This window comes from Neofelis nebulosa, chromosome X, assembly GCF_028018385.1.
Source record: "Neofelis nebulosa isolate mNeoNeb1 chromosome X, mNeoNeb1.pri, whole genome shotgun sequence".
In the NCBI taxonomy this organism is placed as follows: Eukaryota; Metazoa; Chordata; class Mammalia; order Carnivora; family Felidae; genus Neofelis; species Neofelis nebulosa.
In genome coordinates this window covers 12,426,553-12,570,731 of record NC_080800.1, presented here as the reverse complement: position 1 = coordinate 12,570,731, position 144,179 = coordinate 12,426,553, and the positions used below count along the sequence as shown (strand labels likewise).

General features: G+C 41.0%; 2 protein-coding genes across 8 annotated transcripts; one reads left to right on the top strand and one right to left on the bottom strand.

The window, feature by feature from the left end:
- Positions 1–82,136: 82,136 nt before the first annotated feature.
- Positions 82,137–110,673, top strand: AP1S2 (adaptor related protein complex 1 subunit sigma 2). Of its 6 annotated transcripts, XR_009257232.1 has the most exons (7): positions 82,139–82,321; positions 84,488–84,666; positions 91,798–91,906; positions 92,521–92,658; positions 96,864–96,958; positions 108,819–108,876; positions 109,399–109,533. XR_009257232.1 is itself a non-coding variant. In XM_058714048.1 (6 exons), the coding sequence occupies exons 2-6, from the start codon at positions 84,488–84,490 to the stop codon at positions 109,404–109,406; spliced, it is 492 nt and encodes a 163-aa protein (XP_058570031.1). In that variant the 5' UTR covers positions 82,137–82,321; the 3' UTR covers positions 109,407–110,673. The 6 variants fall into 6 exon arrangements, 4 of the variants coding, with proteins under 4 accessions (XP_058570031.1, XP_058570032.1, XP_058570034.1 ...); XM_058714048.1 differs by lacking the exon at positions 96,864–96,958 and having other exon boundaries at positions 82,137–82,321; positions 109,399–110,673; XM_058714049.1 differs by lacking the exons at positions 96,864–96,958; positions 108,819–108,876; positions 109,399–109,533 and adding exons at positions 103,460–103,549; positions 105,027–106,441 and having other exon boundaries at positions 82,138–82,321.
- A 2,927-nt stretch (positions 110,674–113,600) lies between these two features.
- ZRSR2 (zinc finger CCCH-type, RNA binding motif and serine/arginine rich 2) lies at positions 113,601–140,814 on the bottom strand. 2 transcript variants are annotated; one of them, XM_058714046.1, is made up of 12 exons: positions 140,691–140,733; positions 140,150–140,229; positions 139,852–139,897; positions 136,306–136,384; positions 131,446–131,554; positions 131,158–131,244; positions 128,027–128,065; positions 127,296–127,414; positions 122,199–122,412; positions 117,206–117,261; positions 116,334–116,443; positions 113,601–114,079 (listed from the first exon to the last, which is right to left on the bottom strand). In XM_058714046.1, the coding sequence occupies exons 4-12, from the start codon at positions 136,323–136,325 to the stop codon at positions 113,619–113,621; spliced, it is 1,215 nt and encodes a 404-aa protein (XP_058570029.1). In that variant the 5' UTR covers positions 136,326–136,384; positions 139,852–139,897; positions 140,150–140,229; positions 140,691–140,733; the 3' UTR covers positions 113,601–113,618. The 2 variants fall into 2 exon arrangements, with proteins under 2 accessions (XP_058570029.1, XP_058570028.1); XM_058714045.1 differs by lacking the exon at positions 139,852–139,897 and having other exon boundaries at positions 140,691–140,814.
- Positions 140,815–144,179: the final 3,365 nt, after the last annotated feature.

Genomic DNA, 144,179 nt, shown 5'->3' with positions numbered 1-144,179 from the left:
GGCAAGCTGTAAAGACTTGGCAGAATAACCCTGCGCTCCAGTTGTCCCTTTTGTATCTTTTATTTAATTACCTCTTGGAAATGGAATCTCCCAAGCCTGACCACAAAGAGAGGAAATTGGGCTAGAAGGGAATTTCCCAAACTGTGGTCCTTGGGGAAACCAGTGTTCTTCAAATGTTGATAGGTGTTTACAGAAAGGATTCTATGGGGAAACAAGTTTGAGAAACTCTGCATTCTAGAGTAAATCCCCTCTTATAGCTCTAGTCCTAGCTCTGTAAGCTAATTTGAGAGACTTTTATTTATTTTTTTAAATATAATTTATTGTCAAATTGATTTCCATACAACACCCAATGCTCATCCCAACAGGTGCCCTCCTCAATGCCCATCACCCACTTTTCCCCCTCCCCCACCCCCCATCAACCCTCAGTTTGTTCTCAGTATTTAAGAGTCTCTTACAGTTTGCCTCCCTCCCAAATTGAGAGACTTTTAAACCTCTCTTTACTTAAATCTCAGTTCCTTATCTGCAAAATAATTCTTAGAATATGCCCTGCCCATTCCCCAGTGTTGGGGAGCAAATGAAAAATGTGACAGACAAGTATTTCAAAAACAGGAGAGTGTTCTGTTCAGGTGAGACATGGAGGCAGCAATGAGATCCTTAAGGGCAAAAGCCTAATCCAGAAATCAGGCCAAGAAAATGCGTGTGTGAACCAGAGCTAGCATACCGAGGAAGGAGAGGCTGAGTATTCCAGGGCTATGGCTGAGTGACAAACCACTTGAAAACTTGCATAAAACGGCCATTTACTATGTTCAAAGATTTTGTAGGTCATAAATTTGAACAGGACATCACGAGGGCAGCTTGTCTCTGCTCTAAAATGCCTGGGACCTCAGCTGGGGAAGTTTCAAATCTGGGAGTGACCCAAGGACTGGGAACTCCATTTATTTATCTTGAAGACTTTCTCACGTCTATGTCTGGTAGTTGAGGCTGGCTATTAGCTGACACACTTACACACAGCCTCTTCATGTGGTTTCGCCATGTGGACAAATCTGAGCTTCTTCGAAGCATGGTAGCTGGGCTCTAAGAACAAGAGCAAAGCAGATGGCACATTTATGACCTATCCCAGAAGTCACATAGGGGCACTTCTTCCATACTTTAATGGTTAAGGTTAGTCACAGAGGTTCACCCAGTGCAAGGGGAAGGGACATAGACCACACCACCCAATAGGAGGTGTGTCGAGGTCACACTGTAAGAAGAACATGTAGGACGGGAAACACTGCTGTGGCCATCTTCAGAAAATACAGCCTCTTACTCTGGGGCAGATGCAAAGTCAATGAGGGAATATGGATTCCCAGAGCCTGGCTGGAGAAAGAACAACAAGAAGAAAACAGGAATTTTCCCAGATTTCAAGTCGAGGTGGAAAAAAAGAATAACCACAAATAGGAAGGTTTGAGTCAGAGCAGATCTGAGCATGTTTATTGGCAGAGCCAAGAGGAAGAGTAAAGATAGAAAATAGATGAGGGAGGGGCGCCTGGGTAACTCAGTTGGTTGGGTGTCCAACTCCGGCTCAGGTCATGGTCTTGCGGTTGGCAGGTTCGAGCCCTGCATCAGGCTCTGTCCTGACAGTTTAGAGCCTGCAGCCTGCTTCGGATTCTGCGTGTCCCTCCCTCTCTGCCCCTCCCCTCCCTCAAAAATAAATAAAAATTAAAAAAAAAAAAGAAAATAGATGAGGGAAAATCAATAGGACAAGATTCTGGATGAGATAGATATGACCAAAATATTCAGGTAGAGGTTTAATTTCTTGAGAAGAAACACTATTTCTCTGCAACAAGAAGAAATAAAAAGGGGGCGCCTGGGTGGCTCGGTCAGTTAAGCATCCTACTTCAGCTCAGGTCATGATCTCACAACTCATGAGTTCAAGCCCTGCGTCGGGCTCTGTGCTGACAGCTCAGAGCCTGGAGCTGGCTTGGGATTCTGTGTTTCCCTCTCTCTCTGCCTCTCCCCTACTCATGCTCTGTCTCTCTCTCTCTCTCCTTCAAAAATTAAAAAAAGAAATAAAAGAAAAATATGGGAGAAATAGAGCAGAATTCTGACACAGACAAGACATTTTGAAGTGGAGAGAAAGAAACATGGTAGAATGGCCTATCTTCTCAGGGAAGGAAGAGGTAAGAAAATCTATTGAAATTAAGAAGTCTTAAGGTTCATAAGAAGTTGAAAGAGTAGATAAGACACTGAATAGGGCCTCTATAAGATAAGACTCAAGTATTTCTTACTTTTGAAAGAAGTTGGAAGACTGGAAAATCTATGCCTGTTGTTTATGCTAGATGATGGATATGTGGGAATTTATTATACTGTTCTCACTAATTATGGGTGTACTTGAAAATCTCCTAATAAAATGTTTAAAAATATTTCTACAGTTATGGAATAAAATACTTATCTATTTTTTTAAAGAAACTAATAAAATTGCATTCTTACTTGGTTGTCAATAAAAATGCTTCCCTTAGGCCAGTAGCTCTCAATGGAGAAAGGACTTTCTATTTGTCTTATACATATTGCCATCCCACACAAAAGTTCAATCAACTCAAATGCACTCATGAAATCCTCTGTCTGATGCTTTTCAAAATGCCAATAACGTACCTTAGTCAAGTTCTGAAATAATTTTGCTTATTTCCCCTAAGAGCACATTATTTATTACTTCTTGCTAAAGTAAAAAAAAGAAATTCTTCTTCTTCTTCTTCTTATTATTACATATTATTATTTCTTCTTATTATTATTACTTAAGACAGGTTGGTCGCATGTTGGATTCTATTCTATCGTCTCTACAGTCATACCCACGTGAAGAACATCACAGGGTTCCTGCTCTTGCTAGATTTCTTCCTGGCATTGGAGAAACACTGAGCTGGCAAAATCAATAGCTCAAATCTCAGAAACAGAGTGATATGGAATCCTGTATGCTTCAGAGCTCTAATCATCAATTCATTTATATTCTTGGGGATTGAAGGAAACATATTAAGAAAGGATATTCTTGCCCTGTACAAAACTGTCACAGTCAGCTAGCAAGAAAGATTGAAGACTGAACAAATATCCATGAAGCAGCCACTTGGTTTCCTGAAGCATGTCAGTGACACCCAGAATTCATCAAGTTCATGGTTCCACATCTTGGATTGTGAAAAGTGACTAGGCAATGTGCATGATTTTGACCTTTAGTCAATATCTCTCTTTTGCATTATATTAGGAATAATGAATTGTCATAAACAGCACATGGTCCAAGCCAATATTCTGAGAAAATCACTGGTGGGTTTTTGAAATTCGATGGCAAGCAACTCAAAAGGTTCAGATGGTTTTGTTTTGTTTTGTTTTTCGACATACTGCAAGTGTCTTGAAAGTAGCGTAGCCTAGGGGTGCCTGGCTGGCTCAGTCCATAGAGTTTGAGACTCTTGATCTTGCATTTGTGAGTTTGAGCCCCAGGTTGGGTGTGGAGATGACTTAAAAATAAAATCTTAAAAAAAAAAAAAACAACATAGAGTTAGCATAGCTTTCTAACTTTAGCTCTCACCAAACTATCCATATGATGACCAGGATCCTGCTCAAGCAAGAATTGCTACAATGAAGAACATAAGTAATATAGAGGATGAAAAAAAAAAATCTGAACAGCATAGAGGGAGAGGGAGAGAAAGCCAGGGAGATTAATGAAAGGGGAGACTCAAAGGCATGAATTCAAAGTATGAGGAGTGGAAGACATCATGCACCCCTTGCTGAGGGACTGAATTATTTCTTTCATATCGAGACTGCAATGCAAAGACAGAAAACAGGAAATGTTTCAGTCAGATACATTTTGCTGGGCAAAATCATGCCTAACTTCACTCCCAATGGCCTCTGACAGTAATTTGAAGAACGCAAAAGAAAAATTACTGATATCAAATGACAGCACCTTCTGATACTATTCCTCCCTTGATTGACATTAATCATGAGTTACTGTCCACAAAGAAATTTTTATTTAATGGAGAAGGAAAGCCCATGCCACCCTATCTTAGCATTTTACTCAACGGTACTTCTGCAATTCGTTTGCATGCACTGCAGACTCTGTCTGGAGCCCTGAGCCTGATTTTGATATCTTGTGTAAAGAGGAACAACACATGACAAATTAAGGAAAAGAGAATGATTGAGAGTGAGGCTGGGGTGCGACTCATGGCGATTTCTTCTTTAAGTCCCCTTGCTTCCTTAGTGGCTATAAATTATCAGCCGAACATACGTATACACCCTTAGTGGCGAGAGAAGAGTCATCTCATCCTTTCCTTTTGGGCTTTAGTGAGTTCCCAAAAGAGCCGGTCGGATAGCTGGTGGTGGACAGACCATATGGAGATGTCACTCATGGTTCTGCCCTTGTCAAATTGTCCCAGGACAAAGTCTGTCCGTGTCTAGGCACACCAGCACCACACAGCCCTGTATACTCTGGGCCTGTGTGACACAGATCCCATGGCCCGAGTATTGGAGGCAGAACCTACTGTGATCCAGCTCCAAGCCCTCACAGAGACTAGCTCTTGCACTGAGAGGGTGAGGAGTAGGTGCAGACATTATTAACTCAGCAAAATTGATTATTGGCCTTGAACGTGAAGCAAAGGTTGAAAGGCAAATATAACTTTTGTGTCCAGGCCTCCCCTGTGCAGTAGGCTGAATAACGGCCCTCCCTAAAGATGTCCACGACTTAATACAGGGTACCTATGAATATGTTACTTTACATAATGAAAGAGGTTTTGTAGATGTTACTAAATTCAGAATCTTGAGATGGGAAGATTATCCTGGATTACGTGGGTGTGCCCTTTCAATTCACAAGGGTCTTTATAAAAGGGACACAAGAGGAGTCAGAGTCAGGGAGAAAGAGATGTGAGGCAGAAGCAGAGGAACAGAGAGACATTGGAAGATGCTATGCCGCTGGCTTTGAAGGAAAAAAAAAAAAAAAAAAAAAAAAAAAGGAGCCACGAGCCAAAGAATGCAGGTAGCCTCTAGAAGCTGGAAAAGGAAAGGAAACAGATTTGCCCCCAGAGCATCCAGAAGGAACACAGTCCCGCAAACCCATGTGGGACTTCTGACCTCCAGAAGTGTAACATAACAAATTTGTGTTGTTCTAAGTTACTAAATTTGTGGTAATTTGTTACAACAGACACAGGAAACTAATATGCCAACAGCCTATGCAGACAAGATGAGATCATTTTACTCCTGGTCCCTAAATTACAACTCAAGTCCCATCTCACTTGTCACTAGAAGACCAGGCTTTGACTTCCCTCCAGAAGTAAAAGGGAAGGGCTTACTTTTTTCTCTGAGTTTGCCCTGGTTGTCCCCTGCTGACTTAGTACCTTCCTGGTTCAAAGCCACTCCTGTCCAGCCTTGGGGCCACTGATGACCCTGCTGCTGGTCACTGTCCTCTCCCAGGATCCACTTGCCCTGTGTTCCTGCATCACTCCCATGTGCTGCTCTGCCCAAAGCATGGTCCTGATCACCTTCCTTAATCTCCAAAGTGAAATGCAAGGCTGCAGCTTATAGTAATCAGAACATGCTAATAAGTAATAATAAAACTGCAAGTTGAGGAAGGTACAAAACAGAGTAACCATCTTAGGCTGGGTTCCCTAGAAGCAGAACCTAAGATAAGAATTCTCTGGCATGTGATTTCTTGGGAGGAGAGAGAAGAGGGGTGAAGGAAGCAGGATGGGGCAAAGGAAGGAAGGAGTGGGAATTCAGCTTCAACCTGGTCCCACAGAGAACCCTGGAGAACAGCTGTCCCCTGGGGCAAAGGAGCCAGCCTGTTGTACCTTTGTGTCAGTCAGTCATCAGCCATTGCTACTCAGGGGATAGGGTAACATAACTTCCCAGACAAGGAGAGTCCCATTCTGCTGAGGACAATTCTCCAGAGAAAGAGGCAGCTATGAACTGTTAACAGGCAACACTCACAACGGCTAAGGGATGGGGCACAGGCCCTTAAACAGACAGAGATCTGGGTGGGTACCAACAGCATCTATTACAATGACCAAAACAGAGCTCACAACTAGTCCCTGAAGAGCACCTCTGCCAATCTCCCTGGCCTCATCAGTGTTTAAAAGACTTAACCTTATTCATCATTTTTCCACCTCCTTTCCATTCCACCAACAAAAATGTCTTTGAGCTGGCTCCTGTCCGTGGAGTCCGAGGTCCCAGAGACATTTCTTTCTCCCTTAAAGACATCACTCAATCCTGTTTCAATTCCAGGATTTTCCAAGATGACTGACAGCCCTATTCCCTAATCTTGGTCTTAGGACTCCAAGAAGACATTGGAACACAAAAGCCTGACATTAGTACATTCAACCAAGTCTGACTTACATAAAACTGAGTAACATGCATGCATGGCACCTACAGTCTGATCTGTGTTGAGCCAAGGTGATTAGCTGGGGTCATTTCCCTTTTACAGCCTTTAACTCCCCCGTGGGGAGGTGAAGATTAGTCCTCCACTTTATTCCTGCTATACACAAACATCTCCATGAGAATAAGTAATAACATGCAGGCAGTGAAATCTATAAACCCTTTCTTAGGGAAGAATGAATCACCGAGAAGTATTATTCGTACTGTAAGTGGCCACCCATTAGTAGTCCTGAGAAAAAAATTAATCAAAAAGGGTAGACTAGAAAAGATAAAAATTCATTTCAAATAATAAATGTACATACTGTTTCATGGAGCAAGTCCTTGTTTCAGTTATATCTATTCGTATATGTATATTCAAACGTTTGGATGTTCAGGGTTATGACGTATTTCGTACTATGAGCAAGAATCAAAAAAAAATTGGGGAAAAAAAAACCCCTCACCAGTATAAATACTCATTTTCATCCAGAACAGCTAGGTTTCTTGATGCTACTGGAGGTTTGGAAATCTCCATCTACTGTTGTGGATCTTTGCTTCATGTCTATGAAAGAGAAAGATCCATTTAGGTATTAATTTTCTTCAAAACGACAGAACTCTCAACTCCATTCCACATCCTAAAAATGAATTGAACTCTACTTTCCTGAGAAACTTAACAGGAACCCATGGGGGAGGGGAAGGAAAAAAAAAGAGAGAGAGGTTAGAGTGGGAGAGAGCCAAAGCATAAGAGACTCTTAAAAAATGAGAACAAACTGATGGCTGATGGGGGGTGGGAGGGAGGAGAGGGTGGGTGATGGGTATTGAAGAGGGCACCTTTTGGGGTGAGCACTGGGTGTTGTATGGAAACCAATTTGACAATAAATTTCATATATTGTCAAAAAAAAAAAAAGAACTCTACTTTCCTACAAAGGCTACTTAAAGCTTTGAAATTATAACATTGAAGGGGTACCTGGGTGGCTTAGTTGGTTAAGTGTTGGCCTTCAGCTCAGGTCATGATCTCACAGTTTGTAAGTTCAAGCCCCGTGTTGTGCTCTGTGTTGACAGCTCAGAGCCTAGAGCCTGTTTCAGATTCTGTGTCTCCCTCTCTCTCTCTGTCCCTCCCCTGCTCACACTCTGTCTCTCTCTCTCAAAAATAAACATTTTTTAAAAATTAAAAGAAAAAGAAATTATAACATTATGGGTTAAAGTGGGTAGAATTATGTCCCTAAAAAGAAATGTTCAAGTCCTCATTCTCAGTACCCGTGAATGTGACTTTATTTGGAAATACACTCTTTGCAGATGTAATCAAGTTAAAATGGGATCATAATGGATTAGAGTGGGCCTCAATCCAGTGACTGGTGATCTTATAAGAGGGAAATTTGGACACAGAGCCACCTAGGGAGAACACCAGGAAACGACAGAGGCAGATATTGGAGTAAGGTGTCTACGAGGCAAGGAATGCCCAGAAGAGCTGGCAACCACCAGAAGCTAGGAAGTGGCAGAGAAAGATTCTTCCCTGGAGCCTTGAGAGAAAGCATGGCCCTGCCGACACCTTGATTTTGGACTTCTAGCCTCCAGGATTGCAACAGAATAAGTCTCCGTTGTCTTCAGCCACTCAGTTTCTGGTAATTTTTTATGGCAGCCGTAGGTGATTAATACGTGGATTTTCCTACTTCTACCCTGAGCACTGAATTTTCAAAGATCTCAGGAAATATTTACATGTACCTGTTTGAATATTCATAAAACATCTCTGCAAAGATAACCAAGAAACTGACAACACTGGTTGCCTTTGAGAAATGGAACTAGATACCTGCAGGATCAGGGGATAAAGACTTTTTTGTACTGTAATACCCTTTTGAATTTTAAACCATGTGATGTATTATCTATTTTAAGAATAAAAAATTTAGAAAATTTGTGACTCGAACTTGACCTACCTAGCAATCTTCCTCTTCCCCAGAGATCACTGCTGATGGAAACCCATCCCATTTTTTTAAACAAAGGGGTAAAGTCTTTTTTTTTTTTAATGTTTATTTTTGAGAGAGAGAGAGAGAGAGAGAGAGAGAGAGAGCACGTGAGCGGTGGAGGGGCAGAGAGAGACAGACAGACAGACAGACAGAACCCGAAGCAGGCTCGAGGCTCTGAGCTGTCAGCACAGAGCCCGACACGGGCCCAAACTCATGAACCGTGAGATCATGACCTGGGCTAAAGTCGGATGCTTAACCGACTGAGCCACCCAGGCACCCCAGGGGTAAAGTCTTAAGAAGATGGATCTGCCTCTTTCACAGAGAACCCATGGCTCATGCCATTTCTCTTTTGTACCAGAAACACGGCAGGCTACCTGTCTGGTCTTATCCAGAAAGATCTTTAGTCATCTGCCTCTCTCTTTCAAGCTATTTGCTTGAGGATAAAAAGGTACAATGCTGGCAGCTGAGATAATGTTCCTATCTATGATATTCCTTAATTACTGACTTAAATGAAGAGTCATTGTTTCATTGCCTCGTTAAAAGACATATCTTATGAGCAGATAATTCACATGGATGAATTAAGAAGAACAAACTCATTAGACAGATTAGACAGTTTGAGACTGAATCCAACAAGGTATGGGTAGTTAATTATATAATTTGAAGTTTTGGGCAAAATGGGCCCAAGGGTCTTTCAACATCAAAGCCTCCAGTGGAGAGGGATGCAATGTAACTCAGGCCCTTCAGCAAAACACTCCTGTAAGACAACTCTACACAATATTGGTGATCAGTGCATCTTTTATGAATTGAATCAAATTAAAAGGCTAAAATGAAGAGCTAGAAGACACTTTAGAATTGTCCAGCATGTTTCCCCTGTAATGCTCTAAAAATGAGCACCCGGCTCTCCGGGTTGGAATATGGACTTGACTTTAGCCATGCTTCTTCTAAGCCTCAATTTCCTCACCTAAAAAATAGAGTAATCATATATCTGCCTCTTCGGGTTGTTGAGGAGATCAATGGAGGGCAGAGCACCTCCCCCCAGCTGCCCATCTTCTCTGCAGAACTTCCCTGGATGGATACCAGCCATCTCTTCCTTGAAGTCACCCCACCCCACGACCCACGGCCAATGACCAGCTGCTATGGGGTGCAAAAGAGACCCCCTTCCCCTCAAGGCAGGGATAACTCCAACGTATGCCTTGCATTTCAGAGCCTCTCTTTAAGAAAATGAGACCACTTCCTTGCTGAGCTTTCCTTTCCTTTCTTGTTTTCCTCCCTCCTCACAGGTTATTCCTGAAGAATGCTCCTGCAACGCGTCCCATCCACCTGACTTCCTGCCTCAGGCTCTGCTTCTAAGGAACCCAAGCTCAGAGAGGAGGTGAAGAGCTTCAAAGTTAAGTGTATAAAGAGTCGATCATTTTCACTGTTATTACTTAATCACTCAAATTTAGGGCAAGCAGAAATAAAAGGACCTCTGACACACTCTAATCTGACCCAAAGGCATACATAGCAAAGTGGTGATATAAATTCCGAAAAGAAAAATTATTTGAGTGAGTCTACTCACAAAGTAACACTGAGGAGATAAAACAGGAGGCAGAAACAACTAGACTAGCTCCGCTTAGATTTTTTTTTTTTTTTGAAGAATAGAGACCCTGTGGTATAAGGCCTAAAATTAATATTACGTGTTGCCTTGACATCTGGTAAAATCAGGAAGGCCTCCATGGCCGACATACAAGTTCCTCTCCCCACTCTGCTGTGGAGGGTAATGTCCTCTAGCCAAACGATTCTCCTGAAGAGGGACTGAGCACGGCTCCTGCTTATCCCTGAGTAGTGGGTTGCAGTTCCCTGCCAGCCTTCAGAACTATCCAGACAAGCCGATCACATCCTCCCACAGGATCCAGGGGTCACCTCACCCTCTTGATACCATCAAGCTTGCCTCTCACAGCCCCTGGGTGTTCACTCCGTTCCTGAATGCAATCCCCATGTAGCCTTATGTATGGCATGTGGTATTCTCCTCCCCCCAGACTGTGAGTACATAAGACCAATAAACTGTCATCCATCTCATCTATCCAGTGGGGGGTGCTGTGTGTTCAGCCATCCCTAGAACTGTAGGGTGGAAATTCCTCCATCACCAGTGGGGGCAATTAAAACAGACCCTTATTACTAGGGCTTATAAGAATTCCTATACTTTTGGGGGCGACTGGGTGACTCAATCAGTTAAGCGTCGGACTCTTGATTTCAGCTCAGGTCATGACCTCACGGTTCGTGAATTTGAGCCCCGCATCAGGCTCTTTGCTGACAGTGCAGAGTCGGCTTGGGATTCCCTCTCTCTTTGCCCTACCCCTGCTTGCTCTCTCTCCCTCTCTCTCAAAATAAATAAACTAAAAAAAAAAAAAAAATTCTTATAGTTTTTTAAACTTCTCCATTGTTTTGTTAAACAAATGTAAAATTTTATATTTTCATATATGAAATTAAAAAGGTGCGTGTGTGTGTGTGTGTGTCCAAGAAAGAAGATTACAGTAGGAGAAGTTGGAAGACCGTCTTCCTCTGCAGCAAACACCGCTAAGAGCTGTATATGTGTATGAGAGGTAAAGGTGGGTAAGGCAGGGCTCAGCTCAGGCCAGAGGGAGGAAGGAAGAAATGAACAAGCTGTTGCTGAGACAAAGTTGTGGTCCAGGTAGAAGCATCACTGCTTCTTGTTACACCAGGGTGCTTCTTATTGGAACACAAACCAAAAATCAGTGGGAAGAGACCAGTGCTCAAAGGTGAAGGAAGTAAAGGCACTTGGGAAGAAAAGAAAAGTCATTGAGGAGCTGGTGAAATACCCATTATTTGTCAAGAAATCCTGACACTGATTCTCATTAATGCAGAATGTGAGGGGTGAGATACGGTTTCTCTCACCACTTTTAGCTAAAGTCATCAAAAATTTTGGCTGCCTCTTAATCATGCAATATCTCAACCTTGGTACCCAGCTTGGTTATGAGATCACCAGCGAGAAGTTGAAGGAGGTTCCCAGTTTTAAAGCCTTATAGGAGAAAGCTTTCTGATAATCCCAAAAGCAAATCCCTCCTGGACTTCTAATTCAGTTCAACTCATGAGTTATGCACTGAGTGCCTATAATATATAATACCTAATGTACAGTGTTTCTCCATGTGTGCACCTATGATATATGAGAGAATCTGCCTTTTTAACAAGTCCACAGGTGATTGTTATGTGTGAGAGGTAATACTTGAAAAGACACAAAGGAGAAAAAGATACAGGTGAAGCCCTGACATTAAAACACAAGAGCATTCTTTAAAAAAAAAAAAAAAGGTTAGAGGCAGGGGGTAGTTCTTAAAAAAAAAAGAAATAAGTAAAATACAAGATCATGTAGACTCAGTCACAGTATTAATGGACCAACAGGAAGAGCAGAAGCAGTCAAAAAGGGGATGAAGGTACGTGTTCAGTCTCCTGAAAGGTAGGGAGGTTAACCTGGGCTTCGAGGATGAGTAGGATTTAAAGAGACATAGAAAGCATTCCGCGCATCCACAGAGTGATGGAAATGGGCACGCAATTCAGCAAATATTCACTAATTACTAAAAAAAAAGAGAAACATCACATCAAGTACAATGACTGCCATTTTAATTTGGTTGACTCCCTATGTGAGCGAGACATTTTTGGTTACACGTGACAAAAAATCCAATTTAAACTCACTCAAGTCATAAAAACTACAACTAAGTAGTTGCACATTACCGCTTAATTCAGGTGAGACTTGACCCCATGGCTCATGAAGTGCCGCCAAGGGCCTGGCTTCTCGCTAGTCTCTTCTCAGCCTTCTGTGGCATTGGCACCATCCTCAGGCCTTGTATGCTGAGGCTTTGGCCTGCCCCCCATTGTAGCAAAAGGGCAGCTCAAGTCCGAACCTCGTATCTTCACCAACTCACTAGGATGACAGATGTTCTCCTCCGCTAGCCTCTGCCTATCTTTCAGCCCCACCCTGAACCAGGCTCTCACTCGGTCTCTGCAATCTACTTCCATTGGTCTACTTCAAGCTCATCAAATATGCTACCTTACTTCTATCAGAGCACATGGATCTCCACGGTGTATTCTTCCTCCTCTTTGCCTGGTTAAGGCACACTCAGACTTCAGCTCCCAGCTTAAATTTCAGGACCTAAAGTCAGACTTCCTTGCCATCCCCACCTACCAGAAAAGGTCAGCCCCTGTTATATGCTCTCAATACACAGTGTAGTTCTCTTTTGTGGCAATATATTATTATAACCATTTGAATAGTGTTTGTTTCTTTCACGAGAACAGAAACCATGTCTGATTTTGTTCACCATCGTATCCTCAGCATCAGGCATGTGTCTGGACAGCGGGAACTCAATAAATATTAGTCGGATGGATAGGTGGATGGATGGATGGACAAACTTGGCTTCTAAACCCGGCCATGTAACTAATTAGCTGCATAACCTTCAGCTTTTTTGAGATTCAGTTCTCTCAAGTGTGAAATGAAAAGGTTGGACTAGTTGACCTTTAAGATCTTTTCTGAATTTAAAGCACTGCATTCATAAAGTGTTACTGGCAAGAGAATTTCTTTAACTGCTGGTATCATGAAACCAAACTAAAAAGTGATGCTTTTGGTTACTCTGCTATCCTTTCACGAACGTTATTTTTAATCTAATTCTGACTTTGTGTGGTCTCGTGTGGTAGTCAGCAATCTGGAGAAATTCGTATCCTGCAACTGTTATCAAGCAGCCGGAATTGCCAAATAGCTAACACAAGTTAGAAAAAGATATGCTGACAGTCTAGGCAAATGTTAAATGAAATGTTACTGAGAGCATTTTACACATGTTCCTTTCCCCACCCCACCCCAAAATTGGCAGTATTCAAAGTAAAGGTTGATTTGGTTTAATGCACTGTTAAAAATAAAATTTCCATCTTTGAGTGATGGTTCATATGGAACATTGTGATATTGAACTAGTTTTATTTTTAATGTATAAATAGCCTTAGTGTATTCAAATTCATAGAAATTTGATTAGATCCTAAATATATTTTCATTCAGGGTCCAATTCATAGCCATCTATTTGTGCATTTAAAAAGAAAATACAATTCATCTTTTCACTTGACATGCCTATGAAGTGCAAGATAAAATTTCTTACCTGCTCCCCCATTCAACATCTGGATCTGAACGATAATCTGCCTATAAATAAGAAATGAGAATTTTGATCAGGCAGCTTTGCAATCTGTTCAAAGCAGTCTGGGAATACTTGATTGCATAACAAATCTCCAAGTAAATTAAGTGGTGTTAAGACAGTTTAACTACCATAAAATATTTTATTATATTCTATATCCCTTAAAAATTTATACTTTCTAATGAAGTGATGCAGCCAGAGTACTGATAAAGAGAAAGCACGATATGGAAATGTCCCTGTAAAAAGAAACTCCCCTCTCTGAGGAAACCAAGGCCCCATTGTTCCTTATACTTCCTCTTCTAAGTGACTGGGGTAGGAACTGGCCAATTGTTCCTCAAACCCATTTCCATTTCTTCCTTGGCTCCCCTGTAGACTACATTTCCCAGCCTCCCATGTGACAGATTCCTGACCAATGGAATATAGGCAGGAAGTTATACACCCCATTTCCAGGCCTGACCTCAAAAATGCTCCCATGTAATCCTCTACCCTCCTTCCTCCCACATGTTGAAGGTAGCAGACAGAGGTAGGTCTGCCTGGTTTCCTGAACACTGTGTGGGGCAGAGTCTCTCTCCCCTTTTTCGTATTTTCAACCAAATTAGAGGTAGCAAAAGACGGACAACATTATTTCATCCTTCATTCTTCATATCTCAAGCTTCAGAGCACAGCACACAACCAAACCTAGAGTGGTTGTTTTTTTTTAAAGGTGACACGAGTTTATCCGTCTTATCTGTATACCATTTTGTTTTAATAGATTTTAGCCACTATGAAAACATAAAGGGTCAGGACCAGAGCAAACTAGTCTCAGTGATGGGTCTTGTTATCAATTTTGTTTTTTATCAGTTTTCATCAGTTGATCACATAGTGCTCCCCCCTTGAACAGAGGCTCCTTAACCACGTTAGGATCTACATTCGGCTGCTAGTTATGGAGACCTGAGACACAAATGGTTCAACTAAGACAGACATTAATCCACCCCATCCCCACCATGTAAAAGAAGTCTGTAGCTAAGCAGTAGAGCTCCATGGCATCATCCTAGACCCAGTCACCTACTATATTTCTAGTCCTTCGTTCTTTTTTTTTTTTAAGTTTATTTATTTAGAGAGAGAGAGAGAGTACATACAAGCAGGGGAGGGGCAGAGAGAGAGGGAGAGAGAAAATCCCAAACAGGCTCTGCACTGTCAGCGCAGAGCCCAAAGTGGGGCTTGATCCCACTAACCGCGAGATCATGACCTGAGCCAAAATCAAGAGTCAGACGCTTAACCAACTGAGCCACCCAGGCGCCCCTCTATTCCTTCATTCTTAGAGTGTGACTACCATCCCCTCAAGGTCACCTCATTGTTCCACAATGGGCGCTGGGAATCTAGTCATCATGCCTGCGTTCCAGTCGGGATGAAGGGAAAGGAGTGAAAAGTATAAAGCATGTATGCTAGCTATGTACCCTTTTCTTAAAAAAAAAAAAGGGGGGGGGGAGCTAAACAACAACAACAAAAACACACTTTTTCTGGGAAGTCCCACTGCGTGCAGACAATTTCAGCATACAGCTCTTTGGCAACACCTTGCCCCAACTGTTTTAATAGAAGAAGGGGATAAATCCTTCCTCTAGAAGCAGGTATTCTTTGTTACAGCCATTTCTCAGGCTTGGTTCTGAAAAGAAAGTTTTAATTAAAAAAGACTGATGAGATTTTTTCCTGTGCTACCAGATGAATGCATTATATTTATGAGAGCTATCGATCCAATTCAATTGCCTTCCATAAATTTGCACATATTGTTTATTGATTGTCTATATAACCTATTCATTTTGTACTTTCTTTCCTCTCTGGGCAAAAGTAAATTATTATTATTTTTTTCATTGTATTACAGGCCTTCTAGGTTATCTGCCTAACCCACCAACTCCCCTCTCTGAGAACTGCTCTCCCAGACAAGAGTGGTCCCTGAGTCATATTTATAACTACCTAACCTACCCCTTGGCCCTTGAATATTGCGTCAGGGATGAAAACTTACCCAAGCTAAGCAGACCTGTTTCTCTCTTCTGAGACTTTGGATCTGTGATCAAAAGCACAAGTCAGTCTCCACTAGTCATTTAAACAAAGGATATATAAGTTCAGAAACAATGGGGCAGATATCTTCTGCCAAGTTTATGCCAAGAGAAGTACTTTGCAAATAGAGGAGAGGGAAGCAGAGATGGTGCAGCCTTTGTTTTGCAGATCAATGTTTTCTGTGGATATTTCCCCCAAAAGTTACATCCAAGTAGATGAAAGGGAAGGACTATAAAGAGCTGGTGTAGCTCATGTCAAGGGCTTACCTTTACTACTATGACCTAACCAATATGATCCCAAACCTTTCCATCTGTGATCTTCCCATGTGGTACACCGGAACCAGCATGAAATTTGCTGGCTTTTTTATGTGTTCCCCGATCCCCATCCCTAGTGTATAGTTCATTGAGTAGGTATCTGTTACTTCCTGCCAGGAGAGTCATCTTGCCTGCCATATGTCATCACAGGTTATTAAGGGAAAAAGATAGTGAAAAGGGGTTGGTCTATTGGTTTGGCTTGTTGGATTCAATTTGAGAAACTGAGTTCAACTGAGGTTCTACACTGTGCTAGGTCTTGGGACTGCACATATGATTAAGACATGGACCCTGTCCAGGAATTTATAATTTGCTATCGTAAATGACTCTCAACCAACTCCAGTATTGTATATGCACATCAAGTCATATCTAGCAAGAAGGAGTTCAGATCTCTTAGTTGGAAGATGACTTAATAGCCTAGAGGCAGAAAGGGGAGATGATTCCATTGATTTTTTAGAAGAAGGAAACCCTTTCAAAGTTTTTTTTTTTTCCTCTCTGACCTGATTTTTACCTACTCCCCTGTTTTTCTACACTCTGTATAGATAACTCCATGGAGGAGGGCATCAAAAAGAATGCCAAAGCAAAGTAAACAAAAAAATATCTACACATGACTATTTTTAGGTAGTTTTCAAGTCAAAAAGCTCAGAATTATGCCAGGTTATGAAAGTCTATAAAACTTTTAATGCAGGCAGAAGAAAAGAGCAATATTTTTTCTTAGTCTTCCCTTTTCACTCTGATCTGTTTTGACCTTAAAAAAAAAAAAATTAAGTTCCCTGCCTTCTGGAACTTTTTACCAGCAGGAGGTGAGAAATCACATAAATTGCTGGAAACAAATGGTAACAGTCAGTCATTTCTTTTATAATGGACCATTAGGTTGGTGTATTTGCATGTATCATTAAGATTTATTGCAAATTCTCTAATGGAATGACAATGCTAGAGATATAGTCTGTCTAATACAATTAGAATGTAGGCTTCTGGGGTAAAATTGCTACACATTTTCCTTGGAGGACAAAAAATGTGTATCTTCTGCCATGAAAATACCAGTGAGAATAAAGAAGCTATTCTGAATGCTTTTGTCCATTTTTACCATTTTTTATTGTAACAAAATTCTTATGAATTTCACATTAGCTGGTGAATCTTCTGAAAAAATTTTTTAATGCGGAACACAGGATAATCAAGATCGGGAGGATTATCTTTTATTTGTTGATGGAGAAGTCAAATGCTTTATGGGTACAATTATCAGGAAGGCCAATGTTATGTCCCCACAAAAAACTGTAGGAGCACTCACCTGAGCGATGCTTCCTTGGGGCAGATGAGAGATGGAACTAGATACAAACTCTCAGAGGGGTCAGAACAAAAAGCCAGGCCTTATTCAGATATGCACATAGGTCCATTGCAACCTACAGGTTGGTTTTCAAGAGTTTCTGGTACCAGATCTAATTTGCATACCTCCTTTTCTCATCAGTACTTGGAACTATTGGTCAAACAACCCCTTGCTTCATGGAAGGCGTCCCTGGTGAATACTGCTCCCTTCTACTCCTTGAAATGACAGAACTTTCCCATCATCCCTTGCACTGTTGCCACAGCTCCCTTAGCACCTCACTCCAGGGAAACCATAAAGCCATATGAAAGTCAAATCCAATGTAATTCCACATCTGGAAGAGTTTGGGGGAATGTCTTCCCAAGCCTGTAGTCTTACACTGATTTTTTAAAAGTGAATCTAAGCATTTTGGAGACTTTATTTTTTAGTCACAACATTAATTTAACATATTAAATATTATGCTTATATTCTATAGAAAGGTAGGAATAGTAAAAAGAGTGGAGAGAACTGGATTCAAAAACCAGGGACTTTAACATGTATTTTTTAAAGAAATGAATAATTTAAATCTGTCTTTTGGCATCAGAAGAACATTATAGAATATTTTACAGAGGCAAATTTTGGTTATTTGAAATTGAGTGATATGGTAGGTTTTAGCTATGGATCATTATAAGTGGAGTAGGGCTAACTCAGGGGATGCCAGAACCCCAAAGGAAAGAAAATATTAAATAAAAATATCTGGTTTATTATACATTCAGAAGCTCTGAAAATTTCTAAGTATACTTGAAATGTCTATGGTGTACTTTATTACAAATGAGGAAATAGAGTGTGAAATTAAGTGAATTGCTGAGTGGTCAATCAATTTAAGTACATAAAGTGGAATATTCACTGAAGTGATTACATAGTGTTACTGTAGGGAGAGCCATCATGGAATGCACATATGTACTTTGAAAACAATCCTGAAGTGTGTAAAACCCTGTTGATCAATGCTTTCTCCAGATACTCTCCCAAATGTTTCATCCAAGTAAGTGACCTACAAGGACCACCGACAGCTGGTGGATCTGGTATCAGTTGCTTTCAAAACTACTGTTTTATTATTATGACCTAACCAATACAATCTCAAACCTTTCTCTCTCTGGTCCTTTCGCATGGCACATTGAAATCAGCGTGCAATTTGGTAAATTTTTTTATCTCCCTCATCCCCACCCCCATTCCTATGTCCAGTACATATTCCCAAGTATTTGTTTACTTATTCATTTATGCATTAATTTATCAATCTGTAAGCAACCAGAGGGCAGAGACTGTATGTAGTTCATCTCAGTATCCTTAGTGCCTGAGACATAATGGGTATCCAGCAAATGTTTGATGACAGCCTAATTATGAATCTCAGTCATTTATTAGCGTTGTGGTCTTGGGCAATAAATGGAGATCTCTGAGGCTCAAGTCTTCTCATCTATAAAGTGGGGATTAACAATAATACCTGCTTACATCATAGAGTTATTTTTAGAACCAAATAACACTGTCAGAATATTTGGTTTTTCTTATATCGTCATCATCATTATTGCCATTATTATTCTCATCATGAATTTTCAACTATTACCCAAGAAGAGTGATTAAGTCAGGCCTCTCAAATGTATATGGCTGAATTTAAACTTGAAAGACAAAGCCTGACTCACGAGAAGAGGATAATAATGGGCGATATGTTTACCCTGGAAAATTCGTGTTAGCGGCAAGAGCCCTGTTTGTTAAAATTCAGATATGGATACACAATGAGTATGGCTCAGGAATAATTGCAGCGTATCCATGGTTACAAAAAATCTTGTCAACACCCATTGTTCTATTTATACCTTGGGAGACATGTCACCACATTTCTATAAATAGAGTAGAAATTAATTCATTTCAACACTGATCATGTGCAAGCCTGTAATCTTCTGAGGAATAAAGGAACTGGACTTGAGTGTAATGGAGAAATATGTAATTTCAAGGGTGTAATGGGCCAGATGTCTGAGAAAGAGTCAACACAGCAAAGAAGCAAGAAAGTTTATAAAGGCAAATGAGGCTTCCTAAGATCTTCAGCAAGAGACTACTTAGGGGGGAGTGATCCTGGGAAGCTGAACAACCTTAAGCTATAGTTTCTTCTGACCACTCATTCAGTTTAGATACAAAACAACAAGAGGATTGAAAGATTTCAGATTAAACATGGCAGGGAAAATGATTTTTTAGAAAGGCTATGAGGTCAGAAAGAATGAGAGAGCACAAGACAGCAAATGAGAAGTGGCCATAAAATTTTGAAAGCTGAAAAGCAGGTGGCTAGGTGGTAACTGACTTAGCATAAAGCTAAAACTTAAGTATCCACAAGGATTCAGGGTCAGGTAGCAGTGGCAAGAAAAAACGAATCTGAGTCGCAGAATTCCTGGGATGCTCAGAAATTGGCAGGACCAGGTGCTTCTGAAGGTTTACTGGCAGAAGGCTAAAACATAGCCATAAGTGAGGGCAGGCAGGGGTACTGTACTAAAACCAGAGGAATTAATTCAGAGTTATTATATTCCAAATAGTGATATGCTCCCAATCCCTTCTCCTACTTGGCTCTGAGAATATCAGCAACCACTCACTTACTTCCCAGATAAGATAATAATCCCTGAGAAAGCACTCACAGACACTAACTACCATGTGGGGGTCTCCAATGAAACATCCAAGCCCCCTCTTAATCAACCTATGGTAAGGTCCATCAACTGTCAAGCTCTACCAGTATACACAGTTTCCACTACACGAAGCTTTTTATTTTTATTTATTTTTATTTTTTAATGTTTATTTATTTTTGAGAGAGAGAGAGAGAGACAAAGAGACAAAGAGACAGAGCATGAGTGGGAGAGGGGCAGAGAGAGACACACACACAGAATCCAAAGCAGGCTCCAGGCTCTGAGCTGTCAGCACAGAGCCCAATGCAGGGCTTGAACTCATGAATTGTGAGATCATGACCTGAGTGAGCTGAAGTTGGATGGTTAACTGACCGAGCCACCCAAGTGCCCCAAAACTAAGTTTTGTAGTGTTTCACTCCTAGACTACCAAGAATTTTCACTTAAAGAAAGATTCTAACATGAAAGACAAAGAAGAAAAATGGAAAAAAGGAACCCAGAGAAAACAGAAACAATGCAGAGAGCAGAGGAAAACTAAGCCTCACTATAAATTATATCCTGAAATGATAAAAGAGATTGCATCATCCAAGGAGCAAGAGCAGCATGCTATAGAAAAAAGGAAGCAATAAAGAGTTCTCTAAAATTAAAATATAACAGAAAATAAATCAATAGAGAAGTTATAAAATAAAGCTGAAGAAATTTTATAGAGAATTGAATAGATAGAAAAAGAAAAGAAATGGAAAAGACAAGAAAAAAATAAGAAAATCAGAGGATCAATCTATAAGGTCCAAGACTGTATCATAAGAGTTCTGGAAGGAAAGACATAAAAATGGTGAGGAGAAAACAATAAAAAACAAATAATTAAAAGTTCCAGAACAGAATAAGGAGCCAACCTCCTGCCCAGCACTTTACTCTTGCTAAGGTATTACTATAAAATTTCAGAATACCGGGTATACGGGGAAGATTCTAAAATCTTCCAGAGAGGGGAGTCTGGGTGGGTCAGTTGGTTAAGCATCCATCCAACTCTTGATTTCAGCTCAGGTCATGATCTCATGGTTCCTGGGATAGACCTTTGTGTCAGGCTCTGTGCTGCTGGCATGGAGCCTGCTTGGGATTCTCTCTCTCCCACTCTCTGCCACCCCCCCCCCCAAATAAATAAACACTTAAAAAATAAAATAAAATAAAATAAAATCTTCCAGAGAAAAAATATAGCTCACAAAGAAAAGCTAAAGAAGCAAGCTGGCTAGAAGACAGTGGAACAACGCTATCACAAGTCTAAAAAAATAATTTTGACATAGAATTCTACACATAGCCATCTCATCAATCTGTTTTGATGGTGGTTTAAAAATATTTTCAGGCATGTAATGTCTCAAAAACATATAAGGCCTCAAAAGCCTCAGGAAACTACTGGGATGTTGTGATATTGTGATTTATATTTATTTCTTATTAGAAATATAGATTTGGTCTTTGTCTCAGTTTACCTTTGGAATTTCCTGTGATGAGAAGGATAAAGGTGTCATTTGTTATGTTAATGAAGTGATTTTTAGAAACCACTGGTTTGCCTGTGGAGCCAATCATGTGATTAAAAAGGTGAAACTTTCAGTCCCACCCACCCCCAATCTCTGGGGAGGGAAGTGGGGCTGGAGATTGGAGTTCAGTCACCAATGGCCAATGATCTCATCAATCATACTTATGTAATAAAGCCTCCACAGAACCCCAAAAGGACGATTTTGAGAGTTTCCAGCTGGTGAACACATGGAGATGTGGGAAGAGTGACGGGCTCAGAGAGTATGGAAGCTCTGGGCCCCTCTCCCCATACCTTGTCCTATGCATCTCTTCCATCTGGCTGTTCCTGAGTTACATTATTTTATAACAAACCAGCAATCTAGGAAGTAAAATGTTTCTCTGAGTTCGGTGAGCCACTCTAGCAAATTAGTCAAATCCAAGGAGGGGGCAGGTATAACCTCCAATCTATAGTCAGTAGTAGTCAGGTTAGAAGTACAGGTGACAACCTGGACTTTCGATTGGTATCCAGTCTGACTCTGACGTACTGGGTCGGGGCAGCCTTGTAGGACTGAGCCCTTAATCTATGGAATCCAATGCTATCTCCAGGTAGATAATGTCAGAATTGAGTTGAATTGTAGGACAACCAGCTGGTTTTGGAGAGTTGCTTGGTGGGGTAGAACCTCTATCCCCCCCTGTTGGAATTGACATCAGTATCAGTAGACGTGCCCACCAAACTGAGGGAGTCAACTAAGACAGAAGATAAAGATAAAAGGATCAAGAAAAGGAATCAAACAGAGGAGAGAGAAGATAATTGTCTTCCACCAGGATGAAGGTGAAGAAAATCCCGGGACCACACAGCTAAGAAGTGGACCCAGAGAACCACTGATTCAGACTGAAGAAAGAGGATGAGGGCTCCAATTATGGTAACACCAAACACAAAATGAAGCTGTAGATTACCACACACGTGTGATGCACTCAAAGGGAATTGATGCTTCTGGCCGAGTGTTTGAGGATGAGTTAGGGAAAGATATGCAGAAAACCAGTCCAAGAATTATGCAATCATCAGCTCCCAAGAACACAAAGCTTTTCCAAGAAAAGAAATGTAATGATTATATACTACATAATTCATTTATACATTATAGTTACAAAGTCATATGAGAAACAGTGAGTTCTGATCTTTTTTCAAATTTGGTATAACAGAACTGGAAGGTAGGATGGAGTAAATAGGTGAGTTTTGGAGCTCAGTGTGAGATTGGAAGGGAAGGGGAGGGGAAGAGTTAAATCCTCAGCCTCTGTACTAATAAATTCACAAATAGTACCAAATTAGAAAAAAATTAGAACTCTCCGTGTTGATTTTAAATAAAGAGATAAATCCCAGAAAAAAAATAGCTAATAGAATCAATAGTGATTGACTCTTAGAAGTGGGTGACAGACATGGAGAAAGGTGGGGAAAGAGATTATTCATTTTCATTGACAACCTCGTAGAATAGAACCTTATGAATTTGTAGAATTGTGTGATTAAAAATTAATTTTTTTAAAAAAATATTGCTGTATATCTTCCATTTCCCCCTCAGATCTACCCTTTGCCCTGCTCCTCCCCATTGAGTGTCCTGGGAAGTTGACTCACATGGACCCCACCAACAGTCTTAGCTGAATCAGCTAAACAGTAGAGACTGGAGTGAGAGAGAAGAATTAGACCAGGGCATTAATGTCACAGCTCCCTCTGTATGCTGGCACCACAGGCCGTCTACATCCCTCCAGCGAAGGTCACAACTCCAGTTGGGTGGTCTACAAGGCTCTCTCTCCACTTGCACTCCAGACCTAATAATGGTAACAGCTCCACTATCAATATTCAAGTACCACACTTTCCCTTGGGATTTCTCTTTATCTAAACCTTTAAGAACAGTTTCTTCTTTTTTTTTTTTTTTTAAGTTTATTTCTTGAGAGAGTGAGTGCTTGTGTGAGTGCGGGGAAGGGCAGAGAGAGAGGAAGAGAGACAGAATCCCAAGCAGGCTCTGCAGTTTCAGTGTGGAGCCCGACGTGGGGCTCGAACTCACGAACCTTAAGATCATGACCAGAGCCAAAATCAAGAGTTGGATGCTTAACTGACTGAGCTACCGAGGCGCCCCTAAAAACAACTTCTTCATTAAAATTCTCTTCAAACTACAGAATTTAAATGTGTCATGTTCCTGCCAGGACCATGACTAATCCAGAGCTTAAGGTACATATGCCTCTAGATTGACTAGAAAGTAATGATAATTATATTTTCTTAACTAATAACACAAGCACATCTCTCTTCATCACAAATCTCTGGAATCATGAGCTTTTCTCAAGACTTACTGACTTGGAGTAGTTATGAGTTTGCAGCAGATCTGAGATTTCCCATATCCCCCTGCCTCCCATATATGCATAGCCTCCTCCATTATCAACATCCCCACCAGAGTGGTACATTCATTACAACTGATATACTTACACTGACATGTGATAATCACCCCCAAATCCACAGTTGACATTGTGACTCACTCTTGATGTTCATTCTAAATTCATCATTATAGCATCATGCAGAGTATTTTCACTGCCCTAAAAATCCTCCGTGCTTTGCTTATTCATCCCTGCCCCCTGCACACATGACCCCTGGCAACCACTGATCTTTTTATTGTCTCCATAGTTTTGCCTTTTCCAGAATGTCACATTAGTTGAAATTATACAGTATATAGTTTGTGTTGTTTTGAGATCCTTTTTTCTAGTTACATACTTCTAGAAAAAATTGGAAAATAAGGAAATTAATCACTAGTCCTTAATTCCACAAGCCTGAGTCAACAGACACTGAACATTTTGGTGTGAAAAACTATAGCAGAATCATAATTAGGCACCACTTCAAGTACATATTCTTTAGGCAATGTTCAATGTTTATATAGAGGAGATGTATTATACAGGAATGGCAGAATATAGAAACGCTCAGTAGCCCCAGCCTCTCTTCATGCTCCCAATAATATGACTCCAACCCAAAATTCTACACTTCACTCAGCTCTACTTTGAGTTCACCATCTTTACCTCCAAATGGCTTTGCAAAGTATTCCTTCCAACCATGCACAGTGCTGTGTGAGAGAAGTTTCTCCATCTTGGCAACATTTCCAATGATGTTTAGTGCTCTTTTACCAACCCTGCTTCTTAGCCATTTGTACCCTAGGAAGATGGCCATGCCTGTTTTCCCACTTTGGCACCAAACTAAGCATGGTAAGAGGAGATCACTTCAACATTGGCAGCAGCAGGAAAGCTGAACTAAAACATGATTTGCAATTTTCCAGTTATCCTATAAAAATGTCAGCTTATCTTGTTTTACAGTCACCTCCACCAAAGTTTCTTCGTGAAGTGTTCACAAAGAGATATTAATTTTGATCCATAGCTGGTGTAAGGGGGAAAAAATCAAGTAAGTGTTATAAATAAATACTTTAACTTGGATAAATGGAATGGCCTATAGATGAATGAACTTCACCGACAGAACATACCGTTAGGGAAAAGGAAAAACTTGTGTCATCAGTGAGTCAAACTCTCACTGCTGTTTAACTTTATACTGTTATTGCTAAAAGCACAGGAGCAATGGTGACATCTTGTGTCAGGTTAAAAAGTAACAAGATCTTAATTCTTTGTGGCACCTACTGGGAATACTTCAGATGAGCAGTAGCTAACATTCATCTTTCTTTACCTGCTCCTTTTAGCTGCTGATCAAATAATACAACAGGGGAATTCCTTTCGCGGGTGCAGAGATTATATATTTTCGGGAATGATGGGGAAACTCTGGTTGGCACTTGGCTCATCTAACGGCCACCTCAAGAATAGGGCAACCAGGAGTCCCAGTCCAGTTCTTCAACTCAGCCTTTCCTCCTCACCAGCAGTTCAGACACCTGCGGTCTGGGCCCACCCACCATCAGCCTCAAGCAGCCTGGTGGGAGCTGTGCAGCTCTGTAGTAATTGCACCGGTGATCCAACTGCTTCAGGCATTGTCCTGATCTTATTTCTACAGCAGGCCTTCCAATGCCACAGGCCATGACTAAAACCTCTGGAAACATTCTGGAACCACTGTGGAACCACTGCTGCTAGCAGACTCTTGGGGAGCCGAATCTTTTGTTTCATATACTCCTCACGAGAACAGTGGTTCTTAACCCTGGCCGCGCAAAACCAACCTGGGGAGCTTATAAAAATATCAATACCTGGGCCCATCCCAGAGAAACAGAATCAGAATTTCTGGGAGTTCAGGCACACATTTTTTGTCAAGTCTCCCCAGGTGATACTTGCATGTGACTTTCACTCGGGTCTCTTGTCCGGGGAACTCAGCCACCATGCTGTGAGGAAGCCGAAGTCACATGTAAAGGCCATGTGCATCCTTGTGTTTAAAGATGTAGGCCAATCTCAGTGCATATCTCTGATTACGTTTTCTTTAAAAACAACAACAAAAAGCTTCTTAGAATTATTGAGTAAGAGTATCCTTGTAAAATAAAGGTATTAATTAAAAATTATGTCATTTTTAAATTTTAATAATTAAAAGAATTTAATTACTTATTTTAAAAAACATGTTGCCATGTAACTTCCCAGAAAGGTAAGTCTTTCCTCAAAATAGCCCTCTCTGTTCTTGCCTTCCTCAGGAATCCTTCTCCTCCCATTCTCCATGAAACTCACTTCAGTTATGCCTTTCATGTTATCACTCCACTGAAGCCACTCTCCACAGCTCCCTAATGATCTTCATATTGCTGAATCCCCGGTTGAGTCTTCTCTCACACTGACCTAGCAGCAGCAGTTTGCACAGTCCATAATCCCTCCTCCTTGATACACACTTCTTCCTTGGTTTCCGGGGTCCCACCCTCTCTTGCTTTCCTCATCTCACTGACTGCACCTTCTCAATCTCCTTTGCCGGCCTCCTCTTCTTTTCATGTAATGTTCCAGGGCTTAATACTGGCTCTCTTCTTCTCCGCCATTCTCTGTATGATCTCAACCCATCTCGAGGCTTTAAATGGTACAGAATGCCTTTAATTCCCCCTAGTTATATCTCCAGCCCATACTTCTTTCCAATTCAGGCACATACATCCAACTGCACAGTCAACAATCCCATGTGACAGACACCTCAAACTCAACATTTCCAAACTGTTTCCCCCCAAACCTTCTTCTCTACCAGCAACCTTTCCTCAAGTAGTGGCAACATCTGCCTTCTATTTGCTCAGGCAAAAACTCTTGACACATTCCCAACTCTTTTCATTTTCTGCCACCCCATATCTGATTCATCAAGAAATTATGATGGTTTTACTTTCAAAATACATCCACGATCTGATCTCCTCTTACCACCTCACTGGTACCACCCTGGTCCAAGCACCTGGCCTCTTGCCTGGGTAATTGTAACTCTGCCTGAATTGTAGGTCTCTCTGTCTGAATCTGTCCTTGCCACACATGTATTCTAGCAGCCAGGGAGGTGGCACCTTCTATAACATGTGAGATCATACTGCTGTCTCTGCTGAAACTTCTCCAATGGCTCCCCTTTTCTTCCCACATTCAGTGTCCCTTTCCCTGCTCCACATGTTTGGTTTTCTATTGCTAGTATAGGAGAAGAAAATTTTACTTCTACTCTTCTAAGTCCTTTGGCTGGCCTAATCATTAAATTGACATAAGACAGATTAACAGGAGAAAAACAAATTTAATTTTGTCCGTACGGGTGCCCCAAAGACATGAGACTCAAAGGCAGTCAGCCAATTAAGACTTATATGCCATCTTGAGCTAAGAAATGAGATAGGGGCTGGGCCTTCAAAGGGGAGGAGGACATTAGATGTTTGCCTTGACGCACAGATAGGTCTTTCTGATGAAAGTTATCTCCGGTAATAGCTCTCCTTCTGGACCAGGCTCCCTGTCTAAATTCTTTTAGGCAGTTAAGGGAGATGTAAAAGTTTTTCTTGAGTCTGCTGGGTCTTGATTGCCTTCAGCTCAAAATAATCCACATGTCAAAGTGGCACATTTTAGGATGGCAGGCATGTTCTGCTCCCTCTCGCTCGTCTCACTTTCTAGCATATTATACGGTTTGCTTACTTATTGCATCTTTCATTTATTGTCTGTCTCTCCCCAGTAGCATATAAGCTCTATGACGGCAGGGATCTCTGTCCATTTTCTTCACTCATGTACCCCAAGACCCTAGAAGAATGCTTGGAACAATGAAGGCCTTCCCTGAATATTTGTTAAATGGACTAATGAACGAATAGAAGTTATTACTCTACTGTGAGACCTCTGTTATGGCAGGATACCATAACTTCATTTATCTACCCCCTAGAAAAAGGGCATGTAGACAAGGTTTGTCTGCCTGACCTCCATTTCCCCATGCAAGGTGTATTCAGGTTGCTCTGGTAAGCTCCACTCCAGGCTTCTTTCCCTCACAGAGGTCCAGACTCCCAGATTAGGCCTTTTTCCTCTCCCGCCCCCATTCTGTCTCTTTCCTTCCAGCTATGAATATCAGCAAATTGTCAGCAGGAAAGCCTCCAGTTAAACTAATTCCAATTAGACTAATTCATAAAGGTGTTTGTGATGTCTTTGTTCCCTTCCCCAAGTCTCTTCCCTAAACCCTGAGGCTGAGGATGAGCCATAGGATTAGCTAAACTCAGTTTATCCATTAGTTCTTCAGCATGACAGTATGTTACTCCCAGGAATATTTGTATTTCAGAGATAATTGCTCCAAAGGGACGTTGCTTACATTTTGACAAACTTTCATGATATCCCAAACCTCCATTATTCAAGATTCTGAACAGGAAAAAAATATTATTGTAGCAATAGGAAAAGACAAAAAAGAAGTAGCCCTTTCACTTATTCATTCATCAAATATTTTTTGATCAACTATTATGGGTAGTCACTGTGCAAGGCACTGAGGATAGAGTAAAGATCACGAAAGACTAAGTCACACTCCCAATGCAGCTCCCATCCAACATCTGGATTTAAATGTTCTATGCAATGGCTTTAACATTAATTAACTAATTAACACTAATTCACATTTATTAATTTAAAATTTTCTCCAAGCGTAAAAGCATGATCTTAATTATTAGACACTGTGATCAGTTTTTCTTTGCCAGTCAGAATACAAAGGACTTTTATGCTGTGAATGAAAGGACTGTTAAAATAACCCACAAGATAGGCTGGGGAAGAAAAAGCTGATATCCAAAGCAAAGCCAAAACATTACATTACCATTGAAAGGAAGCAGAATATGCCACCCCAAAATGTGCCACTTTGACATGTGTATTATTTTGAGCTAAAGACAATCAAGACCCAGCAGACTCAAGAAAAACTTTTACCTCTCCCTTAACTGCTTAAAAGAATTTAGACAGCAAGCTTGCCCCAGAAGAAGAGCTATTACCAGAGATAACTTTCATCTGAAAGATCTATCTGTGCAGCAGGGCAAACATTAATAACCAAACTTCTGCTGTTATATCCTGTGAATTGCCCTCTTCCCCTTTGAAAGCCCAGGCGCCCATCCCATTCCTTGGCTCAAGATGGCATATAAGTCTTAATTGCCTGGCTGCCTTTGAGTCTCATGTCTTTGGGGCACCCACACAAAGTAAATTTGTTTTTCTCCTGTTAATCTGTCTTATGTCAATTTAATGATTAGACCAGCCAAAGAACCTAGAAAAGAAGAAGGGAACATTTTTCTACCCCTACACCATCAGGTCAGCAAAGGCCCTCGTTATTCCTCTTTTCTAAGCTAGAAAGATCTGCAGAAGGGTCAGAAATTGCACAAGCCAAAACTGATCTCTTTCTGTATTCTACCTGTGTCTTTTTTTAGGGTGAGATCATGAGTCCCATTGGACAGGCTGTGAATCCTCCTCTGTTCCATATTTTATAATGTGATGACTGGGCCTTTCACACGTCACATAATCAGTGAGCCATCTTGTGAGGAAGGCATTGCAATCTGTATCTTGCAGATGAGGAAAATGAAATTGAGAGAATAAAGTAATTTGCACAAGACTACCCCCTGCTCTAACTGCTCATGCCAGTATTTTAAAAGCCAAGTCTTGCTGCCTCTTTTGCCAGTATTGTTTTCACTGCAACACACTGCCTCCTGGATCATAGTTTTGTGAGATAAAAATTAATAACTTCCTAATTCTGGTGTGAGAATGGAAGGGGCTCCTCTTTGTTTAGAGAAGAAGAACCAAGAGGGGACGTAACTGGTTTTTGAATTTAATAATAGTGGAGTGACAACAGAGCCTGGGTAAATCATTCATTTTCTTTTCCTGCATCTAGGTTTCTTTAGGTGGTAAGTGGGAATAATGAAATAGAAAAAGCTCAAAGGGATACTAGGCAAACAAATCTAGTGTTTATGACAATTTGACAAAGGAACACTAAAAATTCTTATTAGTATATTTCTTATCTCTGTTAACAAGACTATTGTAAGAACTCCTGGAAACAATAAACAACCAAAATTGTTCACAGACAGGACAATGGATAAGTGAATTGTGGTAATGTTCACCAAATGGAATATAAGAACAGCAGTAAAAAGGAATGAACTTCAGCTATAAACAATAAGTGAATTGATGAATGTTAGAAACTTGAGTGAAAAAACACTATACACATTATGATGTCATTTTTTTATAAAGCTCCAAACAAAGCAAAAATAAACTGTTTAGGAATGCATCTATATATGGCAAAAAGTGTTTTGTTTTTAATAAAAGGGAATGCAAAGTTCAGAAGAGCAGTTATTTTGGTGGAAAAAGTAAAAATCATGGAGGAGAGGCCACATATTAATGTTTCAACCCCTGTGTATTTATATTTTAATATTTTCCACAACATACATACATACATATATGTATATGTATATATACAATACATATTACATTTACTATTTTCTTAAGTAGGTTTCACACCCAGCACGGAGCCCAACGTGGGGCTTGAACTCAAGACCCTGGGCTAAGACATCAACACCTGGGCTGAGATTAAGAGTTTGATGCTCAACCAACTCAGCCACCCAGGTGCCCCCATTCATTATTTTGTATACATAAAACATTACATAATAAAAATTTAAGAAAAAAAAATATTTTTCTGTCATAATATTGTGATGTAAATTCCTAAAAGATCTTAAGACCAACGTATTCTCCTTGAAAAGTTGAGAATTTGTATGAATTGAGAAGGAGGGACCAACTGAAGTGTCAATTCTGGTGCAAAGGACTCACAATGCATTTCTCCAGGTAGCTTTTAGAGCAGCCCTTATCGACTGATACAGCAGTTTCCTGAAACCCAGGATCATACTTCCAACCCAACTCCAAATACCTCAGAATTATTGAACTGGCTCATGCTAGCCAGCCAGCTCCCTTCCACCAGGGATAGGACCATTTGACAAATTATATAACCAATTTGAGGATTTATCTTTTTTTTTTTTAAGTAAGCTCTATGCCCAATGTGGGGCTTGAAGTCACAACCCCAAGATCGAGAGTTGCATGTTCTACTGATTGAGCCAGCAGGGTGCCCCATTCGAGTAATCATCTTTTGATTCAACACAACAAATCTTCAGTCTGGAACACTGGACAAGCATTTTTCAAAGCCCGGGAAAATAATGATCATTATCAGCAACTTCCCATCATTCTTTGTGTCCTGACGCTACAAGGAGAAAGTTCATGAAAGAACTCAGAAATACTGGAAAAGCCTTTGGGGGCCTAGATTTACAACTGGGAGTTTTCCTTTGGAGTAAGTCTCACAGTCAGAGAAAGTGGAGAGAAGAGAGGGGAAAGTGGGGAGGGAGAAGAGAGAGAAAGAAGAGGAAATGGGGAGGAAAAAGAAGGGAGAGGAGAAGTGATGAGGGAGGAAGGGAAGAGGAAAAGGGGTAAGCTGAGAGAGGGAGAGGAAAGTAAAGAAGGGAAGGAGAAAAACATGGGGGGGGGCAGGAGGGAAGAAATGGGGATAAGGGAAGAGATGTTGGGAGGAGAGCAGAGAGATGGGAAAGAAGAAGGGAGCCAAGGGAGGGAAGAGAAAGCTACACAGTCTGAGGCACCACTCTTCCACATGCTGTGCTAGATTCTTTATTATATACAGGTCATCTCATTTATTTCTCCCAACAACATTGAGAGGAAAGCCAGGAAACTTGAGACTCAGTAAAGATAGAAGACTTAAAGTGACAAAGCCAGTAAGTGACTGCATTTAACTCTAGATCTTTCTGACTCGGAAACTAAACTCCTTCTAAGTGCCCACCTCTGGCAATTGAATTCCAAAACAAGGTAATGCACCAAGGAGCAGGGCCCTGGTGCACAGCAATAAGATGGGAACCCCAAATACGTGGACATCTGAAAGTTTCATCTTACTAAAAAGAAGAGTATTTGATCATTCTTGGCTAGTCTTACAAGAAATCTTGAACAGGAGGCAGACAAAAGAAATGGGACACTTAATTCTGAACAGTCAAGAACAACTGATTAAACAGAAGTGTGAAAAACTTTTGAAGAAAGAGATAGCATTATCTAAAAATTCAAAAGGCAAGGAAGGTAAAATTGGATGTGGACTTTTAAGAAAACACATTTCTACTGATTCACAGAAAAGAGAAAACCACAGAAGAGATAGTATCAGGGGACTAATTCAAGCTAGAAGCTCTAAAAATAAAGCTCTGCCTATTTAATGAGAATACTAGGGGCGCCTGGGTGGCTCAGTCGGTTGAGCGTCCTACTTCGACTCAGGTCATGATCTCGTGCTCCTTGAGTTCGAGCCCTGCATCGGGCTCTGTGCTGACAGCTCATAACCTGGAGTCTGCTTTGGATTCTGTGTCTCCCTCTCTGCCCCTCCCCAACTCATGCTCTCTCTCTCTCTCTCTCTCTCTCTCTCTGTCAAAAATAAATAAACTTTAAAAAAAAGAATACTATAATACCACTTAAGACTAAAGTAGAGAAAGAACTAAAGAAACAAAGTTTGCTATGAGCTCAGGTGTTTATAAGGATAAGAACTGGCCACACAACCACTCCTAATTCACTGTGTCCCCAGGGAAGGCTTCTGGCACCAAAAACAAGGAAAGGGGGGTTAATATCTAAAATACATAAAGAACTTATACAAGTCAACACCAAAAAAAAAAAAAAAAACCATATAAACTGATTTAAAAATGGACAGAGGACCTGAATAGACATTTTTCCAAAGAAAACATCCAGATGGCCAACAAACACGTGAAAAGATACTGAACATCACTTATATCAGGGAAATTCAAATCAAAACCACAATGAGTTATCACCTGACACCTGTCAGAATGGCTAGAATAAAAAAAATAAAAAATAACAAGTGTTGCTGAGGATAGGGAGAAAAAAGAGCCCTGTGCAGTGTTGCAGGGAATATGAATTGGTACAGCCACTGTGAAAACAGTATGAATGTTCCTCCCAAAATTAAAAATAGAAGTACCATATTGTTCAGTAATTCCAGGACTGCATATTTACCCAAAGAAAACAAAAACATGAATTTGAAAAGATATATATGCATCCCTATGTTCATTGGAGCATTATTTACAATAGCCAAGACATGGAAGCAATCCAAGTATCCATCAATAGATGAATGGATAGAGAATATGTATACATACACACACATACACACACACACACACACACACACACACACACACAATGGAATATTACTCAGCCATAAATGAATGAGATCTTGCTATTTGCAACAACATAAATGGATGTAGAGGGCATTATGCTAAGTGAAATAAATCAGACAGAGAAAGACAAATACCATATGATTTCACTTATATGTGTAACCTAAAACACAAAACAGACTCCTAAATACAGAGAACAAATTGATGGTTGCCAAAGGGGAGGTGGGTTGGGGGATGGGTGAAGTGGACAAAGGGGATTAAGAAGTACAAATTTCTGGCTATGAAATAAGTAAGTCATAGAGATGAGAAGTACAGCATAGGGAATATAGTCAATAATATCGTAACAATGTTATATGGTGGCAGATGGTGACTTTGCTTACTGTGCTGAGCATTGAGTAATTTATAGAACTGTTGAACCAACAAGTTGTACACCTAAAGCTAATATAACATCGTATGTTATACTCCAATAAATAAATAAATTAAATATATTAATTCCAGGACTAAAAAGAAAAAAACAAGATGAAGGTGACACAGACCCTGGGCTCAAAGCTCCGGGTGCTCCTGGTTCTCTCTTGTGCCCCCACCAGAGTCCCATAGTCACTGATTGAGAGATCTCCATGGGGGTATGGAGGGGTCCAGGAGAAAGAAATGGGAGATAGCCGCTCACTAGTCACTGGTGTCCAGGTCTTAAATCAAAGGAGAAAAGGGAATTCTTGACCTTTCTGCACCATCCATCCCAGGTTCCCAATGCAGGCAAGTGGTTAGGGATGCACAATATGCCAGGAGGAGGATGCCTTAACCTCCAGGGTCCTGCCAGGAAACAAATGGCACACTCCCATGGGGGTAACGGAGAAGGGTGTAATGAAGAACTGTCTATAAGAGCAAGGGCAAGGTTAAGGGAAACCATCATGGAATGGTGTGGTACCCTGGGGTGAGCAAGTCCCTGAGAACTGAGTCCTGGGAGAGGACTGTCAAGGCACCACAGCCATCATCAATACAAGAACGCAGCTAGTGACAATCCACAAGGAGACAGCATGGAAGTCAGAATATACCACCCACCTTTCTCTACCCTCCCCCGATGTCCTGCTTGTGCTTCCCGTTGCCAGAGAGTAAATGAGCCCACTGACGCAGACCACAGAGCAAGGCAAAGAGGGATGGGGAGTAAACTCAGAGGGGCAAACAGACAGTAGCCAACACAATCATGGAAAAATTAAGGGTATATGCAAAGATTTAGCTCTAAGGATACTCATCACACATTTCTTGTAAAAGCAAAAATATGGAAATGACCTAAATGTTAGAGAAAAAAATAATGTTATACCCATATGAGGGCAGAGACGATCTTACCTATTTTTGTATATAAACTGCAGCGATTGGAATAATGCCTCGCATAGAAAATACTCCTTTAACATAAAAAATGCTAGTGTGGGGGCTTAGTTACAGACACAGAAAGATGTTCATTGATTCAGTTCAAAAAACAGGTTACGAAATAAAGTGGTAATGGTCCCATTTTGTTTGATAGCTAGCTACCTAAATACATGCAGGAGGCAGGTTTGGAAAAACGTATGTGAGATGCTTGGAATGATTAATGACGCTGTGAGGGAAGCTGTGTTGTGTTTTTGTTTTGTTTGTTTTGTCTTTATGCTTCATTTTCTGATTTTCTGCAATGAATACAAATTGCTTTTGTAATAAGAAAATACATCTTTTTTTCAGTTTCATTTATAAAACAGTGTTCACGTTCCTGGTGTTTTCCTTTCCCTTCCCTGTGTCATCTCTTGCTCCATAACCTTGAGAGTGGCAGCAGATGGCTGGGCAGGCGTGTGGATCGAGGGGAGGGGAGGGAATCCCGCCATATGGGAGTCATGACTCACAGCTTGTGGAGCACCAAGGACCAAAATACAGAAGAGTGGCAGAGGCCTAGAAAAACCTCCCGTTCCCAAGGCTTTAAATCCTAGGAAGCTGAGAATTATAGTACATGCTGACGATGACTAAAAGTATTTTTAAGCTGCGCTGGAAGCAAGATGAACAAGCAGGGAAGAGTGCTAGCGAAAGATGTCACATTACCAGATAGCGTGGAGGAGAAGCAGTTGATTTCAGCTTTGCTTTAATGTCAACCATAAATGAGGCTTTCGTCTCCCTTTCCCTTTCTTGGCCATCATCATCATCATCATCCCCACCATTATCATGGTCACCTTTTCCACAGTCACTACCATTATCGACATCTCCATTCCAGATAGTAGACTTTGCAAGAGCAATACATATGCCTTATCCTTTTATATACTAGAACATTTAACACATGATCCTACATAGGGTAAGCCTGAACCAAAATCACAAGGATAAAGGCATTCTTGTCAAATGAGCAGATAACATGACGCTGGGAGGAAGAGTTAATACACAGCAAGAAAAGTGTATAAATTTTTTGAGCCAGCATCCCAAAGGGTGGGAAGTTTTCATCATGCAGCCTCACCCCAGTATATTTATAAGCATTCATTTCTAAATCTTATACATATTCTACTACTACAGTACAATGCCATATACATTACAAGGTACATATAAAATAAAAACTTTAATGAAAAAGGCAATTTTGTTTTCTACATCCCAGTGGATTATTTTGGGGTTTATATACCTTGCATGGGAAACCACCATCCTAAACGACAGAATCAGGACCCAAAGTTTCTGAAACAAATCCAGAAAGGAGGCTGTGACCAACAACACGAGATTAAATACAGATGAAGGTCAAACGCTGCATCTGAATTTCCAAACTGAGTCCAAGTTGACGAGTTTATTATGCAGGTACACTCTTGTAATACCAACACATCACCACCAGATGACTTCTAGCTCTAGTAATTGAATACGGGTGGACTGAGTAATAAGCAGCATTTAAAGAAAAGCCAACCTTGACAATTATTCAAATGTACCAGATGGTGCCCTGTTCTTGCTACTATCACTATTCAACATTGCCGTATTAAATTAGTGTGTTTTCTTTCTAGGGATTTCTTGAAACAAAATAAGGTTTCAGAGGGCAAGAACAATATACGCCTGCTTCCATCATTTTCGAAAACTGCTTTACTACCAAGGCAACCAGAAATTCTCACTTCCCCAAGAGAGCCCTGCCTTTCCTCCCTTTGGGACCAGCAGCCTAGGCCCGGGTTATTAGTTCTGTTGGTTATTAACTGCAGCAGGAGGAAGGAGGCGTCATCCTTCCTAGTTCACCAGTGTGGTTTCCTTGTCCAATTCCACCCAAATCTGGATGTTCATGTCATAATTTCAGAATCAAATTAAGAAACTTCTGCAGAAACTGCCACCCCCAAAGGGTGGGGTTGGGGAAAACAGAGTGTGTTCTGGGTAGAATAACCTTTGGGCCACAACAGCTTTACGGAAGGTGAAGGGGAGCAGAATATGCAACCCCAAAACATGCCACTTTGGTATGTGGATTGTTTTGAGTTAAAGGCGGTCAAGACTCAGCAGAATCAAGAAAAGCTTTTACCTTTCCCTCAATTACCTAAAAGAACTTAGATAGGGGCCCGGCCCAGAAAGAGAGCTATTATCAGAGATACCTTCTCATCTGAGTGGGCCACCTCGCTTGGCAGGGCAACCCTCTCATTACCAAACATCTGCACTTCTTTTGTCCTGTCAATCACCCTTCTTCCCTTAGAAGCCCCAGGCCCTACCCGTTAGCTCAACTTGTCCTTGAGTCTCACATCTTCGAGCTGCCACACATATATAATTAAATTAGTTGTGCTCCTGTTAATCTGTCTCATGTCAATTTCATTATTAGACCAGTCAAAGAATCTAGAAGGGAAGAAGGGGAAAGTTTTTGTCCCCTACAAAGGTTAAGGTATGACGGAGTAAAGAGAACAAACGCTTTGGAGTCAGATCTGGGATGAAATCCTGCCTCTGTTCTGTACTGTGTGACACCGGGCAGGGCCCTGAACTTCTCCTTTACAAAGGGCAGGTAGTAAAATGTCATACAATTTGTTAGGCTTATTGTGGGCACTAGAAATAATATTTATAGAACACCAGGCGCAGGATCCATTTGCTCAGTCATGCCTGTGGATGTGAATACCTGAGGCACTTGTTAAAAATACAGATATTGGGCAGGGGCGGGGGGTGCCTGGGTGGCTCAGTCAGTTAAGTGTCCAACTTCATCTCAGATCACGATCTCACAGTTCATGGGTTGGAGCCTGTGTCGGGTTCTGTCCACTGACAGTGCGGAGCCTGGAGCCTGCTTCGGATTCTGTGTCTCCCTCTCTCTCTGCTCCTCCCCCTCTCGTGCTCTCTCTCAAAAAAAATAAACATTTAAAAATTTTTTTAAAAATACAGATATTGGGGAATCCGGGTGGCTCAGTCGGTTAAGCCACCGACTCTTCATCTTGGCTCAGGTAGTGATCTCACGGTTCATGACATCCAGTCCCAAGCTGGGGTCTGTGCTGACAGTGCAGAGCTTGCTTGGGATTCTCTCCCTCTCTCTCTCTCTCTGCCTCTCCCCTGCTCATGAGCACGCATGCTCTCTCTCTCTCTCTCTCTAAAATAAATAAATAAACTTTAAAAAAAATACACACATTGCTCCCCCAGAGACTCAGATGTCATAAGCCCAAGGTGAATAAACCATAAACCAGGGTGAACATTCCATAATTCCCTGCCTCTGGGGAATCTATTTTTTTAAGAAGCCCCCCTCCTCCCTGAGGTGACTCTTATTGTCAAACGAGTTTAGGCATTCCTGCACGACATAGATTTACCATTATTGTGATCACTGTCGTTGATATCTGGCTCCTTCCTGTCGCCCACCCGTGCAGCCCTACTCCAGGGTGCCAGTTATGGAGACTGCCTACTTTCTTCCACCGAAGGCGCTGCATTTTCTACTCCACTTCCTTCCTCCCACCTTCACTCCTCAGTCAACCTGCTCTCTGCCATCTGTCGAGTTGGAAAGGCCCTAGTGGATGAATTCACAGGAAGGCTTTGAACTGAAAATGACTTACTGAGTTACGCAGGCCAGGCATATTTCATAATAAGTGGCACAAACTAGAAAAATTCATCCTAAATAATAGCAGTCCTGGCCCAGTGGGAGAAGTTTTGAGAAGAGGGATCTCTCAATTCCTGCCTTTGCCTATGCGCTGATTCATTTGCATGTGTGTAGGAATCACTCAGAAGATCTTGTTAAAATGCAAATTATGCTATTATATACACTAAGATGGGGCCCTCGATTCTGTCCTTCTGCCCAGCTCTGTGGTAATCCCATGCTGGTGGTCCAAGGACATTTTGAGTGTCAATCGTTGGGTAATGGTGAAGAAAAGAGAGCTACATCCCTCAACGTTTGGAAACTTACCAACAGCTAGAGACTGATGTGATCAGGAATGTCTAGAGTCTCATAGTAAAGCAGGAAGAGATAGGCTTGTTGCCACCACACCCACACAGAACCCACAAACACCAAATCAAAACTTTTCAACAACCTCAACAACTTCACTTGATCTTCACCAAAAGGCTAAGAAGCAATCCCTCAACAACGTAATTTTTTTCCACAAGGAAACATTTCTGCAGGGAAATAACAACTAAGAGCTCCCAAATTAATTGTAAAAAGCATTTGATGCAGTTATTTTAAAAAAGTTTTTTTAATGTTTATTTATTTTTGAGGAAGAGAGAGAGACAGAGAAAGAGAGACAGAGTGTGAGCAATGAAGGGGCAGAGAGAGGGGGCGACACAGAAACTGAAGCAAGCTCCAGGCTCTGAGCTGTCAGCACAGAGCCCGATGTGGGGCTCAAACCCATGAACTATGAGATCATGACCTGAGTCAGGTTGGATGCTTAACTGACTGAGCCACCCAGGCGCCCCGTCCATTTCTTAATTGCCATCTCAAGACTGCCATCCTGCTGGGGGTGGAGGGTGTTCCCTGGGGCTCTCCTCAGTCTTTGCTTCCCTCTGATCATAAACTAATTGGAGGCTCGGGTTGGTGGGTTCGAGCCACGGGTCAGGCTCTGTGCTAACGGCTCAGAGCCTCGAGCCTGCTTCAGATTCTGTGTCTCCCTCTCTCTCTGCCGCTCCCCCGCTCAAGCGCTCTCTCTCTCTCTCTCTCTCTCTCTCTCTCAAAAATAAGTAAACATTAGAAAAATAAGTAAATAAATAAAATTACATCACAACAGTTATAAAAAGTAAGTCGAGAACACCGAGATGGTTGTCGACAGAGCCAGCACTCCTGGAACAATGAAATTTCCATTAGCCTGTGTGGCACGGTCAGCGCCACACATGTAAATGGTTTGGAAAACATTCAACTGGCTACTGCTGTTAATATTCTGTAGGGAGTTAGGGGCGCCTGGGTGGCGCAGTCGGTTAAGCGTCCGACTTCAGCCAGGTCACGATCTCGCGGTCCGTGAGTTCGAGCCCCGCATCAGGCTCTGGGCTGATGGCTCGGAGCCTGGAGCCTGTTTCCGATTCTGTGTCTCCCTCTCTCTCTGCCCCTCCCCTGTTCATGCTCTGTCTCTCTCTGTCCCAAAAATAAATAAAAAACGTTGAAAAAAAAAATTTTTAAAAAAAATATTCTGTAGGGAGTTAAAGCACAATGTGAAACAATCAAATACTGAATGTGTAAGCTGGGAACAATGGAGCAGAGTCCTGGCGTTCTACAATTTGGGCAGTAATCTTGTTTGTAACCCTGGAAGGCGTCTACAAAGCAGACGCTGGCTGGTGTAAAAGGTTACACGGAGCAAGCTCTGTAACTGCAGCTGTTTTGAGGAAGACAAGTCCCCCCTTGGGTGTGTGGGTGTGAAGCTTCTAGGGACACTGACATCCGGGGTCACAGACATATCACTTGATCCTTCGGCTCCACACATCACCTAGGAAAACCGGCTTTGGCACTTGTACAGATTCAAAGCCTCTTCCTGGGGCAGCTGGAGCTTCCTGGAACAACATGGCGGTGTTTGTTTACAACCCATTTAAAATTGCCTCTGCTGTCGAGAGGACTCCGGCTAGGCCCCTGTTCTGGAGTCCACGCTGCCTCCTATGCAGAAAGCCTTCCTCCTGTCCCTGGAAACCTGGCTTTTTAGCCTCCAGCTGCTGAGCTACCAGGCTGAGAAAAACAGCATCAAGCAATGTCAGCCAGAAATTTTCACTGTGTCTGCAGTTCTTTCTGCTTGTGCCTGTGGGAAGATAATATTATACTCAACCTTATACAAGGCTAGTCGTCTTCGTACGCTCCAACTCATTAGATTTTAACCCATGCTGCCTTTTTGAAGCAGAAAACACAAAGGAGGAGTAGCCTGTTCACTGTCTAGTTTGGGACTCAACGGGACAATTGTCTCGTTTACCTCTAGTATTAAACACATCATTCAGATTTTTCTTTTGTGTTTTAACTTCTGATTGACCTAGAACACACATAGAGTAAAGTGCACAAATTATATACTAACAGCTCACCAGATACAAACTGATCACATCCTTTGAATCAGCACCCAAATGGGAAATGGAGCGCTGCAGGATCCCAGAAGCCCCTTTTGTGCCCCCTTTCAGTCACTACCCCCACCCTGTCCCCTGGAATGACTATCCTGACTTTTATTTATTTTTATTTATGTTTCTTAATGTTTACTTATTTTTGAAAGAGAGACAGAGTGCGAGTGCAGGAGGGGCAGAGAGAGAGGGAGACACAGAATCTGAAGCAGGTTTCAGGCTCTGAGCTGTCAGCACAGAGCCCCATGCGGGGCTTGAACTTATGAACTGCAGGATCATGACCTGAGCCGAAGCTGGACCATTAACCAATTGAGCCACTCAGGCACCCCTATCCTGCCTTTTAATATTCCATAGATTGGTTTGGCATCTTTTCAAATTGTAAGTAAAACTCTGAAAATGGATTTATTTTTGAAACATGAAATTAAAAGGTAATAATATTAATACCAAAATTCTTAAGTTGTTTTTTTATGGTAATTTGAGAGTCTTATTATTAAAGTGTCTTTTTTAGGGGCGCCTGGGTGGCTTAGTCTGTTAAGCATCCAACTTTGGCTCAGATCATGATCTCACAGTTCACGAGTTTGAGCCCTTCATTGGGCTCTGTGCTGATAGCTCGAAGCTGGAGCCTGCTTTGGATTCTGTGTCTCCCTCTCTTCCCCTCCCCTGCTCATGCTCTGTCTCTCTCTCAAAACATAAATAAACACTTAAAAAAAATTTTTTAAGTGTCTTTTTTAGTCCAGTCCAATTGCTCTGTACTGGATTGTGTCCCCCCAAAATACATATGTTGAATCCCTAGCCCCCAGAGTGACTGTATTTATAGACAGGGGTTTTAGGAGGTCATCAAGGTTAAAGGAGGTCATAAGGGTGGAGCTCTGATCTGATAGGACTATGGCCTTACAAGAAGAGGAAGATATCTCCGTGCCCCCCCTCCCCCACTCCTACCTCCACCCCACCACAATCTGCCCTATGAGATCACAGCAAGAAGGCTGTACAAGCCAGGAAGAGAGCCAGGAAGAGAGCGCTCAGCAGGATCTAGCACCTTTTTGGACTTCCTCCCAGCGTCCAGAACTGTGAGAAATACATTTCTGTTGTTTAAGCTCCCCAGTGTGTGGTGTTTTGTTATGGCAGCCCGAGCTAACCAATACATCCATTTTCTTTAAGATGCGTTTCACTTTTCTGAGTTAATGAGTTTATTTCTGAAGACCAGCCTCTACACTTCAAACTAATGCATCGTTTTTTCATTATTAAGAGAAACTGGTACAAAAACTAACTGTGCCCAGTAGGACAAGCAGGTTTCTTAGATAAACATAATGAGACCTGGGCACAAAGTGCTAGGGCACTAAGGCAGACAGGCCAGATCCCTCTCTCCCATGAAATTAATTCACGCCTTTCTCGGGAAGTTTTGGTTATTTCAGGTCATTGGCCGATGTTAGTGGCGTCTTTGATGTAGGTTTAGGTGCGCTGACTTGGAAAGAATGCAGTAACCCCCCCCCCCACCCTGTCCTTGCCACTGCCTTTGAAATGAGGGTGAGAGCTGCAGTGCCTCACATTAAAAGTAGGCATCGAACACATGTTGTTGATTAAAGAGGTGGCTGGAAGATTCTGAAGTGTAGCTGGAGCAAGACAGGGGCCAAGAGGTGGCTTTCTTTAATTAACGCTCTGTTGGGAAGAATCGGGCTCCCAGTGGGATCACCCACAGCACCCGAAGGGAGTGCAGTGATTCTATTTGCAAGCCAGTGTGACGAGAAGGGTTTCCACTGAGTCAGATTTTCAAAAGCCATCGTTTTCCCCTCCTGTAAACAAATGCCAATTAATGTGTAGGATGTGACTTTCTTAGAGTCGAATAAAAATAACACGGCAACTGGGTGCTATGCAATTTGCCACTTGTGCTTTTAATTTACAGACCTACCGCGTGCCACTTGTGTCGGTCAAAGAAACAAGAGATCATCAGAAAGGTAGGCTAATGAGAGAATGAGATGTTTGTATATCTGGGTCCTCCTCATAGCTCAAAAGGCACTGTTTAGTATACTGCATCCAAATATAAAACAAATGATCTGTCTCCAACATAAACTATTTAGACTGAAAACCAGCCAAACGAAAGCAGCTGCCACTAGATTAAAAAGTCATTTTCTCAGCCAACTCAGATTAAAAAAGAAACATTTTATGAACATATTTCTTCAACTCAAGCAGATTTTTATTATTCTGTGTTTCAGCTGCACACAAAAATAAAAACAGCATCTCCTGGCGTGACCATTTGCCAGAAATTTAATTTCAGATAAACAGATGGTGCTAAACTAAAAATATTAGTAGGGTATCATCTGTGAAATTCAAATCATTTTAGTATATGTTGTCCTTAGTCTTTTTTTTTTAAACAAAGAAGTTTTTCCTTCTAAATCTATTACTCCAAAATATAGCTAATATTTATGTTCAAGGATGTTGAACAGGGGGAAATTGGCATTTCTCTTATGTCCCTTATCTCTAGGGGCTCTTGACAAGAAATAAAATTAAAACATTCTGTTCCTTCTTCACTACAGGGCCCTGAGCTAAATCTGGATCCAAATTTTAAAGACTAGAAATTAAGTTAGAACTCTCTTTCCTGGTTGGTTTACCTGCTATTCAAGGCTTGGGCACACCGTGTGCACCTGGGGACCTAAGTTCTTTATGGCCCACGCCAGGGAAATGCACAGAAGCGGATAAAGGAGAAAAGGGCAGGGACAGCAAATAGCTGAAAGACGAGTTTCCCAAGTGCCATTGGTAATGAAAACAAAAAACTAAAGCTGTCCTTCCAACCGCTCAGTGAAAGTTCTACCCCAGGACCAACAGCCACAGCAACTCTGCGGCCCAGCCAAAGCCCTACATGACTCAAAGGGTTGGGTCAGCGTGCATTTCCATCTCGTGCAGTCTTACCACACAGCATCCGTCAGGTCGAACCATGTGAAAGTGCCAACATTCAACCAGTTTTGACCATCATGTACTTCAACCTAATATTGACACTGTTTCCCGAGACCACCTCATTTCTAACCCCGCCCCAGTACAAATCAAGTATGTTATTCAATAAACATAATTAAGAGTACAAATCTTATATCACAAGCCTATTCTAATATGTGCCAAAGTACATAAGAATTTGAGTCTACTTCTGCTGCCACCAGCATCCATAATTATGAATTAACTAGTTCAGATAAATGAAAGGCTTTGGCATTATTTTTCCAGGAAATAAAAGAAGGCCAAGCCCTATTTGGAAATATATTGGTAGCCTTAAAGGGATTAAAAAACCCATAAACATATATGATTTTCCTGGATTTATACTGCCTTAGATGAGTGATTCTTTAAGGTAAGGTTTCTCAGCCTCGGTACTATTGGCATTTGGGACAAGATAATTGTTTGTTGCTGGCAGGGGAGGGCGGTCCTGTGCCCTGTAGGAAGTTTAACAGCATCCCTGGACTCTACCCACTAGATGCCAGTAGCAAGTTCCCCTCCAGTTAGGACAACCAAAAATGTCTCCACACATTGCCAAATGTTGGGAGTGGGGGGGCACGGTCACCCCCAGTTAAGACTTGAGAAGACTTCTTTAAGGTCTTTACTCAGTGGCCAACCTATCCCATGAGTTGCTTTTTATCCCATGAGGAGGAAAGCCTCACTAGAAATAATAAAATACCTTCTCAAAGGTTTTGTGTTAGGGTTGCCAGATTTAGCAAATTAAAAATAGAGGATGCCCAATTAAATTTGAATTTCAGATAAACTTGAAATCATTTTTAGTATAAACGTGTCCCAAATATTGCATAGCATTTAATCTGACAACCTTAGATCCAGTGACATACTAATATCACAAATAAATAGATACATTACTAATTCATGACAGGGAAAGACAGGGTTAAAACAGGATTAAATAGTTTGAGTGACGAAGATAACACAGCCAGTAGGTTATGGTAAAAAGCAGCACGCACTTTGGAGCCAGGCAGCTCTGAGGTGGAACCTGACGATGTCCAACCTCCATTGTGGGAGGGAACATTATAATCCTGTTCCTGAGTAGTTAGGTGAGTCGTATGATGAAGTGAGGTAGCCCCTTAAAGAAGAAATGAATAGTACATAATATTTCTAGTGCTTGGCACTCTCCAGGTGTGTTGGGCTAATGACCTAGGAGTCTAAGAGTACCACGGACAGGACACTCATCTGGTACCATCACTACCCCAATGGACTCTAACAGGCCCCAGGCAGCACCTGTCCTGTGCAAGAGGGGAAGCCCAGAAGACTGAGGTTGTCTGCCCACTCATAGCTGCCTGTCATGCCGGATCACCAATAGCCAAATGACCCACTCACGCCCCTGTGATAGGGCCACGAGCATATACTGAACAGAGAGGCATGCAAAGACTGAGAAAAAGAGCATGGCAACCTGATATTTGGAGGGCTGTGGTGTTCAACTCCTAAAAGGCTCTTCTCAAAAGAGCTTTTTGCCCCAATTTTCCACCTTGCAATTGGTCTGATGATGTGGAGAATATATTGAACTTTTTTTTTAATCTTTTTTTTTTTTTTTTTTTAAGAAAAAAAGGTACTTCCCGGAGTGCCTGGCTGCCTCAGTTGGTACAGCATGTGACTCTTGATGTCAGGGTTGTGAGTTCAAGCCCCACGCTGGGTGTAGAGATTACTTTAAAAAATAAAAAATCTTAAAAAAAATTTTTTAAAAAGGTACTTCCCTGTATCTCAATTTCTTCATCTACAAAAGGAAGGGATGGGGCAAATAAACTCTCATATTCGTTCCAGGCTTGAAAAATTATGTGATTCCTCCCTTTGAAGGCCCAACTGAAGTCTCAGCTCCTCCTGAAGGGTTCTGCTCTGGAAATCCTGCCAGCACTAATCTCTCCTGTGGCTTTTACTATCTCTACCTGCCATTAAAACAAAACTATCCACCATGAGTTACTTCATATTTTAAAAGATTATACTACCTATATAAGGTATACAGAATAATAAAAACAAGTATCTATGTATGTACCAGTCAATCTAAGAAACAATGCTACCAATGTTTCAAGATCTCTATCACATCCCTTTTGCCTCCAGTGGTAACCACTATCTTGAATTTCATTAATTTTTTTACTCCTTTGCTTTTCTTAGTAATTTTACAACATATATATTTAAACCTAAAGAATATTTGTTTAGAGTTGCTTGCTTCTGTATGCTCTGTGTGTGTGTGTGTTGTGTGTGTGTGTGTGTGTGTGTGTGTGTGTGTGTGTGTGTGTCTTTATACTCTGTATTCTATATTCTGTGGCTTCCTTTACTCATCAGTATATTTGTGAGATTCAGCCATCTTGATTGGTGAAATTCTAGTTCAGTCATGATCACTGCTCTACAGTATTCCATTATGTGAATACAATACTATTTATTCATTATCCTGTCAATGACTATTGGGTTGTTTCCAGTTTACTCCTACTTTGAATAATCTGTGGTGGACATTTTTTTATGTCTCCTGGTACACCTAGACCACAGTTTCTTTAGAGTATAGCAGTAAGGCCATGGGGTATGTGCACCTTCATTTTTCTAGATGATGCCAAATTGTTTTCGAAAGGAGTTTACCAATTCACATCCTCACCAGCAGAATATTAGTTCTCCTTCACACACGTCTTCCACACTGGGTATTGTGAGAGTAAATAAAAACTATTTCTCTGTTTACAGAGGGCAAAGAGACCATTCTCTCCCTCACTCCTTTTCTTAGAGTGTTTCCTAAGACACAGTGACATCATGAATTGGAGTCCTTACTCTAACCTCTGGAATAGAGATAAATGTTTCCAGTCTCCAATTTTGACAATGTAGTTATCTCCAAGGTCGAGGACCAAAGAGCCTCTAGATATGTAAATGTGTGTACCTCTGGAATTAGCTAAAGGGTGTCCTGAAAGAGGTACAGGAGGCCTTCAGAAAGCTAAGTCCTTCGTCTCCTCAGGACATAGGAGAAGTCATTCATTGTTTTTCCTTCTACTTTGCTCTATAAAGTATGTGAGATTTTGCCCTATTTCCACAGTTTCTTGTGTGGACTACTTGCATCCTGTGTTTTCTCTCTCTTCTATATTAGTACAGACAGGGGTCTTGCTGGCGGGACTGTTTTTCTTTCCAACATATTATTCTTCCATCTATTAATTTTTTTTCTTATTTTGGAGTAAACTTAGATTTGCAGAAGAGCTGTGAAGATGGTATGGAGAATTCCCAGGCACCCCTTATTTGTACTCTTGGACATTTTTATGTAGTTTAATACTTAGTATCATCTATTGTTTGCATATGTCTTATGTATATTATATATAAACTACATTATATTACATATATTTGCTAATATATACATTTGTCTCTGTAGAGTCTGGGGAAGGAGTTGCCCCAGGTTTCTGTACTTACTAGAAGGGCGTAGCTATGTGAAGAAAGGCCCTGGCTGAATTTGGAGGTCCAGGTGAGAGACAGCCAAATCTCTCCCCTAAGAAAATGGAAGGAATTTGTGTTTGGCTCCTGAGAGGAACAAAACAGAAGAGGAAGAAGAGAGAGAGAGCTGAACAAGGACACAAGCTGATGCAGAGTTGTAAAGGAGGCCAGGAAATTGTTTTAAAAATCTGGATATCTGATGTTAATTTTCAGTTTTGTCCATTGTAATCCAGGAGTGCACAAAATACACATTTTAAGCCAAGTGCCCAATGGCGTAAGCCAAAGCCACAACCAAATACAGTTAGTTGACCCTTGAACAACACAGCTTTGAACTGCATGGGTCCACTTATAGGTGCATTTTTTTTCTGTAAATATATTGCAAAATTTTTGGAGAGTTGCCACAATTTGAAAAAAAACTCACAGACAAAACACATGGTCTAGAAATAGCTGCCCCCCCAAAAAAGAAAAAAATATTGTAAGAGTACAGTACACAATACGTATAACATACAAAACATATGTTAATTGACTGTTTATGTTGTCAGTAAGGCTCCCTATCAAAAATAGGCTGTTCGTAGTTAAATTTGGGGGGAGTCAAAAGTTATACGTGGATTTTCAATTGCAAATGGGGTTGGGACCTTAACCCTCATTTTGTTCAGGGGTCAACTGTATTTTATCCTAGAATGATCTTCTATACATATTCTAAAATATTATAATTTTATTATTCAAAGTTACAGTAGTCATTACTTAAAATGTGACATCTTACTGTAGCTACAGAAACTTCTGAGTTCAGACAGCTGCTGGACTGCTCTCTCAACCACTGTACCACACACATGCTGGCAATTTTGTACCAGATGGACGTTTGCTTTCGAGTGAAGTCAGAGCAGGCGTGCAGTGTTTTTGGCCAGCACCTGCCAGCATGGACTTCTGCTTCTGGGGATGTTGCCACCGATTTATTAAGTTTCCTTCCTAACAGTAACTGACCAAGGTCAAAATTTACCTCCTACAGTTAAAGGTTAGGTGGATGTTGATGAGCAATTTCAGTGAAGAAGGCTCACTAACCAAGCTTTTGTGTACGGCTTAAAGAAGAGAATTTCTGAATATTTTCAGGAGCAGCCTTAAGATTGTTTTTCTTGTTCTGGCTTCTTATTTCTAATATGTGTGCAGCACTTACATTGCTTCACATGATTACAGGAGATAAATTTGTCCTCAAACCTTGGATCTGGAAATGTGGCATTGGAGCAAGTAATTGGCTTTCAAGATGACAGAACTACCTCTGAATTTCCACCTGCATCTCAGCCTTCGTTCCATTCACACCAATTTCAGCATCTTGGGTGGAGAAAAATGATGGAGGCATCTTTCCAGCAGGTCATGGAGAAAATACTTGCATCTTCAAGGCACATCACTCTGCTTAACTGCTTCAGCAGCTTCCAGCAAACAACCTATCTTCATTTGCAAGTAACCATGGTTGTTAATCCATGCTACGTTGGTAGTTGGTATCGTTATCTTCTAAGTACAGAATTAAAGTTCCTTTGTCCCAAAGTTTTTAGTTATTTACTTAAGTAATCTCCACACCAAGCATTCGGCTCAAACTCATGGCCTGGAGATTAAGGGGCACATGCCCCTTCAACTTGGCCAGCCAGGCGTCCCCAAGTAACCTTTTTTAAAAAATGTGTTACTGCTGCTTTTACAACTTGTTTGACCTGCAGTTTGGGACTGCTGGTAGCACTTTGCACACTGTTAGGGGAGGAGTTCCTGTTATTAAAAGCAATGGTGAATTAAATTAAATTAGTGCTTCCTCAACTTTAAGGATCCCCAGGGATTCTGATGTGGTAGTTTGGGGTAGGACCCAAGAATTTACATTTCTACCGAGCTCCCAGGAGACACAGCTGCTGGTGAGAAGTCCACACTTGAAATAGCTCTGAGTTAAATAATGACCTTGTCCCCACCCACTGTCTTCATCCATTTAAAGTGTACAATCCAAGGGTTTTTAGTATATCAATAAAGTTGTGCGACCATTAACATAATTTTAGAATATTTGCACCACCTCAAAAAGAAACTCCAAACACTTTCGCTATCACTCCTCTTTCCCCCAGTCCCTGGCAATCTACCACTAATCTACCTTCTATCTCTATGAATTTGCCTATTCTAGACATTTTAGAGAAATGGAACCTACAGTCACTCTCTGTTCCTGAGTGTTTTCTTGAAGGGACAGGAGTACCACAATATTTGTCATGACTGAACAAGATTAGAAAAACAACTCTGTTGGGCACCATTCTTTAAGAAATGAGGCTCCAGAGGCACCTGGGTGGCTCAGTTGGTTAAGCGTCCGACCTGCTCACAGTTCATGGGTTCGAGCCCCACGTCAGGTTCTGTGCTGATGGCTCAGAGCCTGCAGCTTGCTTCAGAATCTCTCTCTCTCTCTCTCTCTCTCTCTCTCTCTCTCTCTCTCTCTCGTCCCTCCCCCACTCACGCTCTCAGAAAAATACACATTAAAAATTAAAAAAAAAAAAAGAAGACAAATGAGGCTCCCAGGGATGATAGCTCTTCCTGAACAGGGTCATAGCATTAGTGGTGAAAGTTATTTGGATTTTGAAGGTTTATTATTTGCTGTTGTGGTGGGATCTACTTATTTTATGTGGCCACTACCCTGCCTTCTGACAAAGACCCATTCTTTCTTCTGGAGGACTGTCTTTCGTGCTCCAACTGTGTGGTTTTAATGGTACTGCTAATCCTAATACCCTCCTCCCAGCTCCCATCAGCACCCCGCAGCCCATGTTAGAGACTGAATTTTGTGTCCCCATAAAATTCACATGTTGAAATTGCAGCCCCCAATGTGAGGGTATTAGGGGCTCATTGGGAAATAATGATGTTGAGGTGGAGCCTCACAAATGGGATTAGTGCCCTCACAAGAGACATGACAGAGCTTGCCCCCTCTCCTGCACCCTGCCGTGTAAGCACACAGCAAGAAAGTGGTCATCTGGAAACCAGGAGGAGGGCTCACACCAGAAGCCAACCATGCCAGCACCCTAATTTCATACTTTCTAGCCTCCAGAACTGAGAGAAATAAATGTTGGTTGCTTCAGCCACCAAATCTATGATATTCTGTTATAGCTGCCTGAGCTAAGAAACCTGATTCACAGGAGAGGGTACGTGACCAAGATTGTTCTGGACATTTTCCAAACAGCCCAGAGAAGAGAACTGTTTCTTTTCAGGCATCTGTGCTAGAAGGATGTGAGCCCTTGAGCTGCCATCAAGCAGGTTTTCAACATCCTGGTTGAATCCTGCATCGAGAGGGAGCACCAAGGGAGGGAGGGAATCTTGAGGGGCATCATCATCTTATCCCTGAAGTTCCCAGGGGCGTCCTGGTTTTTGCTTCGCCAAGACTGCTTTGCTGGTTCTGATCTCTATTCTAGAAGTATGGAATGGACCTCAAGCAGGCCTGAAGGCTCAGAACCAGAAACTTGTGGGAAATTTACCTTTAATGTCTCCAGTCTCATGGCAAATGAGGAGTGTACAAGGGTTGTTTTGTGTACGTTTCTTTCTGGCAAGTAGGCAAGCAGGTGGCCGGGCTCTCTGGTACGATTGAAAGGGGCTAAGAGAGTAAAAAGACCCCAAAAGAAGCAGCAAGTGAAGGTTTCTCTCACCTAGTAAAATTGTCACTCTGTGCCTGCTGTCCTTAAAAGGATCTTGGAGGAATCAAGGATGCAAACTGCATCATCTCCTGCTTTGTGAGGCTGTTGCGTGAAGCTAAGTTTCTGTATCTTTTGACATCAGAGAAAACATACTCCTTTAACTCTATCGGCATCTTTCCACAAACCACATCACTGAGAAAAGAAGTACGATGAATCATCCCAAGGTCCTTCTAATAAATCCCTTTGTACCTAAAGTCCTTTTTGTTTGTTTTACCATCTGTCTTGAAAAGTTCCAACTAATACAACTAGCAATGCTAAGAAATTTAGTCATTATCCTGCTTGTCTGAAGATAATGCACTCACTATACTTTGGTGCAAAATATGACTATATATCACTGTCGAGCAGAACACCATGCACCAGCTATCAATCCCCTGCACACCGGCCACCAGAGGACCCTAAACACTTCTGCCCATTGCATGTTGGTACTGGAGTTGCTAAGGAAAACGCAACACAGTCCAGCACTAGATGGAATGATGCTTGACTTACATGGAGAAAAGACAGAGCAAGACCAGTGACAACAGGGGGGTTAGTCCGCCGTAGCCAGCAGGTTCCCCAGGAAGCCAACGCAGGGCAGTTGGCCTATGCACACCCCTCTTGTGCCACAGAAGAACTCTGACCCTCCCCATGGAGTCTGCAATACCAAAAGCTAGGTGTGTGCCTGTGGCCTGTTGACATACATGGAGTTAAGGAGACTGAAGGAACATTCATTGAGCATGAAACAGGAAAAGATCTTCCCACACAAGGCAGCATAAGCTGTGCAGGCTCTTTACCTCTTGGCAAGGTAGTGGTCAAGGTCCAAGGCCCATTCTTATGTGGCCAGGTGGGGAGCCAATGTATGTGAGCCTGCCTTTCCCAACAATAACCAGATCCACTTGGAAACTTTGGCTTGCAAGTTGCAGAAGACCTAACTGAAACAGGACTGGGTCACATAACTGACAAGCTCCAGTAGTAAGGGCCCCAGACTCCATTTATTCGTGACTCTTTGCTCTGTCTTCCAACATAATACCATAATGATTGCCAAGACTGGCATTCTTTATGGAAGTAAAATGGGTGCAGGTTTTGTCTCTCCTGACATTAGACTCTTCTCTAACTGGACAAACTCAGCATTCCCGAAACAAAAGGGGAAGGGATTAAGGCTGCCACTTGTTGGGAGAGGCAATTGCCAAGTCTGCCGCATTGACCCGAGTCTCTCTTTTGGCTCAGTTTAGTTTGATAATGGCTGCACTTCAATTTTGAATCAGGTATTGTTGATGAATGAACACAGCCCTGCCCAAAAGAAACTCACAGGCTTCTAATCAATTCAGAAATAGTTCCTTTGAATGTAATATTAAATGCTAATTTAAAAGTAACCTAAGAAACCCAGAGGAGGGGACTTAGCCTAACACAGGGTATTGTAAAGGCTCCTTAGTAAATATTTTCAAATACTTGAAGATATTTCCACTTAAGACTTCAACTCTGTACAAATGCTTCATAAGGCCTGACGCTACAGTATCCACTTATCCTTGGCAGGGACTGGCTCTCAGGCCATCCTAAGTTTATTCCAAAAGAAGCCTTTGCATAATTGTACTCTTTTCTTTAGCCCATTAGTGGTTTTGTTTCCATTTTCAACCAGTTGTTTGTTCTCTTGCTATATTCTCTCTCATTAACTTCTGACAGTGCAACAATCTTATCCTTCCCTCTTCCATTTGTTCTTATAGCTTTCCACCCTCTCCACCTACACAGGAAAGCTTAATTTTCATTTTCCAACATATAGAGACACCCTGCCACTTTTTAGAGCCAAGTCAGAGAGTAATGGAAAGGTGAAAACTGACATTTATTAAGCGCCAACTACGTACTGGAACAAGAGTAGACTTTTGTGTGTGTGCGTGCATCCATTTAACTCTCAAGTATGTGAGATAGGTATAGTGTCTCTGTTTTACAAATGAGGAAACTGAGCCCAGAAAACTCGTGTTACTCATAGAAAGTTACACAGCTGCTTAGTGAAGAGGCAGAAATCTATACCCAAGGCCATCTGATTTCAAAGTTTTTCTAAAGCTATTTTCTTTATTACCCAGTAATTTCATTTTTGGCTGCAATAAAAATCACCTGGAGAGTTAAAACACACACACACACACACACACACACACACACACACACACGACTTTGGCACCACTCCTCTTAGAGATCCTTATTTTAAATAGGTGGGGCCCAGGCATCAGCATTTTCCTGCAAAGCTCCTTGGATGAGTCTAATGAAAACTCCGGGTTAGAACAAACTGTACTAGAATGTACCTCCCCAACGCTATCAGTAAATTTCATGAAACATAGCAGAGGCTGGACAGCACTTCAATCTCAACATCTAAAAATAGCTAATAGTGGCGGCAATACAAAGTATTAAAGGAAACCCAGAGTAATCTCACCTCGGATGCTCCACTCAGGCAAAGTGTTTATGATCCGCCTGGGACCAAGGTAACAAATCAGATCCCAGACTTTGTTTCTGAGCCTGCATGTGACGGTTGACTTCTTAGCACACACCACAAATGCTCTGCCCCATATGCCCTCGGCCCACCCTGGGTTCACCCGCAGCTACTGGGGAAGACAGTCCTGTGCATGCTGACACTTCCTTGCCTCAAGCAGTGACCCATGTCTCCCTGCATCTCTGCCTGAGGGCTTTCTCTAGCACCTTTGGAGCTGGCTCAGCCTGTGCCCAGCAGTCTAGGAAGTGCCAGGGATTTATTATCCCCTGGGGGCAGCTCTTAATCAATGAGGGACAGAAGCCTATGGCTAAATACCTTGGGCTCAGAGGCTGCTCAGTTCCCCTGAGCTTCATTTGCACATGGGTATAATGACTCATAACTCACCCTTTTTGGTGACTTCCTCCCTCGCCTAACGGTCCCCACTCCCTTACCTATGCTTCCTGGGATCACCTGCCCATTTTACTCTTTGCCCCCAAATCCTAGTTTCAGGGTCTGCTTTGGGGGAACCAAATGAGAACAACATGTAAGTGTTTCATTTTAGCCTCAGATATAAATAAGTATAACCCAGCAACGATACTAACTGACACATGAATACTACTTTAGAGCTTACAAAGGGCTTTCACAAACACATCATTTTGATCACTAAAGGAGGAAAACATTTCCTAACACTGTCACAAGAGGGTTATGGGATGGATGCAATGAGCTTTTATTTCTTGAGAGAAAAGTATACCATTATCATAATAAAGACAGGCATAGATTCATTTTTCCCTGTAGGCACATACCCTGCTGATTCTATTTGACTCTATTAGTGGGTCCTTCACAAGAAAAATGATCTATTCAAGCAAATATTAGAAATAATTCTATGGTTTTACACAGGGGATGCTCAAGTAATTAGTGCAACAACATCAATGGGTATTTTTTGAAGTTTTATCATGAATAGTCATTCATGCTTCATCATGTAAAATTAGATGTTAAAAATATGTGCTATGGAAACAGTTTTATTGAGATAAAAGCAATTTGACAGGGGTCACAGACTAGGGATAACAGAGAAATTCAACATTTTTTCTCTGTCCTCCTATAAATTTAAATAAAAATGAGATAGAAAGGGGGAGATCACTAGGGTCACAACATAAAGAATAATATTCCTTGGCCCTTACTTTGCAACATACAAAAGATTCTGCTGGGTATTATAGCTTCTAGCAGTCTTGGCCATAGAGAACTTTAGATAAAATTGACTAGCTCAAGGAAAGGATATTATTATTGTGAGAATAAGAATGAGCAAAAACGCACAGCTCTCTCTGAATCGAAATCCCTAATGAAATGGATAATCCTGCAGCAGAAGAATTCGATTTAGGCTATTATTGCCCCATCTGTGCTGAGTCAGGGCTGGCCACATTGTACTTTTCTTCACAGAAAGTAGGGCTCCTTTTTCAGTAGAATTGCAATCTTTTTTCTTTCTCTACAATTTGGACCTTCATCCTGCTGGTTGGATTTCTATTATTCGTACTGTAGGAATTTTAAAGCATTTCCTTAAAAACAAGATTAAGCGTTTTAAGTTTATATAGGAGGGTACCACCATAACCATGAAGTTAGGGTTCTTTCAGTTTCATATTTGCTTTTCAAGACAATCTAGATGATTTCTCAACATGTCTAAGCTATAATATCCACAAATGAAGCCTTGAACTTCCAGTTTTTTCTCCTAATCTACTGGCCTCTGACCTTAATGAAAACACACAATTTCATTTATCTTTTGGAGTCAGGATTTGGTCTGAGTGGTCATGACAAACTGGGGTGAGAAATGGATGTTTCCTTATAGAGGCTGATAGTGTAAAGGGGCAAATTGTGTCTCAGGAAAAAAATAAAAACGAAAGAGGAAAAAGATCTGATCCCCATCGCATGACTGAGAGAGGGGGCAGGCCAGATATGGAAGCAACATCTGTCCAGGCTCCATGAACAAAAGGGCAAGCGAACTGAAGAGGTAGAAATTTGGAAACACATGAAGAAGTTTGAGGGGAAGGAAGTGGGTGGGTAGAAAAAAGACACTAGAAATCAGTGGAGCCCCCAGAGAGAAGCTGAATTCGCCAGTGACTGCATTACTTGACCACCTCGGTATAGTCAGACTTTCTAAAATACATAAACAATTCCTATTTTAGTCCTCAGTCCCTACCGGGACATTCTGGATAGGGATGAGGAGACCAGTGGGCTGGGCTTGGCCTATAGTTGAGTAATTGCCATCATGATCTGGAACACTGCTACCATTTTTTTTTTTTAAAGCAGCATTCCAGATCATAATGGCAATTACTACTGCAGGCTTAAGGATAGACTGTAAAAGTGTAAAATGTAAAAATTGCATATATTTATCCATTTTCCTCTGTTAAATTAATAAGACATTATCTTGGGGAAGTAGGAAGATGTAATGCTCTTTCCAAAATTTTTCTCTCTTTTTTTAAAGTTTATTTGTATATTTTGAGAGAGATCGAGAGAGTGTGCACACGCACACATGCATGAGCAGGGGAGGGGCAGGGAGAGAGGGAGAGAGAGAATCCCAAGCAGGCTCTGCGCTGTTAGCGCAGAGCCCGATGCAGGGCTCGATCTCATGAACTGTGAGATCATGACCTGAACCGAAATCAAGAGTCAGACGCTCAAGTGACTGGGCCACCCAGGCACCTGTTCAACATTTTTCTTTGGGACTTTTCATTTTTACCATTGGTTTTAGATTGTGGATAGAAATTAGGTTTTTTTTGAAAAATTTAAAATGCATTCACATCTTCTTTGAGGCAGATTTTTATCTAAAAGAGGTGATTATTTGTTATCAGCATTCCAAAAACACTTTTGGGGGGTTACTGCCCTCATCTGTGCTTATTTCTATAACTTAGGAAACACCAACATCTAGTCTGCAAGTAACTTTAAGGAAAAAAAAAAAGTGTTTGAAATGTATAGTGCTAAGATCAAGAGAGATGGCAATTTTGGTGCTTCCCACCTGAGAACTGAGAATCAGTTTAGTTGTTTTAGAAGCATCCAGTAGCCCCCTACTGACCTGAATTTTTTTCTGTGTCACTCATGAAGATGTCATCTTATCCACATATAGCACTTCAGTTTTACCCTGGGTTTTGGGACGATTCCTGTTTTCTCTTGGCCAAGGGTAGACACCTATTTTTGATATATGAATTCATGTTTCTGAAAAGTTCTAAGTAATCAGTTAACTTAAGTTCAAATACTATCACACAACACAGAATACTTGTTCGTGTTTTCAAACACCAAATATTACTTTAAAATTATGCCTGCTGTAGCATTCAGATGGGTTTTCTGTCAACACTTGGAAATTATAATATTCTTGGATGTTTCATTTATCAGTTCCCTTTCTCCTACTGCTGTTTGCAAGTTGAAGTAACAGTGCAAGCCAAAAGATTTCAGTTAGAGTCATGGGAATGTTATAAATGGTGGTGATTGGAACTGGACGAGGGACACAGACATTCCTAGGTTACATTATGCATTTTTTTCCCTGGTCTGGCTAAGAGTTAGGTCCTTTGATATCAGCTAAAACTGTCAAAATTAGTCAGTTGTGAAAATTCAAACCTTAGGAGGCATTCTTCATCTGAAAAATCTGTGTTAATGCTAACTGTCCAGGCCCCCAGGAGAAAATCTGGTGAACAAGACTGCAAGAGCAGATTCGAATTTTCTAATGCATGTTTCCCAGTTGGAAACAAATCACTTTTATTACCTTTCCTTATTTTTCATTTGCAATTTGTGGACTCATAAATATTATACGTAGTTTAAAATTGAATGGAATTCTATGATTTACTTTTTCATAAATTTTTTAGAAAGTAATTGGCTTGTTCTTTGGTGCTCTCCTGATATTGAAGATGAAAAATATTATATAAGCATTTTGATGGATTTTGAGGTTTTAAAAAATTTATGGTGGGGAAGTTGACTCTAGAATAATACCGTTTCTGATTTGGTGTCTCAATTGTACTTTTTCTACTCCCACCCCAGCCCTCATGTACGCACCCTATTCATTCATTGCATTATGTATGGCACCTGGAGTGGAACAGTCTTACAGTGACAGCTGCTCTTGAAGAGTGAAGGACAGATATCACCACATCAAGCAAAATGTTTGGTAACCAGTGGGCTTTGAGTTTGCCAATTTAGAAGGACACACGTTGAAATTTTAACATTCATTTGTTGCGGGATGTTGGAAATAAATTTGGGCATGTTTAATGCCTTCCTTGGTAGGCTACTTGGGTAGCCTCTGGGTTCCTGTTAAGAGTACTAGTAATTATTTTCATGTTTATTTTCCTTAAGCAGGTATCTATTCTTTCCATCTTTTGTTACTCTTTGAAGGAAAAATAGGTCCTTAAAATTAATCTTGGATTAATACATATATTGATGTGTTAACTGGCCCAGAAAATCTCTTTTTCCACAGGTGACCCATCTCACTTACTCTGAACTTATGATGTTGGAGTTTTTAGATGCCTTTGGAAAAAAGAAGAAGAAAGGAGAAGGAGAAGAAGATCACAAATAGATGTGTGATTAGGTTTTACTCATCTTTCTGGCTGGCTTCTATCTTTCAAAATCCTGATTCTGGATCTGGTACCCTATCCACTCAGGTATCGTCTGAAAATCTGATCAATTTGCCATCTCGAGAGAGAGACAGATGGTGTGCTGGACGGGCCTGTGCCTCCCCTCAGGGAGCCTAGTGACAGGCTATCTCACAGGAAGGACTTCAAGGTGTTCAGCTGACAAGAGTGGTTGCTTTGTGCGAATTCCAAGATTAGGATGCTCCTCACCTTGGCAGAGCCATTCCATTGACCATGAACTCAAGTCTTCCTAAGTCCTGACGATGCACACCCAATCGGGCGCCTCCTGCCCCTCTCAACTTCTCTATGAGTACAGAGGAGCACAGTCCTTCTCCTGGAGCCAACCCTGGTGCTTCCAACTGTACCCTGCCCTCAAGCACTTCTCTACAGGAAAGAGAAGAGTTGGGAGAAGGGCACATGTGTGACACTGTCATGTATTTCATTGGTCCTCCTCTAAGTTTCCTCAATAAACCTGGTTTACCACTGCATTATGTAGTATGTATAGTATTTGTTGCTGCCTTGGGATTTAATAGTGGCACCACTTGACCTAATGCTATGATCGTTTGGAAACACAGAAGGGTTCACCCAGGGAGACATACATCTTCCCTGGGGTTGTTGGCAAGTCACCCGGCTGAGTTGGAATGACCAATCATCAGGTGGTCACAAGGCTTATGCCCAAAGACTGCAGAAGCCCTAGGGCAGTGTATGTTCAATGAAAGGAAAATATGGGATGATAAAGCTGCCCATGACTTCATCCCCTGGTTTCTTCTCAGAAGTCTGAAGATCCTTTCACGCTCTAAAGATGACAAGGAAGGGGTGGAAGGCAGAGTAATGGGTCCCAGAAGATGTTCATGTCCTATATCCCTAGAACCTGGGAATATGTAACATTACATGGCAAAGGGGAATTAAGGTTGCTAATCAACTAACTTTAAATTTTTTTTAATGTTTATTTGTTTTTGCGAGAGGGAAACAGAGTGCATGCAGGAGAGGGGAAGAGAGAGAGGGAGACACAGAATCAGAAGCAGGCTCCAGGCTCTGAGTTGTCAGCACAGAGCCCAACGTGGGGCTTGAACTCGCGAGCCGTGAGATCGTGACCTGAGCTAAAGTCAGACGCCTCACCGACTGAGCCACCCAGGTGCCCCTGGCTAACTTTAAAATAATGAGGTTATCCTTGATTATTGTTTGAGCCTGATGTAATCTCAAGGGTCCTTCAAAGTGGAAAAAGGAAGCAGAAGAGTCAGTCAGGTTGCGCTGGAAGGCCACCTAGCTGAGGGAGGAGTGTGTGCAGAGGCTAATACCTCCTGCTCCGTCTGGTCATCAACCAGGCCAAGTCAAGCAAGCCCTGCAAGGCCTGGGGAAGCCACCAAGCAGATCCTGGTCACCTCTTGGGATACTGCCTTGGGTATGTGTGCACTGAGAGCCCCACAGAGCTACATGGTTGGCTCTATACTACTTTCTGGAGTCTATTAACACAGTGGCTTCTCTAACCTCTGGCTAACTGTAGAAACCCCACTGAGGGCCCAGTTAACTTCTGCCCCTGAAAGGAAGCCTGTATTTAATGAGCCTTGGGAGGAAGGTCTGCAAGGCCTGAAGACTAAAGGCTGAATGGGTGCTGGGAAGCAGACTTTCCTGGTGGGCTTTTGACATGAGGATATTCCTCTCACCAGGAGGCCATTCCTTTGACAGACCTCCCAAGGCTTCCCAGTTCCCACTGTTACTTGACAGGGTGCTGCCTGACCCTTCCAGCTCCTCCATAAATATTGGAGTAACAGTGGAGGGGCGGGGGGGGGGGGGGGTCTCTAAATCTGTAAAACTCTTAGCAGAAAATCTAGACAGAAATTATGACTTTGGATTTAGCAATGGATTCTTTGACATGACACCAAAACCACAAGCAAAGAAAAAAATAGATATGTTAGACTTCATCACAATTAAAAACTTTTTATGAATTAAAAGATACTACCAAGAAAGTGAAAAAACAAGCTACATACAGAATGGGAGAAACTATTTTCAAATCATATATCTGATCAGGGTCTAATATTTAGAATATATAAAAAAAAACTCCTACAACTTAAAAACAAAAAGACAAACAACCCTATTTAAAAATATGCAAAGGATATAAAGAGAATTTCAAAGCGATAATCAAAAACTGATTTATAAGCTTCTAAAATTGAAAGCCAGACAGTACAGTTTGAATTCAGAAGTACAGTTTGTCAAAAAGAGAGAAAACAAAAATTACTTAGAAGAAATAACAAACTGCATAACATTAACAATAATGAAAACACTTAAAAGCAATGAGGAGGAAAGAGAGAAAACCTACAAAAGTGAGAGTAAAAACCTCTACAGCTTCTACAGAGGTGGAAGACAGAAAAACAAATATTGGGTGCCAAGCAAAAGTATTCAAGCTAGAATTTGAAACTTAGTGAAAATATCTATAACGAATAAGAGTTAAGTTAAAATGTTTTCAAAAATAAATTAACTGAGTGATGTGATTCCCAATAGCAGTTTCTTAAGAGTACACTTCTAGGAGAAATAGAAGTTTTTACATATGAAGATAAAAGGAAAATAACAGTAAGTGATTTGATATGGAAATATCAAATCATCATGGACATCAAACTAAAGGAGCTCCATAATCCATGGCAGCATCAAATTCAAAAGTATTTAGAGATAATAGTGTTTTTTATTTGAGAGAGAGAGAGAGAGAGAAAAAATCTTAAGCAGGCTCCACACCCAGCACAGAGCATGATGTGGGGCTCAATCCCACAACCCTGGGATCACGACCTGAGCTGAAATCAAGAGTCAGACACTCAACCAACTGAGCCTCCCAGGCGCCCTGAGACAATAATTTTTTTTTTAATTTTTTAATGTTTATTTATTTTTGAGAGAGAGAGACAGACAGACAGAGCATGAGCAGGCAGGGGCAGAGAGGGAGGAAGACACAGAATCCGAAGCAGATTCCAGGCTCTGGGCTGTCAGCACAGAGCCTGATGGAGGGGCTTGTACTCACAGACCGTGAGATCATGACCTGAGCTGATGTTGGACACTCAACCGACTGAGCCACCCAGGTGCCTTGAGACAATAAATTTTTAATTCCATTAATTAAAAAGATGAGATAAGAAATTCTGTGCAACTTGAATAGTTTAATTTATAGGCAGAAGAATCTGTTTTTCAGAAAAATATTCCTATTGCTAAATTGTAAAATAATAATAATAATAATAATAATAAGGTACTTCCACTGCATATTTTGTGGAACACTGATTATCCTCTTAGCAGAACTCATTTGCACCAAAGGACTGACAGTAGCATAGGTACTGACTAGCAGCCTCTGGAAACCCAGGATAACTGGGCCATACACCCAGAAAAGCATTGAGGAGGATGAAATTACAAAGTCCACCCAGAATATTCACCAGCAGCAGGATGTTCTTGGTGGCCCTTTTCTCTGGGGAGACTCTGGGGGAGAGGCTGATGCTATGAAGGTGCTAAGTTCCCTTCTGATGCCTGAACAAAAGAATCACCATGTATGTACTGGAGAGACACATGGCTTCTACAAAGAAAATGTCCCTAGATAGTGTCAAAGGGAAAAAGAGTTCTCTGATGATGGAGATCATAGGGGAAAGTGAGCAGTGTTCACCGACAGTCAGTAGATTGGTCTGGGAAAGACTGCATGAAGTCATGGTGGAGAAGATCATGTTACCGCTACAAGACAAAATAAAGAACCATAAAAGGAAGAACATATGGGTAATGTAATATTTGAATTTATGTTTAAATCTTGCCAACCAGGAGGGCTGATGGTAATGGCCTAGAACATGCTCAGGAGGCAGGTGGTACAGATCCAGACGTCCCTAATTACCCTGTTCATATAGAGAAATGCCTTATATTTTATAATTTTGAAAATTTAGTGACAGAAAAATCCATTACTGTGAAGAGCATCACTATGTGGAGGAGGGCCAAATGACAGGTAATCCGGTCAGTGGCTTAGGCCTGTGATCTAGAAGGAGTGTGAAGATGGAGGAGAAAAGTCTTGGCACACAGACTGATGCCAGCTTGCACACCAAGTAATCTGTACGATAACATAAGTGGTAAGTGTATTCTACCTTAATGGCATAGAGAAAACATATTCTGTATATCTGAAAAAAACAGACTTCACACCATCAATATTATTTCACAAGTCAAAATCATCACCATATCATCATTTTTATTTCAACCAATTATCCTTGACTAACCTTCACTACTCATGTAACTTCTTGATAATCCAGCCTCTGCGTTATTTTCTACACCAAGTAACTTATATATGTAAAACACCAATAGGTGCACAATCATAACCGTACAGGATTTACAGTATCTATAATTATACCTGGGCATCCCTTTCTAGATGTCATACCTTCATTGTTTTTCATTCCTTCATTTTCTATTTATCACCCAAAACTGGCAGACATGTAAGATTACTCAACGGATATTTGTTCAGCAAATAAAGTGTTATGCTAATACAAAATAAATCATCAAAACAATTTTTAAAAATGTACAAAGAACTTAAATAGACCTTTCTACAAGGAAGATGTAGAAATGGCCAATAGGTACATGAAAGATACTCATCATTAATCATTAGGGAGATAGAAATCAAAACCACAATGAGATACCATTTCACATCCACTAGGCTGGCTATTTAAAACAAAAACCAAAAACCAGAAAATAACAAATGTTAGTGAAGATGTGAAGAAATTGGAATCCTCATATATTGCTGATGGGACTGTAAAGTGGTACGGCTGCTATGGGAAACAGTTGGGCAGTTCCTCAAAAGGTTAAACATAAAGTTACCATGTAGGCCAGCAATTCCACCCCTAGGCATACCCAAAATGATTAAAAACAGATGGTCAGGGGCACCTGAGTGGCTCAGTTGGTTAAGCATCTGACTCTTGATTTTGGTTCAGCTCATGATCTCATGGTCATGAGGCAGAGACCTGCACTGGGCTCCACGCTGAGCTTGTTTAAGATTCTCTCTCCCCCTCTCCCTCTGCCCCTATCCTACTCCTGTGCTCTTTCTCTCAAAAAAAAAAAAATAGGGGTGTCTGGGTGGCTCAGTCAGTTGAGCATTCGACTCTTGATTTCGGCTCAGGTCATGATCCCAGGGTAATGAGATTGAGCCCCGTGTTGGGCTCCACAAGGAGTGTGAAGCCTGCTTGAGATTCTCTCTCTCTCTCCCCCTGCTCCTCTCCCTCCCTCCCTCACCCACTCACTCTCTCTCTCAAAAATAAAAAATAAAAACTTTTTTTTAAAAAAGCAGACTAGTGGGGGCACCTGGGTGGCTCAGTTAAGTGGCTGACTTCAGCTCAGGTCATGGTCTCACAGAGCAAGAGCCCCGCATCGGGCTCTGTGTTGACAGCTCAGAGCCCAGAGCCTGCTTCAGATTCCGTGTCTCCCTCTCTCTCTGTCCCTCCCCCACTCGCACTCTGTGTGTCTCTCTCTCAAAAATAAATAAACATTAAACATTTCTTTAAACAAAAATTAAAAAATAAAAATAAAAAGCAGAGTAGTAATTTCCAGGGCCTGGGGGAGGGGAGAATAGGGAGTGATTGCTTACTGGGTATGGGGTTTCCTTTTGAGGTGATGAAAAAGTTCTACAACCAACTAGTGGTAACTCTTGCACAACATTGAAAATGTACTTAATACCACTGAATTGCATACTTGAAGATGATCAAAATGGTAAATTTCATATCATGTGTAATTTACCACAATTTACAAAAGAAATAAAAAAGAACAAAGCCACCTAATAAGGCCTATCTGTCCATCTCGACCAATACTGAGACCTTGCCAAACACCTTGCAGAACTTTCTGTACACTATTTACACTACATTACTTTGACCAACCAGTCTCACATCATTAGCAAAAGTACAAGTAAAAGGAAATCTAATGACTGATGTTACGTTCTTTGTGACCCCACCATCCTAGCTCCTACAGCTCAGCAATTTCCTGTGTGGGTGCTAAATCGTTCTTTGAATATTGTAATCAATTACCTGGGAGTTACATCAAGTACACTAGACTGTAATTTTTGGTATTGCCTCATTTTTCAAAATTAGGAACTCCCCCCTTTCCCCATACCCTTCCATCCCTCTAGCTTCTCTCCTTTCCAACAGTAGGAATCCAGGGTCTCATTTGTAAGTTTTTGCTGATGGTTCATCGTATTTACCTGGGCTCAAACCCCAGTACTTATGGCCAATCAATGCTGCATTTTTGTTGATTTTTTTTTCCTCCTCTTCTTCCTCCTCGTCGTCGTCCTCCTCCTCCTCCTCCTCCTCCTTCTTCTTCTTCTTCTTCTTCTTCTTTTTAAATCTCACCTCTCGTCACTCTCCTCTTCACTCACTACTCCAGCCATGCCAGCTTCCTCCCACCAATCTTTAGGATTTCACTCTCTGTTCTCTCTTTCCCCGGAAAGCTTATCCCCCAGATTCTACAGGTTCATTCCCTCACTTTCCTCAGATCTATGCTCAAATATCACATTGCCAGACAGGCCTTCCCTGGCCACTCTATCAGAAATAGCAACCTCTGGGATGCCTGAATGGCTTGGTTGGTTAAGTGCCCGACTCTTGATTTCGGCTCGGGTCATGATTCCTGGGTCATGGGACTGAGACCCGTGTCAGGCTCTGCACTGAGAATGGAGCCTGCTTGGGATTCTCTCTCTCCTTCTGCCTCTCTCCCCTGCTCATACTCTTTCTCTCTAAAATAAAAAAAATTTTTTTTAATTAACAAAAAAAAGAAATAGCAACACCCGCTGCCCCTCTCTGGCATGTTTCTGGTGCTGTTTCTCACCTCCTGACCTATTTGTTTATCTGCTTATTGTGTGCCTCCTGCTGTCACTCCCTTCTCCTCACCTCTTGGCACTTCTCACTACATGACAGAGTTATGTGTTTATTTTTGGATTGTCTAGCTCCCCTGGGATATCACAGGAGCTCTGCATTATTTATGTAATAAATTCAGGTTGGCCTTCAACTTTCCCCTGACCCATTCAGTCAGTCAACCAAGAGTTATTGACCAATCTTTATATGCCAGGTACCGTGTCAAGTTTCTGAGACACAGAAAATGGAAAAACAATGTCCCTGCTGGTAGGGAATGTCTGGACTAATAGCAGTGGCCAGACAACAATAGGTCACGATCTAGGGAATGTCAGGGAGGTCTCAGTGAAGAAGTGAAAAGGGCTGAGGTTTTCTGAATGCTGAGGAAGGTTTCCACAGGTGTCCAGTCACTGAGGTGGAAGAGAATATAGGTCGTTCAAGGAACTTTAATATTCTGAGGCTAGAGCCCCAGCTGCAAAGGAGAGAAGGGTAGCACTTATCATCATCTGATCACGTGTTTATCATTTATCTGTCCGCCACTCTCTTTCCCCTCACTTCTTGGGCTCATCAACTCCTGAGCAAGCCCCAGGAGTCTGGCCCTGAAGGGCCACTACACAGTTTGACACCTGCAAGCAAGCAAGCACGGAGCATGTGGTCAAGAAGACAGAAAGAGGGAAACGAGGCAGGGAGCCCAGCAGCTATGCTGTTTGTACAAAGCCCTCATTATTCCTGCTTGCAGATGGCTGCAGTACTTAAGACAGCTGCCAAGTCAGATTAAAATCAATCAAGAATGTAGAATATGGGTCCTAGGTTCAACAGACAGAACCACTGGTAAGGGACTCATTGCTATACAAAAGCTTCCCTGTTTCGGTGTAGGTTGGAGCAGGGCAGTGTTCAGGGAAAGGCTGGTTAACCAGCCCAGCATGTAATTGAGTCTGTTCTTTTCTCTGTTCTACTAATGATTCATTAAGCAGAGTGTGCCACTTACTGTGATCCAGACTCATGACTTCAAATCCAACAGAGGAGGCCAATTTCTGCAAAGTACAGGAAGGAAACAATCAGTGCCCTGGGCTTGGTTAGGGCAAGAAGCCTGTGGTTGCTATTCTCCGGGCAAGACATTCTGGGAGAACTATAGCTTCAGACCTAGACACAGAGCTGGTGGTAGAAAAAGCTAAGGCTAATGATAAACACATGCCTTGTACTTGGTTACCATCACACCAACTTTTTTTTTCAATAAACCTGTAAAAAATTTTAGCTGCAGCTGAATGATTAGATTAGGGAAAGAAATGGCAACTGGCACTAAATATTACAGTGTTAAGAAACTAGTTTGGGGGTGCCTGGGTGGCTCGGTTGAGCGGCTGACTTCGGCTCAGGTCATGATCTCGCACTTTGTGAGTTTGAGCCCCACGTCAGGCTCTATGCTGACAGGTCAGAGCCTGGAGCCTGATTCAGATTGTGTCTCCCCCTCTCTACCCCTCCCCTGCTCACACTCTGTGTCTGTCTCTCAATAATAAATAAATGTTAATAAAAATAAAGAAACTAGTTTGACTTATTACTTTAAGGAGAGCTGAGGGACAGCTGGTGGCTTGGTCGGTTAAGTGTCCGACTCTTGTTTTCAGCTCAGGTCACGATCCCAGGGTTGTGGGATCGAGCCCCATGTTGGGCTCTGTGCTGAGCATGGAGTCTGCTTGGGATATTCTCTCTCTCTCTCTCTCTCTCTCTCTCCCTTTCTCCCTCTCTCTCCCCCGGCATCTGCCTCTTTCCCCCACTTACATGCTCTCTGTCCCTCTAATATAAATAAATAATTTTTTTAAAAAAGGAGAACTGAGAATTCCTGGAAAGTTGCTGTGTGAAGAATTCATAGTATTCACATGCCGCCTTATACCTACTATGTACAAAGCATTGCGATAGGTCCTCAGCATCCTTTATTTTATTGCACCGTCAAAACAACTGTCTGAAACATATATTTTTAAGATACATTTTAAAGTAATCTCTACACCCAATGTGGGGCTCGAACTCACAGCCCCAAGATCAAAAGTCACATGCTGTACTGACTGAGACAGCCAGGTGCCCCTCTGAAACATATATTTTTAACCTCATTTAACAGATGAGGAAACTGAGGTTCTGAAAGATTAAGCAAGCTGATTAGGGCACAGAGAAAAACCAACATTTAAAGCTTGAGTCTGTCTGACTTGAAGGGCATAGTGTTTTGTATGGTTCCCTGAAAAGCTTTCAGGCTTTTGTGGCCAACACTGAGTACCTTCCACAACAAAGCGCTGTTGGAGAAACCATAAGATGAGAATTAGAAATGTATTTGTACTGGGGCATCTGGGTGGCTCAGTCGGTAAGCGTCTGACTTCGGCTCAGGTCATGATCTCACAGTTCATGAGTTCGAGCCCCACATCGGGCTCTGCGCTGACAGCTCAGAGACTGGAGCCTGTTTCAGATTCTGTCTGCCTCTCTCTCTGCTCCTCCCCCACTCACACTCTGTCTCTCTCTCAAAAATAAATAAACATTAAGAAAAAAAAATTTTTTTTAAAAAGAGAAGTGTTTGCACTAGGGCGTCTGGGTGGCTCAGTTGGTTGCGTGTCCGACTTCGGCTCAGGTCATGATCTCGTGGTCTGTGAGATGGAGCCCCGCATCAGGCTCTGTGCTGACAGCTCAGAGCCTGGAACCTGCTTCAGATTCTGTGTCTCCTTTTCTCTCTGCTCCTCCCCTGCTCATGCTCCGTCTCTTTCCCTCTCTCTCTCAAAAATAAGTCAAGGTTAAAAAAATAAAAAATAAATAAAAAGAAAAGTATTTGTACTAAATATGAATTTGCAATGATGGAAATCACAGTAAGGAAATGCAGTTTCTTTAGTAGTTGTGAAAATGCATGATTCTCCACTCAGATTAAGAGATACCCACAAGCAGAAAGAAAGCAGTTGAAGGACTTTCATTTAAGAGAAAAGAAATCACCTCAATTCAAGGTTAAATCAGGAATATAAATGGAGTATAAAATAAGAAAGCATCTTTAAGAGAAACACAAAGCAACTTCAAGAAAAGAGCCCCTCGGCTGAGTGCTTGTGCATTTGGCATTATGAAGGAGAACCCAAAGAAATTCTAGACACTGGCCTCCTATTTCATTTGTGCGTGACTATTCTAGACTTTGGCATATAACTCATGAAACATTTCATTTCTGCTTAGGGCAGAGAGCGCGCACGCGCGCGCACACACACACACACACACACACACACACACACACCCCAACAATGTCAGACCTGCCCTGGTCTCTTCAGGATCCCCAAATTGAAAGGAGCCTTAAGGTTCTGAGCGTCCTGCCCTTCACGTAGCAGAGGAGTCCCCTCTACCATGTCATTCGTGTGAACATCTCCAACAACCAGGAGCTCACCTACCTCAACTCTAGACTCCTAATTATTAGTCGTGCTTATTTATACGTTATCTAGAATCTACCAGCCTGTAACTTTCATCCATTGATCCTTGCTTTCTTCTTGGAACTAAACATAATTTTGCCTTATATTCCATCTCTTTCTATGCTATAAGGGAGCCATCCTTTTGCCCCTAAATATTTTATTCCTTGAGCTAACCATCCTTACTCATTTCAGCATTTGCTCCTATGTCATGATTTATGGCACTCTATGGTATGACTCCTGTGAAGGAGTTGAAGTTGGTCTACATCTCTCATGAAATATGTTTCCCTGAATTGAACATAATAAATCAAAGGATGGTAAGATTGATTATCAAAAGCACGGAACAGTCAGAATACTATATTTCTATTTAAACAGCCCAAGATTCCATTGGGTATTTTTTTCTTTTGTTTTGTAGCCTCATCACACTCTGGGCTCTTCCTGGCTTCAGGCCACTAAAATCCCCAAGTCTTTTTTTCCTACGTGCTATTTACCAAGCTCTCCCCATATCCTTAACTTTGGTTCCAACGATAAAACACTCAAACTTGTCATATTTAAATTTCATTTTAATAGAGATGGCCACTTATGCATTTATTTATGAATTTATCCTGCCTTATTCCAAAAGATACTAGCTGATACATCGTCCCTGAGCCAATGCCAGTTTGCAACCTGCTTTGTCATCTGATTTATTCACACTCCCTCCCAGCTTCTTGTTATTCAGACATTGATAACCACGTCCACTCAGCCCATATTCAGGTTACTTAAAAAGGACCATGCTAGGAAAACATCCCTGTTTAATACAGGCATTCAAGAAAATTTGCCAGATTTGACAAAAACAGATCAGCATTCTTAGGGGAGAGTGGTTATGCTGCTAAATTATCTCATCATCCATCCAGTTTCTCCATCTTTTCCGCAAGGATGCCATGAAAGTCTTTGAAAAATGCCTTGCAGAAATACAGAAACTCTATGTCCACAGAATTCCTTTGATCTACTCATCTAATAAACATATCACAAAAGAAACCAAAGCCTGCCTGTCAGGCTGCCTTTTCTTAGTAAATTCATGCTGTTTTCTTTAAGGCTCACCTCTTCCCTCTGTGCAAATTCGCGCACCACACCCCTATGATATTCTTAATGCAGAACTAATTTTGAAATCCCTGTTCACATTGCCATCACCTACCTTCTCCCTCTTTCTGAAAACCAAGACATTTGCCCTTTTCCTGTCTTCAGGAAGCACTTTTATTTCCCATGGACTGCAGATGGTATCTTAAGGACCTGTTTTGAAAACTGTTTTCATAGTTTCAGTTATGGTTTGCACAAACCTGAAGACTTGCATTCTTTTTATTCTTTGCATCCTTGGAGGGGGAGTGGTGGTGGGAAGGGGAGAGAAGTTTCCCTAAAGAATGGGGGTGCTGTGCTTAGAAGGAGGGAGGGATACTGGGCAAACGAGAGATTCTACTGTAGCATCCAACCTTCAATTTCAAATACCCTTCAGTAAGTCTCAGTTCTCTCGAGTTAGTCTTTCCTGCATTCGTGTTACAGGTCTGTGCTGTTCTTGTGATCTGAGTCTTTGATTGCTATCTCCTTCCTCCCAGGTTTTTAATGTGTCTCTTCCCATCTGAGCTCCTCCAAGAGTCTCAGCCCCTCACGCCAGCACATTTAGTCTCTCGGATTACTTCCTCCACTCTTATTAATAAGGGGCTCCAGTACCTTCATACAGACAACAGCCCCATATGCTTATTTGTAACTGACATTTCCTGGAGGGAGATGTATTTATTCGCTTTTATTGCTGTTAGTAGGCCCTGATCCCATTTGCACAGTTTATATTACTGATGTGATTGAAAATTAGCCAAAGACCACAAAACCTGAAGCCGTCGAGGGCTTCCAAGGTCAAAAGGCTAGGAAGTAAAGTATTCCATTCTCAGGATGAAAACTGAATCCTCACATTAACCTTCCTAATTGTTTGCTTACCTTGTTTTTATACTTTCTAAGCGAACAGGAACAAAGCCACTTGCTGCTGTTCTCATTAACACTAATGATCAATAAGTAGAAAAATTTTTTTGCTGATTCTTTTATTTTGCTCAATATTATGCATGCTTAATTTAGAGCTTATTAGGCCATTGCCAGTTTTGCTCATTATCTCCTCTACAAGATGAATGTGTTTCTTAAGCCAGTAGTTAACATGAAGCAACAATGACTGACTCCATCTTTGTAATTAAGCAACGCTTTCTGTTATATTTACTGCTGGGGGTGGGGAGGGAAAAAGAAAGTATTAGTATTTAATACTAACTTATTTTACATACTCCCAAGAGAAAGAGGTACTTATAACAATTTCAGTGCTTAATGTTAACGACCAGAGCTGACTTGGTGTCCAAAGGGAGTGTTTGCCTTACATCCTCCCCTAAGTTCTTTTGAGGTTCTGTCCCCCCGTTAAAAGCAGGCTTTGAAATGAAATCTCATGGATGAATCTTGGAAACACTATGCTAACTGAAGGAAGACAGCCACAAAGGGCTGTATACTGTATGCTTCCATTTAAATGAAATGGCCAGAATAGGCAAATCCATAGACAGAAAGCACATTAGTGGCTGCCAGAAGCTGGCGGGGAAGGGGGGCGTGGAGAAATTCAGGGGTAATGGCTAAGAGGTATGGGGTTTCCTTTTCGAGTAATGAAAATGTTCTGAAATTGATATTGGTAACAATTGCACAGCTCTGTCAATAAACTAAAACCCACTGAATTGTACACTATCAGGGAGTGAATTGTGTGGCATGTGGATTATATGCCCATAAAGCTGGGGTTGTTTTGTTTTGTTTTGTTTTGTTTTGTTTTGTTTTAAATTACACCTTACTCCTCCTGTTACCATTATACACCACTCCTCTTTGGAGTCCTTAGCAACTGGATCATGGTCACCTTTTCCATCTGGTCCTGCTCCCATCCCAAATGACTTTAACATCCACATAGGTGACCCACTACTTAACACCCAAGTGTGTCCCTTCCTTGGTCTTCTCTGCTCCGGGGACCGTTGCTTCCATTCCGCTCAGCCACCCACTCTGCCCTTATTTGTTGCACACTTTACCCAACCTCCCTACCTCCTCCACCTCTGAGATAATGCATTCATGTGTCTCTCTCAGAACACAATTTCCAGTACTTCCAGCTGTCTCACTCAGCTGCACTAACTATAACCTGGCCTTCATAGGGTTAGGGTCTTCCTCTTCCTCAGCCCCATTACTTTCTCTCTTTCTGATCTTATCGATCTCCTCAACCTCCTGCCCTCCCATCCTGGAACTCCCCACTTCCAGCGTCACTGCCTTCCTGCTCTGCTTTGAATGCCAAGCCTTGTCACTTCAGGCTCTTGTCCTTCTATCTCAGTCATCTGCCAAATCTCAACCTTCCATCAGTGTAACTAATTACAGAATGACCCAGTCCTAGATCTTGTCTCCACTGCTTATTCAGTGCCCTCAGTTATCCTTTCCTATTGTTCCAGAAGTTTCTCTCCAGTTCTCCAAGGTCCAGTAGAAAACTGATTCGCACCTCGCAACCCATCTCCACGTCCCTCTTCACACCCAGTAGATAATCTTACCTCCTCCTCTATGTCAGAGAGGAAGCAGCTCCTTCTGCACCACCAAACTATGTGTTTATCAATATCTTTTCTTCCTCATCCACCGTTCACTGTTCAAATCTTCACCCTCTCCCTCTCTGCTGACTCCTACTCACCAGCATGTCCTCCTCCTGAAGCAACAGCACCATGAACTTGATGCCCTACCCTGTCTCAGCTACCTCTCTTTTTTCCCCCCTCTTTAAATACAAACCTCCTAAAAAAGCTGTCTCCATTTCTCCCTTTCCACTTTTTCCTCCATATGCTGCAATGAGTATTTCTACACATCACTTCACTCAAATAGCTTTTTTGTCTACACATCACTTCACTCAAATGGCTTTTTTGACTCCAGTGAGCTCTTTCTGTTCCTACTTGAATTCTCAGCAATATTTGGCTCATTTGACAACTTTCTCCTTCTTATGAGGATCTCTTCCTTTAGCTTCATGATGCTACATACTTCCGGATCTCCTCCCATGCTTTTGACCACTCCTTCTCAGTCTTCTTTTGAGGCTTTGCCTTGCCTGCCTCCTAAGACTTAGTATCCCTGAGTTGTGTCCTGGGTATTTGTATAAGTGAGCTGTTAAATGTGTAACAAATTAACACAAACTTAGCAGTTTAAACCAGCTTCTATGGGTCAGGAGTTCGGGTACAAGTTTGCTGGGTCCTCTACCTAGGTCTCACAAGGCTAAAGTCAAGGTGTTGGCCAGGGATTCATTCTCATCTGCAGCTTGGGGGCCTCTTCCAAGCTCATTCAGGGTGCTAGTAGAATTCAGGCCCCTCAGATATCTGATTTTGGAGCTTAAAAAAATGGGTTCATTTCACCATCTGTCTGCCTTTTTCCTGAGTTTCCTCTCAGAAAATCATCCCCCATTGTCATTCTTGACTTTATGCTCACTCACTTGGCCCCCACATCATAGCAACTTATACCAATCAGTCCTACCTCCTAAACTTTCTCTAATCTACCTCCTTCTTTATTCTCTAATCTACCTCTCTTTATTCCTTGTTCAGGGTACCGTCACCTCTCATGTGAATTATCCAACAGCTTCCCAACTGGTCTTTTAGCCACCAGTCTTAACCTCTGCTATGGACATTGTGGACCTGCTTGCTCAATATCCATTCCAACCTCCCTGCCGTGCTCTTTCCAGAAAATGAAAAACAACCTTCTTTAAACAGGCTTCTGGTTGTGACATAGACTGTAATGATCAAGTGCACTCATGTAACATTTGGAAGATGGAAGTGATATATCATGAAGAGGGGGCCTTGCCTCTGCTATTCCAGCTGGCCAGCATGGTTATGGAAGCGTCTGGCTTTCAGTGGCAGCTGGAGAAGGAGCCCAGTGTCCAGTCCCTATCCATATAACTGGGGGAAAAAAGGCAGTACCCAAGCATCCATTTTGCTGGCAACAGCTTCCTGACTTCTTAAACACAGCACAGAAGGTATAGTCCTGAAGCCAGCAGTTAGGGAGACAGCTTCTTAACATTCCAGCTCACTGATCACGGCAGACACAGAGGCTCCCCGGCAGTCAAGGTCTGTAGTATTATTCTGGAAGGTTTTTCTGGAAACTCAGCCTAGATTGTGCTCTTCCAATCATTTTTAGACTGCTTCCATCAGTATCAGTTAGAACATGGTTCATTCTATCTACAACTAAACTCTGGCTACAATATATCCTGTAATTAACCACAGTTCATTCAGACTGATCTTTCTGAAACTCTAAAACTCATATCCTGTAATGGCAGTGCCCTTGCTTAAAAATCTTTCAATGTCTCCCAATATCCTTATAGAAAGCCTGTATCTTTTTAATCTGGCTTGAAAGGTCCCACCTGATCTGATTCTCCTATCCTCGCAGACTCATCCCTACCTAGGTACCCTCTGGCCATGTGGACCTTCTGTTCTGGTCCCTAGGATACTCATGCACTCATCGCTTCACCTTTGCCCATGCTATTCTCTCTTTACGGAACACTCTTGCCCTGTCTTCTCTTGCTTAATGCCCCCCTCCCCCCATCTTTTTAAAAAATCTTGGCCAAAGGCTGTATCTTCCAAACAATCTTCCCTGACTCCACCACATATCACTAGTACCAAAACTCTAGGTTAGGCCCTCACTTATATGCTCCCACAGCATCCTGCCCTCCCCCCTTTGAAACACTCACTCCACTGTATTGGGATTGCCAATTGTAAACTCTACTCCCCCTGCCAACCCCACCTTTACAACCTATGAACCTGGTGGGAGGTTCTATCTAAGTTGTTCTCTATTTTATCCCCAGTACTGAATGCCTGGTCCAGACTTAGGTGTACAAATTCACGAAGTAATAAAGAAATGGAAGCATTTTAAGCAGGGGGTCTAATCTCAGATTTAAGTTTTAGAAAAAACACTCAAGTGGCCATGCGCATGCAGAAGAAACCGTAATGGGATCGGTTGGAAGGAAAGGGTGAGACAGAAGTTCCAGTTTCTTGGTCTGACCTAGTGCAATATTAGTGGGGACAGAAAGAAAGAAGATACTTTGCATGCTATGGCAGGAAGAGGGGGCACAGAAAACTGGCAACATTCGAGAGGTAATAAGACAGGGGCTTAGTAAACCTTTTGCCATTCCAATTCATTTTCTTTCCTTTTTTTAAATTTGAAGTAGAGTCATCCAATTCAATTTAATTAACATTTTTGAGTGTCTATTTTATGCAAGGCATTGCATTAGGTTATGCGAGACAGAGATTGATAAGATACTGTCCCAATCTTGGATATTTCAAGGGTTTTAGTTGGCTACTGGAGACACAAATACTTTTTTTATTTTTTAATATTCATTTATTTTTGAAAGAGAGAGAAAGAGACAGAGCGCAAGCAGGGAAGGGGCAGAGAGAGAGGGAGACACAAAATCTGAAGCAGGCTCCGAGCTCTCAGCACAGAGCCCAAGTCGGGGCTGCACCTCACAAACCACAAGATCATGACCTGAACTGAAGTCAGACGCTTAACCAACTGAGCCACCCAGGCGCCCCATGATACCTCTAGCTTTGATCTTTTTTCTCAAGATTGCTTTGGCTCTTCAGGGATTTTTGTGGTTCCATACAAATTTTAGAACTGTTTGTTATATTTCTGTGAAAAATGCTAATGGTATTTTGATAGGGATTGCATCTAGATTGGTTTTGGTAGTATGAACATTTTAATAATATTCTTCCAATCCATGAGCATAGCATACCTTTCCTGTTGGACCATATTAAGCCAATTCTTTTTTTATGTTATTAAAAATTTTTTTAATGTTTATTTATTTTTGAGAGAGAGACAGAGAGCAAGACAGAGCATGAGCGGGGGGTGGGGGGGGGGCCGGGGGAGAAAGAGAAGGGGGAGACACAGAATCTGAAGCAGGCTCCAGGCTCCAAGTTGTCAGCACAGAGGCCAGCGTGGTGCTTGAACTCACGAACTGTGAGATCATGACCTGAGCCGAAGTCAGATGCTTAACCAACTGAGCCACTTAGGTGCCCTGAGACACAAATACTTTAATAGGAGTCAGAGAGATCAGAGGAGGAGGCACTGAAGAGTTTACATTTTGAGGGGCTGTGTATGTATAGTTTCTCAGTTTATTTGTTTGTTTGTTTTTGCCTACAGATAAGGGCTAGTGGTTTCTGGGCAACTGTATACTGTTGTGGAAAAAACCTTGCCTGGAGACAAAACATAGGGTCTTAGCTCCTCATCTGTCGCTAACCAGGTAGGATGATCTTGAACCATTTGTTTAACTTCTCTGGGCCTTAATTTCCTTATTTGTAAAATGCAGTTCTTGAGTGAAATGACCTTTAAAATTCTATTATTTCATATATGTGTTATATTTTATATACATGCAGCATTTCTAAAAAATTTTCAAATCATTCAATTAAAATGTTCATGTACTCTAAATAGTGCTTTTGGATAAATGTTTTAACTGTGTCCTAGAATATTTAGAAGACAAAGACATAATCTGGTCACAAACAAACTATAAACTTTGGTTTCTTGATTCTAAGAGACTGATGATAAAATTATCTACTTTGGACAATTAGGGACAGTTTACTGGAATGTGCCCCCAACCCCCAACTCCTTGGCTCTTTCAGTTCCTATGATTTTTTTTTTTTTAATTTTGCCTTATCTATCGCCTGGCACAAATGCTAGGTTCTGCCAGAGAAAATAAAAAAAATAAAAATCCTCCAATCAGTCTTTTTGCCCCTTTGATACATGAGTAGTTTTAAATTCTTTAAATTTCAATGAAAAGGAGATACATGAAGGAGCACAAAAAGCAGGTTTAGAATTAAGAAAAAGAACAGATCCGCTGGCAAATTCACCTGCTCTCCCAGTCACTATGTTTCTTTCTCTTTGCAACCGAGTAACAGCATAACAGTTGGCAAGAATGGCCAGTACTGCTAGCAGCTGTAGCAGACGAACCCAGAAAAATCAGTGGCTTCATACAAAGTTGTTTCTGATTTACTTAAAGTGCAACTGGTGGTAAGTATGATGGTGGCGGTGGTGGTCTGCGTGTCTGACAGAGACTCAGCCATCTTAAAAGACTAACTTCCAAAGTCACCCTGGGTGTCAACACGCAGGGGACAAAAGCAGGGCTGAGGAGGGAGGGAGGGAGAAGGGGCTTTCCTGTGGAAGGTTTTTCTGGACCCTGCCTGATATCACTTCCGTCTCCATTTCATCAGCCCAGTCTCAGCCCCATGGGATACCTAACTGCAGGGGTAGCTGAGGAATGGGGTCTAGCTGTGTGGCAAGGGGCATATTCTGATTAGTATAGTGGGTTTCTGCCATATCCAGAGATATTGATTCTGTCTAGTCATTCCCTCTCAACTCTCTTTCCTACCTCATGCCTGTAATTGTTGACAAAATATTTCAGAGGGGCTTCCTACTTGGTGAGAGTAGTTGGAAAATATTTTTAGAGTAGTGATAGTCATTAAGTAAGCATCTGATTTTTTATGGTGCAACATTCAAGTTTCTCCAAGTGCTCTAATTTCTAACTTAGACTAATATAGTACATTAGTTTGTGCAGGGCATACAAACTGGTATGTGCATATAGAGTTAGCTTCAGATTCACGTAACTGGGAATATTACCCTCCTAATGTTATCAAACTTAATGAAGTCAGCAATAAAAAATATTCAGATCTTGGGGCGCCTGGGTGGCTCAGTTGGTTACGCGTCCAACTTTGGCTCAGGTCATGATCTCACGGCTTGTGAGTTCGAGCCCCACATCGGGCTCTGTGCTGACAGCTCAGAGCCTGGAGCCTCTTCAGATTCTGTGTCTTTCTCTCTCTCTCTGCTCCTCCTCCACTCACACTCTGTCTCTCTCTGTCTCTCAAAAATAAATAAACATTAAAAAAAAATTTTTTTTTTAATTCAGATCTCAAGTTTCTTCAGATCTTCAGTCTGGGAAAATTATATCACCATTGCTGGCTTGAGAACTTGCCAGTTAGGTATCACAGGGTGGTTTTTTGTTTTTTTTTTGGGGGGGGGTTGGCTGTTGTGTTTTATTTCTGGTGTAGAGCAGTGGTTCTCAAAGTGTGATCCCCGAATCGCTGGCATCAGCAGCAACTGAAAACTTGTTAGAAATACAATTCTCAGCCTCACCTCAGACCCAGTGAATCAGAAACTCTGGGGATGGGACCCAAAAATCTGTATGTTTTCACAAATCCTATAGAGAATAACCTAGTATGCTCTAGTCTAGTTTAGTTAGCTTAATAACTAGTCTAGTTTAGTTAGATTATGGCTAAAACAGTTCATTCCAAGGACCAGGTCAAAAGAATATTATTTGAAATCATTTTGTTGAAAACATGCCGACTTTCTTATGTTGCTGTCAATTAAGAGTGCTGTAGAAAACTCACAGAATGAAAAGATCACAAAGAGAGCCCTGGTAGGTCATTAGGACAAATAGTTTCCAAAGGTGGCACCCATGGAAATCGAAGTTTCTATGAAGCATCTCTAGGGGCTTCCCCAAAAGAGAATGTATTCTTATGTTTGGTTGGTGACTGCTCCTCTGACTACCCAGAATTTGTCTCCAAAAGACAGGAAATTCTGTGTCAGGAGAAATGGTTTTGGAGCTTTAGGACACAGTCAACATCTTATTCATCTTTGCAACTCCATTATCTTTCACAGTGGCTGCCATACAGTAGATATGTAATAAACGCTTATGTTAAATGAATGAACGGATGGAATGAATAGTCATCCCATAGATTCAGGTTCTAAATACTCTCCACTAATATTCCGGGGCCCCTTTGAAAAAAACATCTGATTTCAATAGTTTATTCTAGTTACTGACTGCCTTATGTATGTGGCCAGTCTTTCCAGCAGTTAAGAATTGTACCTGTCATCAAATATTAAGAATGCCTCCAACTTCTCTAAGAGAGAGAGAAAACCTTGTATAAAGATAGTACGTGTCCCGTTTCTTGAAATGTCCACAAAAGAGCTCGGTTACTACATGCTAACCTTTTCTGTGACTAACTTGGGGCCTCAGTCTCAGCACTGTTGACATTTTAGGCTGGATCATTCTCTGTAGGGGACTGGCCTGTGCGTTGCAGCAGCAGCACCCCCATCCCCCACCTGCCCCATACCTGGGCACCAATGTGACAACCGAAAGTATCTCCAGACACTGCCATGTGTCCTCTAGGGGCGGGGGTATAAAATTGCCCAGGTTGAGAATCACTGCTCTAGCCTAAGAGTAAAAGAAGAATCATTTTCTTGCATTTTATTCAAAGCTCTGGAAACAGGCTTCAAGAAAAAGTAGATGTCCCGTATTTCTCTTTAGCTCATTGTTGAGGACTTTGGCAGTGACAGCTCTATCTATTTGAAATGATTGGTTCACAAATCCTCATTACTTTAGGTCAGTTTTCTCCTTGGAACAAGTTTATCTTTGGAGATGCAAATTCACAAACTCTAAGCATCTTTTTTATACTTACTGTGATCTTCTACACTGATTCAGCACTGAACTGCATTACAAGGCATTTTTATTTAATCATTTCTAAATAACATAGACTGGCTCAAGGAATGTTGTACAAGTCTATAAAATAGTGTTAGCACTAACAGAAGAGGTTTTATCTATTTCATTACAATATTGTAAAAAGTGATCTAAGTAAAACCTGTACTAAAATATAATGTAATAATAACCTTTAATACCTCCTACCTCAAGATTCTGTCTCTGGAAAGAAAGTCATCATTGCCTCTGCAATTTGCTTCCTGGTGTCTCAAGAATACACTAATTGGGGTCCCTGGGTGCCTCAGTCGGTGCTAATCAAGAATAAGCACCTTGATTTCAACTCCTGATTTTAGCTCAGGTCATGATCTCACGGTCCGTGGCTTTGAGCCCCAGGTTAGGCTTCGCACTAGCAGCACAGAGCCTGCTTGGCATTCTCTGTCTCCCCCGCTTTCTGCCCCTCTCCTGCACAAGCTCTCTTTCTCTCTCAAAATAAATAAATATCTACAATTTTTTTAATGTTTATTTTTGACAGAGAGAGAGAGAGCGAGTGAGCATGAGCAGGGGAGGGGCAGAGAAAGAGGGAGACACAGAATCAGAAGCAGGCTCCAGGCTCTGAGCTGTCAGCACAGAGCCTGACGCGGGGCTTGAACTCACGAACTGCGAGATCATGACCAGAGCCGAAGTCAGACCCTTAACCGACTGAGCCACCCAGGCGCCCCAATAAATAAATATATTTTTGAAGAGACTGCACTAATAATCCTATTTTTTCGTTTATGTTAGATGTTATCTATTTTCTTACGGCTAGTGCATGAGGGTTTACCATTATTGTCCATGTGGGTATATACTTCAAACATTCCTCTTTTTTTTTTTTTTTTTTCATTTAAGGGCATTTTGAGAAGGAGAGATAAAAGCACATAGCCATCACACATTTAACAGGAAACTAAAGTTATTTTTGATAACTTTTAAAAGATTACATTAAAAATCTCAAAATTTTCTTGTTAGAAAACAAAATCCCCACTTCACCCTCACCTCACGCATTAAGCATAAATGAAAGCTAGGCACTGTTTTCTTTTTTAAGAAACAAGTGATGCTAACTAGATTGTGGTGATCATTTCACAAATCTACATAAATATCAAATCATTACGTTGTATCCCTGAAGCTAATATAATGCTGTGGGTCAATTATATTTCAATAAAAAATAAATAAAAGGCAGTTTACCAGAAATACTTCATTTGCTCCCCTTCTGTATACTGGCAACACGGTTATCTTTCCTACTTAAGGACAGATCTGTTCTTCTCTCTTCTGACCTTGTTCAATTTTCCTTTATCTGCCTGGGCCACTGAAACCTGGGAAGCATCAGACAGCCTCGCACCATGAAAGTGCATACTCTTGTTCCATGAGAAATGAGTTTGTAATAAATGTCTCCTGTACCAAGAAAAAAAGGTATAAAACCTGATTTTTACTTTTTCATAAAAAATAATTTTTGTTTCATCCTTAACAACCAAGAAATCAGGACCACCCAGATAACAAAAGCAGAGGATTAAAAAAGATACCCTATTAACATGACAGATGAAGAAGATACTAGGTGAGAATCCGTATAGAAGAAAGCCCACAATTTGGAACATGTGGGAATCAAAGTCAAGCAGTTAATTACTAACAAAGACAGTAACAGTGCTTCTTTTGTCTTCCACAGTGAATGCACAATTAGCACTTAATACTAAGGCTGGGGAAAAACCATCTATAATCTACTGAAAAAGACCATGTGCTTCTATAAATTTTGTTCTTATACACTTGCCAAAAAAAGAGGACATATTAACAAAATAATGGGCCCCGCATTGTTAATTGCTAGGTTGTTTGCAGTTGTGCTGTTGCTATTAGAATTTAATAAGCTATTCCTTCTCCTAAATTAATAAGCAGCCAAGATTATGTAATAGCTGCTTTCAGCTGCTAATTATTTTTCCCATAATTCCTTTCCCCCACTACCCTCCCACCCCCACCTTTTCTTGGCTAGGAGCACCAGAGACTGCCAATATGTCATCAGCAAGACTCCTGTCTTCATTTTCAGAACCACAGACCTACATTAGGAACATAACCAATGACTTTAAACTTAGAGGCGGTTATCTTAGGAACCTCGTTTGTACAGAAAAAGAAAAACAGCATTTGGATCTAGAGGACAAGTTTTCATTGCACAGTATTAGATCTATCTTTGAACTGACTAATGGCATCTGTTTTGTGTAGTAAGGGAGAAATGGGGCATTAACATGTGACTTTGGAGAATGACTACTCAGGAAGCAGAGAGAAATTTGGGCAGGGGGCCTAAACACCACAGAAAGCCAGCTCTGTGCCTTCTGTCGACCACTTGTTTAATATCCCAGCATACATTATCATATATTTTTGTAGGAAATTTTCCTAGCAGTATAGTTGTGCTCAAAAGGGAAGGTATTATACATTTTTATTTTGTCAAATAAGGGCATTAACAATGCCCTCAAATCCCTACTATATACTATCATAGTTTTATAGACCTTTTACCACACACAAAAGAACACAATCCCTAATAAAGGATTCCTTTAAATTGATTAAATTTAGCTTCGTGGAAAACGTAGCATTTCTTTTTCACTTTGGGCCATTAAAAAATTCTGGCGACTGTGTTTGGGAACCTCTGCAAAAAGGGCATAGCTCAACAAAAGCAATTTTCTACCTTCCTTTGTAAGAACCTAGGTGACTGGGGTAATGAATAGCATTCAACATGAGAAACCCGTGGCTGTTCAAGCAAGGTCACTTAATCCCGTGGGGCTCCCCTTTCCTCATCTGTAAAAGATGAGTCGGACTAGATGATTCATCCATTCTTCTCATTCAAAAAAATATGGACATCCATTATGTGCCAGGCACAAAACTCAGCACTTTGGTTCTTAACAAATCTATCATTTTATAGTCCTCATCGGTCAACTCCCATTTATTAGATGTGTTATCAGGCAGTGAACTAGGTTGGGACGCAAAATGAATAAAATTCAAAACGTGCTGAATAGAGGCAAATGGATACGTGGGGATGCAAAATGAGTAAAACTCAAGATGTGCTAAACAGAGGCTAATGAACGTGTGGGTGAAAGAGGGATTCGTTCTTACAGGGTCTGAGGGTGAGGCTTCATAGATGGAACATTTGAGAGGAAGTGCATGCCAGGCAGAGCAAGTCTTCGGCAAGGCTTAACTGGAACACAGGCGGCTTTGGGGGCGGGGGGCGCGAGTCCGTGTGAAGGAAGTGGGATCTCAAAGACGAGATGCGGTCGGGGCTTTTCGGCAGAGAACGGACAGTAATTCATCAGGTCCGCATCACTGAGGACTGGCGAGACAAGCCCAGGGAAAAGACACTCGCACGGCTTGGGGCAAAAGGTGTCTAGGGCTGTAGCAGTGCAATGGGAAGGACGTGCAGGATTCCAGGCAGTGTGGAGGCAGAATGATTGAAAAAGGCCCTCTGAACGCGTGCACGAGCTCCTCGACAGAGCTGACTTGTTTTCCCCAGAGGTGCAGCACTCCCTCACTCTCCTCACCATCACCACCGGCAGTGACGCCTCCCCGCCCCGCCCTCTTTGGGCACGGAGAGTTATCGGAGCTCGAACTTGGCTCTTGGCGATCCTGACCTTCCCTGCCCCGCACAGCGGGGTCGACAAAGGGCACCTCGGAACCCTGCGCTCCCACCACTGGATAGGTGAGGTAGCCGCCCGCCCGAGTTCCGAAGGTACGCGCAGGAGCGCGCAGGCGCGCAGGCCTCGGCAAAAGCCGCTTCCGGGTCACGTGGCCTAACTTCCGGCCGGGACCACGCCTCTCGGTAGAGACGCGGCCAATCGGCCTCCTTGGAGTGCGGTCACCTGCGCTGCCTCCGGTGCCGTTGGCAACGGTCGAGCCGCTTCCCGCGCGTCGCCCAGCCCGCCCCTCCGCTCGCCGCAACCCCGGCTCCTCCCTCGTCCGGCCCACAGGGCGGGGTCTGTCGGCTCGCCCTCCCCTCGCCGCCTAAGCCTTCCCTCTGCCAACTGGGTCTCCTCCCCGCGGCAACACGGCTTCTCTTCCTCAGCTCGGCGACAGGGGCTTCCCCTCAGCCGCCGCCGCCGCCGCCGCCGCCGCCCCCGTCGCAGCTGCCGCCGGCCGAACCACGCCGTGCCCGCGGCCCACGGCCGCCGTAAGTCCCGGGGAGCGAGCGGGGGCGTCGGGGACGGGGAGGCGAGAGGGAGGATTGGGCGCGCCCTCCGCCGCCCCGCGCGCGCCCCGACGACCCCACCCCGTGTCTGGCCGCTGGCCCCCCAGTGGGGCGCCGCGGCCGGCAACTCACTTCTCTCCGCGTCCGCGCCCCTCTCCACTCCTCACCGCGCCCCGAGGATGCGGAGCCCCCGCGGCACCTGTGGTTCGGGAATCACCTCAAGTTTTGCGGGGCATTTTCGGGAGGGGCTCGCGGCCCGGGGCGGCCGAGGACCCTTGGCGCCCCCTGCGCGGCGGCGAATGCCATTGTCTGCCCCGCTCCTAGCCCGTCACCTCGCTCGGGCTCGGTCAGTGATGGAGTGCGGCCCCGTGGGGCGGCGGGGAGGCGTCGGAGACGGCCGGACGGAGGAACGCTGGCCCTGAGCCCGCTCCGCGGCCGAGCCTATTGTTTTTAATACCAATCTCGAGGAACTGGGGTGGCCTGTGATTTGCGGCAAAATCAAAGCATTAGTTTTTAACTCGAGGGAAGGAATACTTGTGCTTCGCAACCGGGTATCGTCCCATGTTAGCACATAATTATTTTAAAGAGTGAATTATTTATTCGCCCTATGAAGTGGTAGGGAGGGGATACAGACAGCCTTGAGCTCGTACTCTTTTTCCAAAGCAACCCCCACCCTTCCAGGTCATCAGGGTCCGGGAATAGGGGTCTGTTATTCTCAAAGTTCTGGTAACGGGTCTGGTTAAACCCGTTGTCCAGTTGATGCTTTACTTGCTGTCCCCCTTCGAATGCCGCTATCTTAACAGGACTCGTATGGGGGGCACTTTGATAACAAGAACGTCGTTCGTTTATTTTGTGCCAGGGAAGGTTTGAAGTGAGGTGTAATAAGCCGATTTTATTTAACTTAAATATAGAGTATTAAAGTTAAATTGCCACCTCATAAATTGCTAAATATCTTTCTTGTTGATGCCCGTTTGGATTAGTACGAAAAGCGTCACTAATTTCTTAGGGAAATTTAGAGCCCGGTTTATTCTAAATTGGTTGTGTAAATTTCCCCACCCCATATTCAAATTTAAGATGGTGTGGTGCATATTAAGAATCAGGCTGGAATCTTGTAGTAACGCTGTTAAAGGAACTTAAAATAGTTCACAAGGGGGAAAAAAAACCCCTGTCTGAATTCTACCTTTAAATTACTTTTGTAGAAACAATGCTTACCTGTTTGCAGTTGAGAAGACCAGTTGAATTACAAGAAGCTTTCCTTGAAAATTAAACATCTAAACAAATCAACAGATTCGAGATTCCCAATACACATATACAAAATAGTTTAAGTAAAATACACCAGAATTCAGCATCCACTCCATCTGTAGATGCCTTTTTTAATTGTTTCAAATGAAGTATTTTGTGTAATGTCTCTGCATGTGTGTACCTCTTATTTTGGCTTTTAGAGGTTTATATTCTCTGTCATATTATTACAGTAGCCCACTTTATTGTGTGCATATTTATGCTGGAATTTTTAAACAGTGAAGATGAGAAGAGATACTTAAACATCAGGCTTTTATTAGGAAAAATGTGCCTTTGTGGGGTTTTCTCTGGGTTAATATTTGAGGTCTTTTGTTTTGCTAAAGATATATAAGCATAAACTGAAGAGGGCATCCTAAGTGATAGCAGTCTGTCCACAAGTAATTCAGCCTGGAACTGGAACAGCCTCACGGTGAAAAACAGGACTAGATCTGCTGTTTCTTTCAAATGTATCTGAACCAGTTGGTGTCAACAGTTCTCTTTTGAAGCATACAGAGAATGTGAAATGTATAGCCCTGGCAGACAGTAGTTTCTGAAATTGCAAGAATTATCTTTCTTTTTCCTCAAAATTTTCACTCTGGCTTTTTACCTGTCCCCCCCCCCCCCCCATTCTCTAAACTTAGGTGGAAAGGGATGGGGTGGGAAGATTTACATCTGGTCAGAAGATCTTTCTACAAGAATTTCTTTCTACAAGAATTTCTACAGAATTTCTACTGGCGTAGAAATACTGATGGTTGCTGATCATTTGTCAGTCAAAGGCCCTGCCCCCAAAGCTTCTCTGTGAAACATGTCCTCTTAATCTCTACTGAATCAAAGTGTTGCATGTAATCTTGGTTCTATTTATCTTAACAGATGCAGTTTATGTTGCTTTTTAGTCGTCAGGGAAAGCTTCGACTGCAGAAATGGTATGTCCCACTGTCAGACAAAGAAAAGAAAAAGATCACAAGAGAACTTGTTCAAACCGTTTTAGCACGGAAACCGAAAATGTGCAGCTTTCTTGAGTGGCGAGATCTGAAGATTGTTTACAAAAGGTATAATTTTTATTTCTCAGAAAGATGAAATAGTAGAATCAAATATTTGGTCACTTATAATGTGGTAATGGCAGACTTTTAAGAAATGACATTTATAAATAATGAATAATGATTTAGATGAAAAAGGTTTAAGTCAAAGCTTTGTATTTTTAAAATAACTGCTATTTTGCTTGATTACCCAGGCAAAAAGATAAAATCAGGAAAGTCGATTGAAAACTAATTATGTAAATAAAGGCATAAATGATTATTACTATTTAATCTTTTTAGAAAAATGCAATGAATTTATGTCGTTGCAGGTGAATATGGGGCCGTATTTTAAATGGTGTAATTCTCTGAATTTAAACAAGCCTTTTCCCTCCACCCCCTTCTTGAAAATCTATACAGTAATGACTGATACTTGACATGCCTTTTTTCAGACTTTTACAATCTTATGAACACAACACCTTGGATGCATAGACCATTTCAGTCATATAGATGTTTTGAAACTATATACAATATCTCTTTACTAGTGTTAACTGATTTGAAGTATACTTGTGGTGGAGGTGTAATTAGATCTGATAATTTTGGGAAGAATAGATTTTTAAATTTTTGGTGTTGCAAAATGTCGCACACATTTGCTTGAATGCTAAGCTTTTATTTTTTATTTTTTTTAAGTTTATTTTTTAGAGAGAGAGAGAGAGCGAGCGAGCGTGAGCAGGGGAGGGGCAGAGAGAGGCGGGGGACAGAGGATCCAAAACAGGATCTGCAGTGACAGCAGAGAGCCCGATGCAAGGCTCAAACTCACAAACCTCGAGATCATGACCTGAGCCGAAGTCGGATGCTTAACCGACTGAGCCACCCGAGGGCCCCTGAACACTAAGCTTTTAAAAAAATGTACGTCTTGGGGCACCTGGGTGGCTCAGTCGGTTAAGCATCCGACTTCGGCTCAGGTCATGATCTCACAGTTCGTGAGTTCGAGCCCCACATTGGGCTCTGTGCTGACAGCTCAGAGCCTGGAGCCTGCTTCGGATTCTGTGTCTCCCTCTCTCTCTGCTCCTCCCCCTCTCATGCTCTGTCTCTGTCCTTCAAAAATAAAATTTAAAAAAACCATAAAAAAATGTACGTCTTTATTAATATCTGAAAGTCTTTCAATACCTTAAAATACATTTCTCAAGATTGGGCTAATCAGGTTAAAAGAAATATAATTACTTTGCTCTCCATTTCCCTTCCCTTACAAATAATTTACTGTATTTAAGATGAGTGTTTCTGCATGTCAGAAATTGTCTTCTGTAGGGAAGTGCAGGGAACTAACAGGTATGGGCTGCAAGGAGAGTTGAAGAGAAGTCTGGGTTTTATCTCCATTTCCTTTATTCCACTCTAGGTATGGATGCGTTTTTTTTTGGTGGGGGAGATGGCAGAGGAAGTAATGGAGGTTATAGAACATCGAGAATATTTTAAATACCATAAACTCCTCTTTCCAGTAGAATAAATTTAGTCATCTTTGGGTGATTTTGTATCCAGTGTTTGTTTTAGTACTTGTTGAGAAAAATCATAGCATTTTAGAGCTGAGAGAGGTCTTAGAATAATCTAGTCAAGTGATTGTTTTAAAAAGCTTGTTGCCCCCAAGGTTAGAACCCTAAATGAAACAAGTGGAAGTGGAGGTGCTCTCATGAAATCAGGACTGGGATCTTATACCCCTGCTCACTTGGCCTGTACCCTCTGCATAGGAGAAGTGGTTTTTTTTTGTTTGTTTGTTTTAAATAAAACGCTACTTTGTTTTTAATGTTTATTTTTCACACACACACACACACACACACACACACAGTGTAAGCGGGGGAGGGGCAGAGAGAGAGGGGGGAACACAGAATCCAAAGCAGGCTCCAGGCTCTGAGCTGTCAGCACAGAGCCCAATGTGGGACTCAAATCCACGAACTATAAGATCATGACCTGAGCCGAAGTAGGATGTTTAACCAACTGAGCCACCCAGGTGCCCCTAAAATGGCTACTGCTGATTAAACTTCAATTTTAGAAAAGAAGAATTTGGGAGACCTTACTTGTTCAAGGTCACGTTCTAGTTAGTGACTGACATGGAGACTAGAACTGAAATATTAAGCCTGGGGGCAAAGGTTTTAAATGGGGATGAGAAAAGAGCACATATGTATTTCTTAAAAGATCCTTGTAATAGGAGAATGGGTAAGGGGAGCACCGGGACTGGCACCTGAGGGGTCTCTTAAGGAGACCGAATTATAATGAGGCCCTGAAGGAAGACTGCTGCTGTGTGCACAGCAGGTGGAGAGAGCTGTTACTATGAGGTAAGTTTTAGAACACTTGGTGGCTGCTAAAAGGGGGGAGGGCAGTGATTCCACATTTCTGGTTCAGCTGACGGGTAAATAGGAGGTAGCAGACATGTTGACTTCGCGATGCCTGTATGACTTCCATTTGAAGATGCCTAGTTTTCTCGGGGCGGGTGTGGAAGTCAGGGGGGGGAAACGAGGCATAAAGTGTTAGATCACCAGCATTCAAAGGGCAAGCAAAGGGTGTATTGTATAGGGTCAGTAACGTCAGGGAAAGGGAGAGAGTTTTGCAAATTAAGTTACCATTGCCAAAATTGCAAAAACAGTTTAAATGAAGAAAAGAATCTTTTAGGTTTTACAATGAGAGTTCATAAAATGCCATCTGTGGGAACATTTTCAGTGAAATAGTAGGAACAGAAGTCTCGAAGAAATGGAGCAAAGTGTGAAGAAGAGGTGGAGACTTTTAAACACCAAGTGTAGACTATTTGGGGAGCTTTGCTCCGAAGATACGAAGAGGTGGTAACCACCCATAGATGCAGGAGTCGGAAACAGGGTTTTTAAAAAGGTGCGAGTGACTTAAGCTTATTTCTAGATAGGGGAAGGAGTCCCCCGTGTGGAGGAGGAAAATACCAGCAAGGGAATCAATCCCAGGAATCGAGATTCATTGCAGCAGGCAATGGCCTGTTAAACAGAGGGAAAGAAAGCACTCATTGGTATTCCCGCACACAGGATTCAGCCCACCTACGTCGGGCTGCCACTTTTTCTTATGAAGGGCTATAAAGGGTAATCTAACCTGACTCTGATACTTGTATCAAGCGGCTATAAACAAAAGGTGCACTTAAAAAACAGCTTTATTGAAATAAAATTCACCTACAGAAGTTAGAATCTTCAGTCAATTTTTCGATACATCTGCCCCATTTCATACTGAAAACCTCATGTTTTATATTTAAGGACATATTCTTTGTAAGGACATATTCATAGAAACAGGTGATTTTTCCCCCTTAGTCCAGCTGGAAGAGAAGACCTTTTTAAGCAAAAGAGCTATCACTTCTGAGAGATTGTGAACCAGGACTCTGGCTGTTCCTGTCAGTAAGTGGTCTTTAGGTCTTCCTTCCCCCCTTTGTCTCAGCCACATTCTTCTTGCTGAGTATTTCACTTAAACAGTTCCCCCTCTTGGGGAGCAGGTGGGGGGGGGTTGATAGGGATAATATAGCTGAAAATACAGACTGAAAATCAGGGGACTTAAGTTCTGCTTGGTTCGCACCCTTAGCTAGTTTTGTAACTTTGAACAAGTCATTTTTCCTTTTTTCCTCATCTCTGAAATAAATGCTCTTCAAGATCCCTTAAAGGCTGAAGAGTGTATTTTATGTAGCATGCTACGGAAGAGGCACTAGATTAAAGTTTTACAATGAGTTTAAAAATACATAGGTCCAAATTACTAGTTTGAGAATTTGCCAGAAAACCTTATTTTCTTTACTAACAAAATAATTTTTAATGACATACCGGTGGGATTGAGAACAGTTTCGTTACATTCACCCATAGTCAGCTGACACTTAGCTGACTGCAGAGAAGTCATGTGTTTTGAGTATAAGAATAGGCACTTTCATATGTTCTCTGAGTGCCAGTAATTAGAGTAAGCCTTAATCCACTGTGCTAAAAATAACCAAACATGCCTTTCTTCTTACTAGTCTATTATTAATTTTACTTCAGATTTAGACTTACAAATATGTACTAAGAAAAAATGAGCTCATAATTGAATTTTTTAAAAAGCATTTGGCTCAAAAATAGGGTTCTCTTGGTAATCTTTTACTAAATCAGTGTAACACCATTTACTTCACTGCCTCTTCAAACCTCTTAAAATACTGCCTATTCAGTTTTAATGTTTGCCAGGTGCAGGATTACTCTATTTAATACATTTCCTGGTTATTGTTTTTAATATAAAACTTGGGCTTTGGAGTCAAATTGCTGTTCCTAGGGAGGTTACTCAATTAAGCCTGGGTCTCCTGTAAATGCAAGTAATAATGGTATCTTTCTAGAAGAGTTGTGAGGATTCAAATAGTAAAATATGCAAAAGCCTCAGCTAATATTTAGTGTCTCATTCAGAGCGAGGACTCAGTGAGTCTTACCTGTCACTATTCTGTTTCTTCAGTAAGCTTTCTGTAAAGTGGTGTCTTAGAATCCTGATAACTAGTTGTTCACTTACAGCAAAGAATTTGTTTACTTTGATGGCCCTTTGTCCATTCTACATTTAGGGAGAATTGCAGGATTTTTAAAATACTATCAGCTGATGCTTAGACACATCAGTCCTGGTGGTATTGAAAACAGTTCTTTAATTTTAAGTTTATTTATTTTGAGAGAGAGAGCAAAAGAGAGAATATCCCAAGCTGTAGCACAGAGCCTGATGCAGGGCTAGAACTCAAGAACTGTGAGATCATGACCTGAGCCAAAACCAGGAGTTGGACACTTAACTGACCGAGCCACCCAGGAGCCCCCAGTCCTTGTGATAGTTAAGTTAATATTTCCAAATGATTCTACAGTTGAAGACCGATGACTAGTATTTCAGTGCTGTTTATTTGTAAGAAGGCAGCACTGGCAGTACTGTGGATGAGGAGCAAGGACCATGGGGCAAGCATTCGATTACTTAATAGTAGCATTGTCGAAATGCTGACATTAAGACTAAAAGGAATTTTACTATTAGTAACTGACTTAGTAAATTCTTTCTAATGGGATTATTGAAATAGCACCCTGTTCATGTGCGCTGTTCATGGCTGTTTTTTTTTATCTACCATTTTAATGCCAGTTCCTTTAATTTTTAGTTTGCTTAATTCAGGGACTTGTAACGTATCATTTGTATCAATTTCCCCAAATTCAAAACTATTTGGTGAACATGGGTTAGGGAGGATGGAGAATTGAAACATCCCATTGCCTGTTAAACAGATAAAACCATAGGGTAGGAAAGAGAGGAAACACTTTGTTAAAGTTGGAGGTGGTGCCCTGTTATGTCCTTCATGCTAATAAATGAACACATTGGAAAGCCCCCTCTCTAAGACTGCAACAGACTCTCCTACCATTTTTTTTTTTTTTTCAACGTTTTTTATTTATTTTTGGGACAGACAGAGACAGAGCATGAACGGGGGAGGGGCAGAGAGAGAGGGAGACACAGAATCGGAAACAGGCTCCAGGCTCCGAGCCATCAGCCCAGAGCCTGACGCGGGGCTCGAACTCACAGACCGTGAGATCGTGACCTGGCTGAAGTCGGACGCTTAACCGACTGCGCCACCCAGGCGCCCCTCTCCTACCATTTTAAATCTTACTGAATGTGTGAGTCAGGTAGAATGGACACGGCAGAAAAGTCAAGCTGTGGATGACAAGGGAGTCCCTAAGGTGGAGTGGGAAAAGGCCTGGAGTTGATGTCCGAAGATCAGATTTCTTGTCCCAGAGCAACCACTTGGCAGACCCTGTACTCTTGGGGCCTCAGTTTTTTTGTCCTCTACCCCCCACCCCCAGTCAAGGATGATGGTGCTTGCTGTTGGAAAGATCAAATAATTGATCTTTACTTAGTTGATAATATTAAAATTAATAGAGGATTCTGTAAATACTAGTTACTCTCATACTGAAGAGCAGAAATTCATTGGGTTCCAAAACAGATTATGTGTTTGCATATATTATTTTCCGTCAATGCTATGAGCAGTAGTTGCTCATCGTGTTTCCCAAAATCCCTTAAATGCTCCTCAGTGAAAATTACAATCTAAACTGAGACTTGTTAAGAATGTCATAGGTGTTTTGTTTTTTGTTTCAAAAGCCTTTAATACACTTAAACCATTTGAAAATGTTCTTTTAATCCTCCTCAAAGGACTTGGTCATTGTTTGCTATGCCTCAAGGTTGTCTTAAGTTTTGGCTTCCTTGAGTCAAGTATAGTCTAGTCCCATGTGCTACAATCCTAATTTGGAAGAGAATATTTACTTTTCCAATCTTATTCTTCATGAAGGGTAAATAACCAAAACTTTCATTTAACAGGTAGAACTTGGAAAATTTGAGGACAGGTTTCAGTTTTCCCCTGTTCTCTTTCTCGAACTTCTGTAAAAACAGAGCTGTTCTTTTCTTGGAGTTTATTCCACAGATCTAGAAACCACCTTTTAAAAAACAATTTTATGCTATTAGAAGTCAAGATAGTAGTTACCCTTTGGGGTGGCAGGTGGTGAACTGGAGAGGCTAGGGGAGGGGATTCAGGAGTTCGATAATCTGTTTCTTGATCAGGGTGCTGATACACAGGTGGGCTCACTTTGAAAACTCCTTAAGCTGTACATACATGATTTGTGTTCTCTTTGTGCATATTAACACTCCAGTAAAACATTTTGAGACTTTGGCTTCACATTGACAATATCTTCAATAAGTCCTTTAGTCGGAAAGTTTATCTTCTTCCCTGTTTACTTGTAGTTTGCATTAATCACAGTGCATTTTGTTTTAGTTAAGTAAACACAAGATCGTATTTCATACAATTGAGGGCCGTTGTATTTCATTCAATGTGTTTTGTAACTGGGTCCAGCTATGTTTTAGAATATTATATGTATTTCTATGAATATTCTTAGAAAGGAGCCTGAAAGGAAGAAGAGCAGAATAAGTTTCTCTTTCTAGATGGTGTGATTTGAGTGATTTTTTTTTTTTTCTTGCCTGTACCTTTCAAACTTTCTCTATATGCATTCATTACTTTTGCACTCCGGGAGGAAAATAATCTACACTGTTGTAAAAGGGAAAATGAATTGTTTAAGTATGGGGTCTTTCACAATAGGATATGAAAATATATTTAGAAAACATGATTATAGAGTAAAATTTTTTCCACATTTGCTTTTGTTACAGATATGCTAGTCTGTATTTTTGCTGTGCTATCGAGGATCAGGACAATGAGCTAATTACCCTGGAAATAATTCATCGTTATGTGGAATTACTTGACAAGTATTTTGGCAGTGTGAGTAGTATTTTGTTTTAGAAAAATGAATGCCATAGTATCTTTTTTTAATCTTTTCTGTAACAAGTTTATTATTTGATTGTCTTGGGGATTCTGACTCTTTGAAAGTAACTGCAGGAGAGGGAAGAGCTGACTCTGACTCTTGCCAGCGTGCACAGCCACTTAACTGCTGCAGTGCTTGACCCCGCTGCCTCATTTAATGACAGTCGTGAGAATAAGGTTTAAAATAGTGAAACGGAAAGGAGTTCAACTGCAGAGATTAACATTCTGGAAGTGCTTAATATAGAATTTAGATTTGGTAAGCAGTTACGATCACATTATCCGGGAAATACGTATTTAAAAAGATCAGTTTTTGTGAGTAGAAAATTATTAAGTTGCCCATGTTGGGAGCTTCCAGAATCAGGTCTTTCTTACTTAGCTTGTAGGCGTTGTGTTTCCAAGTACTTGAGATTTGAGAAATATGCTGACTAAATTGATGATGCTTAGTTAGCAAGATTGCCATTTTTAGAAAGAATTAAGATGGATTTGCTCTGATCAGATTTTATTCACTACCTGATAGTGGGTAAGTACCTTTTGCTTTTTTCAGTTTTACCATTGTTTTCCTTGCTTTTCAGGTGTGTGAACTTGATATCATCTTTAATTTTGAGAAGGCTTATTTTATTTTGGATGAGTTTCTTTTGGGAGGGGAAGTTCAGGAAACATCCAAGAAAAATGTCCTTAAAGCAATTGAGCAGGCTGATCTACTGCAGGAGGTAAGCTAATCAGAGTTCTCTTCGCTGGGCAGTAGCATGTTTTGTTCTTGCCAGGGAAGTCTCAGTTGTGCTCCCTCATTCGTAGACTCTCAGAAATTATTCTGAAGCATGCTTGGCATGTAGTGTCCATGTACAGTTTCTTGATGGGAATATGTGTCCATCTCATCAACTCAGTTATCTGTGGATGGATTGTTTACTTTGGAGATGGTCTGTCATAATGATGGCCCATTTTTGGACCCTAAAACACGAGAGTCTGAACCTTTAGAGGACAGACTAAGAAGGGAAAAGATTCATCAAGATAACAGGAATTTGAGAACTCTCCATCCGTTGTTGTGAATTACTTACTTATGGTAACCCCTGTTCTCCATCAGTTGACTGTGAGACTGTGGTGTTTTCATCCCAGATTGGTTCATATTTTCACCTCATGTCCATTAAGTGCAAGTGTTAGCCAAGCAAATGACAGTGTTATAATTACACTTTTTGTAGACGTCTGTAGTTTTATGTTAGCAAGACTAACTAAAAGGTAGTTGGCCTTCTCTTGGCTCTTTTGAAATAACAAACCGTGTTCTGTCAAATGACTGTGTTCTTATTTTGCCTTGATATCTATTACGAGAGCCATTTATAAACCATCTTCCCTTTCCAGTTTCCATAGTTGTCCTGGGTTAACTGTGTATTTGTTGTTTCTGGACCTTCAATTTCCGAAGTTTAAAGTTTCACAGATAGGGCCACCTTTTTCAAAAAACTTAAGGATACCTTAATTCAGATACCAAGTTGAATTATGCTTTAGCAGGAATTGTGGTTTTAATCAAATAGAAAGGAGTAGTGAATACAAAAAATGTATGTTTTCATTAAGATAATTGCCTTTTTTACTATGAAAGGAGGCTTTAAATCCAGTTTTTTAGCATTTCTGCTATAACAGAAATGTGAACTAAGGAGAGTAAATCTCTTTTTGTCCATTATAATTTCTAGTGGGCCCCTGTGGGAGGAAGGGCCTCAATAATGGCTCTGCATCAGTCACTGACTGGGTCAGTTGTGAGGATTGCTCAAAGTTGGGACGATATCATCCAGAACATACACCTGTTAAACGTGAGACAACACATTGTGCGTGTAATGATCTCGAGGTACCAAAACAGTGGTTAAGATGCCTGCACCAGTGGAATCTTTGGTTGGCAGCCCTGATGCCATCCGCTGTCAGTAGTGAAAGGGGCACGGCGCCTTTCCTGAGTGCGTACAGCTCGCCGCGGTGCTTTATTCATTGATTGCAGACATGTCCCTGGGGAGATTCTTTTTTAACATCTGATATTCTGACCACAAGCTCATATGTGGTTTTAAAGTTAGCACCCCCTTATTTTGCTGTTTACTAATCAGACTTTTCTAAAAATTCGGTTAAAAGCAGAATCAGGAACTATGAATTTTTCATATTTGTCTCTTCCCTTGTTCACTTTTATATTTTGTTATTATGGAGCTATATTATGTCAGATCCTGGTATTTCCTCCAGGTTCTTCATCATTTCTTGATTAATTCCATCTGCCTTAAAACATTTTAAAGTTCTTGAAGTTCACCTTTTAATATATTTTTTTCTGGAGAGTAGTGTTTAGGGTACTGATCTCTCCTGTGTCTGGACTGTTGTTTAAACTACTGGGAACTTGCTATTGACTTTGTAAATACGGCAAATGTACTAAGTTTACTTTATAGCATGTGTTGAGTATTTGATGTATCGGGGATAAAAACGTTAGTTCAAGTCCATATTTATTTGTAAGTGTGTGTGTGTGTGTGTGTGTGTGTGTGTGTGTGTGTGTGTGTGTATCTCCCCTATTAAAGTATTTTAATAGTAAATAATACCTCCCTTTTTGAAGCAGTATTTTTTTTATCTTTAGTAGAAAGGAGTAGAGAGAAGCATGGGATGTCTATGGTTCCATGTAAGATTTTCCTTACCCTGTCTCACCCTAGTTTAAAAAAAATTTTTTTGACTGCTATTAATTACAGTTTCTTACCTTTTGAAGAGAACTTTTGCCCAGTTTCTTATCTGTGACCTTAACGTCATTTTGTACATAAACCAAAGTGACAGTACATTAAGACAGTTTCTATTTGGTGTCTGAATAAACCATTTTTCTCAATGTAGCCATTCAGTTCTTGAGGAGGCAGAATGTGGCTAGTCTGTTCTGAATTTAGAGTGAGTTATAATACATTGCAGATTAAGGCTTTTATGAAGCCAAGCTAAATAAAGTCTCTTTGTGGCAGTAAGGCTTCAGATGATTCTGTTCAGGTTAACCTGTTACCCATTTAGCTTATTTGCCAACATACTGTCACAAATCCAGGGATGACAAGATGATTGTTTCCTAAAATAGATTCATTTATATGTTGATACATGATACATGTTTACATCTCTAGGAGAGTATTTGAATATTATGTTCATAAAATAGTTGGAATAAGATGAGAAAAAGCATTCCACAGACTGCTAAGTTTCTAAAATTTCTAAATTTGCTAAAAATTTCCCTTTTACCCAATTTATATAAACATGTTTTTGATTTGTTTAGGTAGTCCTTTAACAGGCAAACAGGGCAGACCATCAGGTGATAAAGTAGGTTTTCTCTTAGCATATTACATATAGTCAGTCATGAGATCAGGTCTGGACACTATGACAACAAAAAAGAACTATGAAATAAAAAAAAAAAAAAAAAAGAACTATGATGAGAGCTAATGCTTACTGAGTATGTATTTGTGAAGCATCCTGTGCTAATCGTCAACATGCCCTGAGAAAGATCAGGAGTACCTTTTTAACAGATGACGAAGGAGAGGCTCAGTGAGGTTCCAGCAACTGGTCCTAGCATTCCAAACCCAGATCTGCTAGACTTCAGAGCTGTGTGAAATCTTAACCACTGAGCTCTGTCCATCTCTCCCTTCTCCCGTCGCCCTCCCCCCCCCCACCCCCCCCACCCCCGCTTTGTGTATTGTCTTGGTATGTGTATTTTAAGCCTTCTGTTTTAGGTACCAACTTCTGTGTTTTTCAGGAATAAAGAGATTAATCATTCTGGAGGTTTTTCTGTATGGAACAGAATAGATTTTCTAAGATACCATTTTTTTACCTTTTATACTGAAGATTTTCATTGTCCACATTATCAGTAATTGGTATTTTTCAGTTGGATGCATAAATAATAATTGTTTAAATCGTTTCTTCTCGGATTTATCTAAACTCCTGGATTTATAGTAGCTCTTTTGGTCTTAAAATTTGGGATATAGTATTCATTTAGCCTATGTCATGAAATGATTTTGCTTCCAACATTGTAAATATGGCTGTAAAGACACTCATCTAAATGCAAGTTTAAATTTGTGGAGGGCCTAATTAATTACTTTTCCATGTATTGTGACTTTTCTATTTGGTGTCAGGTCTTTTACTTGAATTGACTATTTCTAGACACCAAAGATGCCTTTAAATTTATAATGCAAATATTTGTTGGCTTGATGTTACATGGGAAATCGCAAAATAATTTTGATTTTAGACCTTTTAAAATCTGTGAAATATACATTTCTATCCTTAAGAATGTTTTTCTTCAGAAAAATTTCTCTTTTACCTGATTTGTATATATGTCACATAGTTTGTTCAGGTAGTCCTTCGTTTTATAGACTAACAGGACAGACAGTCAGTGGATATGGTAGCTGTTCTATTAGCATATTATAATCAGTAATGAGAACATAACATCAATGGGTATTTGAATAATTGCTACGATATCAGACACTGTGATCAAATAATAAAGATCTTTTTTATTTTATTTACTTGGTAAATAGTGGTTCAGTTTTGACATTTCTAGACTGAACTGTACGTGTATTCCTCTTGGTATTTGGTTCTGTGAATACATAGATTTGGGGGTAAAGCCCAGAAAAATTGGTCTATTATCCAATTTTTAATGTCTGTTGGAATTTAACACGTTTTCTTAACATGCCACTGGTACTTGATTCTTAAATTACTAAAGTGCAACATGCTGAGATTACTAAACTGACATTCTTTGCAATACTTGGAACATTCCACCTCCCCACCCACACCACCAATTAAGTGCCTATTTTAAGCCAGCTTTTTGTGGGGGAGGACCTGGGGGAGTGGTACAGTTGATTTATAAACATACATGTAATGACCAAGGAAATGTAGAGTGCATTTTCTTTGTAAAGTCAGGCACTTACCAGTTTTTCTCTGCTCCTTAATTTTATAGAGCCAGAATGAAGAATGGGGAGGTTTGTCTGAGGATATCTTATGATAAAGAGCAGTCTAAGGCTTTAGTCCCTTTGACCCCCAACTTATTTCTTGGTAACTACTAAATTTACCATCTTTGTGGCATGGATAAAGTGGGGTGTTATGCAAAGACTGTTGCACGTGAGATGATTTCAAGTCCTTGCCTGATCCGTGAAGATCAAATAGTTAAATACCGGGCGTCGGGCTTTAACCTCAGCGGTAGATGCATGATGGTGTTGATCAGCGCTTTGAGATGTGTCAGCCTTTCTTTTTTATACTAACAGCATCATTTTGAAATTTGTGGGGGTTTTCCTTTTGAGCTTTGTTTGCTGTTGGTATTGTTTCTCACAAAGTAATCTGAGAAATGAAAAATAAGTGAGGTACCAAAAGCAAGCATTACACTTATGAATTTGCTTCTACTTCGAGATGATCCACTTTATGAATAGATTCACTCAGATTTGCAGTTGTTAATCTGCCTCAGCTAGAAAGTGGTGCTCTGTGGAGAATTAGCGCTGCTAAAATTGATTTGTTTTAGTGCTGGGGCTGCATGATATATCTTAGTACTATGCAACATCTTTGTGGAAGTAATAATAAATCTGTTGGACTGCATAAAAATGGAAAGGTAAGAATCTTAGAAAAAGTGATTTTTAAAAATGAATCTTTTGTAACCTAAAATTATTTTTAAGTAAATAAGTACTTGGAGTATTTAATAACATGCCTTTTAGTATAAAGTTGGGGGGGGTTAAATTAAAATCTTGTTAATTAAGAATGGGCATGCTACTCAAACTCAAGAATATTGTACATTGTTTTACAATAGCTAGATATGTTCAAATATTTACAATATCCTTTAACAGCAAAAAGTATTTTGATATAAATCCTCTTAGGATTTGGTTTAATAAGACAAACTCCTTTGATTCCTTTGTGATTTCCATTGTTTGTTAAAGCCTTTAAGCCTAACCCTTTTTCTTTTAAATTGGGTTAAAAGTTAACAAGGCCAGCGTATTTTAATTTTTTTAAGTGTATTTATTTTGAGAGAGAGAGCGAGAGCGAGAGCAGGGGAGGACCAGAGAGAGGGACGGAGAGAAAGAATCCCACGTAGGCTCCATGGGGCTCAAACCAACAAACCATGAGATCATCACCTGAGCCCAAATTGGGAGTTAGACGCTTAACTGACTGAGCCAGCCAGGCGCCCCCATATTGTAATTTTTTATAGGTAAACTTGATTGGGGTCTGCTAGAACAAACTAGATAAGTAAGGTTTGGTTACATTAATGCTTGAAATGGAAAATACAGAAAGGCAGATGCAGAAAAAACAAAAGGCAGAACAAATCTTGTCTTTCATTTTACGCTTTATAAGAAACAATTTGGCCAATGTCCTTGATCACTGGTTTTCAGGTTCTAATCATTTTGTTCTAGATGTGTTTTTTGAGCTCTGTATTTGCCTGCTTTTCAGAATTTGAGGAATTCCCCCCCCCCCCTTTTATTTTTATGAGTTAAATGAGTTTCATTTTAACTCATTTTGAGCCTGCTCTTGCTACTCTGGGCTATTTGTAATAATGAAAAGTTGGAGTAACTTAAAATCAGTAGCTGTAAATCTGATTTTCAAAGATATTTGACAAGAACCCACAGTAAAATACATTTTTATATCACAGTAGTTACACGCACATAAACTGAAAAAATATTTTGTTAAATAATACTTTTATTTCTTGTGTTGCAATCTCACATTTTCTCTTCTATTTTCTTCGATGCTGATCCTGATCTACTAAATTGATTGCATGAGGCCTAAGACTGGCACCTGCAAAGAGCATATTCCTAGCCGTTGGTGGTGATTTTTTTTCTTTAAAAAGTACTTTCTGAAAAATTTCAAGGTTTGAGGGTTTTTTCCCCCCTACTGACACATTCTTTTACATTTTCTTCTATTGTTTCCTCTATTGCCTTTTTTTTTTTTTTTTAATGTCCATTATAGAAGAATGAGCAAATACAGGTACGCACACTAAAACATAATTTTACCCATCAACCAGGGACGATTAGATTAACTCAGTGGTTCTCAACTGGGATGGGGAGTGGGGCAATTATGCCTCCTCATGGAACATTAAACAATGCCTAGACATATTTTTGATTGTCACAACAGGCAGTGGAGTGCTACTGGCATCTAGTAGCACCAAGGATGCTGCTAAGCGTCCAACAGTGCCCAGGACAGCCCTCCTAGAATAAGGAATTTATCCAGCCTCAAGTATCAGGAGTGCCCTGCTTAAGAAACTTTAGTTTAATTTAACACAATAGGATATATATACAAAGATTCCATTTACATTTTACAGACCATATATCTTTTCAATATAATATATAGTCCAGAGTATAAATGATTGGCTGCAATGAATCAAAAGCAGGAGGGGGAAAAAAAACCCTAAGGACAGTGAAAGAAGGACAAATGTGCTTAATAAGAACATGTAAATGGCTATAAAAATCACCTCTGTGAGTCAATGAAATCACCCTTACTTGATAACCAGTGCCTGGGGAGATAATCTGTGGTTGACTTCAACACCTAACCCACAGCAAAGCTTGTGGGTTGTCACTGTATAATTTCGTTTCCTGAACAATAACCAAATCTGTTGATGTCTGTTAAGGTAATTGAGTTTTTACATGGAAACAGAATTGAGTATACCCTGCAGGCAGTTAGAATATTTTTTTAATTTTCTGCTGTTTTCCCCATTCACTTTAGGGATTTGATCATTTTTTTTTATAGGAAGAATAATTTAAATGATCAGAATTTGCAAATACAGGCTTTTATTGTACATGCAGACTTTTTTGTTGTTGTTGTTCTTCTGTACCTTACTAGCCTTCAAGAACTTACTTAGCAAAGATAGAGAGTTTGAATATTTGAAATTCAGTGATTCAAAGAAATCTTTTATGTTTTGAAAACCCTAATCAAATTTAAAGCATTTCAAGTCCTGATCCAAATGGAAGACCAAGGCAAATACAATACAGTTACCCTAAAGTATGCTTAAAACTATTTCAAGTCTAAAGCGATATTTGCTAATTAGTCTGGTTTTTTTAATTTGAAAAGTATAATTAACTGCCAGAGAAAGTAATTTGTCCTTAGTATTTTATAACTAATAGGTTTTAGAGCAGGGTTTACAAGATGGTAGTTATCCCTATCTTTTTTTTTTTTTTTTTAACGTTTGTTTATTTTTGAGACAGAGAGAGACAGAGCATGAACGGGGGAGGGTCAGAGAGAGAGGGAGACACGGAATCTGAAACGGGCTCCAGGCTCTGAGCTGTCAGCACAGAGCCCGACGCGGGGCTCGAACTCACGGACCGTGAGATGGTGACCTGAGCCGAAGTCGGACGCTTAACCGACTGAGCCACCCAGGCGCCCCTATCCCTATCATTTTTAAGACAAACTTTTGAGACGTGGAATAGAAATAGATGAACAGCACAATAGAAAAAGACAACAGTAGATATAAATAAATAATTCACAGATAAAAGAAAATAATTCACAGATGAGAGAAAAAAACAAATGGCCCTTTTATGTAAGGGAATGTAAATTAAAATATGAATGATAACTTCTTTTGGTTCTTGGATTGGCATGGATGAGCAACCCTCTTGTCTGCTGCTTATGACCACTTAAACTTTGTAGTCCATTTTGGAGCATGAGTTTGGTGCTGTTAACAGTTAAACGTGTACACCTTTTGACCCATCGGTTAAATTTCAAGGAATTGTGTCCAAAAGAAATATACAAATACACTAAGACTCGGTATAATATTAAGCCGTTGGAACTTACCCAAATGTTAATCAGTGGGAAATAGGTTAAGAAAATTATGCTACCTACATACATGGAACTGTTAACCTGGCTGTAAAAGCAATGAGATTGATTTCTATGTAACGATAAGGAAAGATACTCACAGTATATCAATTGAGGAAAGATCTAGGAGTGGGACATTAACTTATCAGCATTACCTGTGAAAATGTTTGAGGTCCCCCTCCGTTTTCTAGAACTGTAAAACAAACATGTACTAGAAGTAGAAATATATTTTTAATTTACAAGTTTTTTAAATGACAAAATGATGCTGTGTGAATGGAAGAGTACACATTGTGTTATTCCATTAGGTAAAAGGTAGAATTTGCTAAAAAGAAAGTTCCAGCATGTAAAGTGAGGCATTTGTATGCTCTTGGCCATTTTAGACCCTAACTATCTGGAACAACCATATTGCTCTTGCCAATTGTTGCTAACTTCATGTCAGAAAACTTTCTGACTTTACTAGTGCCTCACAATTGCTGATGGAATACGACTGACATTATGAGCTGTGTCATGAAAGGTACCTTATAAGGGCTTTTAGTTCTTCTCTTTCTATTCATTGCTAAACATAGATCTTCGTGAATTTGGATCTTCTCTGGCCCTTTGGTCTTTAAGCACAAGGAATAGGGTTCCAGAGTTGAGAGTAGGAATTCTGCCACAGAATACAGTGAGGGGCAGTAAAAAGGACCATTATATTCTAATGTTTTTTTTGAGAGAGAGAGAGAGAGAGAGAGAGAGAGAGAGAGAGAGAGAGAGACACACACACACAGAGTGCGAGCAGGGGAGGGGCAGAAAGAGAGGGAGACACAGAATCTGAAACAGGCTCCAGACTCTGAGCTGTCAGCACAGAGCCCTACATGGGGCTCGAACGGTGAGGTCATGACCCGAGCCGAAGTCGGATGCTCAGCCGACTGAGCCACCCAGGCGCCCCTGGACCTTTGTATTCTAGAACATGAAGGACAGGATACTACTTTTAGTACAAGGAATAAGTGAAGCCCCTCTACAAGAAAAACGAATAAAGCAGTAACTTCAAATTACAGTTACTTGTATTTTTCATTAAATGTAAACTATTTTTTCTTTGTGTACTAGAAAATCGGGAGACTAGGTTTTCCGTTTTGGATCCAATACCAGTAGTTAACTTAAGCACTCATCTCAACAAGACTTAAGTCTTCATATAAGTGCTAGCTTACCAGATTTCATTACAGTTTCCCAGATTGTTATGAGTTATCGGCCTAGTATGGTGACTTTCTGGGAATTTTGAAGGTGATGGAGTTTGTCTTAGCAATGTAGGCAGTTTTAAGAACAGGTGTCACTTAATTCCTCTCTCTGCTGTGTTTGTTAACCTCCACTTGCCGCTACCTCTGGTTCTTTTTGTAGGGGGTTAAGAAAAAAGTTACTCTTAGTATGGAGGAAAGTTGAACATACATGCACGTACACTAAGGAGAAGGAGCAAATGCAGACAGCGATAGACTAAAGGGGAAAGTATATTGGCAGGGTGAATGGGAATGGAATCAAAAGCATTGGTCTTAGGCAAGACACATCTTCCTCCTGTTAGGAGGAGATAACTGAGTAAAGCTGTAGTTTGTTTTTTCCTCATCAGCTAGATGAGCGAAATTGAGAAAGTTGTCATTTTCTTTGAGAAACTCGTCTAGAGAAGAGCTGCTAGGGACGGAGGAGAAAGAGGAGACGTAGATAACCTGAGGGAAATGTTGAGGGTTTGGAATAGACTTAACTGGGGAGTAAATGAGTGAGGAGTAAAAGGAATGCCCAGGACTGTAGGCCCATTTCAGGTTGAAAATAATGTCTAATCTCTAATCAGAGGAACAGGTCTCCAGAGAATTGGTACTAAGGGCAATTTGCGGTATTTGTGTAATAAAACAACTGTATTAAAAAAATGTTTGCTTTCATTCTGGCCTCTATTCCCCTGTATTTGAAATCGCTGATGTTTTAGTGTATTAAGAAACTCACCTTGCCTGGGTAGTGGAAAAAGATAGTAGTTCTGGTTCTGCACAGGACACCTTGTGCATTATGACACGCTTGACTCTCACCCTCCCCAATTCTTAAGTAAATAATTATTCCATGACTCATTAGATGTACTGATAGTGTGAGGGCCCAGAATACTAGAGTTATATTTAATCCGCTGTCATATTTTCTTTGGATATTAGAGAAAAAAATGATTTGGCTAATGTGGGCATATCTATCATTCAGCTTAAAATTAACCTTAAATGTTAAGTGGTCACTAAGGCATTTATAGCACAGCTTTTTCAGACTGTCTCAACTGAGAAATTGTTGAAACATGTTACGGTAACTTAAAAGTGGTAAAAGGATACATTATTTGTGTGCATTTTAGGGTTTCTGAAAGAATATTTTTCCAATGAAGAGGGTTTTCTCCCTGTGAAGAATATTCTTCACACTTGATGGATGCCAATTTCTTGTTTAAGTATACTTAATATGGATCATTGGCTGTTTAGCATCTCCCCTTTCCTTTACGAAGTGTAGTAAGAGGTCTGTCAGACGTGCCGGGCAGTCATGTTTGAGAGCTGTTTGTTTTCTTCCATAGTAAGTCTCTTCTGGGGAGGACTGCTGGTGTGCTCAGCCCTACTTGGGACACTACCTTTCTCTTTTCTTTCAATGGGCATAAGCTCTCCATGGTTGGTTTTTGCACAGTGTGTATAGAATTAAGAGAAAACAAAAAGATTTAAAGCTATAATATAAAGGTTCAAAGAACTGCTATTTAGGTGAAAGGTTGACAGACTTAAACTTTTCTTGTTCTCTCTCCAGAAAACAGAGAATATGTATCACAGCAAGAGTTTCATTGGGTGTAAGAGAGCGTACTAGAATACGTGCTGGAGTTCTGACACGCATCAAAATGTAGTAGGACCTATGAATTCAGTTTGGTTTTTGTCAAGTTTGTTATTTATATTTTAGTATTACCTGATAAGTCTGATTCCATTAAATTGTAAGGGATAGTCCCAATACTTCGTTTAACTGCTATTTTCATAGGGAATTTTACTCTGCTAGTCATTCATCGTTGGGACTTAGAATTTTTTTTTTTTTTTTACACAGAATATTGAACTAGGTTCAGAGGTTCTTTGACAAAAAAGTATTAGTAAATACCGTGAAGCGCTAATGTCACTGATAACAGAAATAGAATTCCCCTATGCAAATGAGAGCTTCCATAAGAACATGAAGCATTTGGGGTTTATTACATTATTTTAACTTGCTGGTTCATTCCACTGTATTGAGTGAGGAAGAAGGCACAACTGTCTCTTGAAAGTGTTTAAGAATTATCTGAGGATTAAAATTTAACTGGTGCTTCTCAGATACCTTTATATTTAATGGTTCTCGTATGAGAGATCTGTCACATATTTGAACAGTTTACATGACTTTGTAGCCTAACATTTCAAAATGCCGAATTTAATATTAAAATGAGGATATTTTAGAAGCACTCAAATGAGCAATTTTAAACTTTGAATCACAAGCCTTTTGGCAGGGGTAAAATCCCTTTGAGAGTCTAAAGAGCCCTGGGCCCTCTTCTCAGGAAAATCTGCACAGAATTTTGCCTCTAGTTTTAAGGGGTTTGTGGAGTCCCTAGAAATCCATCTGTGGACACTCTAGGCTCAGTTTAAAACCTCACCTCAGGTTACCTCATTGACATGAGAAACTTCTATTTACATAAATTTGTAGGCATAGACAGTTGACATCTTTTTGGAGATTTCTTTATAATCTATCTTGAGGATTATTTAAAAAGTAATATCCTCCGTCTTAAAGGCATTGTCTTCGGAGTTTTTGTTGTTTTTTTTCTTTTTGTTCTGTTTTTTTAAAGCTAAGGGAACCATGAAAAACCTCCATTGCTACTTAAAATACCAAATGGGTGACTGCTTTTCCACTACTTCTTGGGAAAGATTTTCCTTTAGGATCTGTAAAAGAGTTCATGGTCACCTTAGGATGTAACGATTTTCATTAACGGATTAAATTCCTTTACTTTGTGTAATAAAATCCTGACATACTTGAAGACTGGCGGGAGGTAGTGTTCTAATTGAATTTTCAGTTAACTCAGTACTGACCAGATGACTTTACACCGAAAATCTTTTCAGCCTGTTAGTAAATACAGTGCTTTTGGATTTTGTAGGACATAGGTCATTTTGATTATCATTATATGAGGTTTTTAAAAGAGGAATCTGAACTCCTTTAGCACTGTTTATAAGCTAAATATTCAGCCATAGACCAAAGAACAAAAACAAAAATTTAAGTTTTCATTTTCCTTACTGTGCAGTAAACATTCTAGAAATCTGATTGTGTCTCTCAGTTTGTACACTGTATAAGAATATATGCATTTCTTTTGTAGCCACGTCATGAATATTTTAATGTCCCTGTGTACTAAATGACTACTCATCGTGTATGCAGAATTGCACAGAGGAAATAGAGAGCTGATATACTTATGAAAGAAAATGCCCTCAGCTTGGTGACTGATTATCTTGTATAATCATTTCAGAATCAATACCTTCACCGTTGTAATTTTTTTTTTCCTGTCGTCATTTCTCTGTTTGATTTTCATTCTATATATGATCTTGATATAGTTTATTCCTGCTCTCAACTGGTTTAATTTCTTCTTGAAATATGGCCTATGAATGTTTTGAGTAGTATTTCACCTTAAACACGTCCATGATTCATCTTGTAAGAGGAAACGTTAGCAATCGTTCAAGTTTTTACCAAAGAGCATATAGCAGAAGTGCTACAGCAGAATAAACAGTGCCGTAACATACAGTGTGACTTGGTCTTCAGATGTTGGGGGAGAAAAGAAATTCTATTTAGTGTGACTGTATTACAGCTCTCTGTGAGCTAATGTATTCTGACGTATCACATAAAAGTATATTTGGAAATAATTCAAGAAAGTAAAATCTGTACTATTACATAATATTTAAGGGTGAAACATTCACCGTTCTTAAGTTTGTAATGCCATGTATGTTGGATCACATTTGTGCCACACAATATTGAACGGTCCCTTTAAGAATGATCAGAAAACTGTGTTAGAAGTCTCTTCTACAGTATCTGTTGTTTAATAGGAAATAACCTTTTCAAAATGTTAATACTGAGTTTGTTTATATAGTTAAAATCCTAATACAGTTTAAATACTAGTATTTTACTAGTGATGGTTTTATAATATATTAAGTCTTCATTTAAATACTTAATGATTTGTTAACTATAGTTTTATATTCTAAATATTAAGACTTAATATTGATTGTGGTGTATAGTTTTAAAACGTGCAACTTATTATAAAAGGAAAAGTATCCAATAATTCATTGCTTATATGTAGAGAGTTTAAAGCCTGATTAAGTAAGCTATCGTTAAACCAATTCAAAAGATGCTCAAACAGGTTTACCACTGAAAGACGACCTATGAAAGTGTCTATTAGGCAGGTATGCAGACCAGTTCTTTCCATTCTCACTGTACTGCATGACATTTGAAGCACCTGGATGGGCTATCAAATGAGAAACTTAGCATTATACCTTGAAAGCATTGGGAGACACTGGTCTTTCATTTCCATTTTTGTCCTCTGCCCCTCCCCCAACCCTGCAATATGTTATTCATCTGGTTTTAATGCTGAATATGCATTGTCTCATGCCTGTTTGCTTTGGATGCTGTGTGCTGAGCTGTAACAAGATGTTGCTTCTTTTGTTATTTGTATACAGCTGCTTGCTTTAAATTAGTAGATTCTGAAATCGCTTTTCTTGCACGTCTAAAATAAAAGTATTGCATGTACTTTGTCTCATGTGAATGACTTTTTTCTTCTGCATCCCTTTTGACAAAATATATTTTACACTTTAGTTTTTCCAGGTAATTTTATTAAACATATTTAAAAAACATAAAAATGGTTAAGCTGGCAAATTCTGTTCAATGTACAGTTCAGGACTGTTAAGTATATTCACGTTGTGCAGCTGATGTCCAGAAATTTTTCATCCTGTCATACTGAAACTGTAGCCATTAAACAACTCCCCATCCCTCCCCTCAGCCCTTGGTAACCACCATTCTACTTTGTTTCTATGAATTTGATTACTTTAGAGAATAGTTTTCCTAGGTAATTTTGAGCTACAATTTCAGTGTGAACATGGCAAAATTACATTTTATATTATGAACACAATTTGTAAAAAAAACCCAAAAAAACTAATGTACAAATAGTACAAGTCTCAAGGAATCAAATATGTAACTGATTGCTTTTAAGTAGGCCTTTTGGAAAGGACATATATTTTAAATAATGCATATGGGACACGTAACATGGTTCTCTTCAGGAAATGCCAAAGAGGATTACAGGCAGTAAGGACATAGGGGAAGTCTGACCAGCTCCGGGGAATAGAATGGGAGTCATTCTTACATGGATAAGTGAAGAATGTTACCTGCATGGAGTTCAATGTAGGCATCTTTTAATAAATGCATTAAAGGCTATATGGTGTTTTTAAAGACAATTTAACATTACAGTTGACCTTTGAACAACGAGTGGGTTAGGAGCGCCAACCCTCCCAGGCAATTGAAAATTCACATACACCTTCTGACTCCCCCAAAAACTTAACAGCCAACTGTGGACTGGAAGCCTTACCGACAACCTAAACATTCAGTTAGCACCTCGTCTGTATATGTATTATATACCATATTCTTACAGTACAGTAAGCTAGAGAAAAAATGTTCAGAAAATCCTAAGGAAAATAGAGTTACTATATGGTAAAAAAGTCCGCAAGTAAATGGACTGGTTACAGTTCAAGGCCTAAAGGGAAACGATTGTTTTTAAATTGTTTCCTTTATTTAAGATATATGTGATTCAGATGTCAGTACAGTATATGTAATGTCTGAGGCTAAACATGAGAAGTGAAAGAGACTGGCTTACATGATTCTTGGGACTGTTGCATCTTTCCATTAGACTTTCTTTAAACTGTAGCGTGAAAACTCTGAGACCTGCAAATAAAAGAGAACCTTTGTGTGCACATCACTCAGCTTCAGCAACCACCAGCTCAGTACTCCTAGTACTATGCTTGTTTCGTCATCCATTTCCCCCACCCCCATTTTTGCCTCAGTATTTTAGAGCAAGCCCTAGACCTCTTATTTCATCTTTAATCCTTCGATATGTATCACCAGGAGAAAGAAGTACCACAGTCCTCCCCCCGCCCCCAAATTTGACAGTAATTCCTAATACTTGTTCCTGGTTCAATTTCTCCTAATTGTTGAAAATGCATTTCTATACTTGGTTAGAACCGGATTTCCAACAAGGCTCACGTGGTATCTGGTTGATGTCTTTTAAGTCTTTTCATCTTTAACAACTCGTCTGCTTTTTTTCCTTGCCATTTTTTTTAAACTGAGTCACCTATGTTGTAGAATGTCCTCCAGCGGGTTGTAATCTTGTGGCGCTGTTTAACTTGTTTGCTTATCCACCATATATATTTTGATGTGTAGCCTGGTTAAGCTGAGGTTTCGTTGGGGGGAGGGGTGGCGAGGGCAAGAATACTTCAGAATTTTTTTCTTTAACCAAAGCTGATTTCTTACCCATTTTTCATTAGTAAACACACCTACTAAAAGGTTACCATAAAAACTTTATATGCAGAGTTGATTTATAGTACTTTATTTAGTACTAAATGCTAAATACCTTCAGTTAGGTCTCAGTTGTGTAATGTTATCAGTTGACATTTTTTTGAGCACTTTCTAGAAGTCGGGCACTAAGCCTTCTCTCCCTCAAATCTCTATGTGAAGGTAAGTACTATCCAAATACGGAAACAGACTAGCGTTTAATTTCCTTAAGATTATTCCATGTGCTGCTTTACATGCAATTAAATCTAACGTGTGGATTTGTGGTTTAATATTGTTCTTTTCCTTGTTTTGTGCTGTACCATAATTAGGATGCAAAAGTAAGTTAATTTGTTATTGGATACTAAAAATTACGTTTTCTCCATTAAATTCTAGTATGCCTTTTAACTACAGAATTATTGCAAGTAACCCCTGAATCTGACCTGGTCCTATTTTGTGATGTGCAAAATCAGCCACTTTGGAATATTAAGTAATTTTTTTCTAGATATGCCTGCTTTGTCTTGTCTTCCTTTGACATTTAAAAATGAATATTGATTGTTACATAGGACAAAAATGCCTTTGTCCCCAGGTATTCTTTCTGTGTTGCCTCACCAAAGCCATTGGTTGCCTTGGAGAGGTCTGGGAAGGTGAGTTTCTGAAGCCATGCTGCTGGGGACAGTTAAGTTAAAAACTGAGTAAAAACTCAGAGTAAGACATTTCTATGAATACACATGACCAAAAAAAAAAAAAAAAAAGGCCATGGGAAACACCATTATGTGAAGATTCAGAAGAACTTGGGGTTTTCCCTGCTTTTTATTTAGGGGAGGTTTTGAATTTTAACACAAAGATAACTTACTTTTCCTGCAGCTAATTCAGTAGCAATGATTTCCTAAATTGCCAGCAGGCTTGACTGCTTTTTGTGTTATAGCGATGGTACCCAGCACATTGGTAGGTTAATTAGTGGGTATTTAATGCATGCTGAAAATACCCTTCTGTGGTCTTTTGGGGTCCACAACCCTGAATAACCGCCTGCTCTCGGTTTTAGACTGTGCCCAAACCAATGAACTGCTTGCATTGTTCTCTGAAATTTGCACATCCCTCCGTGTCAATTTCACACTCTCAAGCTTCCCCGGATCTGCTTACCAGAGTCTCACATTTTCCCTCCACAGGAAGCTGAAACCCCACGTAGTGTTCTTGAAGAAATTGGACTGACATAACTCACCTCCCTTGTTGATGACTTCTTGTGACATTTCACACACTGTAGATGGTCACTGCCTTCATGTCCATGTTAGCTAATGGTATAAGATGACGTCTTGTCAGTATTACTGTTTTGCTAAGCTGCTTCATTCAGGCCTACACACAAAAAAAATTTTTTTAAAGGGAACTTTGGTTAATCAAGTGATAACTTAAGGGACTTAAACATGAGTTAGAATGATGCAGAAAAAGAAAGGTACCTTTACTGGATATTTTAGTTTTTAAATCTGTTTCTCTCAATCTGATTATGTATCTATGAGAATGACACAATTAGGCAATCTACATTCATTAATTACGGTCTTTGGCAAAGGAAACTGTTAAAAATTATATGAAACCAAAGACTAGTGTGGGACATTTCAGTATATCTGAGGATAAAGGGAATTGATACATATCAAATGAATTAAAATTTAACTGTTTATGTTGAAACTTTAAAAAAGAGAACCAAATTTATACCAAAGACCCTCATTGGAAACTACATACTTAAAGGGAATACACAAATGACTAAATTGAAATGGTATGTTTTACACTAAAAAAATCTTTCCCTGGCATTCCAGACCTGGGACGAGGAACAGAGAGCGACTAATAGTGAGCACGTTATTTTTAAGGCCAAGGAACATTCAACTCCTGAGACAGATTTTTTTGTGGTCATAACCATGTAGTGACTTAGATGGTTTTTGATGCCCCCAAATAAAAAAGGAAACATAGACGTAACCTGGGTTTCTTCATAACAGTATCTTACAGAAAACATGTTTCTTCTCTTCACAGAGTGTTGCTTAAGTCATTGTTTAAAGCACGAATATTCCTTCCGGGGTGCTTGTTAGAGCCAAATTTATTTAGCTTCCCTCCACTTACAAGTGCTGCAAACGTTAGGGCAGCTTCATTCCCTTCCATGGCACTGCCTAGTTATCAGAAATCTTCTGAAAGCAGACACCACCTTTCATATAAAAGTGAGAGCCGAATGAGGTAAAATGGCATTAGTGGGCCCTATATTTTTTAAAGCTGTACAATTGTTTCAATGTCACTTTTATACATACTTCTGTGTATGTAAACATGTCTTCATGGTTTACACTTTCATTTGTATCTGCTGGGCTGGATTAAGCTTTGTTGTGATTGTGACCAATACATATTCAGGCCATGTTAGCACTGTCTTATCACATCACCAATTGGTTGTAATAAATGTTCAACGTATACCACTGTAGTGTGTTTTTATCTTTCTCTTTGCAAAGGTTTATCAACTATGGGGAGCTGCTTAAAGAGTTTTACATTTTTTCAGTCAAATGTCAAAAATTCATCTCCGTTTGAATGTGGTTGCTAAAAGCACACACAAGATAAACGGTGGAAGATGTAAGGAGTCTTCATGTACTTCAAGCTCATTAAAAAATAATGTGGATTCCATGCTGAGAGCCTATCCACACATTTATTTTCAATCAATAAATGCCGCTTTTAAAACCTCGATGCAGTTGACTTTTCTACTCTTTCAGAGTGAGCAACTCTTGATTACTCCAGGTAATCGAAGGTACTGCACATCAGCCACATCAGCCGGATCCCCATTCCCCCCCAGCCCCGGAGAGGCTAGCACACTTGCCAAAATGAACTGATGTTTGCAAACTACTGCCTGATATAAGCAGCAACTCAAAACTTCGGTTATCATGATAGTTAAGGGACCCCCTCCTAAGTGCAGATGGGAAATGTTACATACTAAAGCAAGGATAGTAAAGAACAAAGGATCAACTACCATCAAGTTTCTAGTCTGCTAAAAAGATACTTGCAGACTTAGTCTCCAATACTCAGTTGGTTTATTCACTGGAAACCGGCCTGATGGGCTTCTGCTGGCAACGTAGAGCTGGAATTTTTAAATCATAAATAGAAATCACGTTATAAATTTAAAAAACAGTAATACATTTAAGTTCAAGATGCACACTTGAACGAACCAGTCAAGTGGTTTAAAAACTGCCCTTTCCCTCCCTCCACACAATGCCCATGAATGCCCAAGGGAAAAGACCCCATCACCTCATGATTACCTCGAGCCCAAGCTGGTGTTTATCCCGTTTTGTCCTCCCTGATCCGTGAAGGCTATTCAGCTCGGAATACCACCTTTAATTGTGTATATCTTGACTATATTTAGGAAAGTACTGAAGAACACTGGATTTAGGGATAGTTATTCTTGCATTAGTGAGTCCAGTAGATAATGACAGTTTTCAATCGTTTTTAGGGTAAAGCAAGCATTTAAAGCATTGAACAAATCAATTTGTAAGGTAAAATGACTTCTGGACCATACTTTAAAAAATTTTTTTATAATGTTTATTTGTGAGAAACAAACTATGAGTGGGGGAGGGGCAGACAAAGAGGGAGACAATCCAAAGCAGGCTCCAGGCTCCGAGCTATCAGCACAGAGCCCAACACGGGCTCAAACCCACGAACTGTGACATCATGATCTGAGCCGAAGTCGGACGCTCGACTGACTGAGCCACCCAGGCACACCTGGACCATACTTTCTTCCATAGACTACATACTGAAGAACTCATTTTTTCGTTGTTGTTTTTTTTTTTTTTAAGAACTCATTTTCAACAGATAACCACTCAGAAATCCCAATCTTGAAATTTCTTTTCCTCTGTTGGCTTCAGTATTTTGTGCATCCTTATTTCCAAATCTCAAGTTGCCAAATGCCACATACTCTGAAATTCAGTATCTCCAGTATGTCAGTGGAAAGGTTACTAAAGAAATTAAAAACATATGAAGTATGAGAGCATCTTTTCTTCTTTGTGATCTGAAATCTAAGAATGGTATTTTTTGGCCTTAAGCCTTTTTTTTTTCTTTAAACAGGTCTCTGACCATTGTTTTTTAAATGAGAATTCCTTTAACAGTAGGCAGCAGCAACGATCCTAATTTTCCTGAAAATGACAAAAATAGGATTTACCTCTATATAAAGAGCTCCCCAACACACTATAAAAAAGATGAATCCCCCCAATGGAAAACCTCTACCTGAGAAGGGGCTGTGAATAAGGAACAGGATGGAGAGGAAAAACTGACTTTACCTTTCAAGCACTTTATTTAGTTCTTTAATGTTTATTTTTGAGAGAGAGAGACAGAGTACAAGCAGGGGTGGGGCAGAGAGAGAGAGGGAGACACAGAATCCGAAGCAGGCTCCAGGCTCCGAGCTGTCAGCACAGAGCCCGACGCAGGGCTCGAACTCACAAGCCGCGAGGATCATGACCTGAGCCGAAGTCGGACGCTTAACCAACTGAGCCACCCAGGCGCCCCTCCTCCCTTTAAGTACTTTAATGCAAAGTGAGTTTTAAAGTCAAAAAGCTGCTCAGCTATTGCATGTAGAGAAATCCAATAGATTATTAATAAAGGGCAAACAACCAGATTTAACAGCGATTAAATACAGAAAAAGTGTCTGGCTTAACCAATACATAGAGAAACAAAGAGTTAACCATAAAATTTACCAAATTGGCAAAGATTAAAATTTTACCAAATTGGCAAAGATTAAAATAACTTGGTGTTGTGGGAATAGAAAATAGAAAAATTCATTATTGAAAGAGTAAAATTTTTGCAGCCTTTCCAGAGGGCAATTTGTAAATGCTTCAGTAGTCCTATCTCTTGGTGTAATGTAATTTATCCTAAGGAAACCATCAGAAACGTGTGAAAGTATTTAAGGAGATCCACAGCAGGATTGTTTAGGATTCTTTTAATCGTGCAAAATTAGGGAGAACTTTAAAATCCAACAATTAGGGATATGGTTGAATAAAACTGATAGATCCGCACCATGCAGTGAGAAAAGAGGGTTGACAAATTATGAGGTTTTGCATAGGAAGAAAAGCATATTCAACTGCAGCCACATATGATCTCTGTGTAAAAAATATTTGTACACATCCGTAAGAAGAGGAAAAAGACTTAAGCAATGCTCCAGTGTTGGTTATCACCAAGGGTTAGGATTACAAGTGATCTTCACATTATCTATACATTTTGTGTCTTCTATGCTAAACACACTGATTCTCAGAGAATAAAAGTATTTTGAAATAGGGTTCTTTCTGCCGGACTTGCTAATCCATCGAGCTCAGAGCCCTCTACTACCCAAGTATGAAGCAGCCATCACAAATAAGATGTACGATCATTTCGGAACAAAATCGGTTTATTTGGATTTGGGACTCTGCATTGTCCTGTCTCTGCTGCCTGACCTCCTCCTGCCACGACTCCTGGACCTGGAGGAACTCTGGCTCCGGCTGGCCCGGATGCGGCTGCCATCCCTTTTTCTTCCTCTACTGCGCGAACTGTGCCTCTCGCGACTCTTTGACAGGTGTTTGTGAGACTTCTTCCCCCGGTGGCTGCTTCTCCTTTTCCTCTCAGCTTCCCCATTTCTCTTGTAGGAATGCGACGGACTAGGGCTTCTCCGCCTCCTGGGCCTCCCGTAGTAGTCGTCGTGGTGGCCCATCCTCTCTCTCCTGTCTGAGCCCTTGCCAAATGAGGAGCCAGTCCGATCTGGAGACAGGTAGATGTCTCTGTTAGCCTCCCAAAACTCATTGTTGGGATTTCGGAACACGTGGAGAAAGTTGCAGTGTTTTCCTCTCGGACACTGTTGTATTTCAAATAAACCTGCAATGGCACAGTGAGGAAACAGCATTTACTGCTGGCACTTGATCCTTTTCAGAGGGTACACTGCCGATGTTTGGAGGTGACAGACCTATTTTCTCCTGCGTATGTGAAAGGGGCTTACAGGGGAGCTTGGGTGGTTGATCGGTTAAGCGTCTGATTCTTGGTCTCGACTCACATCATGATCTCACGGTTTGTGGGATCGAGCCCCGCATGGGGCTCTGCACTGACAGCTCCGAGCCTGCTTGGGGTTCTCTCTCTTCCTCTCTCTCTCTGCTTCTCCCCTGCTCTGTCTCTCCATAAATAAATAAGAAAATAAAAGGGGCTTACATAAATTGAAGGCATAGCTCTGGTTCCCAGAAGTTCAAAAATATTCAAATGCTCTAACAAATGACACTGTGAAAAGGTAACAAGCCAGAAGTTTTAATTAACCAGAGTCTCCTGTTCCCCGACTGCATGACAGTGTGCAGTGCAAGCGAACAAATGGTGACCACATCCTTTTTTTTTTTTAGAGTTGCACCATCCCACTGATGGACAGTGTAAATCCCTAACACTGAACACCCAGCCCTTCGGAGTCCCTGCCTTACACTTTAAGAAGATGGTAAACACTGGCCAAATGCTTTTAAATTTATACCAAGTGCTTGTAATATAAAAGATTCTTGTCAAAGGTAAAATCTACCTGAACGATTCAGAGATCCTCGTGAGGTTTTCAAACTTTTTTTTTTTCAATCGGTAAATTCCCCAAATATGGAAAACAGTGAAAAGTGAAATCCCTCCACACCACACGTTATAAACAAAAAGTCAGGATGGACCAGAGTCCTAAATGTAAGATGTGAAACCATATGACTCTTTGTAGAAAACATACAAGTAAAATCTTTGGGACACTGGGCTGAGCAATGGATTCTTAGATAGGACACGAAAAGTACAAGCAAAAAAAGAGAAAAAAACCAGATTAAATAGATTTCATCACAACTAAAACCTTTTGTGTTTTACAGGACATGATCAAAGTGAACAGGCAGCATAATGGGAGAACACATTTGCAAATCCTATATGCAATAAGGGGCTTGTCTGCAGAACAGATCAAGCCCTCTTACAACCCAGTAATAGAAAGTCAACCTAATTAACAAGGGGCAAAGTATCTAAATAGACATCTCCCCAAAGAAGTTCTACAAATGGCCAATAATGAGGACACACGAAAACTGCTCAATGTCATTAGTTACGAGGGAATATCACAAAGTGGTTATTTAAAAAACGTGAAACCGTCTCCATGTCACACCCAGAGGTACCTCACTGAAGTCACACTGGATTCCCAGGAACCGACAAAAATAGCCACCTTTGGGGAAAAAAACAGTTCCGTCTCTTGCAGCCCACAAGCTTTCAAACGTAAGACGGAAAAGTTGGGCTTTCCAAAGGAAGGAACTCTAAATTATCACACACACACACCCCGCCTTCAATAAATGGTTTTTAAGTGACAGCATCCATTAAGACCACGCTGCCAAAGATAAAGAATTCAAAAATCATAGATTCTTTTTAATAGTAGGCTTTAAGCAGACAACTGTAAAGCCAAGAAAGGGAAAGGGTAAGAGAAGCACTCCCCTGAGGCACGGATCGCTCTCTTTGCTCCCGGAATGGTTCAACAATAAAGAGTTTGGCTAAGCCCATGTGACAGAGACGAAACAATAATGAGGCCTTCAAAACTGCCAGCTATTCAAAGGACAGACTCCTTCCTGGACGTGGCAGCCACACCGCGATGAGTCCGTCTGACTGAACGCACCCTCACCACACCCCACCATCATCGCTCTCCACTGCACAAACGCATGTCTTTCGAGCGAGGCAGGACATGTTAGCATGTTTTAGGTGGCAAAGATGACGGGAGATTCGTTAGGGATAAAGATGGGGAAACAAACCAAGCTTGAGTGAGGGGAGTCCCTCTGACTGCCACGAGGAAGACGCGGCTTCCCACTGACACAACTCCCAGGCTTCCTCAAGTTTTAGAGCCCAGGACTGAGGACCAGAACACGGAGGTTCTAGCCTCCACTCTGCCACCGAGACACTGGGACTTCAGTCACCTCATCCATAAAGTGACCCACAAGTGTATTACAGATCTAAAACGGGAGGGCCTTTATAGGACGACCTCTGCTCGTCCGGTGTGAGGCAAAAGCTGTTTCACCCCTTTAAAAGACCGCTTTTTCCCTTAAGAAAGCCCTCTTATACAACACTGGAACGAGTGGCGTAAAACCACTGTGCTGTATTTTACCACAAATTGCCATTTTCCACCGAGTCACCGGGCAGAATTCGCACTGGAGCTGCCGTCCCGCATACCATCGCCCGTTAAACAGAGACAGGGCTGCTTGGCATTCTTCTTCCCTTTAAAAAACACACATTAAAGGGTGCATTTTACAGTAACTTTCTATTACGTAGATAAGCCCTACTGGTAATTAACCCTTCTAGTAGTTTATCATAGGACCACCAAGTCCACTGCTTTTACTCGAAGGAGTCCTCATGAGAGCATTCAAGCCCCTGATGCTCACAATCTATTCAGGAACACTTCGTACTAACCCTCTTGAGAGGTTCTGACGAATGGCCACCGGCCGGAGGCAAAGCTGCTTAAACCAAAGATCCGACCATTCAAAATGCAGACTGTCGGAGCCTCTCCTTTCTCAGCCAGGACTGCTAGTTTTCTTATCACAATGGTTAATTTAACCCATTAGCCATGGCATGGCCCAAACCAACAGCAAGACTGGCAGAAATGATACACCGATTGCTTTCTCAGTGGGCCAAATGCACGGAGATTACTTGGGGCTTCGATTTCTGGCTCTTTCACTGTATACTTTGCTGTTCTCTATTCTAGATCCCCCTTTCCAGTTTGTATTTTAATTATTAAAACTATGTAAGTAAAAAATAACCATTGCAAAAGACTCAAAACTATGTAAGTGTACAACAGATAAAATACAAATGCATTTTCAAATCCTTTCTATATAGATTTCTATACTAGCTCTTGATATTTACATTTTTAAAAATACCATGCATATGAGAGCGATATATTTAGTGGAAGAACCCCAAATGGCAACATAATCACAACACTATACCATGACAAAACGTGAAGATGTTTATGTTCCAAATACTTACGATTGGTACTGAACATACACATTGCCTCTCAGGTGAGGTTCCAAGTTACAGCTGACCTAAGGAGCAATGAAAAATTTGATTTAAAAAAATGGAGGAAGGGGCACCTGGGTGGTTCAGTTGGCCAAGCGTCCGACTCTTGGTTTCTGCTCGGGTCACGATCTCACGGCTTGTGGGTTCAGGCCCCACGTTGGGCTCCATGCTGACAGTGCAGAGCCTGCCTGGGGTTCACTCTTTCCTTCTCTCTGCTTCTCCCCACCTCGTGCTCTCTCTCTCACTCTCAAAATAAATAAATAAAACTTAAAAAAAAAAATCTTATGAAGAAAAATGAAGGAAAAGAACCCCCCCACCTCCCAGGTCATCATAGGCATCTTGTCCAGAGTAACACTACCAAAAGTAGTTATCATTTGAAGATTCCAAAACCCAGATACGATACCACTCACAGGTCTATTTAAGGCACGCTTCAGCACACAGCAGTGTTGCAGGCCCCAATTATTTGATCCCTGTTGATATTAGATTCATTTTTCATAGATGTGAAATGCTTCACACATACATAAAAGTATAGAGAACAAAAATCAACCCATACATACACCACCCAGATTCAACACTAAGGCTTTCTATTTTTGACTAAGAATGTTTAAATATGCAAAACATGAAAGACCCAGTTGAAACCCCTTCTGCCTATTTTCGCTCCCCCATCACACGGAAGAGCACTAGCCTGAGGCTGGCGTATCCTTCACATTCCAAATGGAAACACACATACAGACAACTGTCTACACAGAAACACACACACATAGCTATATGCACACAGACAGGCATATACACATATATGCATGCCATAAAATACACAGGTATATTATGTATAGACAGGTCTATTATGAATAAATGGGGATATTTTTCGTGAATATATGGGTATATTCATGTTTACATATGCAAAGAAACTTGTATATGTATTGACAAATAATGTATAGTATTGCTTTGTACATTTAAAATTTTTACAAAAATAGCGTATATTTTACATTCTTTTTTCAAGGTATCATCACATAAACATGACTCATTTTAACTATATGCTGGATAGATCAAATTTTCAAATTTATTTAGCTACTCCTTTAAATGATAAATATCCAAGGTGCTTCCAATTTTTCATCAGCAAACAGTGCTGCAATCGGCATCCCTGAACGTGTCTCCGTGGGTAGGATCTCTCTAGTATGCATAATTAGAAGTGCTATCCCAGTTATACGTACCTTCCACTTCACTAAGTATTGACAAAGTGCTCTCTGAAGTGGTTTTGCTGATGGACACTTTCTCACCCAGTCTTAGTATTAACAGAATTTATAACTTTTCACCTGATAGGTGTGAATAATCTCATTTAATATGCACTGTTCTATTATTACTAGTCAGGTTGAACATTTGATCATTTGCCTTCAAAAATGACAAATCTGGACATACAGATCAATGGAATGAAAGCTCAAAAATATACCCACGATTATATGGTCAATTAATTTTCAACAAAGGAGGCAAGAATATGCAATGGGAAAAAGTCTCTTTTATAAATGGTGCTGTGAAAACATGCAAAGGAATGAAACCGGACCACTTTCTAACACCATACACAAAAATAAACTCAAAATGGATGAAGGACCTAAATGTGAGATCTGAAACCATAAAAATCCTAGAAGACAGCACAGGCAGTAATGTCTCTGACATCAGCCAAAACAACATTTTTCGAGATAAGTCTCCTGAGGCAAGGGAAACAAAAGCAAAAATAAACTATTGGGACTTCATCAAAATAAAAAGTTTCTGCACAGCAAAGGTAACAATCAATAAAACTAATAAAAGGCAACCTATGGAATGGGAGAAGATATTTGTGAATGTCATATCCAATAAAGGGCTAGTATCCAACATATATAAAGAACTTATACAACCCAACACCCAAAAAACAAATAATCCAAGTAAAAATGGGAAGGCAGGGGCACCTGGGTAGCTCAGTCAGTTAAGTGTCCAACTCTTGGTATCAGCTCAGGTTGTGATCCCACAGTTGTAGCTTCAAGCCCTGCATCGGGCTCCATGCTCAGTGTGGAACTTGCTTGGGATCCTTTCTCTCTCCCTCTCTCTGCCCTCCTCTGCTCGTGTCTCTCTCTCAAAAATAGATACTAAACCTTTTTTAAAATAATAAAAATGGGAAGACATGGTGGCACCTGGGTGGCTCAGTAGGTTAAGCATCTAACTCTTGGTTTTGGCTCAGGTCAAGATCTCATGGGTTTGTGAGATGGAGCCCTGTGTCAGGCTCTGCACTGACAGAGTGGAGCCTGCTTGGGATTCTCTCTCTCTCTCTACCCCTCCCCTGCTGTTTTCTCTCTCTCTGTCTCAAAAATAAACATTAAAAAAAAAAATGGGAAGACACTAACAGACATTTCTCCAAAGACATCCAGATGGCCAACAGACACACGAAAAGCAGCTCAACATCACTATCAGGAAGTGCAAATAAACACCACAATAAGATACCACCTCAAACCCGTCAGAATGGCTAAAATCAAAAAGACAAGAAACAACAAGTGTTGGCAAGTATGCAGAGAAAAAAGAACCACTGTGTACCATTGGTAGGAATGCAAACTGGTGCAGCCACTGTGGAAGACAGTATGGAGGTTCAAAAAATTAAAAATAGAATTACCATATGATCCAGTAATAGTACTACTGGCTATTTACCCACAGAAAATGAAAACACTAATTTAAAAGGACACATCCACCTTTATGTTTATAGCAACATTATTTACAATAGCCAAATTATGGAAACAACCCAAGTGTCCACTGAACGGATAAAGAAGACGTGGTAATATACAATGCAATGTCCTTCAGCCATAAAAAGAATGAAATGTTGCCATTTGCAACAACATGGATAGAGCTAGAGAGTAGAATGCTAAGTGAAGTAAGTCAGAGAAAGACAAAGACCATGATTTCACCCATATATACAATTTAAAAAAAATAAAGGAAAAAAAAGAAACTGAAAAACTAGAGAACAGATAGTTACCAGAGGGGAGGTGGGGTGGGGAGGGAAGGGGGATGGGTGAAATGGGGGAAGGGGATTAAGAGTACACTTACCTTGACAAGTACTGAAAAATATACAGAATTTTGGAATCACTATATTGTACACCTGAAACTAACACTGTATGTTAACTATGGTGAAATTAAAATAAACTTAAATTTAAAAAATAGGACTTGTTTTTTTATTTAATGGTATAAGAAGGTCCTCAAATATTGATACAAATGTTTAGCTTTTATTTTCAAAATGAACCTACATTGTTACAATTTTGTTCTAGAGTATTTTTATTAGAATATCCACAGAGGCAGATCCATAATGATAGCTTCTAACCCCTTCCTTAGAAGGAGGACTAAAAGGCCTGGGGAGGCCATGTCAGTTACACCAGCAACTTTAGAGATCATTTAATCCAGTGGCTCCCAAGGACCCATTAATTTTCCATGATAAATTCAGTATTTTGGAAATTTTCTTATCAAACACCTTTCCATTTAGAACTTCCAATGTGATTAGCATGAGCTTGGCCAATAAAATTCTAAACCAGAAAAAAAACCACGCCATGGCTAGCGGGTGCAGCCCATTAGAACGAATGGTGGGGTCCCCACTAAGCAGGTGGAAGTTTTGAAAGCAGCCACACCACTGACTTCACAGAAGCAGTATAACGTAGGCCCACAGGTGGTCCCACAGATCAGAAGGCACTGATGTAGTCAAAGTCCCTCCCCTTCGGGATGAGGCAGAGGCAGGAAGAGGTAAAAAGACATGCTCAAAAGCCCAAAGCTACTCAAAGCACGCAGACTCCTCGGTCGTGCTGCTAATGTGCTACTGTGCCGTGTGGGGCCGGCCCTTCCACTCTCGTGTTCGCTGCCTGTGTCGAGAAGCGGTGTGAAGACTGGAAGGAAGGTGCACGCCACAGAAATAAAACATAAAGGGGGAAGAGAAATTTTAAAATAATTTTTTTTTAATTTTGCACTCAGTGGACAGAAGTATAGCTTTGGCTTCTGTGAGTGCTGCTGGTGCTTAGCAATTGCTCTGTTCCCTGGCTATTACACCTTGCCCCTGGTCAGTGCCAACGAACACGGGGAAAAAACAGGATTTTATTCCTTTTTTTCCCCTCCAAATTATGGGACGTTTTCCCCACCCTAACACAGCAAAATCATTCAAGTTCGGAACTGATCAAATCACAGATGAGGTAGGAGGCCATGCTATGCTAGGATTCAATTCCTGGGTCCTGAGAGCAGCAGCTATTGACCTCTGCCTTTATTCTTGCCTTAAGGAATGTTCTCAGATAACTATCTGTAACCCGAAATGCTCTTTTTTTCACCCAGGATGCTGCACCACAAGCCATGATTTGGAGAACACCGTGTTCAGTATTGAGAGTATTGAATGAACAAAAACAATGTCAAAAAAAGGAATCAAGGTTTCTTTTCTAGGGTAGCTCCAGAAGACCGAATAGGTTCCTAGGATGGAGATTGCAAGCAGGCACCATCAACGAAATGCAACAAATTCAGTAAGTGGTGTTCCACTGTATACACTGCGGCTCTAGGTGAGATCCACTACAGCTGGAAGGGAGGGAGTGCATCCTCTGTCATACACAGCCTCTAAATGAATGCTGGGATGGTTATGTGCAGGACCTTATGCTGAGAGTTCACAGGCTGGGAAAGAGTTGGACTATAAAGGTACTATGAATACATGAGAGATCCTTGCATCCATCTAGATCCTGGAATCCAGGAAATAGCACACTAGTACACAGGACTTCACACAGTCCTCTACTGCACAGGCACCGATGCAGGGGGGAGGCCAAGGAAATCACATTTGAGCGCCTGGGTGCCCACCAGTGGACTAGGCGCTGTACCATCACACACACCCAGCCCAGGCAGGGAGCCTACACCCTAGCACTCATGTCCTACGGGTCACGTTGGTGGCAGGTGAGCAGTCCCCTCCTTCATGTGCATTGTGCACGCCCACCTTGAACTGGATCACTTTCCCAACGTTCTTGAACTCGGGAAGCACGTCATCATAGAAGTCCAGGAACTGCTGGTAGGTTTCCTCTTCACTGTACTCTAGGCTTGCATCAGGGTCATAGTCGTCCCTTCTGCACTGCTCCATCCCAAATGTCGTAAACATGCTTTTAATCAGAAGTGTGGGACTCGAGGATGGGAAATTGTGTTTACGTGAGCACCTGCATACGAAAGGGAGACTTAAATGCAGCAGTCCAATAGTTACAGTATCAAAAGCTCACTTTAAACTTTGGGATAGAGACCCAAATAACTTGGTTGTTTCCACTTGCAAGATAATAAGCCCTATCCAGATGTCCAATTTCAACACCTAAACTGTTCTAAGACTGACCAATATACTTGCTTTCATGAAGATGTAAAGTTGGGAATTATTTCCAAGTTCATATGCCATTCAGCTGCCTTTTGGTGATGCTCACAAAGCCTCCTACGTGTAAAAGTGCAGGAAAAAAAAAGGTCCACTGCCATGACAGATCGTGGTGACAGCACGAAGATACCGGATGTGGAACTCATGAGGAAGGTGAGAACAATACGATCCTGGTTCCATACAATCTTCAACTAACTCCGTGCTTAGAGAATATAAGAGTTTCGAGCTAACGGAATACTTCAATTTCACATGTGTATAGCATTTCACGGTTTCTGTGGCATTTTTATATTTCTTCCTCTGATCCTTGCAACCCATTAGGACAGTCAGGGCCAGTATTTTCCCCACTTTGCAAAGAGGGAAGCTGAGGCCTAGAGAAGCATACTTATCCAAGTCACATGGCTGGTAAGAGAGGATTCAAGAGATCTGAGTTCACCTGACTAATGCCTGTTCATTATATGGTGTGATGAATGCAATTAGTTTTCATGTAATGAAGAGGGTAACCATTATGAAGAACATTTTTCTTTTCACAGTTTAAACTGAATCATGTTATACCTGAATATTTTAAGTCTTTTATATGAGTTTACTTTATTTACTTCTTTCTCCAAAAATGAGGGGCAAAAAATGTAGTTCAAGGTTCTAAATCATCAAATTTTCCTGATTAGATTTCTATTAAAAAATTCGTTGAGGCAAAATTTTCAAGAAAAAAAAATCCCCACAACTTAGGAAGAAAAAAAGCTGAAGAAAAAGGCAAGTGTTAGAAAAATCAATGGCCTTGAAATGCCTAAATGTTGAACTCCTACTCACTTTCCACATCTGTAATACATCTGTGCACCGAGGGAGACAACGCATACAGAGTACCTCCCATACATCATACCCAGTACAGAGATGCACAGTGTCCATTAATGTGAAATGTTCAAAGGACCCTCCCATATAGATTCAGTTAGAAACCTTGTGATGAGATCCATCTTCCCAAGTAGAGCTACCAGCAATACAGAGAGTGAAACCTCAACCTGACTACAAGTGTTGGTGGTGAATCAGAATTTTCCAAGTACGAAGCACATAGAGACTTCAACAAGAAACCAATTTAACAAGGTTAAAATTCTGCTCATGGGATTATTACATCTGAATGAACTTGGCTCTAATTCCCAGGGTGTCAAATGAGCATTTGAGTTTTGGAACACAGCCAAAGTCCCTGTCTAGGGAAAATCCCCACTTGGCCTGGAGACAGTCCATACAATCGGAGTTCATTCGGGGCCAGCCCTAAAGCGCCTACTGAGAAGTCCTCTCAGACAAGAGAGATCTGGGAAGGCAATCTAAAGGTGTGGTACCAAACCTGTGTGATTCCCAGAATCACTGGAAGGAACGGAGATTTCTCAGGTTCTGTTCCAGACCATCTGTTAAGAGCTCAGGGTGGGAAACCCATATTTTCACAGTAACTCTCCCCACCTGATACTGAAGGTCAGCCATGTTTGCAAAGCCATGGTTTAGGCTTATCAAGCAGTTAGTTGAGTAGAGAGTAAGACTGCCATGAAATCACATAATAAGACATTACCCAAGCCCAAGGTCGGCCCGTGAACCATATGGTCTCCAGATGCCCCCTCAGATATAGACAACTGACTACACCTCTTTTTCTCTTCCTGAGGGGGCACTCAAGGTCCCCACTACCTTTGTCCTCCACAGAACCAAGTTACATGCTGAAATTAGGCTGCAACCATTTATTGAAGGTCTCTGTAAGAAACATTTTTGGGAGGGGCACCTGGGTGGTTCAGTCAGTTAAGCGTCCAACTTCGGCCCAGGTCATGATCTCACAGTCTGTGAGTTCGAGCCCCACGTCGGGCGCTGTGCTGACAAGTCAGAGCCTGGAGCCTGGTTCCAATTCTGTGTCTCCCTCTCTCTCTGCCTCTCCCCCGACTCATGCTCTTTCTCTCAAAAATAAACACAAAAAAAAATTAAAAAAAGAAACATTTTTGGGAAAATTTTGTAAGCAGCTGTTAATAAAACATCTATCAAAGTGTCCATCTCCTTACTCCAGGTCTTTACACAGTATTCCGTGGGAGAAACATGTAGAATCTGATGCCTGGAAAATCTCTGTCTTTCCGGAGATACCACTCATTCTTCCTTTTTGGTAAGAACTAAGTGAGCCATTATCTGCCCAGGCTATGTTACAATCCAGGGCCAAATGTACCGCCCATTCACAATAGGTCACTTTCTCCTCCCTTCCTTGTTCTCCATTTCTCTGGGTAAACTTAGTGCAGTAGATTACGAGCCCTCTTTAAATCACTCCTGGAAATCAGTGAATTATAAATATTCTGATAAATAAGTTTTACTTTTCATCAGCAATTATGTTTTCAGGAGGAAAAAAAATAGAACTCCCCTCAAAGCTGTGACTCCAAAAAGTATCAATTCCAGAAAGGTTCTAGAATTGAACTGTGTACTAATTACGAAAACAAAACCACCGAAGAAATGCTTAGGTTATGGAAGTGTCTGTCTGATAATGGGCCAAGCCTCAACAGCAAAGAACGGTTGTGTGAGTCTGGAGCAAGTCACCGCAGCCCTTTGTCGAGGAGGAACAGCTTCATTGTCTGAAGGGATGGTGCTGGATTTCAAAATTGCTCATTGCATAGAATCCGATTTCACAATTCATCACTGGAATGATGAAAGTACCCAAATGTTCCCAATTTCACGTGCCAAGGAAAATACTAAGAAATGTTCACAAACTAATCTGATCACTGCCAATTATCTCCTTGAAACAATTCTCAGGGCTGGGTTTTGAGAGCCTGACAGTCCGCTCTCCTTTCGGCAAACAAGTACTGCTGGCTGATTGCCTGAAATCATTTAGGCCATCTCCCCTTCTCTCATTTCTGCCCATCGAAAGGAGAATTTAGAATCACATGAGCACAGTCTTCAAATTCAAGGAAATGCTAGAGATACATCATAAACGAGAAGTCCTTTAGCTAGAAAACTTTAAACGCAATCTGGTTCGGCTACCCACACAAATGTGAATGTGTATCGAGTCTCAACAGTTCTCTTTGGTGGGGGGTGTTTAACATCAATTATGACTATTTCTTGATGAAATTAAGTAAATTTCAGGAAACACTTCTGAAGGTACAAAGGGGAATAAAGTCTCTTCTCCTTTCCCTAGTTCCCAGTTCCTCAAGAGGATGCTTCCAGTACTGACCGCATCCTGTGAGCCCTTTCACAGATACTGTAGGTTTACACAAGCCCAGCTCTAAATTGTAAATGGAGCCACGCGTCCTATGTTAGTGGCTCTCAATCCCAGGGCGCATGAGAAATGTCTGAGGGCCTTTCAAAAGTAAGGCTGCCCAAGTCTCACAGATTTACTCAACTTAAGGTAGGACACAAACTTTTTAAAGCTTTCTAGAGGATTCTAACGTGCACCTGGATTGAGAACCATTGCTCTTAAAAAATGTAAAAGGGCATGAGGGCTTAAATGAGAAATGAAAAATAAAAAATAAGAGAAAGTTCATATTTTCAAACAAGGAAATGAAACTCATGGCATGGATAATTTTATGAATCAAGTGAGCAACAACAAAGTTTTCTCATTAAATACATATGAATTTGCTTATTCATATCCCTTTTGGGATTAACAGGATACTAAGAAATGATTAGATCTCTTCTGCCGAATGCTTAGTAATAATCAGATTTTTGTCTTGGATAGATTAATTCACCATTGTGAATTATTTATCTACTTTGAGTTGTTCATTCATAAATAAGCCAAATTATAAAAATCATCAACGCCTGGCATATACCATTTAAATATCTGCTAAATGAATGAAGACACTGACACTTAGTTCTCCACATGAATGTCCTGTTTCAAAAACACTGAGCCACAAGAGGCGGAACTGAGTGTCTCAGAGAATGAGGGCAACCAGAACACAATGAAAGTAGCAGCAAACACTCAAGACAGTGTTTGCCGTGTGCCCACCACGGTCCTCTGTGCTCTCCCCGCACGTGCTCCTCGCAGCCTCACAACTGCCTCCCTTGGAAGGGAGATATACCATTTTGAATCCCCATTTTAGAAATGAGGAAGCTAAGGCACAGAAAGTTTAAGTAACTTTGTCTCTCTTTTTTTTTTTTCTTAAGTAACTTTCTCAAAGTGACAGCTGCTAAAGTCAGTTTCTGCACCCAGGGTCTGTTCCTCCGTCAGAACAGACAGACTGAGAATGGAGAATTACAATACTTTTCCTCACTCCCTCCGGTCCTGTCTTTCACAGATAGCCCTCTGGGCATGCCAATTTTTTAAATTTAAATTTTAAACTTTAATTAATTAACTTATTATTTTTTTGAGGCATGCCAATTTTTTAAAACCTCTTTTGTGCACAGTGTCGGCCATTCAAAAAAAGAAAGCCAAGCTACTCCAGCGTATTGAGTTACATCATTTCCCCATCCAAACCGCCCCACGCAGACCCATGCAAGCACAGGAAGAGAATGAAAAGCAAAAGGTCTTCGCGAAGCCGTGGAAGGAGGGCAAAGGAAGCCCGGTCAGAGAACCAGCCTGAGCCCGCCCAGGGAATGGGTACAGGAGGAACAGCGGGCTGCAGAAGTGGCAAGAATGCAGCAGGTACCTGATTGCAAACATGTCAAACTCAAGCCTGTGATGCTCCCAAAAGGGGAACTGAAAACCCTCGACATTTCAATTCATGATAAAGCAAAATTAGTTACCTATCTCCAAATCTGCACGCTCCTGTTTTACTGTAGAATGGACAATTGGCTCGGTCTTTCTCCATTATCCGTAAGTCCGTCGGTGGTTCTGGGTTTTGCCATGTGGCACCATTTTCCAACTGTTGAAAATAACCATGGCTTTACTGGTGGTGTAAAAATCCACAAAGAACTCAATGTTTCAAACATATCCAAATATTTTGGCTAACAATAAAAAATCGAGTTAAGAATATATACACATGGGTCATAATACACAATTGAGACTTCACAAACAACTGTCTGGAGACACGCACTGGGTGTTTGTTGGCTCCCACTCACTGCCCACAGCGGGCATCACTGTGGCTACCAGGAGCAGTCGCCAAGGTTTGCCTGCTGCCCATCCATTCTGAACAGGGTCAAAGGACTTGTCAGGGAGCCACCCCTGAGGGAACGTTACGCTGCGCTGTCGCAAATTAAACCGTCTATTTTGGGGAAACAGCGTGTCATGTTGCTCACACACACTTTAAGGACTATAAATAAGCAACATCCACAGGGCTGATTCGATACCATTTGCTTTTGTTCGTCAGGAAACTCCTGCCGTTGTTGTTGCTGCAGTTAAAAAGTCACAGAGCCACAAAAGAGATTCCAATATTCAGACATGACCTAAATAGCTTACCACAAAATTAACATTACTAGAACTGTTTTTATAGAAATATTCACTAGTTTCGAATTCTGAATGGAAGGTTTAAAAATACCTCGTTTTCAGCCTGCTCCAGCATCTTCTGCACAGCTTCCTACAAATGGTGCAAACACAGGACTAATGAAAACGTGCAAGTCAGGAAAGTCACGTCTGGTTTCTCTGGTTAAGAATCTCAAGTGTACCAATTAAAAAAAAAAAAACAACCAACAACAAAAACAAACCACACACACAAAAGGCTTCAGGTTCTAGTTTGTTCTCTTCTAGCACAGATCTTCTGAAAAGCCTTCAAAGTACACATGGCTGAGAATGTTTATTCAAATAGGGCATTGAACAGCTCACATGGCAAAACAGTCTTACAAGTTTCAGTAATAGTACCATTTAGCATATTTACTCATATATACCATATTCTAGCTTTTAAGATGAGTGATCTAGTATTAGTGAATATTACAAAACGTAATGCTCAGAAACGTCATCACCACTTAAAAGAGGTTAAATCATGACATGAACAGTAGTAGTTCGGGTTGATGACAAAATCTCAAAGTTTTTGGTAAGGCAAAGGAAATCCTGCAATATGCCAGTCAATTCTGAGCTCACTGTCACTTAAACACATTTTAAAATCTTCTTGACAGACCTCTCTTCCCCAGCCCCCAAGAGCATGACCTAGAAGACTCATCCGTCTGGCTGCTGGAGAACTCTACCTGGCCACGTGGGGTGCTGGCTTAGTGTGCCCACGGGCACAGCTCTAGCTCTTTCCTATCCCCATCCACCTGGCTGCCCCACACCTGGTAACCGGTGCTGCCATTTGCTGGCTTGTTCCGCCTAACAGCCTAAAAAGTAGAACTGGAATGCCTCTCCTTCTTCCCCTCCCTGTCCACTCAATCTACAAGCTGGAGTCCCAGTGACTGCCTCCACACACCCCAAATCTGTGTGATTGATACGAATCTGATATGAAGCACTCCCCTCGTTCAAACCACCATCATGTCCGATCTGGGACAGACTGTCTAATCGGTCACTCTATATCCACTCTTGCCTCCTTGGGTCACTGCTCCCTGCTCCCCAGCCCCCCTTCTTTACACAAGGCATCCCATCTGTTGGGATGCCTGGGTGGCTCAGTCGGTTGAGCGTCCGACTTCGGCTCAGGTCATGATCTTGCGCTCCGTGAGTTTGAGCCCCGCATCCGGCTCTGTGCTGACAGCTCAGAGCCTGGAGCCTGCTTCAGATTCTGTGTCTCCCTCTCTCTCTGACTCTCCCCCAGTTCATGCTCTGTCTCTCTCTGTCTCAAAAATAAATAAACTTTAAAAAAAAATTTTTTTAATAAAAAAAAATGATCTGTTAAGGGTACAGATATAAATTAAATGAAGTCAAACCCTGCTTAAAAACTGTGTGATGGCTTCCCATGACACTTAACATAAAACCCAAACTCCTTCTCCCAATCCAGGAGGCCTTACATGATCTGACCCTGCCTACCTTCCTGACCTCCTCCCTAGCCCCCACCACTCTCTCCTTTGTTCTCTAAGATTTCAGACACCCTGACATTTTTTCAGCTCCGTGCTTAGGTTCTTCCCTCTGCCTGGATCCCTTCTCCCAAGATCTCTGCATTCAGCTCAAACATCGGCTCCTTAGACAAGCCTTCCTTGGTGAGGGCAATCTAAAAAAGTACATTCCGACCTAATCACTATTACATGACTCTGCTTTCTTTCTTTATAGCACTTACCATTATCTCAAAGCACTTAAAATTATTTTTTGCTTACTTATTATCTAGTTCCCCCATCTAAAACACTCGGGGAGAGCAAGGACTGTCTTTTTCACCATTCTACCTCCATCTACTAGAAAAGTACCGAGCATACAGCAGAAACACAGATTGCATATCTCTTTATACATGTTTAGAACCTACTTCATTCTACCTGCCTTTCTGCAATGTCTCACCAGGCTTTTTTTCAAACAAAAGCCTTAGTTTTTTTTTAAAAGAAGCCTTAGCTTTTATCTGATGCCAGAAAGACCTCAATTGAGAATATTCTACTGTAAAATGGGAATCAATTACTCTGTAAAATAATGACAAGCTCCCAACAGTTTTCCTGCCCCCTAAAAACCTAGCATGGTCTCATCTGTAACGCAGCTCTCAAATAAGGGTGTTAAAAATCTGCACTGCAATTAACTGAAGGCCGGAGACACAAAAAACAAAGTTCACGGAGGCTGCTTCTACCCTATCACAACTAGGACAGACAAATCCATTTTTCTCCATGATAAGGTGACTACCCATTTTTATGCTATTCAAACTTGGGAATATGATGGAAAAGATACATCCTGATGAGTCAGTCAAGGAATGATGAGCTGTGGGATCTTGGAAATAAATACACAGCATTAAGGAACAGCAGCAAAACACATCAAAGCAATCTTTAAAAGATCCTGGAAGATATATACGTAGACCTCATACATCTCTTTCTTTAATGAGTGACTACGTGTTACCTACAATGACCTTGATAGCCAAGGTGGAAAGGGAGTCAATATTTAGCAACAAAAAATATTTCCTAATTCCTCAATATGTGAGTTTGTGATTTCTTTCAACCAATTCATTCTTGCTGACATGCCATAAGCAGCTAAGTGTCTTATTTACTAAATAAGTGTGGAAACCATACAAAATATTCTCTGAATGAGTCAACCCATATACAACAGAAGCTCAGAAAAACACTTTGGTGTGAATGTAAAGAGCCAGAGGAAAAAAAAAAACAAAAAACAACACTTGCACTAGAGTGATACAAAGTATAAAGCAGGGGCCAGATGCTTGATTTTAGAAATAGTTTTATTGGAACACAGCCACAACCATTTATTTATGTATTATCTCTGGCTGTTTTCATGGCGCACCAACAGAGTTGGATATTTGCAAGAGAGACCATACAAACTACAAAACCTAAAATATTTACTCTCTGGCCTTTACAGAAAAAGTGTGCCAATCCCTGGTATAAAGGGGAAGAACGTTGATTTAAGGTATCTGCCATTGCAAAGACCCAAAGCAGAGCATCATAAGGCAACTCTAGTGTGTATCTATACAAAACAGGCCTCTTGCTAACCAGGAAAACAAAGTCCAAACCCTGATATGCCTATAGCTTATTCCTCAGCCCCAGCCCAGCCCAGATCTGCGCACTGAGAGGATACGCAGTGCGTTTATCCTCCTGTGACAGGAATCACCTCTCTTTCTCTCTTCTCCTGTAGCTTCTGCTCCTCCTCTTCTCTCTCTTTTCTCTGCTGCTCTTCCCATTCTTCCTTTAACTTTCTCTTTACAGAAAAAAAGAAAAGGAAAGGTAATTCTTCTCACACACTTTTTAAAAACATGTAACATATGGGGAAGATAAAGTAAAAGCTTTACCACTGGTAAAATGGATAATATCTATTCTTTTAAGTTCAAAACCCGTAACTCTTAATTAGAGTTATTTTGGTTAACTAGTTAGTTAGCTGGTTATCTGATGAATACCATACCTCTTGTTCTTCCTGTCGTTTTCGAGCTGCCTCCTCCTTTTCTTTCTTTATTCTGAATTCTTCTTGTGCTTTCTGCTCCCGAAGCAACCATGCCTCATGTAATTTTTGCCTATCAATGTAATGATGCAATCAAACAAAAGAAATCAGCATTAATCTACAAATACACCCAATGATAGCAAAATGATGAAGCTATCATGAAAGATATTTTCCAGAAAGCAGGTAAGTGGAAAGTAAGAGGAACAGAAGATATGAGTAGCTACCTTGGAAAAGCACCGCATCTCAGTAGCTCTTTTCCTAGAGGGTAACAGCTGAAAATCACTATGTGCACATTTGATACCTGTGACATCTTTTACATAGAACGATGACGCTACAACTTTCCCTTTAGGTTGACCATTGTGATGTTTAGGTGTCAATAAAGATGCCAAGTTTCGAAGCACCATCTAGCTTTTCCCGTTCCGAGGGTCCTATCCTTTCTCTTCTATGCGTTTTACAAGTAGTGATGGAAGACCGCAGCACCATGAAAACCTGCCATCTGCTGCCATAGATCTTTGATGGCTAGTCTAGACAGTTAAGACACTCCTGTGGCTTGCCCCAAGCACCTACACTGCTCGAAGAAGGGAAATAAAACTATACCTGATCTTGTCTTTAAAATAAAGCTACAGGCTTTAAGATGACAAGGAGTTATAAAAATAAATGAGCAGGTGTCTAGTTTATTTTTGAAAATGGCCAATTATAAAGAGTGATGTTATCTTAAAATGGCAAGCGTCTCAGACATCCAATAGCACAGGTTCTAATTGAAAGATAGGTTACATTTCAAAAGCTCAAAAGTCAAGCAGGTATCTATCTATTTATTTATTTACTTATTTTTAATTTTTATTTTGGAGAGAGGGAGAGAGAGACAAAGCATAAGCAGGGGAGGATCAGAAAGAGAGGGAGACACAGAATCTGAAGCAGGCTCCAGGATCTGAGCTGTCAGCACAGAGCCTGACGTGGGGCTCGAACCCACGAACCATGAGATCATGACCTGAGCCAAAGTGGGACACTTAACCAACTGAGCCACCCAGGTGCCCCATGGTGTTTAGAACCTAGATTGCCATTTTGCCACTGAATTTGTAAAAGAGAAGTGAAATACGAGAAATGGTTCTTCAGCAATGTCAGGAGTTAAGTAAGGTTTTATGTCTAGTCTGGGGAACCTATTCACAGTATCAAATACCCTACGGGAAAACGGATTTCATTTCCAAGTACAGATGGTAGGAACACATCTTTTACCCATGGTAAAGATGGGCACACTGCATACATCAACATTGTAGGTTACATATAGATGTTTCAGTGTGTAGGACTCTAATTTATGAATCTTTTGAGGAATATATTAATTGTATACCAACCAAAAAAACAAAGTGCATATAAATCTAAGACCTCAAAGAGTAAAATGGCACAAACTTTACAGTTTTGCAACTTGAATACAGTGTTGAGAACTAGGACTGCAGAGCTCTGGTCACTTAAGTACATCAAGTCCCTGCCCTGGGAAGCCTGGAGCAGATTCTAGCACAGCTTGCTGCAGTGGAAGGCTTGTCCTTAGACTGACCCCCAGAAACCCCACCCTCACCCCCCGCGAAAATGCCTGCCTGAGAAAGCTCAACACTGCCAGGAAAATGGAGCATTTGCTGTAGCCAACACAGGATGATCAGCCCTTGCCCTCCCTTAGAGCATTTACTAAAAAGGGCTTACGATTGTGAATAGGTCTCTCTCCAGGACCCAAGAGCCATTCGCTGGACATGCAGTCTTTAAGAAGGATAAGGCCTCTGTGTCCCAGCCTCTGTGAGAGGACAGACTCCTGAATTCTCTGCCTGCCTGCTGAGAAACGCAGCTGGCCTGGTCACATTTACACTGATTGACCCTTTGTACTTCTTCACCTCTTGAATTCTCTTGGGCCCCTATACTCCTCCCGCTCTCTCCCTTTAAAAGACGCAAATCTCCCCTGCACAAATCAGAATGGAGCTCAGCTCTTTCCCCTACAGTCAGGAGAAACGGGACACAATCTGTTCTCACCACTTTCAAGTCTGCCTGTGTTATTCTCTGATGCTATACATCTGCTTTAAGGCAGTACATAAAGCCATACGGGACTGCCAGAGAATTAGTTCTCTTGTTTTTCAACAACACGGTATCATGCAACTTGTACAGGAACCAAAAAACACCAAAGGAACACAAATATCTGTCTGTGTGATTTAAAAGCAGCACCTCAAATAAATGGGAAAACAATGGGAAAAAGTGACTTCCCTATATCATGCCATGTATATCTTCATCGTAAGAGGAATCTAAAACAAGCAGAGTTATTACAGCACCGCCCATCTGCTAACGTGATGGTAAGTGTATACACCTGCCGACTCATTCCGTCACCCTAATTCTATGAGGTGGGTACTATGATTGATTTTATTTCCATTTTATCTCCAGATTTAAGATGAGGAAATAGAAGTTAGAGAGATAAGCAACTGGAACACAGCTGGTAAGCGGCAGGGCCACGGCTGCAATGCAGCTCTGGCTGAATCGACTCCATGGCCTGCATCGCCACTATATTTTCTCTTGGCATTTTGCTGATTGCACCTATTTACGTGCTTAGGTGGAAAATAGGAACGAACTACATGCAAAGAAGCAACATTCCCTACTAAACACACATAGCTAGAGGGTGTCTATAAAGTTTTCTACTCCTTTTAAAAAACGTTTACTTTTTATTGTGGCAAAATATATGTACCATAAAATTTAGGATTTTAACCATTTTTAAGTGTACAGTTGAACAGCATTAAGTACATGCACATTATTCTGCACCACTTGGGGAAAAAAAAAAAAAACTACCCCCTGAAAAATATTGAGGAGAAAATAGAATATGTTCATCATCTTGCGATGGAGTAGGCCTTTTACAGTCCAGACACCAAGGCCAGATATCACGATGAAAGTTGAGGACGTGAAAATCAAACTATGGTGAGTAATGACATAAGCCAAGTTAGGACTGATGACAAATGAGAAAAACATACATCATACATATGACAGATAAAGGATTAATATCTTTTTTTAAATTTTTCTTTACATTTTTTTTTTAATTTACGTTGAGAGAGAGCGCGCGCGCGCGCACGAGGAGCAGAGAGAGGCAAGGAGAGAGAATGCCAAACTCTGCACTGTCAGCACAGAACCCAATGCGGGGCTCGAACTCATGAACTGTGAGATCATGACCTGAGCCAAGAGTCAGACGTTCAACCAACCGAGCCACCCAGGCACCCCAACGATTAATAGTAATAATACTGCTTACACAACAAACTTTAAAAACATGTATCCCAAAAAAGAAAGGTACAAGACTTAATCTAAAATAGGTAATAAAATATATTAAAAAATACCAGGCTTACTAATTAAGAAATGTATATTTGAAACAATGAAATACAACTTTCACGACAGGAGGTTAAAAAATAGATGCCTAGTGTGAGTGAAGGTATGGGGATATGGGCACCTCGATTCACAGCTGGAAGGGCTGCATACTGGGATGCCCTTTCTACCCAACCACCTACATTTTACATGTACTTATCCTTTGATCCCAACAATTCCGTTTCTAGGCATTTTCCTGAGTAAAAAACAGGACAATTACCAACGATACATAAGCGTGGATACTCATGGCAACTTTTTACTGAATTATAAAAAATACCTAAGTATAAATTAATAATAGGAAATTCATAGTAAATAACAAGTGAACGTTATTTAATAGCAAATAACCTAAACATCCATCAGTAGAGAACTATAAATTATGAATAAAGAATTATGCCACATTCAAACAATGGACACTATGTTGCCACTGAAACTGTTGAATCGGGTATGTGAATCAACACTGAAATATAGGTCCTGGGGCGCCTGGGTGGCTCAGTTGGTTAAGCGTCCAACTTCAGCTCAGGTCATGATCTCGAAGTCCACGAGTCTGAGCCCTGCTTTGGGCTCCGTGCTGACAGCTTGGAGCCTGGAGCCTGCTTCAGATTCTGGGTCTCCTCTCTCTGCCTCTCCCTGCTCATGCTGTCTCTGTCTCTCAAAAATGACTAAACATTTAAAAAAAAATATTTGAAATATAGGTCCTATATATTATGCAAAAAAAGCAATTTAAAAAATGCATAAATATCCTCCCATTATAGAAATAAACATGTATAGTACATTTACACGCTTAAATTTTTTTTTTTTTTTTTTTAGAGAGAGAGAGCACAAGCTGGGGAGAGAGACAGAGGAAGAGAGACAGAGTGAATCTTAAGCAGACTGCACACTCAGTGCAGAGCTCAAAATGGGCCATTTTTTTAATTGAAAAAAAAAATTTTTAACGTTTATTCATTTTTGAGAGCCAGAGCATGAGTGGGGGAGGGGCAGAGACAGAGGGAGACACGGAATCCAAAGCAGACTCCAGGCTCTGGGCTGTCAGCACAGAGCCCGGTACATGGCTCGAACCCACTGACCACAAGATCATGACTTAAGCTGAAGTCAGACACTTAACTGAATGAGCCATTCAGGTGCTCCCCCGACCCCCACTTACATTTTTAATGGTGGCTATCTTTGGGTGTGCTGATTTCATTGAAGCCCTTTCACTTTTTTACACTTATTTCAATTTCTCTTTCAAAAGCATTTATATATTAGCAAAAATAGTGAAAAATACTTCCATTTAAGAAAAATGAGAACATCTAACTTTAGTCTGTCAAGTAGAGATTTAAATAATTTATCCAAGGTATTTTATAAGACCTATGCTGTATAAGATATTATAAAGACCTGTACTAGTTCATAAAGACTTATAAAATTCAAATAAAACAACTGGGTTCATGAGGAAGTGCTCCGATCACTGCTGACCTCTCTATCTCCAACAGCATCTCTTCTTCTAGGTGTTGTTCTTCAATAAAAGCATCCTCCTCCTCCTTCTGTGAGAGTCCTAAGGGAATTTAAATGTTTTATTAAACGATCTGAATATTGTAAAACCTTGGTCAATGATTCAGAAAGAAAAAAGAAAAAAGATAAAAGCTAATCTTTACAATTATGGTACGAACCTGTTTTTAAAGCCTTCTAATAATAAAGGGTCTAACAATAAAGGCTTCAACCAAATGTGTAACAATTTTGATACCCAAAAAGAACAATAATGGTAGATAACACATTAAATTTAAAAAATTAATTGATGCTTCCATCGTCATACTCAAAAAGGAGGTGGGGTGTGAGAAGGAACATTCATTTTTACAGAAAAACGGCAACAAAAAAAAATGTAGAAAGGCCGTCATTTTTGCAACCCCCACTTAAGAACTATTTAGAAAAAAATGCTAGAAACATTGGATGAAAGCTTGTTGGCAAGAAATTTATTTACCCCACCTCAAAACATTAGCGCACGGACGAGTACCCTTTTCCGTGGAGCCATCTGATTGGTGACACTCTGACCGCTCCTAGCGTTACTAAGAGCAAAACAATGTGACATCACAGGCCCCCTGAGGTGTGCAATGACAGGTATACAGCATCGGCTTTGTAGTACTTGTCACAAGGAGTATAACTGTAAGCTAATCAGAAGATAGGCTAATCCAGAAGTCTGGGTGTTCCACCAGACAACTACTGTGGGCTTTGCACAATAATCAGTCTTGGTTTGGGAAAGTTCCAGTATGGCCTATATATCACAACTGAGGTATTGTTCCTTTACTTGGCTGCAAGTTTGATATTGTGGTTTTTATTCTTAGGAGATGCAGGATGAAGTATTTAGGGATGAGAAGTCATGATATCTGCAAATGACATGCAAAGAGTTCAGAAAAAAATGTGTACATATGTATCCATATATATCAAGAGAAAGTAAGGCAAATTGTTAACAATTGGGAGATCTAGATGAAGGGTTCGTGGATGTTTATTGCACCATTTTTTCAACTTTCTGTACACTGGACCATTTTCAAAATAAGAACATAGGAAAGTATTTTTAATATAATAAAAACTTTTATCCTTTCCTAGTCATAATTTAAATTTGAGAAAAAAGGAAGAAAACTGAAGTGATCCTAAGGAAATATAACAGAAGATCTCAGACTTAAAGGAAAAAGATTTTGTATCTGCCACATATATGTTGAGTACAGGTCTAATCAAAGGCACACCCAGTCCTAGGTAATTTACTTAAGCGACTACACATTATTATTTTAGCACCTGAAATTAAAATAGGTAAAAAAAAAAAAAAAAAAAAAATTAGGGTAAATCCTAACTCACACAGAATAAAATCTAATTATTCAGATCATTAAATGATCTAATTTACAGAGAGGGCCTTCCAAAGAACCTGGCAATGGGGCTATGATTGATTGACTTACAGAGGTATTCCCATAGAGTAGACATTGCCCGGGCACAGATGATGCTCAAAAACATGTTGCCTGACTCACTCAACCCCTCCATCCTCTCAAAATCAAACTCATACTCCTCAGAGGTGATCACTAACAGTACGAGGTATAGCATTTGCTCTATACGTACAATCAAATATATGTAAGGATATATATAAGTATAGTATATCTAAGCGTATTATACATATAACTGTACATATTGGAATCAGACAACTTGCTTTTTATTCTTTTTTTTTTTTAATTTTTTTTTTTAACATTTTTATTTATTTTTAGACAGAGAGAGACAGCATGAACGGGGGAGGGGCAGAGAGAGAGGGAGACAGAATCGGAAACAGGCTCCAGGCTCCGAGCCATCAGCGCAGAGCCCGATGCGGGGCTCGAACTCACGGACCGCGAGATCGTGACCTGGGCTGAAGTCGGACGCTTAACCAACTGAGCCACCCAGGCGCCCCTTGCTTTTTATTCTTAATGTCACCTTGGTTTCTGAGAAGGCAGCTCATTTCAGGCTATTTCAAGTAGAACTGGATGCTAAAGAGGCTTCTTGTAAATGAGCGGTCAATATTCCAGAAATTTCTACCACTCAGTTTCCAACTCACTCTTACAGAATATCTCTTCTAGGTTACTGGGTATTGTTTGCCCATCTGACATGTGCTACAATTAATAGCAGTGTTTGGTAGGCCACACTATTCATGAAGCACCACTAAGAATTAGGAGTTGGAGTGGGCCAAAGTTGGGGCAGTAGTCCAAAGACAAGTGCTTAGTCTTGGATCTGCCATTAGCTATACAATCCTGACCAAACCAGTGACTGCATCCTTCAACTGACTGAACTGCCAAAGGACATGACCAGATTGCTTCTCCACAAAGGCTCACTCTGAAAGCACTTTGCAAAGTCGAAGGGGGTGGGGGGGGGGGGGGCGGGGAATGAACACAATACAAACAGGTCTAGGATTTAAAACAGGGAAGATTAACAAGTTAAAAAAAAAAGTTATGTTGGAAGAGAACAGGTTAAGTACACAAAGTACTGTAGCTGAGATCAATAAGGGGAATGAGGGTGGGGCAGACACCAAGGACATCAATAACTGCAACCTGCCCTGTTTTTTCTTTTTATCCCTGAAGCTTTATCCTGCGTTTAGTGGTTCAGTGTTGAATGAGTAAAAGAGAGACACTAACACAGGTCCCAGGTAAACACACCACTCTTCCCATTTTAAATATTCCAAGTATTGCTACTAAAATAATTACCGGGCAACTCCAAGAGTAAATGAAATGTCTATAACTATGTTTCCCAAGGCCAGAGAATCTTGGTTACTTGAGGCCATTGCGGTGGACTGCAAGAAGTGTCTAGATACATTTTGCGGTGGAGTGCAAGAAGTGTCTAGATGCATTTGTGCAATGTATCCAAATATCAAACCATTACATTGTACCCATAAAACTAATGCCGTGAGGACTAGAACTCAAAAGAGAGAGAGAGAGAATTGTCTGAATAATCGGGGTGGCAACCCTAACACAGTACTGTGTTGCTTCAGTGCTTCCATCAGCCTCTATAATGACTATGTAACTTTTAAAACTGCGTTAGTACTAATTTCATTGTATTAAACAGGCCGGTTTAATATATAAATGTTAGATTCTGCCTTGTGAAGGAGAAATGACACCACAGCCAGTACAGATGAAGGTGCCACAGTATTTTAATTGGAATAAAAAAAAACTGCTAAATAACCACAGGGCAACACTAGCAGTGGCATTCCAAACTCCAATCAGCACCATGATCGTGCTTGTAAGCTTGCTTCACATCATCCCTAACATTACATTCACGTAGATTTGAATTTTACCGGATGTGTCATTTCACTTGGTTTGGTAATCTGTAAAGACATTGTTTTCTGGTCAGAGTTTCATATCCAGTTTTGCGCTCAGATACATTTAAATGACAATAATAATCGGAGCCCACAAAGGGTCTCTTGTGTTACTCGAGAAACGGTGAGGAAACTGGGGCAAAAGGTCTAAACCCCTCGAGCCCTGCTGGTTTTACAAAGGGAAATGTTCACCGAATACTTACTATGTGCAAGGGCTGTGCTAGCTGCTGTAATTCATGATGCCTGCACCTGTAATACCGGATACTTCATAAATACTTACACACGACCACGGGCGGTTCACCATGACCTGTCCCCCCCCCTCTTTTTAGGACGTTAACAGCGTTTCGGAAGCGGGTCTAACCTAACGGCACCCGGGAGGCAGGGGCCGCAGTAATTTTTCAGCGCGTACAATAGTTGGCTTCCTTCTGGCACGGGGGCTTCAAGTCAGGACGGGAGCGGAGACAGCAATTTCGGACACACAAAACGGGCTGGGGAAATTACCTGAGTCTCTCAATCGAGCGAGTTCCTGCCGCCGTTTCTTTCGTTTCTCCTTCTTCAGGGCGGCTCTGAACTTTTTGTGACTGGAAGATTGAGACACGCACACGCCAGCATCACTTGACCGCACCTGCGGCGCTGCCGGAGCTTTCCGCTCCCCCCCACCCCTTCCCCTCCCCGTCCGCCCGCCCGCCCGCTCCGCGCGCCGTCTCCTCGGCGCCCAGTACAGGAAATCGCTCGGGTGCCCGGGAGTGAAATCTTGCCTCCCGTGTTTTAATCACACAACACGGATTTACTCTCGCCTCGCCGTTCCACAAGCAGACGGCAGGTCTTTTCCATCCCGCCCCCCGGTCCCCTCCTCACCTCCCCGAACCCACAACACGCGCCGGTGACAGGCTGGGGCGCGCCCGAGGAAGTGCTCGAGCGGCCACGGTGGCTCTTGCCTGGCCCAGCTCCCTTCTCCCTCCTGCCTACACATCCTCCATGTCCAGCCTCGGCCAGCTCCGTCCCCTCTTCTCGTCAGCTCATCTGTCACAGCCCAGCCTACCTCGGTTTCTCCGGAAACATCATCTTCCCGGGCGCCGCCATGTTGTCAGGGCAGCCACGCCCCTACGAGCTGGCCGGAAGAGGCCGGCTGACGAGTAAGGGAGCGGCCGCGCGCAGGCGCGGGTACCGCGGGGCGCCCCTGGGGGAACAAAGACGCATGGCGCGTGGGGGTTCTGATAGGCTGCTGGTGTTCCGAAACCGCACAAGTGAATGTCTCCTTCCCGAAAATTCCTACCCCTCCCTGAAAGTAATTCTTCCCTCCTAGCGTTTCCCCGGGAATATCACTACCTCTACCCACACCACACTGGTGTCTCTTGTGGCTAGGACGTTAAAGTTACACTTGTCTCTCTTGTCCTCATCGTCACACGAAACCTCGTTCCAGGCACAGTGTATCGCCTAGCTTCCCAGTCCGACTTTCAGGCACCGCCTTCTTCTGCGGTCCCACCTATCAGTCCCTCAGACGAAGGGCACTCTGCCATTCACACCTGCCACCTCTGTAGGGAAAAGCAACGCCTGGGCCGCCAAGGCGTCATCTTTGTTCCCAAGGAATGTGCACTCTAGAGACGAAGAAGGACCAAATACATAGATAATATGGTACAGGCAACTGAATTTACTTAACACAGTCCACCTGGGATTCAGGGAGGACTTTCTGATGCCTGAGTTTTAAAGGAAGGTGGCCTTTACCCAGGGAGAGAAGGGTGGGATCCCCAGGTGGGAAAGCTAAATCAGTATAAGCGAAGTCACTGAGGGATGAAACAAGGTGGAATCTGCCAGACCCGCAAGAATTTTGGCCATCGAATTTAAAGGCAAGTTCCAAAATATCAAGGAACATAGCAGTAGAGGTGGGGTGGACCTGGGTTGTGAAGAAGGGGCTAGTAAACCGTGCAGAGAAGCTTTAATTAAGTCCTCTACGCAACAGGGAAGTACTGAAAGCTTTTTGGTTGAGTTTTGTCGTCATTTGTGTTTTAGGTAAATTACTCTGGTTTGCAATACAAAGGATAACGCTGGAATATCACAGTCTAGATGAGGAATTAAACTGGGGCAATGAGGGTAGGATTGAGAAAGTAAAATCAGCCCTGTTAATAATCAGACTGTGATGTATACAGACAAGGCCAGAGACAAGACCAAGAAGAAAATGCTTCTCTTCAGGACATACTGCAGCGGCAAAATGATTAACAACCCCCATCTTTCTAGTGATTGGATAACTTCCTTGGCCTACCTCTGTTCCTCTCTCTTCCAATTGACAATCACTGAGCTACCCAATTACTAAACTGCCCCTGCTTCTCCTAGTCCCTCCTTGGAATCATTCAGGAGCCACCCAAAGCCCAAAGTGCATAGAGCCTTGCCCTGCTCCCTCTTACACACTTGGAACAACACACCTCCGAGCTGACCTTGTCCAGCTCAGTGTGTCAGTAATTATGGTTACAGGCTTTGGAGTTGGACAGACTGGGAAACTCAAGCCTTGGCTCTCTGATCTTGAGTAAATTCCTTAATGTCTAGTCCCTGGTTTTCTCATCTGTAAAAATCAAGGTAGTGATAACAGTTCCCAAATGCGTGCTATATGTTGGCATAGTGCCTGGCAATAGTGTCTCTGACACATTATCTGTTATATCATCATCATCAGTGTGAATACTCCCCTATTCCCTCAAGAGTGGGTTGATACTTATCCTGTGTATACTCCTAGCTCACGTATTTCACCTTTTACAACACCTCTCACACTATATTCTTTGTGGCTTTCACAAAGCTGCTTCTTGCACTAAATCTTAAACTTGAAGGTGGAGACTTGGTGGTTATAGCCCCTAACTGGAGAATGCCCTGACGGGCAAAAAACGTTGCTGTACAAATGACCAATTTTGCTGGTTCCTGGGACCAGGACTTATGATGCCATTCTGAAAGTGTCACTGTTTGGATTGTTGTTTGGATTGCTGTAACATTGCTTATGAGTTAGACCAGACTTTCATGTGAGAGCAATAAAGAGAGAATGTCTTCTGTGAACATGCTCCTACTTTAAAAAGGATACAGATTTAGATTTTATTAAAAAATTTTTTTTCAGTGTTTATTTTTGAGAGAGAGAGAGAACGAGGGAGGGGCAGAGAGAAGGAGACACAGAATCAGAAGCAGACTCCAGGCTCTGAGTTGTCAGCACAGAGCCCGACGTGGGGTTTAAACTCGTGAACTGCAAGATCATGACCTGAGCCGAAGTCAGATGCTTAACCGACTGAGCCAGGCAGGTGCCCCTAGATTTTATTTTATTATGATTTACAAATGAATGTAAATCTCCTTTTATAGGAGTTAGACATTTATCCTCAACAATTAACCACTGAATTCATTTTCATGAACAAGCTTGAATTGCTCAAATTAACTTCATTACAGAAGTTATTCTAAAAGCCAATTTCATTTCAAACTGTAGTTACGCTCATTTGAATTCAATAAATCATAAGATAAAAATAAAGTATGTAAAAATTTAGTGCAAAGGTACATTCTACTATAATATCCTGATAAATAGAACAAAGTTATCTTTATTCTGCAACATAACATGTATTTTTCTTGGTTCCTGATATGCAACATCTACTTATTCTCAGGTATGTACATTGCAGTTTATCCCCCCTCTATGGGAAAATGCCTAAATTTTAATTTTACATCGTCAGTAGAAAATAGATGATTATCTTCAAAAAGTTAAAGTTTTTTAACTTATGTAGATGATGTCATAGATACTGTTATTAGTACATATGAATCTTAGTTATTATAACACGACCAAAGAATGATCCATAAATGTATCTCACATTTATTGCAAGCATAAAGAGAGAGCAAGAAAAAGCAAGAATCTACTCTCTGAAAGCCAGGCTGGTACTCTTTCAATTAATTTGGTTTTTTCTTGCCCTCGTAGGACTGTGGTACGAGGACTCATGGAACGGTCAATGCAGAAATTCTCAGGAAAGAACATTTAATTTCTCACCTATTATTAATTTCAGTATGAGTCACTAGATTTATTCAGGGACATAGAATGGGATCTCAACTCCTCTCCAACCGTCGTCATTGCTATACCAAGGGCTTTATATATTTTCCAGAGTATATATATGTTACCTAAGATAGCAAAATAAAATACTTGATGTATATTAACATGAAAAGTGCATGCAAATCTATATTTGTACAACTGATTGAAAGAGGAACAAACTATGCAGTGCTAGCGCTTATTACTCGATTCTTTCCTCTGGTGGTAGGTTCTAAGCCAAAAACTGCTGGTGGTTTGAGAAAATGTGGTGGTGAGTCCATATCGGCACCCAGGACCCAAAGCAAAGTACTATTTCTGAAGAGTGGTTGAACTCAAAAAGCAAGAATCAAAATGTACGAAGGGACAGAAAGGGTCTTAGTCTCTTTGGGTTGTTTATTCCTCACAGTTCTAGAGGCTGGAAGGCCAAGATCAAGGTGCCAGCAGATTCAGTGTCTGGTGAGAACTTCCTTTACTGGCTCATTGGTGGCCATCTTCTTG

Excerpts from the sequence above, each read along its gene's own strand:
- AP1S2 (XM_058714048.1), top strand. The coding sequence starts at position 84,488 with ATGCAGTTTATGTTGCTTTTTAGTCGTCAGGGAAAGCTTCGACTGCAG. Across the intron at positions 84,667-91,797 it reads CTGAAGATTGTTTACAAAAG|ATATGCTAGTCTGTATTTTT; the intron begins GTATAATTTTTA and ends CTTTTGTTACAG. Across the intron at positions 91,907-92,520 it reads TTGACAAGTATTTTGGCAGT|GTGTGTGAACTTGATATCAT; the intron begins GTGAGTAGTATT and ends CTTGCTTTTCAG.
- ZRSR2 (XM_058714045.1), bottom strand. The coding sequence starts at position 140,731 with ATGGCGGCGCCCGGGAAGATGATGTTTCCGGAGAAACCGAG. Across the intron at positions 136,385-140,149 it reads CGCTCGATTGAGAGACTCAG|GACTCTCACAGAAGGAGGAG; the intron begins GTAATTTCCCCA and ends AAATTCCCTTAG. Across the intron at positions 116,444-117,205 it reads GTGTATGTTCAGTACCAATC|GGAAGAAGAATGCCAAGCAG; the intron begins GTAAGTATTTGG and ends TGTTTTTTAAAG.